At 37.2% G+C, this 101,500-nt stretch overlaps 4 protein-coding genes across 10 annotated transcripts in view; 2 read left to right on the forward strand and 2 right to left on the reverse strand.

Annotated features, from left to right (window-relative positions):
* LOC311080923 (fatty acyl-CoA reductase 1) overlaps window positions 1–27,133 on the reverse strand; it is a 31,802-nt gene extending 4,669 nt beyond the window's left edge. Inside the window, exons 1-9 of the mRNA XM_084111159.1 lie at window positions 27,018–27,133; window positions 16,939–17,164; window positions 6,559–6,734; window positions 5,092–5,271; window positions 3,821–3,998; window positions 3,017–3,061; window positions 2,223–2,341; window positions 1,965–2,032; window positions 433–604 (exon numbers count right to left, since the gene is read on the reverse strand). Coding sequence (XP_083967285.1) covers window positions 433–604; window positions 1,965–2,032; window positions 2,223–2,341; window positions 3,017–3,061; window positions 3,821–3,998; window positions 5,092–5,271; window positions 6,559–6,734; window positions 16,939–17,127 — 1,127 coding nt within the window. The 5' untranslated portion in view covers window positions 17,128–17,164; window positions 27,018–27,133. The remainder of the gene's footprint in view (window positions 1–432; window positions 605–1,964; window positions 2,033–2,222; window positions 2,342–3,016; window positions 3,062–3,820; window positions 3,999–5,091; window positions 5,272–6,558; window positions 6,735–16,938; window positions 17,165–27,017) is intronic.
* A 5,691-nt stretch (window positions 27,134–32,824) lies between these two features.
* Window positions 32,825–48,805, reverse strand: cpsf6 (cleavage and polyadenylation specific factor 6). 6 transcript variants are annotated; one of them, XM_084111161.1, is made up of 11 exons: window positions 48,700–48,805; window positions 47,710–47,919; window positions 46,543–46,646; window positions 45,651–45,796; window positions 44,551–44,721; window positions 42,013–42,502; window positions 41,041–41,145; window positions 40,363–40,478; window positions 39,529–39,682; window positions 38,831–39,029; window positions 32,825–33,226 (listed from the first exon to the last, which is right to left on the reverse strand). In XM_084111161.1, exons 1-10 carry the CDS (start codon window positions 48,757–48,759, stop codon window positions 38,843–38,845), a joined length of 1,743 nt encoding a protein of 580 aa, XP_083967287.1. In that variant the 5' UTR covers window positions 48,760–48,805; the 3' UTR covers window positions 32,825–33,226; window positions 38,831–38,842. The 6 variants fall into 6 exon arrangements, 4 of the variants coding, with proteins under 4 accessions (XP_083967287.1, XP_083967286.1, XP_083967289.1 ...); XM_084111160.1 differs by having other exon boundaries at window positions 38,831–39,032; XR_014605761.1 differs by lacking the exon at window positions 32,825–33,226 and adding an exon at window positions 37,329–38,624 and having other exon boundaries at window positions 38,732–39,032.
* A 625-nt stretch (window positions 48,806–49,430) lies between these two features.
* On the forward strand, window positions 49,431–51,479 carry yeats4 (YEATS domain containing 4). Its single transcript, XM_084112581.1, has 7 exons — window positions 49,431–49,651; window positions 49,748–49,867; window positions 49,970–50,036; window positions 50,143–50,237; window positions 50,747–50,836; window positions 50,914–51,001; window positions 51,138–51,479. Exons 1-7 carry the CDS (start codon window positions 49,601–49,603, stop codon window positions 51,305–51,307), a joined length of 681 nt encoding a protein of 226 aa, XP_083968707.1. The 5' UTR covers window positions 49,431–49,600; the 3' UTR covers window positions 51,308–51,479.
* A 959-nt stretch (window positions 51,480–52,438) lies between these two features.
* On the forward strand, window positions 52,439–71,094 carry frs2a (fibroblast growth factor receptor substrate 2a). Of its 2 annotated transcripts, XM_084110736.1 has the most exons (7): window positions 52,439–52,816; window positions 66,837–66,925; window positions 67,099–67,190; window positions 67,639–67,825; window positions 67,930–68,067; window positions 68,146–68,309; window positions 68,773–71,094. In XM_084110736.1, the coding sequence occupies exons 3-7, from the start codon at window positions 67,125–67,127 to the stop codon at window positions 69,733–69,735; spliced, it is 1,518 nt and encodes a 505-aa protein (XP_083966862.1). In that variant the 5' UTR covers window positions 52,439–52,816; window positions 66,837–66,925; window positions 67,099–67,124; the 3' UTR covers window positions 69,736–71,094. The 2 variants fall into 2 exon arrangements, with proteins under 2 accessions (XP_083966862.1, XP_083966861.1); XM_084110735.1 differs by having other exon boundaries at window positions 52,680–52,816; window positions 67,930–68,309.
* Window positions 71,095–101,500: the final 30,406 nt, after the last annotated feature.

Here is a 101,500-nt window from a genome sequence, read left to right on the forward strand (position 1 = left end):
GTTTGGAATCATTAAGATTTTAAAATAAATAATACTTGTATTCAGCAACAATGTATTGAATTGATCAAAAGTGACAGTAAAGACATTTATAATGTTACAAAAGATTCAAATAAATGCTGTTCTTTTGAACTTTCTATTCAATGAAGAATCCTGAAAAAAAATTGTATCAAGGTTTCCACAAAAATGTGAAGCAATACAACGATCTTCAACATAGATAATAATAAATGTTTTTTGAGCATCAAATCATCATATTAGAATGATTTCTGCAGGATCATGTGACTCTGAAGACTGGAGTAATGATGCTGAAAATTCAGCTTTGATCACAGGAATAAATTACATTTTACAACACATTCACATAGAAAACTCATTTTCTATCACGATACATGCTCTTTGATCAGAACAGAACAGAAATGATTATGTAATCGTCCTCACTGTGGTTTCTGCCCAGACAGTCTGAGGAAGAGGTCATAGATGAGCGCTGGGAACTTGTGACTGACGAGGATCCAGTACTGGTTGATCAGATAGTTGGAGGTGATGTTGGCGTTGGGCCGACGGAAAGCCTGTTCTAGAGGATTCCTTTTGAATGAGGACATCACGTGATGCTCTGCAACACAAATATGTGTTCAGTCATACTTACTGGAGCTTGAGTTATTATGTAATGTCTTAATGGCACTGCAGATATGATATTTTACTGCTGGCAGCGTTCCACACTATGACTAAGCCACTATGACGGAAGCATGAGATTAGTTACAATTAACTGTTTTTTAATCATGATCACGATTTTCTTCTCTAATAATTATGCATAATCACCATGAACGTGCAGGCCTACGGCTGAGAAATGCTAACAGGAAGAGGAAGATCCTCACTGGAATCTGCTTCTGCCTGTTGGCATGGTGACGTTGGCAGCCAGATGTTGCTCATGGTAACCGCACACTCTGCTGTTACCATGGCAATGCCAGACTCCAGCTGCTCTGCCCTCTGGCATCAACATACACCACGCATACAGTGGCTATGATCCGAATTATATACTATGTGCTATCGTTTAAACAAAGTAGTGCATTTGTTAAAATGTTACGTATACAACCTAAACACTGTGAGGAATACTGTTTCCCACAATGCAATGTCCTCAACTTAAACATTCCACTTCCAGTGTGATATAATATAATATTTCTATTCCTTTTAGACATTTTAGTTTAATATAATAATAAAAATACACATAATAATAAACATAATACTAAAATAACACATGCGCTTGTTCTAATTTCTCTTTTTTTTCTATAGCGAATTTATTTCTATAATATAATATAATCATGTAATATAATAATGTATTATTTATTATTTTTATTTACATAATAATAAACATAATAATGTAAAACATGCAGTTTTATTATTTTATTTTATCATTTACATTTTTTCTATAGCTATTTTTTTCTATAATATAACATAATATAATCATATAATGTATTTTTTCTATACATATTTTATTTATATAACAATAAAAAAATAAAAATAATTTTCTATAGCTAATTTATTTCTATAATAAAGTAAAATATAATATATATTTTTTTTCTACAGATGTTTTATTTTTACTTGTATAAAATAATATACACTACCCTTCAGAAGTTTAGGGTCAGTAAGAGATACTTTAAATCAGCAAGGATGCATTCAATTTATCAAAAGTGACAGTGAACACATTTATAATGTTACAATTGACGTGACGAATAAACATGGAACGTTGTCAAATATGATTTTTAAACTCCCCGTTGACTCTTTAGTTGATCATGCTGCAAAAAGTTAAAGACCTTTGTACTCAGAGCTGGATTAGAAATGCAAAATAACTATTCATGCATTTGACTCGACCTCCCATTTGCAATGTAAATGAGCCTGCAGTTATGTAATTAAATTTTTACAGTGTATGTAGATTACAGTATATACAGCGCAGGTTAGGAAAGCATGTAACGCACCGATCTCTCCCCAGTGGAAGGGGTTAATGCCTCCTGTTGTGCAGTTGTACACAAGTGCAGTTTTCGGTCTGAAATGCAAAGATAAAAACAAGGAAATCACAGTGTGCTGCATGTGAACATCATCATATTTTCCCCAATGTAAATATATAAACGCAGAGGGATTATCCAAGCCAATCTTCCACGTCTCTCTCCGTTTAATCACCTGCAGGTCTAACATAAGCAAATGAGAGCGGTTTGGAGAGAAAGCTGCAGGTGTACCTGTGCACCGCGGTGTACCAGCCAGCAGTCAGCGTCAGGTTTATAACCATGTCTACGGGAATCAGATCCGCCACAGCGTCATTACTGGCTCTTATGGTGCGCAGGATGCCCTTCCCAGCCTGCATCCAAACACAGAAAACACACGCTCATTCAATGACACTGGAGCCAGAAGCACCATATGCTTTAGTTTAGATGTGAGGTCCACAGAGGCGTTTAGGAGGCTAATGAAATGCAGACTAATTAAAAAGAAGAGCAGATTGTTTTCATTGCTTAGGTCAATGAGAGATGTGAGGAAGTGAATTGTGCCAAGAGTGTCATGTTTTTGGATGTTAAAGTGAATCTGTTATGCCTTGATTTTGTTTTTGGCCTCTACTAGAATAGATTTACATGCTTGAATGTTAAAAAAACACATATCATTTTTCCCATATTCTCCATTGTTGCAGCTCCTCTCTTCCCAGTCTGTCAGTAACGCTCTGTTTAGTTCCTGTCTCTATGAAGCCCCTCCTTCTGAAAAGCACAATGTGCTCTGATTGGTCGGATGGATCAGTGTGTTGTGATTGGTCGAGCGCTTCGAGTGTGTTTGGGAAATGTCCCGCCCCTTACCATAACCGCCAGTTTCAACACACTACTAACTAACTCAACCAGGCCCCGCCCCTTTATTCTGCGTATGAATTATTTAAATGAGGAATATTGTGACGTGTTCGTTCCTGGAAGAAAACTATGATACAATATGTTTCTGTACTGCTCTGTTCTACTGTAACACATCATGAAGCAGAAAATATGACAATACTTACAGCAATGAAAACACCACTTGGTCCATTAAAATTATCTATCCAACCCTGGAAAAAAAAAACAGAAAGAGGCAATTGTGAGTTTTATTTTTTATATTTTCTCTTATATATTATAATTTGTTATAGTAATTTTTTTGTGTTTTTGTCATTTTAATTTGTTTTTTTATATATAAATACGACTATACAACTATGATTTTGTTTTTAGTTTTTGTTATTTTAGGACTTCAACTTAAATTAAACGGAAAAGAGAAACATTGCTTTGGCAACTAGCTGAAAAAATAAGTTCATTTTTAAAACCTATTATAGGTTATGTTAATATTCCGAATTAGATTTATCTTAATTTTTTGTTTTATATTAATTTTAGTTAGTTTTTAGTAATTTTGTTGTGTTTTTTGTGTTACTTACATTTTTCTTAAGATTTTTCTTTATATTTTCTGTTTTAATTTGAGTAAAATGTTGGTACTTTTGATGTGTTTTTTTTTTTATTAGGTTTTTTAAATATGTCTATATAATTAGATTTTGTTTTTAGTTTTACAATAAACAGAAATAAATTTCTGAAATAAAATAAATATATATAGATTTTTTTTTTTTACTCCAAGTAATTAACTTTTTTATAACCCTGCCTCAAAAGTCTTCATGATATTCTGCTATGTAGAAATGCCTATGTTTTATGCAATCATTACCTACAACCTCTGAGTTACCAGCCCAGATCTTTAACCATTAAGCCACATCGCTCAGAAAAGTCCCAGAGCTCTCAAAGTTGTAAACTATTCCGGTGTAGCGTCTGACAGCAGATCCATCACTCACGGGGAAGGGCTCCTGCCAGCTGGCTCCGACGATGGAGGGTCGTATGATGCCGATGTGGAGTTTGCCGCTCTCCTGCTGGACCACGCTCTCCGCCAGCGCTTTGGTGTAGGTGTACGTGTTGGGTCGGTCACCTATCAGGCGCGGTGTGATGTCACAGATGATATTATCATCCATCCACCTACACACACACACACACACACACGTCAGTTAAGGGCGACAGGCAGATAAATCACTGCTCTGCTTCAGGGTCAGTACAGTGTGTCAGACAAAACATCCGCGCTCAGATGCAATATGGCTTGTCAGAGTCAAATAACGTGGAAAATCAGACATGCAATGACCAGTGGGGTTTCAAACAAGAGTCCGAGGAAAAATTCAGAGGGGAAAAAAAACAAAGACATATAAATTTAGTTTTTTTTATTTCAGCTAGTTGCATAGGACACATTTCAAAATAAGGATTCACAAAAAGGATTAGTTCACCTCAAAATAAAAATTTCCTGATAATTTACTCACCCCAATGCCATCCAAGATGTTCATGTCTTTCTTTCTTCAGTGGAAAATAAATTAAGTATTTTGAGGAAAACTTGTCAGGATTTGTCTCCACACAATGGACTTCAATGGCAACCAGAATGTTGAAGTTCTGCACGATCCCAGCTGAGGAATGGGGTCGCAGACCAGCACAAGACGAACAATTGTGGTTAACAATTAGTATATAAAATGTTATTTTTTTTTTAGAAAATGACAGATCGTTTCACTAGATAAGACCCCATTCCTCAGCTGGGATCGTGCAGAGCCCTTTGAAACTGCATTGATTTGAACTTCAACATTCTGGTTGTCATTGAAGTCCATTGTGTGTAGAAAAATCCTGAAATGTTTTCCTCAAAATACTTAATTTATTTTCCACTGAAGAAAGAAAGACATGGACATCTTGGATGGCATTGCGATGAGTAAATTATCAGGAAATTTTCATTTTGAGGTGAACTAATCCTTTAATTTAGTTTAAATTGATGTACTAAAATAAACTAAAGCTGAAATAGAAATTAATAAAAACTATATAGGCATATTTAAAAAAAAAAGAAAAAAAAAAGCAATGCTACAAAAAAGTACTAAAGTTTTAAATTCTAATAAAAAATACAAAAACTTAATCAAAATATTAAAACCATAAAAGTACCTCAAGGATACTAAAATATCAGTGCAGTAAATATAAATTTGATATTGAATACACTGTGGTTTCAGTAATTCAGTTTTATATGATGATGATGAACTGAACTCACTCCAGAGAGTCGATGAGCTTCTTGGGCTCGACCGGCGGAGGGTAGATGACCTCATCGATGTGTCTGCGGTTGCAGTTGGCGTAGGCCGTGGAGATGTGGATGAAGGCCTGCAGGTTCTGCATCTGCTGAGCCAGAGAGAGGAGCTGCTGTGTGGCGATGACGTTCAGCTGCAAGGCATGCCTGCGGGACACGAGCGTTACAAACTCAGCTCGCGGAACAACAGCTTCTATATGGAACCTGCGTGGGTTCCGTGACGTCAGGCACTTCATATATGGAACCTGCGTGGGTTCCGTGACGTCAGGCACTTCATATATGGAACCTGCGTGGGTTCCGTGACGTCAGGCACTTCATATATGGAACCTTCAAGGGTTCCGTGACGTCAGGCACTTCATATATGGAACCTTTTAGGGGTTCCAATCATGGGATCATTTTATGCATTTAGTTTTAATTCATTTTTAATTACGTTTTATGAATTAAGCAGCACGTAAACAAACTTTATCAGTAGAAATAACCTGTTTTTTGGCCAAAAGGGTTCTTTAAAATTGAGTTCTATAAAGAACCTCACTGAAGCTTTTTTCCAAGAGTGTGACATTTAAGAGCAAAATTGACACAATAATCATTATTGTACAGTCTGTGACAAATTAAATGACAATAAACTCATTTACAAAAAATATGTATATTTACAAAATATTTATAAAAACTACAATAGTATATCAATGATGCTAAAATAACAGAGGGCCTTTATGCTGCTGAAGACTAATTAAAACTACTTCATTCTTAAAACACATTCTGTTACAAATGTTGTTTTTATTTTCCTTAAAATAAAAATGATGCAAAAGGTCCCTGGGAACAGATGTGTGAGTAGAGGAGGATCTGTGGGTTCGACGAAACCTTTCATGCTCTTGAGTCAGCAGTTCACTAATAAATCCCTCGTTCTTCCAGCAGTGTGAACATCTGTTCCTCAGCCGGAGATACACGACTCAGCAGAAGTATGTGCTCTCTCTCTGCATCTTTTTCCTCTGATTCTCTCATTCCTGAACCGTCTTTAACAAGTGTCGCTTTCATGTGCCATCATACACTACCATTCAAAAGTTTGGGGTCAGTAAGATTTATTAATGTTTTTAAAAGAAGTCTCTTATGCTCACTAAGGCTGCATCTATTTGATCAAAAACACAGTTAAAATTATAAAATATTATTAAAAGCTAAAATAACTGTTTTCTATGTGAATACATGTTAAAATGTAATTTATTCCTGCAATCAAAGCTGAATTTTCAGCATCATTACTCCAGAAAACAAATCTTAATGACGCCAAACTTTTGTCTAAGGATTAATATCTATCTATCTATCTAGTTGACGTCCTCATGTAAGCTGATTGTCAATCTCTCTCTGAATGATGACTCCCTTCAGACACACGGTGCAAATATTCTGGAAATGTTGTGGCATGTCTGTAAGGCTCCTGTCACTCACTTCAGTGGTTCATCGAAGCGTATGGTGGCGGCGCAGTGGAAGACGATGTTGATACGTGAAGTGAGTGTCTGTACATCCTCTGGACTGATGGCCAGGCCGGGCTGTGTGAGCTCGCTGCTGATGGGTATGATCTTCTGATGAAACTCAGGATTATCTTCACGCACCCGGTCAAACAGCTGCAAAACCAACACACACTCTCATGTCAATGCTGATACATCATTATATCACCACAAAGCATGACAATAACAAATTGAAATGAAATTATCAATCATTACATTCACTGGAGTACTCATACAATTAAAAACAAAATACTGTATTATTTGAAAACCTAATGAGGGTCAACATTGAGAATAATTTGAATAAATACAAATAAATAAAAAAATTGGGTAAATAAAAATTGTATTCTTTGAAAAATGAGAATCACCATTGAGAATACATAAATACATACTGTATTATTTGAAAACCTAATGAGAATCAACATTTAGAATAAATAGATTAAATAAATAAAATAGGTAAATACTGTATTATCTAAAAACCTAGAGAGAGTCAACATTGAGAATAAGCTGAAAAAAAATAGTGAATGAATGAATAAATGAATGGGTAAATAAATGCTGTATTATTTGAAAACCAAGTGCGAATCACCATTGAGATAACTTGAATAAATAAATAAATACTGTAAATATTTGAAAAGCTAATGAGAATCAACATTGAGAATAAGTGGAATCAATAAAAAAAAATTTAAAAAAAGATATCACAAGACATTCCGATAATGGGAATCTGGGTAGTAAATGGAAACCTTATGATGCACGGTCCTAAAAACAGGCATCGTTTTCTTTACACTTCAATTTCTCTCTTAGTTTCTTTTGATTTTGTGGTAAAATGCGATCTGTACATGTTTTTGAGAGAATTCACCCTTTCAGAAGATATTATGTATTTTGAGTTGCAATGCAAATGACAAATCTCATCATATTACATCACTTTTGCATGCGATTTCAGTCAGCGTATAATCTGATATCAGAAGAGGATTTGCAGAGGCTCTGTGTCCTCTCGGCTCGAGCTGACACACATGTGCTGACTTATGTTACCCACAATTCCAAGCGTCTGGCAGTGGCACATTCCAGACAGCCACAGCCAATCAGAATCCTTTCTCAGTATCCGAGCTGGACCTGCCGTAACCCCACCAGCAGGCACCAGCCGAGGGCCGGACAGATGCTGTGTGATGCCTCTGACAGCTGTTTGTCTCTCACACTCTCTCCAGCACAGCCAGTGTGGCGCTTTTTACATATTTATCCAACAGCAGATTTGCATTTCCTAAAGGAAACAGTGTTTGCACGGCATCAAAATAATAGTTCGAGGTAAGTTTCAGTGTAAATGAAACGGCTATATTGTAATGCGATTAATGATGCCATTTTTGTGATAATTTAAATGTCTTGCATTGCATTTTGATGCATTTCCCTTCTTTTTGTCTTTTGGATAAATAAATCAAAATTAAAAGAAAAAGAAACGGATCAGAGCTACTTTACTGTCGAATCAGCATTTAGTATGCACATAAGCACCAAAAAGAAGATCAACTGTAATTTGAAACACTCTTAAAATAAAGGTTCTTTATTGGCATCAATAGCCACTTTTCCACCGTCAAGTCAAACCGTTCAGTCATCTAAAGCTACATTAATATAATTTTGCGTATATTAAGTATTAACGTCATCATGCCTTTAATGTCCTCTTGAAAAATGTTCATTTGCACTGTTGTCCTGAATGTTTCTTTTTCACTGCATGCACTGTTTATGTTTAAATCAAATGTATGTTAATTAGATTACTTTTATATAGGCCACATTATATTTTTGTAATATATTTAAATATATGTGTATTTTTTAAATATTTTTATAAATTGAAATTTATTTAAATGTATTTAAATTGGTGCTGTCAAATCTAACACACATGGACACACAGATATATATATATATATACACACACACACACACACACTATGTGAACAAAAACTTATGTTAAGTTCTCCACTGACTTTCAAAGCGTTTCTAATGATGCTGATTTTTCGAAGGCACTGTCTGACTCTGAGATGGCGAACGGGAACATGGTATGTGTAACATTAGCAATCCTGACTTAATAGCTCACAATTGCGACTTTATCTTGCAATTCTGACCTAATCACATGCAATTGCGACTTTATATCACATAATTCGCAATTGCGAGCAAAAAAGTCAGAATTGTGAGATAAAAAGTCGCAAATACCTTTTAAATTTTTTATTCAGTGGTGGAAACAAGCTTCCATAGTTTCCTGGTTCAAACAAATATGACTGAATTAAACCAATATTTCCGCTTGCCGTTGTAGCCTATAGCATTTAGTGCAGTTGAGCGAGTGGATCAGGAAATCTAAGCTGGTGTGAGTGAGTGGAGGCTGAGTGGAATGTTATATGCTAATTTGCATATTTGCACATCCGCATATACTAAATGAAATGGGTGTAGAGTTACATTCAAGCTATTTTAAAGAATAAAAAAAACATTTGTCATTTTGATTATCAAAGATGGGAATCTTTGGGGGAATCTTTCCATTCCACAAAAGTTTCTTTATAGTGCAAAAAGGCCCTTTAGGATTTTGGAATGTTCTTCAAAATAAGAAAAAAAAAAAAAAAAATTCACTCTTTTGGAAGTGCATGCAAGTACTAACCATAATATAAAATGACATCATTATAGTAGGATTTTGAATTCTAGATTAGATTTTGAAATTTAGGTCAATGGAGATTTAACACTGTAATGAGCACAGCTGTCCTTTTTACTGTAGTTAACCTAACTGTTAAACACCACATCAAAACCTTCCTGGAGGACGAGAACTAGCAATACACGTCACAATCCAGTTCTTCCTGTCTTTTGCCCAGGAATAGCTGGGAAATTCTCTGGAAGTACATGACGCCTTGTTGTAAAGTCTGCTTGCATGTCAGGACACAGGATGATTTTATTTGCTTTTGCAATGAGTTAGTTTAGTCATGCTGAAGATGTTGTCAAAGGCGTGAGATGTACAAGTTGATTCGTTTCACAAACCCTTTCTTGCACAATTAACAGGAAGTTTCAAGATTTCAGTTAGAACAGTTGCTATAGGATTTTATATATATATATATATATATATATTAAACTATAATGCTTATGGTAAATCTGGGAATATATATATATGACTGTCTTAATGTGATCCACAAAACATAAAGAGAAAGATGAATAAAAAACAATAATAAAAACAAATTATTCAGCATTTAGACAGCGCATAAACTATTTAGATACCATAACTTGACATAACACAATTTTTGCACCATCTCGTCTTTGACATCAAGAGAATTTCCGGTTACACTTTGTTTTAAGCTGTCCGTGTTACAGTGTAATTATCCATTTAAGTACTGAGTAATAATAAACTACATTTACTTATAGGGTTATGAATAGGGGTTTGTTTAGGGTTAATTGCATGTAATTATGCATAATTTATCATTTATAGTTATTACTACAGTAACTACATGTAACGTGTAACAAGGACACTGTAAAATAAAGTGATTTTTCAAATGCAAACAAAATTTTATGATTTTAATATGGAATATCATTATGGTAAAATATCCCACAGCTGCTGAATCCTCACACACTTAAACATGCAAATACTATGGGAATAAAGCCCAATAATATAATCTGAATGCATAAGTGTGGTCAAAACTGCCATTAACTCAGAGAGATCAGACAGCATATGGGCCATGAGTGCAGTCTAGCCAACACACACACACACAGACACAGAGAGAGATTTGGAGATAATTCAGAGGATGCTGGGCAGAAAAGCATTTAGAAGGTCAAGATGAAGGTAAAACTACAGAGGAAAACTCAAGCTCAACTCAAACTTGAGGGAATGCGAGGCACTGCATCACTCAGACACGTGAAAGTGTTTCAAAAATGCACTAAGTGAAGGAAACGGAGCGCAGCCAAACTTCCTGCTGCGGTGTGTGTCGCCGGGCAACATAAACACAACACACCCCGTCTCCGCATGCATGCTGGCATGATGAAGCTCTATATGAGGAGAGATACAGCCATCAGCTAGAGATGCTGTTCTTCAACAAGGACTGATCTTTCTATCAACTGTTTACAATTCTTATGTGCAATACTCGCTCTCTCAGAAGCTTTAACATCCTCGCATATGTTTAAATGCACATATACAGTCATCTAAAGCTACATTAATATAATTTTGCGTATATTAATTATTAACGTCATCATGCCTTTAATGTCCTCTTGAAAAATGTTCATTTGCACTGTTGTCCTGAATGTTTCTTTTTCACTGCATGCACTGTTTGTACATGTACACAGATATATCTACACACACACACACACACACACACACACACACACACACACTATATGTAAACAAAAACTTATGTTGACAGCACTAATTGAAATATACACATATCTGGCCTATATAATCTAATAATCTAATATCTAGTAATCTAATTCAATTCATAATCTAATTAAACATCAAAAGTATATGTATATGTATATATGTTTTATTAGACTACTTTTATATTTAAAATAATATATTTAAATATATACAAATATTGAAAGGAATACACATATCTGGCAAATATAAAAGTAATCTAATCTAACTCTAACTATATGTTTAATTAGATTCAATTTATATAGGAAACATGTATTATATATTGAATGTAAAAATATTTCTATAAACATATTTAATAAATACACATATCTGGCCAAAATAAAAGTAATCTAATTAAACAATGTAATTAAACATCAAAGCATATGTATGTTTTATTAGATTACTTTTATATTTAAAATAATGTATTGAAATATATTTTTAACAAATGTAAAAAAAAAAATCCACATATCTGGCAAATATAAAATATCAATATTTATGCAGACAAAAGCAGAGTTTCTTGTTTTTATAACATTTGGGCTTAATAAATCATTATCTTGAGCCAAATAAGCAAGCTGACATTCAGAACAATCTATATATTTTATTTAGAAGACATACAAATGTCATTTACGTCTTTGAGTTTGTCAAGAGATTTAAAGCACAGTTTTTGAAGAGTGCTACGTACTACGGTAGTGAAGCAGCGAGTTACGTCGTTGAACGGGAAACACACCCCAGACTGTTACTAGAGTCACACTAGGACAAAGTGCATTCAGAAAAATCCTCCAACAGTTCAGACTCATTATTTTAAAACTGGGTTGTAAGAGAAAGGAAGTGGCATGTAGAGAAAGCACAGCGCACGTTCAGCGTATACTGAGGTCAGGGGTTCACCGAGGTCGACCACTGCAAACATTTGCTTTCTCTGTGGTGAAAATAGCAAATAGTGCATTGTGGGATGGTGGTATTCTGTGCCAGTTCACCACCAGGCCCTCTGGCACAAATAATCCAATTGTGTGTAAGTGAGGGAGAGAGAGAGAGAGAGAGAGAGAGAGAGAGAGAAAGAGAGAGAGAGAGAGAGAGAGAGAGAGAGAGAGAGAGAGAGAGAGAGAGAGAGAGAGAGAGAGAAAGAGAGAGAGAGATAATACTCCTTCAGTTGCTTTAGTGTTGTGCCCTTGGGTGAGTGGTAAATGTACACAAATGTCCTGAAACTACACACACAAATGGGTCCATTAATTCTCTCTTTCTTATGTGTTTGAAGAAATATAAAGCAGGATCACATTAGACTAGGAATGAAGCGGCCCAATGACTAAAAGAAGGATGAAAGTTAGTGACCGAATGAGCTGAAAAGAAAGAAAGAAGTGTGTGTGTGAGGAACAGGACAATCTGATGGCAGAAGAGGCTCATGATCCTGTAGAGTTAATGTAAGAGAGCCACTTTATCACAGGTATATCAGTATCACTTCCTGGACGAGACTAATGCATTAATAATTAATTATAAGACTAAAAATGCCGGCAACACACATTAAACTCTCCAAAACATGTTCTACAAACATCAGAGCAATTCAAATGAGAACTAAAGTTACAAGTCATAAAGTGTGTCTTGATTCAGTGTCTCGCCACAGACGTCCACTGTACGTGCACTACTGTAAACACAGTTTTACAAGCTGAGGGACGAGTCAAGATGATTGTCTGTGGTAAATGAACACTACAAGCTACTAATATAGCAGTGTTGTAATACTCGAGTCTGACATATTTTCATGTTTATGTCTTTGTCTTGTCAAGGATGTACTGTATGTAATTATCTGACCTCGACTACAACACTGAAACTACCTTGAAGCGCTATTTTATCATAATATTATCAGATTGTATCATTTTAAAAACCAAAGCTGGAACAAAAACAAAGCAAACTAAGTTAGTGAGACATGGGGCCCTATCTTGCACCCAGCGCAATTGACTTTGTACAGCGACGCATGTATCATTCCTATTTTGCACAGCGGACTTTCCCCTCCACAGACGCACGTCGGTAAATTAGGAAATGAACTTGCGCTCCCTGGGGCGGTTCAGCGAAAAGAGGAGGAGTGTTCCGGCGCAAACGTTCCCTGGTGCTATTTTGCAGGTTTAGAAACCAATTCCGCCACAAACCAGGAAAAACCTAGTCTAAAGTCAGTGGCGCGTTGCACATGTTATTCATATGCTATTTTAAGGGCGCATGCTTGGCCATAATCAATGTAGCGTGTGCACAACGCATATACACTTTGATTCTCTCATCTACACACAGAAGCAGCAGTTCTCATTTTTAGAAAATCATACATTATTACAAGGAAAAATATTAACACACGAGGGAAATCATTGTTGTGTCCATGAAGAATAGGCAAAAAATAGGCATAAATCTATCTCACACATTTACCCAAATTATTATACGCCTGTTTAACCGAAGCTAATTTGGGTGTGTTTCTCCATCCCCATACAATGTCACTTCTCTGTGTTTTACGGCCCTGACGAGAACGTCGGTCTCCTCGGCTGCAAATCCGCCGTTATAATAGCAATCCGCCATGGAACAAGCGCTCCTGCTCTTAAAGGGAATGTGAGATGACGCTCTGATTGGTTTATTTCACGTTACGCCCAAACCACACCTATGAATAATGAAGCTACTTCAGACCAACCCATTTTAGATTTGTGTCAGGCGCAAGAGTCATTTATCCCGCCGGTATAATAGCAACAGCGCCCGAGACCCGCCCACAAAGTTACTTGCGTTTCGCGCTTCATACTTGGTTTCAGATCGTTAAAATAGGGCCCAGCATGTGTTTTACCATAAATTACCATTTTAAAAAAAAACAACATAAAAACCATAAACACTAAATTAAACCAATATAATTAAACATACCTAAACATCCAGTATATAATTTAATCAAAAATGTGCTAAAAAGAAATACACTAATATCTAAGTACCAAAAAGTGCCATTGCAGTAACCATAGCCTTTCAGATATTAAACATGTCTATACTATGTCGTTTTTTTGGACATGTACCCTAGTATTTCTATTGCATTCTTTAAAGTATCTTGTAAATACTATGGTTTATGAAAATGATAATCATTTGGTACCACTATAATCCATCCACCTGTCTGTCTATCTATGTTTTTATTTTTGTCTTTTTTCTCGGAAATGTGTCACTTTGGTTTTCAGCATTGCATGGGTTAATGCAGTTTGTACATTAAAGATGCAAAAGTTCTGATATGATTTATCTTTGTTTAATTTTTTACACCACAAAAATCAGCTGTTTAAACAGGGGTGTGTAAACTTTTTATATCCACTGTGTGTGTGTACACTATACTGGCCAGTGTATCAATTTCATTGTCCAACCCCATATTTATATATATATCTGTTGGTCGGTCAGAATCTGATGACAGGCCGTTTAAGTGACCAAACAATAGACACATTTGTTTGATGAATAGCATCCCACATTAAATATTCTTTACCCCAAACACACAACCAGTCACACAAGCTGCCTGTTTGAGCTTCTGAGCATTCTTTACATGTACGCACACACACGCACACACACACACACACACACACACACACGGTGGGACCTAATGAGGGCTTATATCAGAGGTCACAGAGTTTGCACGGCGCTGACAGAATCTGTCCATCTGACTCATAATGCTAATCTGCGTCTCGTAATATCCGAGCTTCATTCTGGCTCGGGTTCAGATCTCACATCGCTCAGACACAAGTCACAGCAGTCGAGTGTGTGCTGAGATCAAACTACTCAAACGTTCAGCATTCACAACCAAGAAAACATTAAGCCTGTCATGACTATGAGTTTTGTACTGACAATTAATTGTCATACAATTAATTTGAATCTATTTTGTTCATATCGTTTACAGTGTAAGCCTATTTTTTACTCGGAATCGTATATTTATTATGATAATAATGCCTATTTTTAATACTGTGAAAATTAATAATATTTCTATAATTAGTATAATAATATAATATAATATAATATAATATAATATAATATAATATAATATAATATAATATAATATAATATAATATAATAATACCCTTCATTTGAATGGCAAAATGTGATTGAAATTTAAACTGCCCAATTATTGCGGTTATCTAAAAAAATTGCTATTAGATTGAATAAGATACAGATGTTTAATTAGTAATTGTGGCAGGCCTATAAGGGGTTATTATAGTTAATTTAAACTAAAAACATAAAAAAAATATTTTCGTTACTTGAAACAGAATAACCTAACTGAAATACAACAACAACAAAAACTCTGTGATATGCATCTTTGATATTTGGTTGCTAAATTGTTGGTAGGATGTTGCTGAAGGATACTAACTGACCCAAGTTTTAAAAAAAAGTCCATCTCTGCGATAAATAACCCGCAATATATACAGTATCCACATTTTTTTCCCATTACAATATCCCTAATTTTAAGCCTTCCTCTTTGCTGGAATGTTCTGATCATATAAACCATGTGAGCAAACTGCCATACAAAAATAATTGCTCCATTATTCAGGATATGACTCATCACATAAAAGAAAACACTTATTCCACCCTGCATTTCCCAAACTGTCCTGAGCAGCGTATGCAGAGGGACTATAGCGCCACTCCTCAAACACAAACGCCTGAGGCTGGAGATCAGACAAACTCTTGTGGCGAAGCATCACCTCAATGTGGTTTCAGGGCGCAGTGTGTATGGAAATACTGTTTGACTTCTGAACGATGCCATATATGGGTGGCGTTTGTGGTGGGGTTGCCACGGCAACAATCAAAGAGCATTTTACAATGTGGCCCTAGGGAGACTTTTCCTGCCGGTTTTCAGAGTATCAAGTTCAAGGAAAACAATAAAGATAAACCCTGATGAGCGCATACGAGTAAACACAGATGGATTCAGGGGTTTCTCTGGAAAGCTTTGTGCACCTGCACCGGTTCTGCATGGTTTGACGTAACTAACGTTTTAAGGATCAACACGTCCTGCAGACTGAAAGTTAGGACGAGATCAAATTCCATCCGTTTACAAAGGCAGAAATATCCTGTGACAGAAAGATGGTCATGAAAGATACCAGACAATGCACTGCATCGGGCTTTTGTTTGCAAAACCTGAAAAGGGAGTTGAAAATGTTTTAGAAAGGTAGCAAATGTCTTAAAGTGACCTGAACACACAGTTCCCGACGTCTTAAAGTAGGGCTGCATGTTTAAGAGGAATAAAATGATATGATTGTCAGTGAAGCGCGACACGTTTCTTTTACACGCGAGCGGCTCATGATCTGGTGAATTTATTTTCTCAGTTCACAGTAAATGTTGATAGTCCACTCGTCTCGAGTTTGAGTCGTTTATAACATGCATTTGGGAACGAAACATGCGACAACCATATTAACCAACTTGTAATGACAAACGCTCATAAACATGTTGTCAACAAGACAGAAGCTTTAAGGGATCCGTGTGGTTTTCCACCAAAATAAAACTTGATAGATTCATGTTTGAAAATGAAGAAATTAAAATATATAAATATAAGTATATATACATAAAAAATAGCAATATTTCTTACTTTAATATTATTAATTAATAAAAATAATAATAATCATCATAATGAAAACAACAAAACATTATTACGATTATTATTTTATAGTCATATTAATACATAATCACAAAATCTTTAGACAAAATGTGCAGCCCTACAAAGTAGCAAAGCAAAAAAAAAAGTGTTTTTAATTATTTAGTAAAAATAATCATAATGAAACATTATTATTGCAATTATTATTATTACTATTAATAATAATAAAAATGAATATTTTGTCATATTGACATATAATCACAACATTAAAAAAATAATAATAATTGTGCAGCCCTACAAACTAGCAAAGAAAAACAATAAAAATGTACAAATTTGAATACATTATTCCCCTTGTCTTTCCTTATCCTAAAAAGGATGGTGAGTAAATGTCAGACGAGAGATCTCCTCACCTTACTCTTCATCATGTCCTGGACGCGCTCCGACATGGACTGGCCCGCCTTCGGCCTGACGAGGATGTACAGGGCCTTGACCTCGGGGCACGAGCGCAGGAGTTTCTCCACCAGCACCTTTCCCATGAAGCCCGTCGCCCCCGTGATCAGCACGTTCTTCCCCGCGTACCACTCCGAGATCGAGGCCATGATGAGTATGACAGATGAACGCCGGTCCTCCTGGACACTGAGAAACAGACAGAGAATTTATCAGTCAAAACATGTCATGCTCATCAGTAAGAGATACTATTGTTTGACTGAACTTTCTCTCAAAGGACAGTCTCTCAAAATACACTCTACAGCAGTGACACTTAGACATTAATGTGTGCACAAATAAAGTAACTAAGGATTTGTCCCTTTGCTATGCCCCACCCTCCATAGTAACTGTTTGTGGTTGCACAACTGTGGTGTTGCTAATACTAAGCGGTGGCTTTGTGGTTTCTTACTGGCTTTAAGAGTTATTTACCATCCGCTAGGTGACAACTGTGCGTCTGCTCATTCAGTAAAGGAACTGCACACATACACTGAATGTTGATACTTAGTGTTCGGTGTTTGTTTAGCACTTGCGTGAGCAATAGTAACAGTTACGTTTGACTTGGCAAACACACTGATAAACAACGAGTAGGTGTGTGTGTACAAACGTTTGACTGGTGATGTAGATTCATTCAACCTGGAGCTTTTGTGTTCGTACAGAGCTGACATGGTTTAATCAATAACATACACTTATAATATATATTATACATTATATATATATAAATGAGTATGTATGCTAATATACTTACTAGAATATATTTGTATAATATAATAATAAGTACAATTATATAAAATATATTAAATGTATAATTAATATATATTTATTTATTTATTTATTATTTATATAAAATGATATATAAAAAATCTATACATAAAAGGTTATTATATTATATATAAAATTCCTACTAACTAAAATAAAAGTAAAAAAAGTCAGATTTATTTATTTATTTTTTTGCCTTTTTAGCCACATTCATAAAAAAAACTGACAGGAATAAAATGAAACAGTTAATTTGTCAATTTTAAGTAGGCTATATGTTAAACACATTGTAAAAATACAATTTGTTAAATTAAATAAATGTTTTTAAAATCATTTTAGTAATGTATCATCTTTGACAGCCCTAAAAACTAAATATACTGAAATGAAGCTAAAACTTGATTAAAAATTGAAATTAAAAATTGGAATGACAAATAGAAAAAAAAGAAGTAAACATCCATTTAAAATCGGCATCTACTTAATGCAGTCTGTCATCCTTTCTTCCTCCGGTCCCCTCGGCTTTAAGAGAGTGAAGTAAATCAAGTCTTGTGGCAGCGATTTATGACTCATTACATTTTCTGCCAGCTATTACATCATGACACGAGTCCCTGCGCGGCGTCTGTTCAAGTCTACGGTTCACACAGACTCTCATCTGAGCTCTGACCATCACAAACACCCCACCCGCATTCTGGAGGAAGACTGGGAATACGACTGACTGGGATGAGGAAGACCGAACGGCTGCAGGTCAGAGAGGATTAACACTTGAAAACCCTGTAAATGAATCTGACATTGCTCACACACACACACACACACACACACTCAAAGACTGATACTGTATACGACAGCAACAAGCAATCTGTCCTACCAGGGAGCCAATTATCTTATGTTATTTTTGAAGGTCAGTGAATTTAATTGGACAAGCCGCTTCCATAGTGAGAGGTATTTAGTACAGTACATTCAGACACATGTGATGATGGCATGAAAGTGTGTTAACTACTAATAGCTGATCTCAGTACAGTCTCTCACTCCACAGGTGTCAGGCTCAAATCTTCTCAACCGCTGTTACAGACTCATGGGAGATTCACGTTTATTTCCCCTTCACAAAATTCATTTTTCTAGTGTTTTCTTGCATTGCCTTTCCCTCCAGGCTCCAGCTTGCTTTTTGTTTAATTTGTGTTTACTATAGACCGTTCAACTATATACCACAGTTATATAGCGTTCAAAAGTTTAGGGTTGATAAGATGTATAAGTGTTTTTGAAAGAAGTCTCTTATGCTCAGCCAGGCTGCATTTATTTGATTAAAAATACAGTAAAATTGTGAAACATTATTACAATAAAAAAAATATCTGTTTTCTATGTGAATATATTTTAAAATGAAATTTATTCCTTTCTGAAATTTATTGTGATCAAAGCTGAATTTTCAGCATCATTACTCCAGTCTTCAGTGTCACATGATCCTTCAGAAATCATTCTAATAAGCTGATTTGCTACTCAAGAAACATTTATTATTATTATTATGTTAAAAAAAACGGTTGTGCTGCTTCATATTCTTGTAGAAACCATGATACATTGCTATGTTCAGAGTTCAAACAAAAATCAGATTTTTACCCAGATGTGTTTGTGAACGTCTGGACAGCAGAAAAACACATGAAATCGGACACATATGGAGGTGGTTTGAAATGTGACTCTAATCAGATTTTTACAGATGTTTCTCAGTCTGGACGCTCTGGCTGTTAAAAACGTATTTCAAACCGTCTTTTGCATCACTCTTAATGTGACACAACAATAACATCAAAACCAGTGACGGAAATGCCGGAAGTATTCACACGATGTTGAAATGGTGTATATTTCTTTTAGCTTCTTTGGGGTTCCCCATTACACGCGATTGCCCAATTATTGCGGTATTGTAATTGTGTTTAATGATACAATGATGACGTGTGAAATAAAAAATAAAAAATAAAAAAAGCGAGATGTTGCACCTCCATTTTTCCTGCATCCGTCACAAGTTTTGGGTATGGGTTTGCCTATGTCATGGTGTTAATAACTGAATAGATTTAAAATTCACTCAAGCACATTTAACTTCTGTGTTTTAAGTAGAAGTTCACGATGTTTTTATTGAATAACAGCTTCATGGCATTTGATTTTTGGAAGTAGTTGAAGTATATCAGATCCTTCTAAAGCTCTACAGGTATTTACATCAGAGAATGGCTTCCTCAACTGACCTCAAGAGCATGAAGACGCTTTGAACAAGAGCAAACACAACATCCGCTTTCCTGCACGGATGCACACCGGCCTCGGAAACAAGACCAGCACGATGAGCTCTGATGTTTGAGGTTTCAAACCTTTAAATGTTTGATGTTTCGTCTTCAAACCAAACTTGGGTCTTCAGCAAGTTCACATCCCATCTGGCTAGAGCTCTTTCCATAATTTTGTTTAGGCATTATGTCAGTACACTGTAAAAAATAATCCTGTAAAAAACGGTAAACTACTGGCAGCTGTGGTTGCCAGTATCATACCGTAAAAATACGGTGTGTTACTGTTTTTGAAATTAACAGCTAAATACCGTTTTGTTAGCTACAGCTATATGCTGTTAAATTACAGTTTTATACTGTAGCTGACAAAATGGTAACAGTAACACAAAAACAGTAACACACCGTATTTTTACAGTATGATGCTGGCAACCACAGCTGCCAGTAGTTTACCGTTTTTTTTACAGGATTATGTTTTACAGTGAGTAGATGACCTTCTGTGAATGTTCGAACGCATTTACACTACGAAAGCAAATCTGGTCGAATGCGTTTTCGACAACCTCTGGAAGTGGTTAAAAGTGGACAAGCTCAAAACGTTTCAGACCCTGTTTACACCAGTATTTAGCGTTGTTCACTTGTGATCCGATCGACTAAAACGCATCTTAACACCAGGTGTAAACAGGGCCTCTCTGTCTGAGTTTGCCCTGTCTTTGCATAAGTGACTATTTTAGGAGCCTTAAACAAATGTACATTTGGCAGCTTTCAGTATTACCCAGCTGAAAAGAAATGCGTTTCCTAAAACTATTCCTAAAGTGATTTCCTCATGTTTGATTCACACACATTACACAAAATCACACACAACTTGTTTACTGATATAAAGAATATCTCCCTTTGGAGTGACATTTTTCATGCTCAAACAGCAACTGTACACACTAAAGAAAGATGAACATGTCAAAAAGCGTAGTAGGTCCTCTTTAACACACATGCAAACATACGTCAGCAACACCAGTGCGATTTATTATGCACACCTTCAGCAGTGTCAGATACGAGCTATATTCCAGCGGCGATCTGATACAGTCCTGATACAATACACCACAACTAAGTCTTTTTATTTGGGCTTGAATTACGGGAAGTGCCGGCGAGAGCAACTTTATATGGGCGTCTGTTTCTGCATCTCTTCCAAGAATGAAGACACAAACACGAAGCAACCTAACACACAATCACTCTCACCGGCCAAAATAACCTCGTCTGGGGTTATAAAGGACACTGCGTATAAGCATGAACCACAGGAAACAAGCTTCCCAAACAGGAAGAGGATTTCAGATCTGTTGAGATCCGCACGGATTACCGATTACAGTTTAGAGGGCTGTTGCAGGGTCAATGCAGGTTAAACTTTATCATCATCACAGTTGTAGGTTGATAAGAGCTGCACTGTAATGCACTTGCTTGTGGAAGTCTATGGGAAAGATATTTCACTTGTCCAAATGTCACTGATGCTGTACATAGATATTGAGATGTTTTGAAGTCAAACCTTTAGGGAGATTTGTGTGTATGACCCAACATTGATAATAATCATAAATGTCTCTTGAGCAGCAGATCATCATATTAGAATGATTTCTGAAGGATCATGTGACACTGAAGACTGGAGTAATGATGCTGAAAATTCAGTTTTGATCACAGGAATACATTTCAAAGTTCAGAAAGTTCTACGACAAACTAATGCTACTGATAGTAGGCATGTTGACTCGCTGCCATTAGTCACATTACAGCAGTGAGTGTGTGTGTGTGTGTGTGTGTGTTGATTGATTTGCCCTACATCAGTTAAATATCCTCTGGGAGCAGCGAGAGCAGATTGCTAACATCATTAGCTAATGCATGACTCTAACACTCGCTGCTCTGCTGAATGTACATTAAGATATGGCCAATAATGACATCTCATTAGAACAATACACTTTAAAGTCTAGCACAATATATCCACATTTATCAGTGGAGTTTGCGTAGGACGCATGGACATCACATGGAAAGTTTCTGTGGATGTTAAAGGTTCTTCATTGAATCATTAATGCCAATAAAGAACCTTTCATTATTAAAGGGGACCAATTATGTCTCAAAGTCTTGATTTTGTTGTTGGGCTCTACTAGAATACATTATTTTTCCCATATTCTCCATTGTTGCAGCTCCTCTTTTCCCAGTCTGTCAGTAACGCTCTGTTTAGTTCCTGTCTCTATGAAGCCCCTCCTTCTGAAAAGCACAATGTGCTCTGATTGGTTGGCTGGATCAGTGTGTTGTGATTGGTCAAGCGCTTCAATCATGTTTGGGAAATGTCCCGCCCCTTACTATAACCCACAGTTTCAACACACTACTAACTAACTCAACCAGGCCTCGCCACTTTATTCTGCAAATGCCTTGGACAAGTTAGAGAATTAATTAGACAAGGAATATTTTTTGCCAAGATTGTGAAACACTTTTTCGTCACATAAATCTTTTCTTAAAAAGAAACCAACTTCACAACATGCCAAAGTTGCACAACATCCTTCATTCATTCACTCACTGAGCCACTGTATACTAATTCACATCAGAGAATGTCGCAGCTCAAGATGCCTCAAAACATGAAAGTCAAACAATTGAGGAGTTCCAAAGGAAACACCGTCCCCTGAGGCTACAGATGAGTGTTTGGCGTACATTGTGTGCTGATTGCAAAAGCAACGCATGACATACTTTCTATAGCCTGGCCTGTCCTGAGGTTACTGAAGTGAAAGCATTCATGTTCTGTGAGTCAAAATCATTAATTCCTGAAACATTTTAGCATGTCAGACACTAAAGGCGATGTGGGACACAAACAGAAGAGCAGGTATGACTGTTTGAGGTTATGAATTTATTTATGGGTTACATGAAAACATGGGCATTCATCACTTTTATGCAAATAACATATTTTCCTGCAAGAAGCTGAGGTGTATTTGGGAGTCTGGGTGCTCAGAAACACTTGCTTTGCTATGCATTTTCAGCTAAAAAAAAAAGTCATTTATTTTATTTATTCATAAATATGTATTTTATCATGAACATTTCATATTTATTACTCTTATTATTTCTTATCTTAAGCTGTTTGGTTGATGGTTGCTGTTCTTGCATGTACTTGTGTTATTTCATTTTCTCCTTTCTTTTATTTTGATTTCCTTGCATCGTACGATGAATCCACTATCCATTTAATTTTGATTACTATTAATAAGAAAGACAGAATGCATATTATGGTTTTATATATATATATATATATATATATATATATATATACTGTATATATATATATATATATATATATATATATATATATATATATATATACTGTATATATATATCCACACACATACACACATTATTCAGGTGGAGAAATTGAAAAAAAAATGTCATTACAATTAGTTGTGGTGTTACTATTGCTCATAGTTAGTGTTAAACTAAGATTATACAATTAAATATTACAGTTAAACTTACTCATCCAGCATTTTATTAGTTTTGAACTTTAACCGATTTGACTTGTCATTTTAGTATTGTAGATTTAAAAAAGCAGGTGAGAAAATCCCAATAACTTTCACTGAAGAAGAAAACGGAGACATCTAGAAAACCAGAATATCACAGACACTTGAGACAGATCTATCTATCTATTGCCATTTCAGTCATTTCCGACTCTTGGTGATTGCATGGGTGAAACCGGAGCACCCCGAGGAAACCCACACAGAAACAGGGAGAACATGTCCGGGACCTTCTGGCGTGAGGCGACAGCGGGCCGCCCCAAAGAACGACTTTCTATAAATACATCAATAATTCACCTGTTTAATAGGGCAGCAATGGATTGTTGCTAGTCTAGCGGCTCTGTCAGAAGTGGTTCTGGCTAATTAGGCTTGTAGTATAAATAGCAGCTCCAAGTCACATTAATTATAGTCCAGTCCAGAGGGAAATACACAGTTAAAATGACTACAAAATCTATTATGAGTAAAAGGAGAACAAGACTGTGCGATGTAAATATAGAAGCTCTAGGGCTGGATTTACATCCTCGGCTAATAACTGTAGGCCAGGAACAAAATAATAGCATTCAAGTATCATTTCTTTCTTTACTTTATACACTCATAACAATAATGGTTCCTTATCTGAATATATGGTTCCATGAAGAACATCTTTAACATCCACAGAATCTTTACATTCCACAAAAGGTTCTTTATTGTAGAAAAGGGTTCTTTCGATTTTTAGAATGTTCTTCACACAAAGAAAAATAAAATGCTATTTTTGGTTTAACTGTTCACTGAATGGTTCTTTGAGGAACCAAAAATGTTTTTTTCTATGGCATCACTGCAATAAACTATTGGAACCTTATTTTTACGAGTGTATTTCTGTTTACATTTAATTTTTAGTTCAAGTTTTAGTAAAAGTTCGTTTTTTGTCATTTTTATCATTTATAATATATATATATATATATATATATATATGATTTTTATTATTTTATTTCAGTTTTAGTCATTTTAGAGCATCATGATAAACTAAATTAAAATGAAAAATGAAACAAAAAGTTGTCATATATTTTTATATATATATTATACAGTTTATTATAAGGTGTCATTGTTACAGTGTAATTACATATTTAAGTACTGAGTAATATTAAGCAACTATGTACTTCCTGTAGGATTAGGATTTGGTTGAGTGTTAGTTACATGTAATTATGCAGAATTTACTGTTATTTCTATTGTAAGTACATATAACATAATAACAAGGACACTGTAAAATAAAGTGTTACCTAATAACCCTGGTTCAAGTTTAGGTTATAGGCTTTGGTTCTATGTAAATGAATGCTGAATCTGATCCGCTTTGCTCCTGTTATGACTTTCAGCTTATGCATAAGAAGCACCACATCACATAACACCATCTTCACAGTGTCAAGGCGGTTAAAGCTGCGAGAATTATTTATGCTGCGTTTAATTCAGTGTCTGTTTTAAGAGTGAAAACCACAGATTAATATGTGTAACTACTGGTGGTCCGCACTTCTTGGGTTCACCCCCCTCATTCGTTCTCAGTGTGACCCATGAAGGCCTGCTGATCATCAAGTCAGCTCTAATCTCAACATCCTCGCCTCGAGGTCTCAGTGCTGAACACTGCTGATATGCTGTAGGAGTGTGTTCAGGGTAAAGTGAACGGCTGGAGAACACAGATCAAACTAAAGGTCAGAGATACAGTAAGATGACAGATCAGTTGACATTGAGGATTCATCAACAAACGAGAGCCAGGCCTTTCAAATCAGCATGAAAGAGACGTTGCAATCATCTTTTCTTCCCTATTGTGACATATAGCCAAGTGGAAAGGCTTGTGTAACAAGAACAAATGTAGTGCTTGATTTTGTCTATGGGGATTGATTAGATGGTTGTGGTTTGCTATTGGTCAATCTCTAGATGGTTGTGGTTTCCTATTGGTCTATCTCATGTGAGTGACAGGTTGCCCCGCCCTCAGGCAAGTAAACACGAGTTAATGAATTTAGAATATAATGATGTGTACGGATTAATTATTTATAATATATGCTGCAATATTCTATAAAAATATTGGATTTCATTGTGACTTTAAAAACGCCCTCCATACACTTTATCCTGGATCTGTCTCAGTCCTGCATGTTTATCATTGGATACATTTCTGAATGAATGATGTAACTGACACTGATTGTGGACACTATCTACAGATGGCCCTGTCTGTCTGTCTCTTGCAGGATCAGTATCAAGGTCCAGATAAGGGAGCAGACATTTAGCACAGCTCTTTTAGTCAAAGCACAGCGTTACATGTGCCGTGACTGTATGAACTTGCTGGCATGTCTCCCTACACTCTACTGTACTTGAGCTCTCTCTATATATATACACAGGGTTATGTGAGACTGTATGTTGTTTACGGTCTGTTGAATATTGAACAGTTTCTATTTAATGTTGTTACTGTTGCACACAAATGTCCCTTCAGGCATCAGAGTATATTAGATGTAATTTACTGTAACAGTACAATTCTGTTGAAAGGTGAACCTTCAAAAACATGTCCAGATCACATATTCCACCCCATAATAATAAAAATAGGAAATTAAATTTTGCCTAATAAAAAACTATTATTTGGCACTGTAATGATTAATGACTAAGTAGCCTACATTTGAGAATATTTTTACTTTATTTTTTAACACAAAACATAACTTTTCCTTTTGATTTTGGGATGAAATATAATCCGGAAAAGATTCATCCTCAAGTGCAACAATGTAGCAAGGATGATTCGATCGCGCCAAACCTCAACAGTTCAAGAATCATTTGTGCTTCACTGTAACATTTGAACGGAAGCTTTGGCGGCGCGCGCTCACACATTCATCCACCTTTTTTTTCTTTCTTTTTTTTTCTTTCTTTTTTTTTTTTGCTTTACCCGCCACCGCAGCTTATATTTAAACACTGATGTGACAAGAAACCACAGTAAGAAAGAGGACTTTAACCACTTACTATGATTATTATTAGTGACAGCGGTCACGCTGATGACGCGTCCGTTTCAGCATGCGTTCGCCGACAGACCCGCGTCAAACGCCGCTAACGCGCGCATAGGACGCGTTCGGGAATTTAAAATCAGCTAGAACTAAACGCTTTGCTTGTCAAAGTTGTACTTCTTGACAGACCATCTTAAAACGCAGCGGCAAAAGACGCCCGCCTCGGCCGCCTGACGCACCGCAGACGGAACGCATCCTGTACACAAGGTTTGAGAGCTGCTCCGGGTCGATAGACTGCTTAATAGATTTTACACCCTTCACTCTTCAATAATTCAGATCCAAAACAACCTAAATCCGTTATCAAGCCACATGTGAACGCATCCAGACCGTCATGAGCGCATTCTCTTCCTCAAGGATGCGTCAACACACCGCGACGCTTTTTCTCTTATAACGGTAGGCTACATTCGGGATTAAAAAGTCAAGCTACATTTTGATCTCAGACAGTAGAAAGCAGAATATCTTGCCTTACCTTGAACATGAATCACGCCGGGTGAAGATGTTCCTATCCTCACTCTCTCCTTCTCTCAACGCGTGTGCGCGCGCCACAGAACTGCAGTGAACGCGCCTCTGGCGCAGCGCTGGAGGAGACACAAGCGTGTGTGTGTGTGTGAACTGGGTGTGACTCCAAACACACACTTAACACACTTACTAAGCGTAAACTAAAAGTGTCTTGCTTTGCACTCCCTTATTCAGGACTGATTAGGGTTGTTAGGTTTGTTGCTATTTAAACTGATCAGCTTCACAGGATATTGCAGATTCAACCTTCAACAATATAATAAATACAAACGTTATAAAATGCAACTAAACTCTATAAAATATTCTAAAAAGGTGATTCTGTAAAGTTTTTACGTTTAAGTTTGTACATTTAAAAGTTTTTCTGTAAAAGTTTTCCCCCACATGCTTATTACTGTAGCCTTTCTAGGCTTAAAGGACACAAACCTTAAAGTCTTGAAATTGCCCAGGAAAAAATGCAGTATCAAATATACTAGTTGAGTAGCCTACATTTTTCTAGGTGTTGAAGCCACACAAAGCCACTGCTAGAGAAAATGAAACAATGAAAGTGGCTTTCATTACTGAAAGAAAATATATATTGAAGGTTTAAACAGACCTAAAGAATGCTTATAGTGCTTTGATGGATTCTAGGTGAAGACTAAATAATTCATAAGTACTCAAAAGCACACTTGCACTTGCAGTGTTATTATTCCTCGTTTAGGCATAACTCAGCTTGTCCATCAATATTTTGTTCAAATTTTCAAAATTTAAATCTATAAAAAGTCATATGTTTTCGTATCATAAACGTCATTCATAAGATTAGGGTTAGGTGAAACATTCTGCAGTGTTTCACAGCTGAAGCGAAAGAACATTTTTGTTCTTATCTGAAAACGATTTGTTTCCTGCATCTTTTACACTGTTGGTATGATGAACAACATGAGACATTGATTACCGGAAAAAATCTTATGCAAATATATCCTGCATGATCATCATAGTGGAATTCCAGACGGCATGACGAAAAACAAGCTGGATGGGAAACGAGCACATTTATTTTACAGAACCAAAAGTCCTAACGACAATAGAAACACCATGGTACAAAGTCGACTGAATAATTTCTATGCCACAAGGCAATAGAAAAAGACCATTCGGATAATATTCTACACCAGTCCTCTGAATATACTTGCACAATATGCCTCTATTTAATAAGACATTATGTTATCTTAGCAATTACACATGTCATGATCAAGACAGAATCAAGTTTAGAAAAATAAAGATCCTTTATTGCCATTGGTCCACGAAGAAGAATCTTTTTATTGCACAACAGGTTATTTTTTTGTTCTTTGTGAAAGGTTCTATAGATTGTTAAAATGTTCCTCGCCCTCTTTTGTAAGCTTTGTTTTTAAGGGTGTAAGCACCTGTTCACATTTTGATGGGTGTGCAAAAAAAAAGGGGGTTGGGATTCACTTTGAAACAACTTTCACTTAGAAACTGCTTGAATTTTTCTAACATTTGCAAAGAAATGGCAAGTAACACGTTGAATTAAACATAAAAGTTTGAAGTAGAATTTTCTTGTAAAACGAACTCCAAGAATCTTTATTTTATTTACAGCTTCAACTGGCAGTAACAACTGGCCTCATTGATTCTCTTTTCCTATATGCAAATGTTAAGTTAAAACATTATTTTAATGACATTTAGAACATATAAAATTATAAATATTTAATATGCACTGCACTCTTAAGACGTTGAGAGAAACATTCTTAGAATGTCTTTATGATGTTTCTACTTGAACGTTCTCATAACATTGAGAGAAAACGTTCTGAGAACATTTTCAGAACATTCTTATAATGTTATACTTGTAATAGTTGAATGTTAAAATGAACCTTCTTGGGATATTACAAATGGGTGTAAACGTTCAAAGAATGTTAATGCGAGTAAAAATAGGTTATTTAACCTTTTAAATAACGTTCTAATCACGACAAGACATTTTAACGCTTTAGAAACACAAGGTCTTTATATGCTAATCTAATGTCAGACGGTCCGAGAATAAAGTTTGTTCAATGCACAATCAAGGTAATCTCTGTGGTTCAGACTGAGGCGTTCAATTTTGGATCGTCTACAGAAAAACCCAGGAACATGTCTGCACTGATGGCTACTTTATGGAAGCACTCGGGATCACGAGTAGACAAAAAAAAAACAGATTACACAGAATGATATCTGACCTCCAGACAAATTAGCGCAAGCCCAGACACATTCTGTGCAACTGCATTAGCAGTGTCTGGGAATAAAGAGTTTTGTCTTACTATAGTGTTCTGCCTGCACAATTAGCCCACACATAATTATCTTGATGCATTAACCAAAGGCACTTATATCGTCAAAAGTGTGCGACCACAGTGCATTATCTGCAGGAATGGACGCTCAAGCAGTCTGTTCATGAGCATTTACTCGAGGTAGGCTATTATTGCAGAGCAACATTATTTCAGTAACATTCACAGTCCAGTGGCTTTCAGTAGTGTCCAGCCTGAATTAATAACTTTTAATAGTGTAGCAGCGCACAGACTCTCTATAGGCTAATTGTTGTAAAAATGCTGTTTTATTTTGCACCGGCAGTTATAGGGTTAATGCGGTCGGTGAGTTCGCAAAAGGCCGGGTAGAGAAACGAGCGAGCGAGTTCGGCTTGTGTGTTAGTGTTCAGCTGTTCTTGCGTTCCGATTATAAATTCAGAAACGGAGACTCTCTTGTCTGGTCCTTCAAGGGTTAAAATAGTCCCTTGTTAAACGTTACAATAGTATGAATGTTGAAAATAAAAATAAAAAATAAGTTTCGATCATAAATTTACAAGATTTTTTAAAAAAAAAAATCATATTCACCACGGAAAAAAACGGGGCCAAAAATGCATTAAGCCTATACTCACCAAAACTACTGATTATTTATTTATTTATTTTTACACAAAATCCATCCTAATTTCTTTCCTCAAAAATACTTAATTACTTGGTTGTACAGGTTATCTGTGCGTTTCAGTCCCAACAACCTTTTCTATCGCCATCGAGACTAATGCTGAAAGTCGAGTCTGTCCCGTCGTTTTCCTGGCATAAGTTTTAATTCGCTTTAGGGCTGAGAGTGTCTGCTCGACACAAGATGTGGACACAGGGACAGCCACCGCTTTTGACGATGTGTACAGCTGACCCATGCTCTCACACAGATTTTTGGACGAAATCAATGAGATCAGCGGGACTTTTGCCTTCAAAATCAGTCATGGCACACATTACAGCCAGTTAATTCTGTTTTTATTCGGGACAGATCGAGTAGTGTTCCGTGACTCTGCGTTAAGCTGGATGAGGCTGAATAAGGGATTTTTTTCCGGTAGGTTTTATCCTGCTGGGGGTCGAGGAGGGAAAGAAATATTAATTTGTGGGTTGAAAAACTATTAAATCTACAGGAATATATTTTAGTTTTTGCAGTTCGCTACAGATGCGGTGAACCATCCAATCAAAGGACGTGAAAATGCCGACGTTATTGTACGCCTGCTAGATGATGGCCCCGGCGCAGTCTATTCGAAATCTGATTGGCTGATTAAATCGGACTTATTATCTGATTGGTTAAAGCAACAGTTTAATCGCAGGCGCCCATCAAGGAAGATTTCTTTGGCCATGGCAACACATGATGGCTGAAATATGATTGGATAAAAGCTCTAACATAGACATACACTACAGCGCAACCAAGAGAAAAGCTATGGATTTAAGAGAATGGACTGTTGGGAATAATTTAATACTCATTCATAGAAAAAATATATTAAAGTGCAATTCTGATAGTGATTAGGCCAGCAGAGAAGGCCTTGCTGGCACTGACGGCCCACTGATTCACATCCATAATTTGACTAGCAGCTACACCTTCAGCCTAGTTCCCAAATCATTCCACCCATAGTTTTAAAAATTACATAATTAAAACTTGTTTGAACACATCCTATTATTTATATTGTATTGGCTTCAATAAGAAAAAGTACATCTTGTAACAGGCTATAAGAAACTAGTTTGTCTAGTACTTAACCTGACCCATATCCAGGGATCATGTTTAATCCAACATTTAATCAAATAGCCTACTTCAGGACAAGGTGACTTATTTCACCAGGAAACACGTCTTTTGCTGATGAAATCATACCATTGTGTATACCTTAATTAGGGTTTAAATGGCGCCCTCATATGGCCATTTACTTTTAAATATTATAGTCACTTCCTTCAAAGATCTCATTTTTTATTTCAACCGTTTAATTCCCCCAAATATTATCAGATTGACCAGAACCCCCTCTCTCTCAGGACTACAGGAAAAAGCAGGATTTACAGTATTCTAGTAGTCCAATTTAAACTTCGAGGCACATAACCATTAAAAGCATTCAAATTATTCTGCCTCTCCGGGACTTTTTATTCCCAAAGCACTAGAAACAGAAAACGCATACAAGACAAGAAAAAAAGACAAATCTAGTGTGGTAAAAATTTATTGATTGGCAAAAATATTTTGAAATCAGGTAGCCCACATTAAATCACTTATTTAATAATATGTGGACTGAACCACCTCAAATGTCTATGAACAATGAAAATGCATCAGAGAGAAGGCCATCCAACAGAAGGTCCTGAATATAGTTGAGCATAACTGCAATGTAACTAGCAATATTACAACAAAATGTCCATTCAAAGAGCCTCAATGCTTGGGTCAACAAAAACACAGCAGTATCAACTTCAATAAGATATATACAAGGCAAAATTGACTTACCTCTCAGTCCAGATGATTCAGTCCAGGGAACAGGAACCCACAATGTAGTCGTTCATCCACTTCACCACCAGAGTATTCAGTTGCAAAAAACCACTAGAAACTAGCATTGAACGTACTCTAGTTGCATTGGAAAAACCATTAAAAACACAGGCCACAAGGGAGTAATTGTGTTCACATGAATCTTATATTCTGTTGTTCAAAAGATGAAACCTGACCAATGCACACACAGCGGTCAGTGTGACAAACACCCCATAGTCCAAGTGCATCTCTCAAATCTATTTATGCATTCAAAGTTTCAAAATAAAGTACTTGCATATTTACAGTAAGCAGTGATAGTCATTTGACAGACTAGTTGCCGACACTGCTTATTACATCACTGGCAAACATTGCCGTAAGTGAAGTGAGACAATTGATCTAAAAACTAACCTTTTTACAAGGGACAGACAAGTTGAGAAATTAAGATAAATCCATACAACGCATTAGTCAATTTGCATAAATTTCGTTGAAATTTTAAATTAGCAGAATCAACAGTAATAAAGGACAAATTACAATATGGCCTGTATATACACACACATGAACATAAGATATATGCATAAAGAAATGTACACGTGTCAGACACATTACAAATGCTGAGTATTTTTGTATTAATATTTACGACTCAAATGATTTTTGTTCTAAAAATAAATTGACTACAAAAATTAGAGGAGCATTTCACATATTTGAATTGTGTAATTCCAATTACAATCAAGAAAACCACTGAAAAGTTTCATGGAAAGATAAAACCCTACATGAATTGGCAAAAAGTTTGGAATATGAACATGAATGATAAATCTACCCAAAAACTTCACCTTCACCTCTTTAAACACTGAGACCACTGCATGGAAACTCTTGAAATTGGGTAAAACTGGAAAAGGCACAATGGCACAGCATTAATAGAAAGTTTATAGAAAGAAACAATTGGCTAAAATGGAGATTGACCCAAATGGCAAGTATAAACCTAAATTATGAACAAGCAACAACCCAAGTACACACTTTATTACAACACAGATTCTATTTAATAATCAAGGCAAAAGACACTTACAAACATTATATGGACGAGGGGAAAGGGGGGGAGAAACATGAAAAAAAAGTTCCTATAAAAACAAATCTAGCTAACTGACAATTTACAACATTATAGCAGTCGGAAAGTTGTTCTGTGTTTCGAATGAGCAGGCAAATAATTCGTCAAAAGCTGAACTGACTTTAGCACACAGCTACTTCCAAATAAAAGTAAAAAATAAAAGAGCTGTTGGGAATTAAGAGTGAGTGTGTAATATTTGACAGAACTCTCCTCGTGTCCGGAGTCCAGCGCTCTGCGATGCGGGATGCTGTCGGATGAATCCACGTTGCTCCTGACGTCTCTCCTCCTCCTCTTGCGTTCAGCTGAAAGGTGTCAAAACGAAGGTGGCAGTTTGTTTTGGGGCACAGAACCCAGAAACACACACAGATGTTTTTCCCCCTCTACATCTACACACGCTCAGACCGTCCCAGACATACACAGGCATGCAAACATTAAATCAATTTTATAACAGCATCGGCCTAAGGGGCAATTTGTTTCATACTGATTATAGCAATATAGGGTAATACTTAAATGTAATAATTTAGTTTCACATCAGCACAGAATTAGGTACAAAAGTATATTAACTGCAGTCAGGGAGAACAGTGACTACGTTCACATGTGAACACAATGAGATATAGGCAATATCGCGATTCAAATTTAGGCAATTTAAGCTAATAACCGTAGCAAAATGTGGTGGATATTGATTTTAAAATGGCAATAAACATGCATGTAAACACTTTAAATCGCATTATTCCAGTCTGATCAGAGTGTGCATGTGCATGTTTGGGTCCTGAAGAAACTTAAATGTTAATTAAAATTTGGTCGACTATTAGGGGGCATCCCTATAATGCAGTATATACTGATAGTCAAAAACATTGAAATGTTTGCAGGCATTTGAGGCGCATCACCGGGAAAAAATTTAGGCTGATTATCGCGCTGGAAGAGCTTGGCTAGTAACAAGCCTATTGTTATTTGTGCTGTGCACTGGGGTAAGTGAATAATGGCATTAATATGTAAACATCTGGCTGCAATTAAGACGTTACTCTGATTATTGGAAAATATCACATTACTGGTGCACATGTAAATGTAGTCAGTGATAACTGGAAATGCTAAAAACATACAACACTATTTAAGACAAGCCCCTGGAATCAGTGCATCAGTACAGTGTGAAAAGATGACACAAAAGCATAGACATTGGCATGCACAACTATGAAACATGTACTCAACACGACAACTGAGCAAATACTTCACTTTCACTCTGATTACTTGGTCAACTATCATTCTTTCATGAAAATTATAAACCTTATAAACCTCCAGACGCACAATAACTCACATCAAAACTGTAATTCATAAGAGTTGTCAAAATATGTATTAAAGTCACATGAAAATATATGGCTTTTAGTCCCACTGAGACGAATCAATCAAACAACACAAAATCATACAAATCAGCATCTGTATTGTTGACAGCAGATTTTCTAAGTATTTTGTATTTTTAGGGCACATTTTAGCTCCTTTAATGAAGATTAAATGAGATAAGATGAGGATAAAAGGACAATTAAAAATTTGATTATGACTTAAAACAAAAGAACATGCATTCACTTTATTCAGTTGAATTGCATAAACTAGAAGTTAGACGATATGCATTGCATAATTCCTGCATTATGATACTGATTTGACTTTATATTGGTTGATTGGTTTGTCTCACTGGGTATAAAACATGTATGACCTCTTATGGCTTTAAACAAGGTTAACTCATAGTAATTGAATTTTTTTTTTTTTTTTTTTTTGGCTTGTTGCACAAAATCAAGTTCACAAGTAAATTATAATTCTATAAGCAGAAGTGATCCAGGTCATTAGTGCTAATTTTTTACACTTCATATCTATTTCTAATTTAATACTGTCACATCTAAAAATGAGTAAAACAGAACATTCAAATTTAATGTCGCCAAAACAATCCTTCAGTCATGGGTAATGATGACTTGACTCATCTACACATGGTTAACTACTTAAAAGATACTACATTTTATTTTGCCTTTTACTGATTTTTTTTTTTTTTTTTTTTAAACGGTCATTCAATCATTTAAGTTTCTTTAGAGCAGTTAACTAGTCAATTACAAATAAACTAAATTAAATGAGTTCTGCATTTTTGCTACAACAGGAAAAATCGTATTATTTCCCCCATAGAGAACAACTTTTTGTGAAGCACATAATAAAATATACAGTGTCCACTGCACCTCTGAGAATAAGCATCAAATCCACATTTCGATTGTGATTACCCCTCAATTTTATTTTTAAGATGCAATGATCATTTACAGTTTTCTACCATTGAGTTTATGCATAATGTGACCTAGAAGCTAAGTTTCTAGGAATTGATCAAAAAAATAAAATAAAAGGCAAATGAATGACAAGCTTGATTCTAGTGATTCGGTGGACACTGGAGTTACAGTACACAGGGTTGGACAAATAATTCAGAAACGAATTATTCTTTTGAGCATCTGTTAGTCACAAGAGAAATGGACATGAAATAAAACGCACTGAAGATGTGATTTCTTATTAAAACATTAGCCTGTGTCTTACTATAGCCATTTTCATAGGTCTCAGCCCATTTTACTACAGAAATGTCAAAAATATTAATTTTACTTTAGACATTAACACATGAAACCTCTCACACTGAATTAAGGATATCACAGTTTAGTTGGTTTGGAATGACAATTATTAGTACAACCTGTAACTACCACAAAAACATAAGTTTGTCCAATCCTGTGACAGAATCTTATAAAGCACAATACTGAACAGAGGAAAAGGGGATGGGGATTAAACCGTTCAATATGTCAGGACCATTACTTGAGAAAAACCTACACAAACAACCTTGGAAAACAGTCATTTCCGCAGATTAACCCCATACAGATGGACACTACATCCAAATATCCCAATAAACCCAATGTAACAGGGCTGTACGCACGGAGCAAATGCTTTACTCTTTACTCAATCTCACCTGATCTACAATGCTGTCTTTAATGTCGGGCTCAGACTACGCAATATTTTTGTCTGTTATGATAGTCACTGTATCAGATTGTGATCTTAACTCCTAAATTCTTCTGTCGTGGACAAGAAACATGTCAGACTACATGTCTCACAACCAATCATCACTTGCCACCTTTAACAATGTACATGATGTCATTCAGAAGGCGGAACTATCAAATGACTTTCGGAAACAAGAGCGTAAACATTGGGATGTTATCTTAAAGGGATAGTTCACCCAAAAATAAATCTTCTGGCATTTACTCGCCTTGATGTTGTTCCAAACCTGTATGAGTTTCTTTCCTCGGTTGAATACAAAAGATATTTTGAAGAATGTTGGTAATCAGACAGTTGAAGTTAGCCATATACTTTGATGGTAGGGAAAAAAAAAAATACTATGGAAGTCAATGGCTACCATCAACTGTCTGGTTACCAAAATATCATGTCAAAAAAATATCAAAATATATTTTATGTTCAACAGAGAAAAGAAACTCATACAGGTTTGGAACAACAGGAAGGCGAGTAAATTACAATATTTATTTTTGGGCGAACTATCCCTTTAATGCCAATTCCAGCATTAAAGTGCCTCTGCTATGATTCGCTAGGTATCATGATCCGTCCTGGTAGCCATAGTCTTTTGGACACGATGTCGGTTGTCATCTATGATGACACTATACAAGATAAAAAGGTAGTTTTTCACGTCTCGACGGCCATTGGCGTTTACGAACCACCACGGCTCCCTACGCCAAACGGATCGTGCCAAAATCGGGCTGATATTATGTAGTCTGAACCCGGCATAAGAGATGGCATGCATGTATTAAAAGTGCAAGGTAAATTCTGCAGCTAATGGCTTTGGAACCCAATACTCTTTCCCTGATTAGTGTTGCTGCAATTATAGATTGTACATTAAAGTTAACAGTTGATAATACAGAAAAAAAAAAAAAAAGAAAAAAAAAAGAAAAAAAAAGACCACCCGATTAATTGGCAATTTCAGAATTGTTTGGCTAGGAGGCCAGAACAACAATTTGGTTCAAGTTTTTCTTGCCAGAATTACATGAAACAAAATTGACAAAGTAATTGTGCTTAAGTTTATGCATTTACAATGATTGCAATCTATTTGCTAAAAATAAGTTTTAGTTTCATAATTTTGTCTATGGACAGTTATGATAACGTCTATGCATCTAAAATCAAATGTATGTGAGGTCACTCACAATGGATCACACATGATATTATGGTGTCCTGAGCATTTACATACAGTACAAAACGTAGCCTGTAGGAAACAGTCACACAGAGCTATGAAGCAACAGGCCACAAGTGAGACAGTGACAGTAATGTGTCTCAGTCAGAGATTTAACTAAGACCAACAGGGTTTGAACTGAGGACATGCTACATAAATTTAAATACTGACTGTGAAAATATTTATTAAATACTGGTTGCATATTAAATAAAAGCAATCGTAAATCATTACAAACATGAGTATGTTTACCGATTGAACAAAAATAAAAATAAAAAAAACGTTAAAATGTTCACTTTGGAAAAGCTATAGCAGTTCTTCTCCATTCATAAAAGCACTAAGGGAGATATATTAATATGTAAGGCATAACTTTGTATTATCTGCATTCTGACATTGCAGATCTGTAGTTTTATTTTACAGTTAAAACAAATGCTTGAGTGAGTTAAGTGTAAATGGTGAAGAACTGCTACATCTGATTTATCTGAGGTGTAACATTAACAAACATGGAAAATAAATGAATAACGAATTGATGTCAGCTGAGAAAATGTCAAATTCAGATAAATTAACTTTTAAGATGGAAAAACTTTACTACTAAAACCCTGCACATGACTTTAAACCTTGCAGGAATACTAGGACGCACAATGACGTCTGAATACCCTTCACAGTAAAAGACATTTAACTTGCTCTGACAGAAGACATTCAGAATGCTTTTCTGAAATTATACTGTACAGATAAGACTAAATACTTCATTCATAAGGCACAACATGAAAAAATTTGATATGGCCAACACCATGCACAACTCAACCTGACATAAGACTACAAGCAAACGTATTTTTAAATGCCAAAGCAGATCAATTTGACTCCATTCATTTGTTTTTCACAACATTCAGTTCAATGTGGAACTAAACACTAGGAAAACCATTATGTCAATATCAAATCTGCCTACAGGAATGTCAATGCACAACCTGAGAAACATGATTTTGCTCATTCACTGAAATCAGTAAATGTTTCAATGTGAAATACAAACATTCATTTTCTCTCATCCAACTACAACCAAATTTCTCTTCACATTTATGATTACAGGTGGAATTTATATTTCAGAATTGCAACCCTAAAGACATGCAATACATCCTGAATTTTTGTGTCAAACAATTAGTCAATTAGGCAAAGTATGCTTTCTGTTTGACCTTGACAAAATTGGCATAGTCTTTAAACTTGCAGCAAATCTCAAGCTAAAATGGACAGATACTAAAGTGCAATATTTATGAAAGGCATTGTTTTTTTTGTTTTTTTTAAACATTTAAATACACATAAAATCCCTCCAAAGACAAACTGGATTGTGCACAACACAATGGCTTTTTTCTATAACAGTGCCGGACAGTTTATAGTTTCTGGAGCTGATACTGTACAATAAATGGCTTCATGACCGGTACACATATTTAAAGGATCAGAGTACTCAGATCATGCTACATCCATAAAATAAAAGAGAAAAAAAAAATAGATTAGCCGTAGGGAAAATTACAGTACTTTGTCACATTGTAGGATCAAAGGCTCACCTTTTCCGATCACCTACCTGTGATATCCCAGACTCTGCAGGATAAGATGCAAGTACATCTGAATCCTGAAGGAAAAGAGAAAGACAGACAGACAGAGAAACAAACAGGATACACACCTTCCTCTCCAACTAACGGTGGCGATATTCCCTTTCACGTTCTCGGTCTCTCTCGCGGTCACGGTCTCGCTCGCGATGGCGGTCTCTCTCTCGGCTACGCTCCCGGTAATAGTCCTCGTGCCGGTCTCGGCTGCGAGACTTGTGCCGGCGGTTCTTTTCACGAGAGCGACTGTGGTCCCTCTCCCTGGACCTTTCCCGTCTGCTAAAGGGTGAAAAGCATTAAAGAGAATATTTATTAATGTAAATATATAATGTAAATGTAACTTAAATTATTATATAAATTATTTCATGCATGCAAATTTAAAATCCATTCACTAAATTAATGCACTGATGCAAACAATTCATGCACTAATTTAATGCATTGAGGCAAACTGAAAATGCATGAAGTAAATTAATTCAACAGAAAAAAAACAGGGCAAGACTATTTTTCCATCTGGATTTGATAAGATCATGAAAAAGAACATGTTAAGCTCTGATATTATTGGTTGATTTTACTAGGGCTGCGCAACTTTCAAAACTGAACTGAGAATGCCCATTCAATCCTTATTTGGTTCCCATCCCTGATTTTTACCTGCCCTTGGTAAAATCAGCAAAAAGTGGTCTTAAAACACATTTCACTTAAGACGAAAGATCATGCAAAAATTAATCATCCTCCACAACAAAAACAAAAATCCCATGCAGATAGACAAGATATTTACCCCGAACCAGATCCATAGGATTTGGATTCAATTCCATGTAAGCAATCCTGCAGTGAGCTGATGAGAACCTTACAGCGGTCATCAGCGGAAACCTTCGACTGCTTGATTAGAGAGATGGCCGTCACCAGAGTCTCTATCGCACTGCCGTAATCAGCTGCAAAATTATTATATTTAGTTTTTTTTTTAAAGCCATGTCAATGGTGAGAACAAAGTGAATAACTAAAGTCATACAATTAAACAAACATTTAAAGTCCCCCTGTGGTGAAAATCAAGCTGTTGTGATCGTCAACGAGTGGATTTCTGAGCTGAGTGAGTAGAGGCGGGGCTAATTTGCATAATCATAGAACCGCATATATTAAATGAGGCAAGGGTGTAGAGTTATATTCAAACTATTTTAAGGCATGAAGAAATTAAGGATTGTCATTTTGGTGATCAAAGATGAGTTTTAAGGGATAAAATTATTGACTACAGGGGGACTTTAAGATTTAAACTAGACAATTTGAAAATACATTCAGGTGATGCATTAAATACACCAGCCATATTCCTAAATAAAACGTTGAATATTAACATTAAAAACAATGCAGTCCTGTTTGTTTAACAGTTATTGGAATTTGACAAAAAAGGCATGATGACAAGGAAGGTTATTTAACCTTTCAATAAATGATCACGTGTGAATCTTGAAATGACAAGCGGCACCTAGTAAACAACTTGATGTGTGGCTTTGAAATTGCAAAAAAAATAAATAAATTCAAATACTAGGATTTATTTATATAACTTAGCTGCAAAAAAAGACAATTTACCACCATACAAACCAAAACTAAACCACGTTCGCACCTGCGCTCGCATCCGACACAGCCCTTGAGATAGCACTACTGGAGATTGCTCGGTTACGATTCATGATCTCCTCGAACTCTGCTTCGCTCAGAGGAGTGCGAGACGCATCCATGTCCCTACAAGAGAAAAAGCAATTGCATTAAGATACGCAAACTAAAAGCATAAGTCAGAATAAAACAAATGCACCGAGGGCCAAATTCACACAAAGTGCAGCAGTGCTGTTAAGGCTGAATCATATTGCATTGCATCACGTTAAAATTAGCGATGCACCAACAGTTCGGCAACCAAATATATTCAGCTGAAACAGTAAGAAAAAAATATGTTTGGTTTCGGCGGGCCAAAATAATTGATTGAAAATGTTTTGATAGTGTAAGCATCTATTTTGTGCACACAATGTGGATAAACTGTGAGGATGCATTTTACCAAAACCAAAAATTAACAATATTTAAAATGTTGCCGAAGAACTTTTACTAGGACTCATTTATCACCTGAGAACACGAGACCCTGAACAGCATTAAGTTAAAATTACTGTAACTTTATATTTGGATTTCGTTTTCTGTGTTTCGGTGCATCACTAGTTGAAAAATCACTGCAGAAATGCTGCACACTCAACACTCAAGCCTGAAACGAAGGTCCCATTTCGGGATCCTGGTCTCAGCGGACGGTTACATCACTAACCCTTGATCACTTGTATTGTGCAAGTGCTGCCCAGAGTTTTTCACATCAACCAACCCCTCGTTTATCCAGGGCTCAAAGCCACATACTACAGGGGGTCTGAAGTTACTGAAGAAAGGCCAGAGAGGAGATTCAGGGTCAGTTTGAGGCTACACATTTTTTTTTTTTTTTTACCAACATTGCCCAATTCTGGAGTATGTATTAGGTAGTATGCAGTAGGGCTGCACGATTAACTGGAATAAAACCCATTTTGCAATATATCGCTTAGTGCGATTTAACTAAATGCATTGCATTCTTCAGAGTGACAGTGTTTTTACACTAGCAGCTTTGCACGCAATAAATATTTGAATTGTAATTTATACAGTTGTGCATTAAAAAATGTTGGTTACACTATTTTAAGGTGTAATTATATACTTAAGTACTGAGTAATTTTAATTAACATGTACTTACTATAGGCTAGGATTAGGTTGAGGGTTAGTTGCATGTAATTATGCATAATTTACTGTTATTACTATGGTGAGTACATGTAACATGTAAAAAGGACACTGTAAAAAAAAAAAGTGTAACCACATTTTTTTTAATACTTCAATGTTACAATGTAATTATTTTAATAACATTTTAAATTTAATATTTAATAACTAAATACTAAAATAGTCATCATATAGAAGTATTCTTATTATTGTTACAGTTACAATGATAATCTCAAATTTCAGGCCAAAATTGTGCAGCCCTACAAACAAGCACAACAAACCCGCAGCTTAACAAAACAAAACAACAACAACAACAACAAAACTCCCTCATTTTAAATATTGCAAATGTTTTTTATAGATATAGCATTTTTTATATACAGATAAATTATAATTAAATTAAATAGTGCAGCCCTAGTATATAGTCAACAACAAATGAGACAATTCAGTTTCCACCAATAAGACCTGAGATCTCATTACAGTACAGTGAAGGTGAGGCGTTTATTACCTGCCACCCGGGCCGTAGTCTCGGTCATAAGGAGGAGGGCGGCCGTAGGGGTCGCCGGGTGGAGGACCCCTGCCGTCGGACGGTGGCATATTGTTGTTTCCAGGTGGAGGGAAAAAGGCTGGGTTGACGTGAGGAGCTGGTGGTGGACCTCCAGGTGGAGGTCCCTGCATGTGAGGTGGAGGTGCAAGGCCAAGCGGGGGTCCTAAGGGCCCAGGTGGACGGGGTGGGAAGGGTCCGGGAGGGGGTGGACCTTGTTGAGGTGGTGGGGGGCCTGGGGGAGGCCCGTATCCTGGTGGAGGCGGGCCAGGAGGCATCGGACCCATTGGAGGTTGACCAAACTGACCAGGAAAAATGACAGGAGGTGGAGGGCGGTCTCCTCTGTGAGGAGGTCCACCGAGAGGCGGCGGTAGACCTTGTCCTGGTGGAGGGGGGCCTGGGGGTCCCGGAGGCCCAGGTGGGCCAGAGGGAGGACGCGGTGGTCCTTGCATACCTGTAAAAAAGGGAAAATGATCATTAACAACTTGCATTTTGAGGACAGACTGCATAAGGAAAGTGGGGCAGGGATTCTCAAACCGCTTTTTCAGCAAAACCCCTTTGACCTAAAATTCAATTCAATTATACATTTATTTGTATAGCGCTTTTCACAATACACATCATTTCAAAGCAGCTTTACATTGCATGTAAAATTTGAAGAGTCTACATTACAATTTAGAGTGATCTGTTATCAGAGGTAACTGTCTAAAATATATTCTCCCTGAGATTTTAAAGTTAATATTTGTATGATTCAACACCACATTTTCATGTTCACGGTTCTCGGGCATTGGTCTAATGACATGCAGCAAAATTCCTTTATAGTAATTGCTATTTAAATTTTATTTTAAAATTATTAAATTTTTAGCAAGTTCTTTATTTTGATTGTTGGTTATTTTTATGATTGATTGACCTTACGACAGATAAATTACTGACATCCTAAATAGCCAACCAAATCGCTGCACTGAGATGCCATGGTGCTTTCCTGAAATCAGCCAGTAATTGGTGGATCAAATCATTTTTAAATTCCACTTTTCTCCATCAAGTAAAAATACTATGCGAAAAGCGTATGCATTTAGGCAGTTTTCATTAACACTAGATCCAATTTAGGAAATTACTTTGAATTTGAGGAGAACTTGGTTTATTTCCATCTCCATCTACACTTAGGGTGAACATCTGTATACTAAAATCTTCATCCAAGATTTTGAGCATTTGTTGATTTCATCTTGTGTGTGGATTATTTAATTTTTTTTGAAAAACAGAAGCATGCTGAATGGACTCCGGTATGAATCTCCAGTTTCAACAGCTCTGATAAGTAATAAATGAGACGTGCAACCGAAAAGAACTATTTTCAGAAAAGCACATTCTTTACCCCCGATTGCATCTGCAAAGATATCTGTAATAGCCGCTTTCCGACCAAGTAGTTATAGGAACTGTCCACTTCTAAACAGTTCTAAGAACTACTCTCCCCCAAACTCGGTTTTGCTGTTTGCGTTCGCACTGGCCAAGTGGCCATAGGAACTGGTAGGAGGGGTAAGGGAGTGACGCAAGCACGGTGACTTTTATTTTGACGGCGCGACGGACCTTTATTTTGGCGGCGCTGAGAACGCCAGAGCAAACAATGCTTGCATTCTCTGTGTTTATTAGTTAGCAATCTGTCTAACAGTACTGTTTAATATCTTATTAGATAGAACTGTTATAGAAAGTAGACAGTATATGAAAAAAGGTTATTAGCCTATGCCGTGTGGTTGATGTCCAGTGTTGCTAGCTGAGCAGATAAACAATCATGTTTGGCTTGGTCCCCTCAAAGTTACGTTGGATTTTCTCTTCAGCATAAAGGTTTAGAGACCCATCTATCACTGTTTTCCATGTTTTATAGTTAGTTTATGGAGTAAATATATAGGCTATAATCTGTGTGTTTACATTCTATCTCTTTTAAAAATGGCGGGTGCTGGTGTTCCGCGTGCGTTCGGTCAATCAGCGAACACTAACGTCACGGGTAGTTCCTATAGTGCTGGTTTAGACCCTACTCTGAAGTAGGACCCAAATTAGTTCCTACAAATGGAGTTCCTAGAACTAAAATCGTTCCTAGTTCCTGCGGTGCGAACACGCCGACATCCGGGTACTTTAGCCAATAGTTCTAGGAACTGTGAAAAGGTTCCTCCGGTCGGAAAGCGGCTAATGTTTTTGAGGTCGACTGTCCCAACTTCTTTTCTCCTTGTGATTTCACCATTTTCTTGTCTTCTAGGTTACATTTAGAGTTCCAACAAAACCTGATACAAAAGTTTGTCCTTGATTTTGCACAAAAGATAAACTGTATAGTGATACATCAGCGAGCATTGTCATTATGTTTGATAAACATAGAAAGAGTATCCACACTTGAAAAGCAGTGGACATGGTTAAGTAACCGCTGTCATAAGGTCAAGTATTAGCATTTCATTAAACTTACAAACCACTTGCAGTTTTCTCACAAACCTCATTTTAGGACCCTAATTTAGAGATTTGTACCTGGAAAGTGTGGTGGAGGTCCACCAGGTCCAACTGGGCCAGGGAAGCGGTCTCCACCGGGGCCAGGTTGACCCGGGAAGCGCCCTCGACCCCTGCCGAGAGGGAAGCCACTGCGACCTCCTCCTGGAGGCCCAGCCTTGCCCTCTCCAGACATCTGGCCTGACTGTGTGCCTGGGTGGGCAAAAACTGATTTTATTAGAATTGCAACACACACATACACCAGTGATTTGACAAAACCATGTTCAATCAATAGCCGCTTTCCGACCGGAGGAACCTTTTCACAGTTCCTAGAACTATTGGCTAAAGTACCCGGATGTCGGCGTGTTCGCACCGCAGGAACTAGGAATGATTTTAGTTCTAGGAACTCCATTTGGAGGAACTAATTTGGGTCCTACTTCAGAGTAGGGTCTAAACCAGCACTATAGGAACTATCCGTGACGTTAGTGTTCGCTGATTGACCGAACGCACGCGGAACACCAGCACCCGCCATTTTTAAAACGGCTAGAATGTAACACAGATTATAGCCTATATATTTACTCCATAAACTAACTATAAAACATGGAAAACAGTGATAGATGGGTCTCTAAACCTTTATGCTGAAGAGAAAATCCAACGCAACTTTGAGGGGACCAAGTCAAACATGATTATGTTTATCTGCCCAGCTAGCAACACTGGACATCAACCACACGGCATAGGCTAATAACCTTTTTTTCATATACTGTCTACTTTCTATAACAGTTCTATCTAATAACATGTTAAACAGTACTGTTAGACAGATTGCTAACTAATAAACACAGATAAGAGAATGCGAGCATTATTTGCTCTGGCGTTCTCAGCGCCGCCAAAATAAAGGTCCGTCGCGCCGTCAAAATAAAAGTCACCGTGCTTGCGTCACTCCCTTACCCCTCCTACCAGTTCCTATGGCCACTTGGCCAGTGCGAACGCAAACAGCAAAACCGAGTTTGGGGGAGAGTAGTTCTTAGAACTGTTTAGAAGTGGACAGTTCCTAGAACTAAGTTCCTGTAACTACTTGGTCGGAAAGCGGCTAATAAGTTTGAGTAAATGGAAACTGTCGAATCATCTGCGAATTATGGTCTTACTTTTTCGCGACTGCATCTCAAACTGGCTGAGCGACTGTTTGTTGCAAGGAGTGACGATCGGGTTTTGTCCGTGCAGCTCCCGTTTAGACAGCAGATCCATCAGCTTCCTGGACGAGGAATCTGAACCCACGCAGACCAGCGCAAACCTGTTGAGCACAGAGCGGATGAGAAACGGTCGTAAGAAAATAATCTCTTTGCAGGAAATCGATCAAGTCACGGAGCTCCAGATGCCAAAGCTTAGACTATTGATGGAGACGACAAAGCAGAGATGCCAGCAGAACAACTAACGATTACACTCATAACTCATTTTTATACTGTTTTTGACCAGTGACCTCATACACAGCTGTTTGCCTCTTCATCTTCAGACAGTCTGCCCAAAAACATTCAGTTGGGCACTTTCAAGCTCTTTCTAATTAGCTCATCCAGTTATCAAATCCTCTAGCGACTCCCTACTAGTGGCATAGCCTGTTTTGAAACATTTATCACATGCTGAAGGCCAAAGAAAAGATTACTAGGTGCAAGTTCAGCTAAGGTGAGGCCGACAGTGTCACTGTGCATTGTCTCTTTGTTGCCCACATTCTGAAGGTCAAAAGAAGAGCTTACTATCGTCATGCAGCTGCAAGTTCATGGCAAGTTCAGGTTAAGGGAGACGTACAGTGTAAATCACAGAGGCTGTTCATATATTATGCAAATATGTTTGAAATGTCCAAATAAAAATATACAATAAACCCCAAACCATAATGCTTTAAAAAGATAGCGGTCAACCAATTTGGGTTGTTAAAAGTTCGGTGCAGATTATCTAGAAAGCCATGCAGTTGAAAGCCCAAACAGGGCTGATCTCTACATTTACTAACCTAGGCAGTGACGTGCTGACGAAACAGACTTGACTTACCCCTTTGACTGGCCATTTGCTCTATTCTCAAAAAACTTTATCTCCAGCACATCATTGATGCCTATGGAGCGAATCGCATCTGTCAAATCTTCATCAGTGGTCCACTGTAAAGAGGAAAGCACAACGTCACAATCTGAACACTGGAAAATAATACAAACAAACAAACAAATTTTATATTATATATATATATATATATATATATATATATATATATATATATATATATATATAAAAATACACATACGCAGAGTAACGGGCAAAAGTGATGGTATTTGTTAATGACCGTACAAGTTTGATTAAACTTTGTTATTTACTATATATATATATATTTTTTTTTTTTTAAGGGCTATGAAAAGATTAATCACATCCAAATTAAAAGTTTGTGTTTACATAATATATGTGTGTACTGTGTATAATTATTTTGTATATATATATATATATATATAAATACACACACATGTATGTATTTAAGAAATATTTGCGTGTATATACTGTATACATTTATATATAATTTATATTATATATAAATATTTTATATATAAATAATTTTTTCTTAAATATATACATGTAAGTGTGTGGATTTATATATACAAAATTATACACAGTACACACATATGTTATGTAAACACAAACTTCTATTTTGGATGCGATTAATCTTTTCACAGACAGACATTTATATATATATATATATATATATATATATACATATATATAGAGAGAGAGAGAGAGAGAGAGATAGACTGAATATCATGGTTTCAATGTGTTCCAGCTTCCAACTGTTTTTAACATCGATAAGAAAAAATTTCTTGAGCATCAAATCATCATGTTAGAATGATTTCTGAAGGATCATGTGACACTGAAGACTGGAGTAATGATGCTGAAAATTCAGCTTTGATCACCGGAATAAATTTGCTTTTATAAAATATTCAAATAGAAAATATTTCTCTTAACCTGTAAAAAAAATATTCCACAATATTACTGTTTTTAATGTATATTGATCAAATAAATGCAGCTTTGTTGAGCATTAACATACTTTTTAACAGCATATACAAACTTATTTAAAACTTTTGACCAGTAGTCTATATAGATTCTGTGAGCAAAATATTGTGGAGATGCCAATGATCATCATGTCAAGATATTTAGTAAATGAAGAGGTACAAGACGAACCCATGTGAGGTTGCCGATGTACAGAGCGATTCTTTTTCCAGTGTAGGTGTAGACGACGTTAGGGGGAGCTCCTTTGGAGCCCTCATTGCCTCCAGGTGCAGGAAGGTTATCCAGGTAATCTCGGTCCTCAGGTGCGTCCCCGTTGTTGGCAGATGGCGAGATTACATCATCATACAGGTCAATCTGCTCATGGGCAGGATAATCTGATTCCTGTATAAGGAAATGGACAGAAATATGACAGAAACTCAACCATGAGCAAATTCTGACCTACACTGAAAGAAATCAAGCATAATTTACAGTATTATGGGTAATATCAATAAAGAGAATCGAAATTTAAATTAGAGTAACAAAATAATAAAATGTTTAAAATACGGCCCCTTTATGAAAAACGCTAAAGTGCATATAACATTATTTAAAGCACTCAATAAGGGAACCTTAAAAGCAAATACTTGTAAATAAAGTAAATATCGTGATCAATCTGATTCCCTGCTTCCAAATTCAATTTGCATTTTATTAAAATGCCCGGTCCGTGGGAAAATAAAACCTGCAACAACCAACTGAGTTCATTTATGAGTGTTACATACAACGTGCACATGTTTGAGGTAGCATTTATTGATCATAACTACTAATCTGCCCAGTTGACGCGATATTATGCCTCGCGCTAGGCCTGCTGTATTTGCACGAGACCACAAACAATGAACGCACGAGACGCAGAGTTCGTTTCGCGCCACACACACGCGTTCCAAATGCATACTAACATAGAACAGACATTATTTCGGTAAACAACTACAAATAAGATATATAACCATTTTAATCTCTATATTAGCGTATACACAAACGCGGCTCGATAGCTATCGTTACCTGCTAGAGTTAGCAGACGCCCCAGTTCCTCCGAGAGCTGCATGTTACTATGGAGCTCTCTTTAATCTTTATGTGCAACACGTAAGATATATATTATTAAGCTAATCTGCATGTTTAAAGTAAACCAACCTGATTAAATTCCTCTTCTACATCAGCGTAAATATCGATGTGGTCAACACCGTCCGCCATTTTCTGTTTCCCTCCTCCTCCTCGGTCCTCGCGTGAAGAAGAGAGACGCCGTGAAGTCAGAAGCACGCGGAAAAAAGAAGAGCCTGTAGAGCGATACACAATTTCAAAATAAAGTTTGAGTTTTTTTCTCTTAACCCTCACGCTCTTTTGCTGTTGAGATTCACTTTAAATGATCTGTATTTGTGGTTCTTAGTGTATAAAACTGTGTATAAATTTAACAATAGACATTTCAAAATTAACAAATTATATTCCATTCAAATGTTATTAATATGGTCCTCTGCTCTGTCCCATTTGATAGCGATAGCTATTATTGAAACTTTTCATCTAGTTGACTAGATGAAATTATATTAGTTTTTAAAAAAGTAATTCCGACTTTTTATCTCACAATTCAGATTTTAATTTATTTTTTGCAATTGTGCGCTTATATCGCACAATTATTATTTTTCTCAGAATTGTGAGTTTATATCTCGCGATTTGGACTTCATAACTAGTTTACAGTTCTGGAAAAAAAAGTCAGAATTTCGAGATATAAACTCGCAATTCTGATTTATTTTATTTTTTCCTCGCAATCCTGAATTAAAAAGTCAAAATAGTGGGATAAAAAGTCACATGCAAGTCACTAGTAAACGTTTGTTAGGACTCTTAATTTGAAATTTTGTCTAAAAACTTCTGTTCTTGTCGTAGACGCAATCAAAAGAGCGCTACATACACAGTGTCTTTCTTCATTGTAGAGCATTTATATTGTGCTTAATGGCATTTCAATACAGTAATTTAGTTAATTTCATAACTGTACCCATTTCATAGAAGCCAATACGAATAAACACGTTCCTCTCTGTATACTATGTTTAAGAGGATGGCTGAATTTGGTCCAGATTCGGGGGGACGGGTAAAGGTAGGTAACGCTATCATAAGGCTAATGCTGATGCCATTGGTGTTCATTTACAATAACAGGTGATTTATGTATTTACCATAATGACTTTATTCTCAGGGAGTCACTATCGTGAAACCCATCGTGTTTGGAAACGTTGCACGATATTTTGGCAAGAAAAGAGAAGACGATGGTCACACGCATCAGTGGACAGTTTATGTGAAGCCTTACAGAAATGAGGTTGACACTTATATCTTTTTGTAGGCATTTTAAGTGCTGTATATAAATGGTAAACTTCACTAACAAAGTGTTATTTTTCTTTCCCCCTTGATATTCCCCCAGGATATGTCTGCTTATGTAAAAAAAATACAGTTCAAACTGCACGAAAGTTATGGGAATCCTTTAAGAGGTGTGCTATTCAGTTGATCTTACTGTATTATAGAACAATATCAATATCACATTTCATGGCATAATTAACACACATAGCTGATCAAATACTCTTTATTTTATTTCAGTGGTTACGAAGCCTCCGTATGAGATTACAGAGACTGGATGGGGAGAGTTTGAGATCATCATAAAGATCTTCTTCATCGATCCAAATGAGAGACCGGTAAATGGCATTATATGACTTTTTCCCTCTGTGTCTTGAGGATGGGAATAAAATGTAATAAAAAATAAATAAATAAATAAAAAATATATATATATATTAAGCTGTATTTATTTTAATTAACTTTTATTGACTTATTTTAATAAATCAAATCTATATATTTATTTATTTAAATCAAACTATTTACTTTTTAATTCATTAGTTAGTCTTATTTTTATTTACTTATTTAAAAAAATTGGTTACACTTTATTTTAAGGTGTCCTTGTTACAGTGTAATTATACAATTAAGCACCAAGTAATATTAATTAACTACATGTACTTACTATATAATTTAAGTTAAGGGTTAGTTGCATGTAACTATGCATGATTGACTGTATTACTATAGTAACTACAAAACTAAAGTTTTTATTTAAACATTTCTACTGCCCTCCCTGGACCCCCTTCATTACTGTACCTCCGTATTAAATGAATAGAAAAAGCAAAGGTTTGATGTTGTGGTGTTTTTTCTTCAGGTCACCCTGTATCATCTGCTGAAGCTGTTCCAGTCAGACTCCAGCGCCATGCCAAAGAAGACTGTTGTGTCCGAGTTCTACGACGAGATGGTGCGGATTTGATCAGAGCATACAACATGACATTATAGTATTAATACAATCATGAAGCCTAAAACCTGTTTTTGCAGATATTTCAAGACCCAACAGCCATGATGCAGCAACTTCTGAACACCACCAGACAGCTGACGTTAGGTGCTTACAAACACGAGACCGAGTGTGAGTGCTTCACTTACCTTTACCGCTCCTTCTGAACCGCCCTGTGAATGTGCTAAAATAATAAACCCTGAACATACTGTAAATTAGACAGCAGTTCGAATCACGTGAACTAAACATTCAGTGTGCCGTGTTTCAGTTGCAGAGCTGGAAATACGAACACGAGAAAAAGTGGAAGCGGCAAAGAAGAAGACCAGCCTGGAGATCGCAGAGCTGAAGGAGCGACTGAAAGCCTCCAGAGAAAACATCAACTTCCTGAAGGGAGAGATACGCAGACTGGAGGAGGAGGACCAGATGAAAGATCACTGAGGATGTTACGCTCACCAGCCTTCAGCGCTGTGGGATTTGTCATGCTTTTGTGGGACTGATCAATTTCGTTTTCTGGTTCAAAGTTTGACAGTATATTTAGTAGTGAACAACTGTTGTTCAACTTTCTTGTCCAGCTCTTTTTTTATATGAATAAAACTTTGTTTTTTTACGAGTCGGGCTTACCATCCAGTTTTGATTATGATATAACAATACATTGTCAATTATATTTTAATAGTGCTTTTTTTTTAAAATGCACATCGTTTCAAGCAGCTTTACAGAACATCATCACTCAAAGCCCACAATGAACAAGACCACGGTGACTGTGGCAAGAAAAAAAACTCCATGGCTGCGTCTAAAAGCAAATTGTCTGCATCCGAAATTGCATACGTCTCTACTATATAGAAGGTGAAAAAGAGTGTGACAAAAAGTATATCTGAATTCACAGTACTCATAAAAGTGTAGGCAAAAAGTAAAGTACCCGGATGACCTACTACTTCCACAGAGATTATGAAGTGCACATATGATGGACACTTTACTATCCCATGAGTAGGGAATCTATATAGTAGGGAAGTGTGTGTTTTTGGGTGCAGCCCATGAGATGTTTAGAAGAGGAAAAAACTGCTGTTTTAAGGGTTAAAAATGCTTGTGCTTCCACTAGAGGCTGCTAAAGCACGACCATACAGCAATTGCCAACCACTCTTTATAGTATTCTGAGATTGTATTAATGATATTTAAAGGGAAAATATTAAGGACAAGACGTATACTATATTACACATAATATAACAATGATCTTATAATAAAAAGCAAAGATGCATGTTTTTCATGTTTGATGCAGAAACAAATAGACTATTTCAGGCTACCTTTACAAAGTTAAAACTATTTAGTTGGCTTTAATGTTTTGAAATGGTTGTCTAGGAATCCTCTTTCTAGCGCATACGTTTTTTCTGTATTTTCAGAAATGAGTGCCTCACATATACACACACACGACCCGGATGCAGTAGTAATGGGGCAGATCTCTCTCTCTCTCTCTCTCTCTCTCTCTCTCTCTCTCTCTCTCTCTCTCGCTCTCTCTCTCTCTCTCTCTCTCTCTCTCTCTCTCTCTCTCTCTCTCTCTCTCTCTCTCTCTCTCTCTCTCTGGCCTGATGAGAGTGAGAGAGCGGAGCTGCGCGAGCTCACAGTGAGTCTGCGCGAGCGCCTTCACTTTCTGCTGCTGCTCAACGAAAATATCGCATTTATTTACATAGAGTTCACAGTGAAAACGGTTAGACTTCAAAATCAGTATCGGAATAACATTTTCAAGCGTTTTCCTTTTGCTTCCCAGCCGTTTCGGGACTACAGGACATGGTTAGATGGAAAAGTTTCGCTGTTTTTTGGTGTCTGTGAGGGAGTTTGATTCGGGCGATGAGTCCCGTGAAGAGATTTTACACATTTGACTGGAAAACACTCATTTACTACGCTTATCTACACAATTAACCACTTATTAATCTCATCAGTGGAGATATGACTATAGTAAGTACACATTTACGCTGTTTTTTCTTAAATCAAATCTGTTCTGCTGTGATTAGTTGTTAGCTGGCTACGTAATTAGCATAGTAGCTTCACAAACTATTATATAATGTAAACCAGCCAAGACTTTGGGTTTTATGACATATTTTCTCCTGTTGGTTTGTTATTTTGGTGCAAAAAAAGAGTTTAAAACTTGTTTGACCTCTGATGTGATGAAGTATGGCATCGGTGTGTTCAAACATTTTTGATGTGAGAGTGTGTGTGTGCAGTTAAACTGGAGTTTATCAAAACATTCTGATAAAAGCTTACAGTTGTGATGTGCTTGGTTCAAATATACACAATAAACATGAATTCGCTAGTAAAAGTTAAACTGGTGTGTGTATTTATCCTGATAAGTGATGATGAACTAATATTGTGTTTATAGAAAATAAAACACACAAAACAACTCAATTGTAACTTACAAATGCATTTTAAGTGCATTTGATGGTGATTTCATGGCGAATAGTTTCAGGTCTGGTGGTTTGGTTTACCATCATACCCCACTTACGTGGTTGTTTTATTTATAATGAATTATATTAAAGTTACATTCTGTGGGTTTTCAGATTTTTTAATTAACCTAACAGTTATATAAACACATAATTCACTAGTTTGACTTTCAGAGGGTAAATCAAGGGTATGATTATTAATTAATAAACCTGATAATAATCAGTGACACTGCTTTTATTTATATATATATATATATATATATATATATATATATATATATATATATATATAAACTCCCTCCATTCACACTTACTGGTATTTGCATGCTTTATCACATTTTAGCTCAAGCTATGCAACATTTCTGATGTTTTTCTATGTAGTGTAATGTAAACAACGCATTGAAAACTTCTGTATACTGTTACTGTTAGTATACTGTTCACCTTGACCGTATATGCTAAAAGTCATACAGCTTGTATCTTAACTAACATGATGTGATTCATAACGCTCCATCAGCGGCATTGATCCTCAGAGCTCCTCAAGGGTCGTGTGTTTCCAAGAACCTCGCTTGCAGTCTGGCAATGTGTTGTTTCTGGGAAAGCAGCGGTCAGCAGTGATGCAGCAATTATGTCCTTCACTTTTCCTATGTGATGAAATGTTGAACCGATTCAGCAGCAGGACCCTATTGCACCGCAAATCACCCAGGTTGACATGCACATGTCTGGTGGGTTATTTAGAGATGGATTTGGTCCATGCAAATGTAGGAGTAGGTATTGGATTTGCTTCATAGTTAATAACTCCAGATGTTCCCCTCCAAATCGCCGGCCTGGTGATGGCATGAGCCGAATGGAGGACATATTAGTCCCTTTTCTAATGGGTGTGGTGTATTCTAGGTCACCACACCTGGAGTCATGATTGCGCTTAGGTGAAGAACCTTTGGGTGTAACGACCAAAAACATCTCCACCCATAGGATAAAGCTTTGGCAGAAGTCTCTAACGCCGCCTCGTGCTGCTGATAGATATCAAAAAGCAGGACAGTGTAAAGACGTCTCATACACATGCTCCCTCAAATCTGTGTGTGTGCTGATGATGACTGTGTTTCTCCTGTTTGCCCAGTGACTCAGCAGCACTGCCTTTATGGTTTCCCGTTATTGCATTTGACGTTTTCTCTGACGCACTTTTGCGTCATGTACTCTTAGCAGCGAAAGGATGCTTTAAACGCATTAACTTAGTATTGACATTGGGTTAGGTGTCCATTCTCTTCAGCAAGTAGCCTAGTTTTAAAGCACTACACAATAATGTTCACAAATCTCAGTGATATTCAGCATTTAGTGTTGTGGCTCTCTTGGCATGTCTTATCATCTACCAGTCGTTTTCATGCTCGGTTTATGGCAGAAAGATTTTTCTTCTTCTCCAGTAATGAAGAATAAATGTTGATTTTGAGGCTGTGTTGAATTGCAGATAATGGAGCAAAAGTTCTGAAGGCCGTCCAGTTCTTTTCAGTGGCTCAGTGAAATAGCTTTGCTGCTCTTATGAAAACACTTGGAGCAGCTCGGCAGTTTTCTTTCATTCTTCTATCAAAATAACCATGTTAGAAGAATTGAGCTGAATCATCATCACAATCGTTCAATAAGGCAATAGATAACCAGAACTATTCAGTGTTTAGCCTTCAGTTTGATTAAAGCTTTTGCGGAGGTGTAAAGTCCAGGGGTCAGAAAGTAGAAGTCCTGCCATATGTTTATTCCACCCATGAACTCAGCCAGCTGATTTCACTAATTAGTTATATCTCCTCCTGGCTGAAAAACTGCTAATTAGCAAATCCTGGTGATTGGAACGAAATACTGAGGACTTTTACTTTCTGAACCTGGACTTTACATCTCTGAGTTTTTGTTTAGAGGAGCATAAACAGCTGAGCTCCTTTTAAAAGTTTTTACTTGACACTAACAATTTGTTAATGCATTAATGAGGATAACAACATACTAACTTGTCTACAAATGTTTTATCTCAGACAACATTCACAGTCCCTATAAAGGGACTTTATTTCTTCTGTGGAAAACAAAATAATATATATATTTTTTTGTCTGTACAGTGAAAGTCAATGGGGTCCTGTGTTGTTTGGACCCCAACGTTCTTCAGCATTCAATATACCCAACGCTCAGATCAACTTTATGTATAAAGCACTTTATACAAGATTGTTTCAAAGCAGCTTCAGTAATAAACAGGACAATAACAGAATCAATAATGCAAACTTCATCAAATATGAGAAATTCTGCTGTAAAACAGCTCTTAAAAAAAGACAATAGTGTCAACATTCAGCTCTAGTCAGTTCAGTGTTGATTCAGTTCAGTTCAAGAACAGTGTCATGTTGTAAAAATGTGTCAATTGTGAATTATTATTATTTATTTTTTTTTGATTCAGCTATGAAACAGATGTTGAAAACAAGTGTTGTTGACGTTTTCTGCAGAAAAAAAAGTCATACCATTTTGGAGAGTAAATACTTTTTTTTTTCGGAAATCTTCAGTTCATTTCTTCTGTTCAGTCCGTCGAGGTCAGACGACCGCGAGTAAAAACATGAATACACTGACTTGAGAGCTGCTTTATAGTCGAAACTGAAGTTGTAATTTCAATTGAAAGAGACACTGACACTGTAAAGTAGTAAACAATCTATTGTATAAAATGTTTGGCCTATATAAATAAACGTGAAGTGACGTCACCCGTAGGTTTCTGAAGAGCATTTTTGAAGCCTAAAGTGGGCGGAGCCGGCCGTCGCCATCTTGGCCTTGCGTCACTCCCGGATAACAGAAAATAGACAAACAGGCGGGGCGTGAGTGGAGCTGAGGAGCCTGGCTATCTGAAATCACCTAGCTCGACGTGATCGAATTAGCTGATGATGTAAAGCCAATTAAACGTTCCTATTTTTGCCCTTCGAAATATTATAATAGTTAAAAGACATGGCTACAAGTGAGACTGTGTATTACTTCGAGAGTGTTTGTGTATGACAGTGATTTATGTGCATACATGTCCGTCACTCTTTCATGGTCCGTCAGCGCGGCATCGCTCAAGTTCGTAGAGAGCTTATTCAGTCCATTTTAAATTCTGATGTTGGCCGTCTCTCAAATGGGTTATGGTTTAACCGTTAAACCATAGATATATTGCCTTTGAAGTGCAAATAAATGCGCTAGAAAATCCGCGCTCATTCATGTGCATTTATTGCACGGACGGAGAAAGCGCCGACGCCTGCATGATTTCATCTGACGGTAACTTACATAAGCATATTATAATCCATCTGTTCCATGGGAGCAGAACGAACGAGCATTTATTGACGTTTTAAATTTGAAAACCCCAAAAAGCAACGAAATTGTCAGACATCCATTAGTGCCTGTTCACAGAGGAAAACAACTGAAATACAGCGCTGGTTGTTCTCTCGAACGATAACGACGGAATCCAAAGACGTGGGCTTTGTAACGTTACCCAGGCAAGTATTAAATTGTATGAAATAATAATCCCGAAAAAAAGCACAAACACTGCAGAGATGGCAAGTTCAGCAGCTAACATTGCTGAGGTGAAGTGACGGCTAGTAACAGCAGACAAACGGCTAGCACTGACAGCGGCAATCCATCTGTCACTCAAGTGGCTTGGCCACACCCTTAAATTTAAATATTAATCAACTAAACGGACGAGTTATAAAATAATTCACCCCCCTCACACTTGTTATGAAGGGCAAAATTAGCTGTATAGGCCAAATCCACATACAGACACCAGGCTTTAAACACGTTTTTTTCTGCTGTAAAATTTGGCATTTTAACATGGGGGAGATACAGATTTGACTCACTTCTGACAACAGCCTCAAGCGGCCAGTCAACGAATTGCAGTTTAACTCACTTCCGTGTTGGTTTCAAGAGAGAGACGGGGAGGTTGCCGCTTGGAAAAAACGCACCGTTTTGTGTCTGTTCCTTTAAATGCAAATGAGTTGCTGCTCCCGGCACAGGGGGCGGAGCTTCAACATCTTGCACTCACACAGACATGCACTGAAAATGTCAAAAACTTTTAGCCTTTTATGTTCAAATTGGATTCAGACAATGATGGAGAGACTCAAGAAGAAGTGACAACATGTAGAAGCAACAGGACATTTCTGAATGGTTAGTTGATGAATTTATGTAGCTTATGTGTAGTTATCTTCTAGTCATTGATTAGCATATTCTGTCATGATAATCTATAAATCGTGTTCAGGGGCGGGGTTTATGTAAATTCTAGGGTTGGTGATGTCACTAACCCGGGAGGAATGTCGTGTAGTCTCTACCAGCCGTTTGTTGTAGTCCTTAAAAAGCAATTTCTTTAAAAGCAAATATCTCCCTTTGCTTTGAACTTTGAGCATTGTAACTTTGCAGATGTTGTTTATGCTCAAACAGCAACATTACACACTAACTAAAGTTAGAAGAGTGAAATCATAATCAACCACCCCTTTAAGACCTGACTCTTGAAGCTTTACTGTCCTCATGCGGGTCAGCGGACGGCCTCTGTGTCCTCAGTGACTGAACTGACCTGTGCTTGATTTCTGTATTTCAGTATTCAGATGGACTTTCTTTATCTTTCTCTCACTCCCTCCCCCTTCTCTTGTCCTCTCTTGAGAAGGATCATGCAGCGAGGTCGGCCGCTCTCTTTCTGATCTTGCGCCTCCCACACGAGCTTAAGCTTGTTTGCTATGTGAAGAGCTAATAGACACTATTTCATAGTTTCACTGGAGGCTCCTCGTTTTCATCATTTAGCCCTTTATTGGAGACCTGAGTTAGATTAATTTACTCCATTTACAGGATGAATCTCGCAAAAGCTTTCAAGATCATGCCTAGTTAGGCCTGTCACAATTATCAATTAATCGTCTGATCTGATTATCCATTCGGATCGCAATTATTTGTGATAAACGCAGTCATTGTGCAGTTTAAATCTGAATCATGTTTTGCCAGTTACAGTACGTTATTATATTATAAAAAAAATCATTATACAAATATTATGAATTTTCACAGCCTTAAAGTAAATCATATGGGCCTATTTTGATTATAACTTTTGTCATATTATAAACTATTCCAAGTAAAAAAAATAACATAATAAGCTTACACTGTAAGTGATATGAACAATTAATCGCAATTATTTATAACCATGACATGCCCAGGTCATTTTTCAATAATTTTCAAAATTGTATTTTGCATATTTCTTTGCATTGTGACATTCATTTAATTTGAGTATTCTCATATTAATATTAGAAATAATTTGTGAATCGCAGTAAAATAAAATAACCAATTAAATATTGGTCATCACTTTCTTCAATCATGCAGAATTTAAGTTCTAATTTATTATATGAATTTAGGGTGAATTAATAAAGTACTGGCTTTAAAATAGGTTTCTTTTTATGCACAATATTTTTATTAAATTTTTTGGGGGGGTGAATTTTAATACTCGGATATTGCAAGACAAATATATAATTTCTGCCTTGTAGTACATTTTTCTTCCAAACCAGAGTTGGAATGAGTTAAAAAATAATCTCCTATTTTACCTCCCCCGCTCTGACACGGTGTCTCTCGTCCTCTGTGTTTCTGGTGGGAGGTAAAGTAAACTCTGGCGCTCGTTTGAAGTGTGCGAGTCGCTCAGCGTTCACCAGCTGGCCATACTGGGAGCGCTGGGTTACCAGGGTGACATAGCCATACGAGGAAGAACTCACTCACTCTCTCTCTCGTATGCCAGGAGAGCACAGTATCGCTGGAGAGCTCTCTACCTCCCACCCGTCCCACACACTCATTGCAGCTGCTCTTCAACATATGGCTGATCATACTTACAGCAAAACTTTAGCTCTGTAATTAGCCTGTTTAGTGAATACTCATTAAAGCTTGTCAGTTCTGCATCACTGTTCATAATGCAAATAGTCCTCTGGAGGACTGCGACCTCAGGGAACCCAAAAATCAATCATGCTATTGCTTACTAGAGAATTGCGACATCTGTATCACGTTCTCAGGATAGAAATGTCCAGTCTCCTTCTAAATGTTGCAGATCTGATCTTTTTTTTAACTGGAAAGAGTCTTGTTTTTAGTCAGGTTTAGAGTGGGTCAGATTTAGCATTTTCAGTGTTGTTTGGGGTTATATTTTCTTTTTATGTTGCATACATTTGTTGATGCTTTTTTAAGGGATGAAGGCACGTCATCCCGTATGTCAATGATCCGTCTAACTGAATGACTTCTACCAAGTGAGAGACCAAAATAGAGAAGGTTTTGATCAGACACAAACTATTTTTAACATGATTTTTGTTTTTTCTTTAAAAAAAAAAAAAGTATGGATAATCAAGTAAACCTGTTTGCTTCAGTCCAGTAAATGTTCATCTTGAAATAATAATATAAAAGTCAATCTTACGTTTACTTGATAAAAGTCTCTAACTCTATAAAAGATGGATGTTTTTGCAATTACGTTGTTTTACTTGATAAAGTATAAATTATGTTGTATGCAACAGGTTCTGATCATGTTGATCATTTAGAGGCCTTTGAAATTTGCACATCAAATATAATACAGTAGGCTTGTATGGTTAAAGGCTGATATTTATTTTGATATTCTCAACGAACAATTGAATTTTTGCTAAAACCCATGGATTTCCTCCTCTTTTCTAAAAGCCTATCATGAGTCTTTGATCAATGCATCTGATTTATCCTCCTGTTTTTGGATTGAGAGCTAAAGCTCTTTTCTCCCCCGTCAGCATCATCTGATGCCTGTCTGGACGGTTTTGCTGTCAGAGCCATTAAAGTTGTAATAAATCTTTGTCCTAATGAGTGGGTGTGCCCGTGGCGCTTATTCATTGCCAGTTGGAGACGAGCTGTCTGTCATATCAATAGCCCTCCCCTGGGAATAGACGCTTTAAAGCAACCATGCATTTCTGTATCCTATTTTTCCAAACCAGAAAGCCCAAGAAACCCAACGTTAAATGGTGTTTACATTCCAGTGTGAAGGGAAGGAGTGTATCTTTATTTCAGAGTTGGGACTCTGGAGAATGTAGCTTTGTGTAAGGAGTTACTGGAGGGTCGCTGCATCGAGACGCGTTTTTTTTCCCAGGCTTGGAATGCCGTGTTCAAAGGTGTGGGGTTAGTTCATGCTAATCCCCCACTCATGACTTTCCACCATCATTCTCACAGTGCATGTACAGTGCACATCCCTGTACCATGCTAATGCATTCCTGTAGCAACTGTACAGTGTGACGCTAGAAACACTAAGGTTTCACAGGTTCGATTTCCAGGGTATGCATGACCTGATCAAATGTATAGATTGAATGCAATGCAAGTTGCTTTGGATTAAAGCATCTGCCAAATGTAAATGTAATTCAGACCCAGAGCGTTTAAATTAGGCTTGCACAATATGGAGAATATTTTTCTCTCTCGATTTTAAGATGCATTTTTGATTTTTTTTTTAAATCTCCAGATTAGTTGTGGTTGGTTGTAGGGCTGCAGTTAACTAAAACTGCAACCAATAAAAACATTTCTGTTAATTGAAATAAAGCCAAAGTAAAATATAAATATTAGTTGAAAAACTTGCCTTGGCAAAAAAATTAAATGAGTTTAAGTTAAAGCACTAAAATTATTAACTGGAAATAAAACTTAAAGGGTTAGTTCACCCAAAAATGAAAATTCTGTCAGTAATTACTCACCCTCATGTTGTTCCAACCGCGTAAGACCTTCGTTCATCTTCGGAACACAAATTAAGATATTTTTGATGAAATCTGAGAGCTGATCACTTCTCCATAGGCTGCTAGGTGACCGAAACTTGCTGGCCCAGAAAAGTTATTAAAGAGATCGTTAATATAGTCCAAGTGACTACAGTGGCTCAATCTTAAGTATATCAAGCGACGAAAATACTTTTTGTGCGCAAAAACAAACAAAAATAACGACTTTATTCCACTATTCATTTCCTTCTCTCTGGGCCTCGTAGTGTTTTTGCGCAGCGCGTCTGTAACACGTCATCACACATCACACACATGACCAGCGTCGGCCAATAGTGAGCCTACGTGGTGACGTGTAACACAGACGCGCTGCGCAAAAACACTACGTGAACCAACTAGAGGCCCAGATGAATAGTGGAATAAAGTCGTTATTTTTGTTTGTTTTTGCGCACAAAAAGTATTTTCGTCGCTTGATATACTTAAGATTGAGCCACTGTAGTCACTTGGACTATATTAACGATCTCTTTAATAACTTTTCTGGGCTAGCAAGTTTCGGTCACCTAGCAGCCTATGGAGAAGTGATCCAGCTCTCAGATTTCATCAAAAATATCTTAATTTGTGTTCCGAAGATGAACGAAGGTCTTACGCGGTTGGAACAACATGAGGGTGAGTAATTACTGACAGAATTTTCATTTTTGGGTGAACTAACCCTTTAAACTGAAATAAAAATAAAAAATATTGGGGGAAAAAAACGAATAAAATGAGACGCACAACAAAATTACTACAAATTAACATGAAAACTAAAGATATAAGAAAGCTAACTCAAAATATTAATAAAATGATAAACATAAAAAATAAATATTCATGTAATAATTCACTTTAATAATTCAAAAATTTAGTATTTAAGAAAATGATCATTTTATTTTACAGTATTTTACTGTAAAATTTCAATCATCTTTTTATCATTTGCTAATATACTAATACTAATGTCTTAATTTCTTCATATTCAAAATGTTGAACCATTGAGATTTTGTTTTGGAGATGAAACGCCCTTTAATATTTTCTGTTGTTGCAACAGCCGGTTAAAAGTTAGGAAAGTTTGTGTGAAAGCAGCATTTAATGCAAACATTCAGTGCATATTTAATAAAATCGCAGCCTTGGCCATTTACCTTTTCTTTCTTTTTTTCTTGCAGTTTAAATGGTCTCAAAACATGCTAAAAACAACATTTAGCATCTATAGCCTATAGCAACACCCTGGCAACCATTTACTTAGCAAAAGACCTATTTAATAGCAAGTTTTACATGCGGTATAAGCACTTAAAACCGATAGAAAACATCTTTTCTCAGCAGAATAGCTGTTTATAGCCTCAAATGTTTCTTCTGAATGCCCTTTTATTTATTCAGCAGATATAAATAGATGCAGTTACGCTGGAATTTGTGAAGCTGTCTGTGTCATGGCACACAATAATGCTGTATTGTGGTGCTACAGTTCAGTTACCTGTCAGGGTTGTACGTTTCAATTTATGTGATAGACCGCAAGTAACAAGCAAATTGGCAAGATGCTGAACCAAATTGCATGTGATGGCTTCAAATGGCTGTTAATACGAGCTCTAAAGTGCTTGTTAAGAGCGTCTCCTGACTCATTCTTTCCAGCGCGCTGTTTATACTATTAGAATTCTTTACGAATGCAGAATAACACTTCAGTGCTCCAGTGACCCCACACCGTTCCCAGAATGCAAATCCAGTGAGTCACAGATTGGCCGCCGTATGACAAGCCTCTGCAGCACCAGCAGAGGAGGAGTGGGTGAGCCGAAGATGAAGAGAGAGAGATAGAAAGGCATTTTTGTGTATGAAAAAATCTACCTCTGTATCCACACCCTGTGCCCCGTGGAATGCGAACATTGTGCGGGGGAGAGACACAGTGGCTTCAGTCATCGCATGGTTTGTAACACACACACACATACAGCCCACGAGTGTGTGTGTGTGTGTGCGTGTTTGAGGGCGATGAAGTCAGAGGAGTGCAATCTTTACCCGCAGCGGTTCCCCTGTGTTTTCAGTGAAAGTGTTTGACTTGTCGTCCATCTTTCCCTGGAGGTCTCAGTATGTAGTCTGCGTGCCTCATGACCCCTCGCCTCTCACACTAAATGTGTCTGTTTTTCTTGCTCTCTCTTACAAATACTAATAATTAGGCCTGCATTTGGGGGTGGGGGGGGATCTAATTGCGATTTTAAAATGTGATTTAAAAAGAAAAGGAAAAAAAACCCTCCATGTTTGCTGTGTTTTTGTAGAGCTGCACAATTTCACAAAAAGTGTTATAATATATGAATATTACTATAATAATAAATAATAATAATTATTATTATTATTACAAAGTAAAATTATTCATAAAAATACAAAATAATAAATATGAATATCATTTCACTGTAGAAAAAATTAAGAATGTAAATTAAAATTGTAATATGTAATTTAATAAACTGTAAAATTACAATATTAATATATTATTTTTTACTAATACTAATTATTATTATTAAATAAAAAAACATAAAATAAGAAATATTAATATTGTAATATTTGTGAAATGTCAATATGAATATAAAAATAATAAAATATTATAATAATAATATTATAATAATTAGTCAAAGATATTATAAAAAAAATCGTAGTAGTAATAATAATAATAATAATATTTATTATAAAGATTACTAAATAAAATATTAACTGTATTGTAAAATAAAAATGATACAACTGTAAAACTACAACAATAAAAGTTTTGGCTTTCTTAATTTCTTCGTTTTCAAACATGAAATCATTGAGCTTTTGTTTTGTCGGAAAACCACACGGATCCCTTAAAGCTTCTGTCTTGTTGACAACAGCTGGTTTATAAGCGTTTCTCATTACAAGTTGGTTAATATGGTTGTCGCATGTTTCGTTCCCAAATGCATGTAATAAGCGACTCAAACTCAGAACAGATGCAGAGACGAGTGGAGCAACATTTACTGAGAACTGAGAAAATAAAATTCACCAGATCATGAGCCGCTCGCGTGTAAAAGAAACGTGCCGCTCTTCCCTCTGAAACACGCAGTGCATATATTTATTTAATTAAATCACGGCCTTTGTTTTTGGTTTTATTTCAATTACAAATAATTGATTCAGGCTTTTAGCATATCAAAGCATGACTTTATAGCATTCTTACTGAAACCAAATTGTTTATGATTTGAAATTCAATTTAACGGTTCATGAAAATGTGCTTAATATGTTTGACAGAACATCATACTAAGATATTTCTAGCATCACACCATCATGATCAAATCATGCTTTAGTTGAGTTGTGAGCTTAAATTGAATGCAATGGGAGAGAAAATAAATGATCAACTCAACGTTCTCCAGCTTTCTTTTGCATGATCCTCGTTGGTTGCATGAAGCAACAAACAAACATCTACAAGCAACCAATTTGATCAAATACGCACCAGTCTTAGGCTTATGAGATTCGTCCAGGTAGAGCGGCGATAATGACCTCTTCAAGTTGAGATTGGCGCTGTAATATGACTCGGCGTGAGGCTGACTCATGCTCGTGGTTTAGCAGGGTATTGCAGGCTAGTCATGACCTCCCTCATTATGTGGGGTGATAATTGCCCAAACATGCAGTAGGAATGAGTGAATCTCGACGTGCCGCTGCTAATCTGTCTCGTACGGAGAGCCAGAGATGCTGTGCGCTCTGGTGAGTGTGTCATAGGCGTTTGGACTTGAAATTTTCAGTGAAATTTTCAGTGGGTGTCACGATGATCCTTAATGCTCATTCTAACATTGTGCAAGTTGTGCAAACATGCCTTATCACTAAATGTTTCGAGTCTTTTGATTTGAACCCACAAGCGAGTGAGATTTGACACTGTGAGCGTTTGCATTAGTTGTTCTGGTTGATGGATGTTAAACTGATGGAATGCGAGCAGCTGTGGTCACATGACCTCCACATGTACCTGGGCAGGTGGGACACATTCGGGCTGGTGCCAGGTTTTGCCGGTGAACTTCCCTCCACGCTACGCCCTACATACTTCACTCATTAAATATAGAAGAAAAACTGAGCGCTGCAGTGCTGACTGTTAATTTTGCATAAAGGAGGTGTGACGTATAACGAGGTGTGCAGACTCTTATAGCCTGACTTTTGTAGCCTGAGCGAGTCAGAGTGTGTTTTTAGTGTGTGTGTGTGTGTGGTGTACACTAAAACCATTTTAGCATGTATGATGAGTGATAATGTGAGGGAAAGAGCGGTTCGTTTCCTGCAGGAAGATGAACTGTAAACTAGAGCAGAGCTTTACTGGAGCTCATGAATTATTCACGTTTCATCCTCATGAGTGGCGATAATGAACTGAGCTTTAGGTCATGCTGCAAATTCTTATTTAAAATCATCTGTTGCCTTTTTTTTTGTTAAAGGTTGAGCCACGACATTAACTTTGCTATGAATGCTTGTAGTTTTGGGTGCAATTTTTCATCAGCGATCATGTCCGCTTTTTGACGGATTGCTTTTGCTTCTCTTTTGGAAGTTGGATTTAAATAAAGCATCTGCTAAATGTGTAAAGTTGTCAGGTTTTTACACCTGGTGTTAAGAAACGTTTTCGTCAATCCGATCACAAGTGGACGAAACTAAAAACAGGTGTAAACAGGATCTTAAACGTTTTGAGCTTGTCCACTTTCGACCACTCTCAGACGTAAACATATTCGACCGGATTGCTTTCATAGTGTAAAGACGCTCATGTGTTCGAACAGCAGCAAAAGACTGGCGTCTACTCTCCGCCTACTGACCTAATGCCTAAACATTATGGGAAGCGCTGAAGACCCAAGTTTGGTTTGAAGATGAGAAACGTACCAAGCACAAACGTCTCGTTCGTAATTGCGTGAGCTTGTTTCGTCTATTAGATCGAAAGATCCGCCCATAGACCCTCCCCTCGAAGAAATCAGGACAGAAGAGGATGAAAGTGGACTAAAGAAATGGATTAAAACACCAGGTGTAAACGGGACTGTGTCTCCCTCGTCTACTTGTGATCCCATCGACCAAAGCGCGGGCCTTTTTTAAAGATGCCGTTGCATTTAGTCCAGCAGTTTTTAAACGCAAAGACACGTCTCAGTAAAAGCCTCCCAAGAAATGCATCTGATGAACCCCTGAACCTGAAACTAGCCTAATTATACAGTTGAGACAGATGAGTTTCATCATCCATATATCACTCATTATGTAGCTGGAGTGCATGACCTCTTAATGACCCCTGAAACAGACTCAAATGATGTAAGTTGCAATGTTATCGATCACAGAAAGAGAAATCGGGGCCAACAAAAGCAGCAAGATCAAGTGCACAACACAAAAAAAATCCTTTCGTTTAAACCGATGAAAATGGCATTGAAATCAAACAGCTGTTATGATCTGGGAAGTATTTCTCGATGTTCATGTAAAAGAAGTGTGTGCATGAATTATAAATGTGCAGGGCGGCCGGGGGACTCGAGTCAGAATCCGGTCTTTGCTTACGCTTGTTTTAAATCCTTAACACTAGAAAAAAAAAACTGGATTTGCTTTGAAACAGTTGTCACTCAGGAATTGCTAGTTAACTTCACAATCACAAAGAAACGGCAAGCAAAACATTTAATTAAACATAAAATTTTGAAGTAGAAAGACTGAAATGGTATTTTCTTGTAAAATCTAAAAAAATCATCAAAAAAAAATGTTTATCCTGAACTTTATATATACTCATCTCTGACGACTCGGTAAGGCTTGACTATGCCAGAGACTGGAAAGAATGGCAGATTACAGTATTATGCATGATAACAAATTGTGTTCCTAAGTTTGTTTTGTGTGTTTTTGCCTCCACAGGAAGCTGATCTCTGTCCCTCACACACGCGTACACATGCTGGAAGTGCGATGTTGAGCTGTGAAGCAGAACTGTTGAAGGCTGGATGTAGGTGAGCACTGGAGCGCTCTCTGCTGGACGAGCACAGTTAACACACATCTACTGAAATGGGACAGATGGATGTTTTGGCTTTTCCATCCTCTACTAATAAACAACAGCATAGCAAACACATCATGTGTGATGTTTCTCAAATGTTTCTCTCCGCACATCTTTTCTTTTGCGCAGGGGGCCAATGGTGTGTTAAAGGCGCCATGGGGAGCTGTTGTAGCTGTCCCGATAAAGAGATCATCCCTGATAACCATCACAACAAATTCAAAGTGAGCAACGAAACGGTCTGAAGGTGTCTGTCCGTCTGTCACACATGTACCGCGGTGAACTGATTCCATGCGTTACAGAGAGTAAAGTTCACATTTTTGTTAATATACCAAATCATTCAATGCTCTAATAAGAAAATAAATCAGCTCTTGTGTTCTCAGAGGATCAGACACTGTTCTTACTTTACCCAAGATGCCTCTGTGTGTGTCTATGGTGTTCAGATTCTTACTATGCCATATACATTTACTACCAGGCAGAAGTTCGGACGCAGTTTAGAGTAAAATATGAAGTAGGAAAATTAAAAATAATCCCAAAACTGTAAATAACAGTGTAATATGGGAATCATGTTGTGACCCAAAAAAAACTAAAGTTGCATTTTTATTTTAGTTATTTTAACACATGATTTAGAGTTTAGAAGTGTGCAGATGCTGAACGTGTGTGTGTGTGTAGGTGATAAACGTGGATGATGATGGTAATGAGCTGGGCTCGGGCGTGATGGAGTTAACGGAGGAAGAGCTCATTCTGCACACGCGCAAACGAGACGCCGTCAAGTGGCCCTACCTCTGCCTGCGTCGATATGGCTACGACTCCAACCTCTTCTCCTTCGAGAGTGGCCGGCGCTGCCAAACTGGTCAAGGTGAGACTCACGAGCTAACTTAGTCTCTCCATCAGATCTGCTTTTACTGTATGACTGATATTTGTTGCTTGCGTCATTCACATTCATTCTTCACTCCTCTTCAGGGATATTCGCGTTCAAGTGTGCACGGGCCGAGGAGATCTTTAACATGCTGCAGGACATCATGCACAACAACAGCATCAGTGTTGTGGAGGAACCAGTGCTGGAGCCTGAGCTTCCAGTGACGCCACACACCCCCACCAGTAAGAACAGACACACTTCCAGCCCTCACACTCCCATACTGGACTTTCTTACTAACTCTTCAATCGCTCTCTCTACAGCTCCAGGTTACTCTGTCCCAACAGTAGCCAATGGAATCGGCCGTTACCCGTCATTTGGCGACGCGTCCTCGCGCCCTTCGAGTCGCCATCCTTCAGTGGGCAGCACTAGGTTACCATCAGTAGGGGAGGAATCAACACACCCACTGCTGCTCAATGATGAAACGGTACGCAGACGCACTTCACTTAAAAACACAGGCTAACACTTTACATTAAGGTGGTTCAAATCAGTATATTAGAATGATTTCTGAAGAATCATGTGACACTGAAGACTGGAGTAATGGCTGATGAAAATTCAGCTTTGCATCACAGAAATAAATTATGTTTTAAAGTATATTAAAATAGAAAACCATTATTTTGAATTGTAATAATATTTCACAATATTACAGTTTTTTTCAGATTTTTTTATCAAATAAATGCAGCCTTGATGAGCATAAGAGACTTCTTTAAAAAACATTAAAAATAGTAATGTTTCCAAACTTTTGACCGCTACTGAATGTTTTGAATGAAAAATGTAATGACATGTTATTAAAGCAGGTTTTGTGCGTATAAGCACTCCTCGCATTTTTACAAGAAAATGTAAAACTCTTAATTCATATTTTTCTTCTGATGAATGTACTGTCTGTGCAGGTGCACACTTACGTCAACACGACGGGTCTACAAGAGGAACGGCGCTGTCGTAGCAGTGGCCACGCCCCTCTGGAGCTCCGGACGTCCAATCCCGAGAGCGCACTCCCAACGCCGGCCAATGAGACTGAGCCGCACGTGGTTTTGGACTCAGAGGGTGTAAAGTTTGTTTTAGGCCCTACGCCTGTCCAGAGACAGATGCTGCTCAAGGAGAGCCCGCAAGATCTCAGCGAGCAGGACGCGGGAGTGGCCGGCTCTAGTACAGATAACGCCACTTCTCCTGCAAAGACAGTGAATGGCTGCACAGGCCTTGCGACAGACTGTGACACCGGTTACGATAGCGATGAGCGCAAAGAGACGCCCCACGAGCAGCAGAACGGCGTGGTCGCACCCGTCGGGTCCGGAGCGAGACGAAACAGACCTCCTGTGCCGCTTCCCGACGCCCACAACGCCAACAACTCAGCCCAACGGCGGACCGCGCTGCTCAACTACGAGAACCTGCCGGCGCTGCCGCCCGTGTGGGAGACGCGCAAACCCAACAGCGAGGCGGAGGACGAGGACGATCTTAAGTCGCCCTCTCTGAACGGCTTCCATTCCCTCGATCCCCAGCACAACTACGTCAACACGGAGAACGTCACGGTGCCGCTCAGCGCGCACAAACTCCACTGCTCCAGCACTCAGCCCACCGTATTCAGCTTTGACCTCCGAAGGCTCGGGGTGGGCGACCCGCTCCGGCAGCTCAACTACATTGAGGTGGAAATGGACAAAGTGTCGGACTCCAGTGGACCTCACACCCCCAAAACACCCACCACACCCTTACCACCCACCCCCACGCGCCGGACTGAGCTGTACGCCGTCATCGACATCGAGCGCACGGCTGCCATGTCCAGCCTGCAGAAAGCACAGCCACGGGATGACGGCACATCCAGGAAGACTCGACACAACAGCACCGACCTGCCCATGTGACCCGACCAGCACTGATCCAGCAAACCAGTCGGTTTACTCGTCCCAGAATGCAGGAGTTTATCTCACGAAAACCTGTCAGGTCACATTTCACTGTGATATCTAAAGAAAGAAATAGTTATATTCCACATTCACCCTATTTTCATACCAGCAAACCCGTCGGTTCAGGTCGTATTTTTATACAGCATATACATTTTAACTGGTGTATGGCAATAAAAAAAAGAAGCTAATGTGGATCCTAAAAATCAAAATCATCACATTTAATCACATATACACTAATGTTCTTCTCATGCTCACCCAGGCTGCATTTAATTTGATCAAAGATACAGAAAAAATTGTGAAATATTTTTACAATTTAAAATAACTTTTCTATGTGAATATATTTTAAATTGTAATGTATTCCTATGATCTAAGCTGAATTTTTTTTAGCATCATTACTCCAGTCTTCAGTGTCACATGATCCTTCAGAAATCATTCTAATATGATGATTTGCTGCTCAAGAAACATTTCACAAAAATATTAAGCAGCAAAAACTGTTGATGAAAAACTGAAGGATCATGTGACACTGAAGACTGGAGTAATGATGCTGAAAATTCAGGTTTGCATCACAGAAATAAATTACATTTTAAAATGTATTCAAATAAAAGCTGTAATAACAGTTCAGAATATTATTACCCTTTTCTTAAAAAATGCTTTAAAGGTTTATCATTTTATAAAACTTTTTGTTTTTGCCAAAACCTGCATTAATTGAACTCTAAAGTTGTTTAAATACTCATTTTTTCAGTCATTTTAGGATTTAGGAGTGTTATCATAGACATTTAAGTTGTTTAAAAATTAAACTGCTGATCCCAATTATTATGATTTTTTAGAAGAATTTAAAGAGTATTAATAAGTATCATTAGAGTTGATTTCCCCCTCCTCCTCCTCACAAACCCAGGTATGAATTTCTGGATGATAATGTGCTTGAAAATGCAGATTATCTTCTTAAATGGTTAAAAAAACAAACAAAAAAAAAACATTAATTTTCGTTATGCAAACATAAGCTTGTATTTCTTTAGATTCAGGATGAAATATGATCTGTGTGTGACAGGTTTTGTGAGATTCACTCAGTTTAAGTATATGTACTATATAGTTTTGTACTTTCCAAGCGTACTGACCTGCCTTCATACGCTCAGGTCTGACACAGGTACAGATGAGGAAACACTAAACGCTTTACCAGACCTCATTCATCAATGCTGTGATGTTTTTCTCTCCTTTTCAAAAAATATCCAAGTGTTCGAGATACGTCTTTTATGTGGTTACTTCATTGATGTAAGTCACTCATTTTGCACTTGAGAGCAATAAAAGATGCTCGCTACGGTATTCTAGAATCACATGGTTCACTGCAGTCACTTTAAACACTCGCTCTCACTCCACAGCCCTTCTGCTAGCGTGATCCCAAATGAGAGCCCGCCGCGTGTGTGTGTGTGTGTGTGTGCGTGTGTGTTTTCAGCTGTACGCTCACGTCTGTCGACCAAAGACACGCTTCACTGCCCGCCGGATACACTCCAGTGTGTGTGAGCGCCTCTTTTCTTTCTCCTGGCTCTCAGTTGCTAAGAAACCCTGATATTTGAAGTGTTTAGTGCTACAGGTGTTTAAAAGGGTTTTCAGGTGTAGAATCTGTACATTTAACAATATTAGTGATTATTTATCAGTGATTATGTCGGTAAATGGACAATTTTACCGTATTTTAATTATTGGACGATATTGGAAGCCGATCAAATCTTGGCTTATTTTTCCCTCAACTTAAAACATGTTTCTTAAAATCAAATATTGGTATATAAAATATTAAATCAGGCCATATTTTGGGCCAAACTTAAAAAAAAATGTTTCTTAAAATAATAATACCCATGAATTTTTTTTATTCTTTCAATTATTGGCCGTTATTAGAATCCGATAAAATCAGGGCTTATTTTTACCACAACTTAAACATACTTCTTAAAATAATAATAATAATAATTTAAATATTTTCCTGACAGGTTACAAATATTTATATTTTTTCCAATAATTGGCCAATATTAGAAGCACATAAAATCAGGGCTTATTTTTACCTCAAAATTAAACACACTTCTTAAAATAATAATAATAATTTAAATATTTTCCTGACAGGTTACAAATATTTATATTTTTTCCAATAATTGGCCAATATTAGAAGCACATAAAATCAGGGCTTATTTTTACCTCAAAATTAAACAGATTTCTTTAAAAAAAAAATAATAATAATAATAATACCAAAACTGGAAACCGATAAAATCAGGGCTTATTTTCCCTTGAACTTAAACAGGTTTCTTAAATAAGTAAATAAATAATTTAAATATTTTCCTATGACAGGTTCCACTTTTTTTTTTTTTTTGGTCAATATTGGAAGTACATATACAGCCTATGGCATTACACACATTAAAATATCAAATTTTACACAAAAGAGCAAAATGTTAAGATTAGAGGTTCATTGTAATTTTTTACTAGATTCATAATATAAAAACAGCAATCATAGAAATTGAATCAGTGCATCCCTATCAAACACTTGACTGTATTGATGACTATAGGCCTGATTTCTTCAAGTGTTTGCTAAACACACTTTAGCTGGTCTCGTGCATCACGCTGTTTCAGAAGGACCTGGAGGATTGTGCGGTGCTGCACATGTGATTGTATCGCTCGTCTGAATGCACTCCAATGTCCGTAAGCGTCTCCAGACAAAAGACAAATCTGTTTACGGCGAGTGGAGGACTGTTCTAGACATCCAGCTTATGTAAAGCTTCTATTGTAAAGTTTATTGCATTATTATCATGTTATTTTCTACCTTTTTGAGAGTGTGTGCAAATATAGGAACGTTCACATGTAAAAAAAAATGACATCCAGTAGTTTTAGCAACACATGAGTGCTAATGAAATAACTGTATAAATCAAGATCATTTGCCAAATCTGAAGAACTGAATGATTGTCGGGATCTTTCAGGAATGATGCATTGTGTGTGTGTGTGTGCGTGTGTGTGTGTTAGAGAGAGAGAGGGAGGTTACATTCCTATGCGAGTATTTCACAATTACGAACGTTGTACTGAAACTAGTTTTGATATTTGCATTTGATATATTGGGTATTGATATCAGTTTAGTAAAATGTTTTTTTTTTTTTTATTACTTAACTTAGTTACTTAAAAATGACAACTATTACTTTGCCATCAGTGCCAACTCTATTTTTGTAGCATGGCAAAAAAATCATTAAAAAAACAAAATGAAACTCTTGAGTGTCTCAATCAGTTTAATCTGAAAAACTAAAGAAATCAAGATGATGTGCATTGATTGGAACAACTTCCATTTAATGCTTTTTGGCAACAGAATTGTCTGATTTATGAAAACATCAATATGAAGACGCCTTCTCTTTTTTTTCTGGGATGGAGTTTATATTTGCACACTTTGTTACAGATGCATTGGATTTCCAAGCTAATGTAATGCCATGCTTTTTTTGTTCTTGCAGTGTGACAAGCATATTTCAAAAGAACCAATTCTCGATGTCAACAGAAACCCAATTACACACAGCCCGTGAAACAAGTTTGATAATCAGAGATCTGTACTGTAGTCTAATAAATTAGGTATTGGGGCACAATCTTGTGTAGACTGAGCCATAATTACAGAAACAGCCAGCAAAAGCCAATAAGCTCGTGATTAAGAGTTCAGTGAACATGGGCAGGAGCTGTGGATAGTTTCAGCACTGACCGCCAGAGGGCGCTGTGACACAACTGCCTTTATAACACAGCTCAAGTTTATCCTTGTGTCTGTTTTACAATAATGTATCATTTATGATTATATATTTAATATATATATATATGATTATTAATATTAATAATAAATAAAAGTAAGATTATAAGTGTTATAAAGCACTGGAGATTTTGGTTTATTTAGATTCTCTTTAAAGAAAACATCCCAAATACACATTTAAGTGTTTTACACATTTAACTTGATCTATTTGCATCTGTAGGTTGTAGTTAAAAATATATATCTTTAAAGCGGTAAGTTTGAGTCAGAAATCTTTACATACACTAAACTTTTTTACAAAGGCTTTAAATGTATAAAAATCTCTATATATAGATTTTCAGGCAAATTTTATATATATATATATATATATATATATATATATATATATATATATATATATATATATAAAATTTGACTGATTTAGCATTTTATTCCAAACATTGTGATTTTTTCAGTATTTTCTGATTAATGGCGTAATAAAAAGAGATATCCAAAAAAGCCAACAAAATTAAACAAAATTTTTAAACCTGGTAAAACATGTTCAGTTTTCTGTTCTGGAAATTATATGCAAATTATTGCATGTTTAATTAAATGCCTTATTTACAAATTTAAACATAACATTTCAGAAAACTTGTAATACAAAACAATTGTCTTGATGTGATTAAACAACCGGGTAGGTATGGTGATGTATATTAAACATATTTTTCACATGTGAAGCCTTAATTATTGAAATTATCGGTAACACTTTGCAATAAGGTCTCATTTGTTAATGCATTAACTAACAAACTAACCAATAAAAAAATATATTCTTAGTTACAGCACTTACAGCATTAACATTTATATTTGATAATGTTGGTTAATAAAAAATGTTCATGTTTGTTCAAAGTGCATTAATTTATGTTAACAAACTACTTTTGATCTTAATATGTAGTAAATATTTAAATGAACATGAATTAAGATTAATAAATGCTGTAGAATTATTGGTCATTGTTAGTTCTATTAACTAATGTTAAGAAATGAAACTTTATTGTAAAGTGTTACCAAATACACATTACCGTTACTATAAAAGTGCCTCTATTATGCTATTTTGCTTTGGAGTCTCTAACAACAGGTTTACAAGCGTCCAAGGTCAAAACCACTTTCATTTTCTCATAATTGCAGCATCAGCTCTTTTCTCAGTGTCTGAAACGGTTCAATAAAGGATTCAGTCTCTAAACCCCGCCTTTCCAAGAGCTTCCTCTGTTCTGATTGGTCAAATATCCCAGTCTTTTGTGATTGGTCTACTCTGCTCTGATTGGTCAGATGTCCCAGTCTGTTGTGATTGGTCTACTCTGCTCTGATTGGTCAAATATCCCAGTCTTTTGTGATTGGTCTACTCTGCTCTGATTGGTCAGATGTCCCAGTCTGTTGTGATTGGTCTACTCTGCTCTGATTGGTCAAATATCCCAGTCTTTTGTGATTGGTCTACTCTACTCTGATTGATCAGATGTCCCAGTCTGTTGTGATTGGTCTACTCTGCTCTGATTGGTCAGATGACCCAGTCTGTTGTGATTGGACTACTCTGCTCTGATTGGTCAGATGTCCCAGTCTGTTGTGATTGGTCTACTCTGCTCTGATTGGTCAGATGACCCAGTTTGTTGTGATTGGACTACTCTGCTCTGATTGGTCAAATATCCCAGTCTTTTGTGATTGGTCTACTCTGCTCTGATTGGTCAGATGGCCCAGTTTGTTGTGATTGGACTACTCTGCTCTGATTGGTCAGATGACCCAGTCTGTTGTGATTGGACTACTCTGCTCTGATTGGTCAGATGTCCCAGTCTGTTGTGATTGGTCTACTCTGCTCTGATTGGTCAGATGACCCAGTTTGTTGTGATTGGACTACTCTGCTCTGATTGGTCAGATGGCCCAGTTTGTTGTGATTGGTCTACTCTGCTCTGATTGGTCAGATGACCCAGTCTGTTGTGATTGGACTACTCTGCTCTGATTGGTCAGATGTCCCAGTCTGTTGTGATTGGTCTACTCTGCTCTGATTGGTCAGATGTCCCAGTCTGTTGTGATTGGTCTACTCTGCTCTGATTGGTCAAATATCCCAGTCTGTTGTGATTGGTCTACTCTGCTCTGATTGGTCAGATGACCCAGTCTGTTGTGATTGGACTACTCTGCTCTGATTGGTCAGATGTCCCAGTCTGTTGTGATTGGTCTACTCTGCTTTGAATGGTCAGATGGCCCAGTCAGTTGTGATTGGACTACTCTGCTCTGATTGGTCAGATGGCCCAGTCAGTTGTGATTGGACTACTCTGCTCTGATTGGTCAGATGGCCCAGTCTGTTGTGATTGGACTACTCTGCTCTGATTGGTCAGATGGCCCAGTCAGTTGTGATTGGACTACCACTTACAGCGTGTGCCGGAAACCAATTGCACATTACTGAATCTGAATAACCTCCTGATCTTCCTCTGCACTTCATACACAGTGATACAAACAGTAATAATGGCATCGGTTTTGAGTCTTTGAGTCACACTGCATGAAAAATAATACAGTAATATTCGCAAAAAGCACTTTAAATGCAACATAGTCCAAGCCTTTAATTCAAAATCTGCTGGCAACAGAAACTTTTTCAGCAAATACCAACAGTAATGATGTCAGATTCAATTGCACATGTGATATAGTGTGTGTGTCAGGTCAGATCAGAGCAGAGCATCATGGGAGGCTGTAAGCAGAGCTCATTATCTGTTTCTCACGCTGGGCAATCAATGCCTGGCTCTGATGAGGCTTGCTGCATCTTCTTTGATTCTGTCAGAACCATCTTGAGAAGATGATCCCAACCCGTTTGCCATTAACATTCTGCATCTGATCTCAGAGGTGAGTTCAGAGTCACATCGCTCACAAACGAATCTCTGTCAGCGGTTTGACTGGCAGTTCGATTTGTCTCTCGCCTCCTAAGAAGCACCAAACACACCCTTTCTGCTCTCAGGACCTCGTATCTGTCACCTGGCAACCATCCTGTTGCTTAGATACAAAACACACCTCTCCTTACGCCCTCCGGATCAAACGGCTCTGAGTCGAGAGAACTGATGCGCAAGAGTGACGCCGACCGCGCACGTCAAGCAACACGCCAGAAAACACACGCAAAGCTCCGTCCGTGACGACAGACTCAATGTTCTGGCAAAAATATGATTATTACTTGTGATTGTTTCATTGCTCATGTTTGGAGTTTGACCCGAAGCATCAAACTTTGACCTGTAACTTGTTTCTAGCATCATGGCGGATACCTTTGCATGAGAACGCATTACTCACATGTGCTTCAGAACAACACAAATATTTACGAACACACCAGAAGTGAATACGATCATTTAGACTTGTGTGACATCATATCTTTTAAAAGCATTTCAAGTTAATTCTATATTAAAGGGAAAGTTCACCCAAATTATGTCCAGTCTGTCCAAAAATGTCCCAGTCTATAGTGATTGGTCAACTCTGCTCTGATTGGTCAGATGACCCAGTCTGTTGTGATTGGTCTACTCTTCTCTGATTGGTCAGATGGCCCAGTCTGTTGTGATTGGTCTACTCTGCTCTGATTGGTCAGATGACCCAGTCTGTTGTGATTGGTCTACTCTTCTCTGATTGGTCAGATGACCCAGCCTGTTGTGATTGGTCTACTCTGCTCTGATTGGTCAGATGACCCAGTCTGTTGTGATTGGTCTACTCTGCTCTGATTGGTCAGATGTCCCAGTCTGTTGTGATTGGTCTACTCTGCTCTGATTGGTCAGATGTCCCAGTCTGTTGTGATTGGTCTACTCTACTCTGATTGGTCAGATGTCCCAGTCTGTTGTGATTGGTCTACTCTGCTCTGATTGGTCAGATGCCCCAGTCTGTTGTGATTGGTCTACTCTTCTCTGATTGGTCAGATGGCCCAGTCTGTTGTGATTGGTCTACTCTGCTCTGATTGGTCAGATGACCCAGTCTGTTGTGATTGGTCTACTCTTCTCTGATTGGTCAGATGGCCCAGTCTGTTGTGATTGGTCTACTCTGCTCTGATTGGTCAGATGACCCAGTCTGTTGTGATTGGTCTACTCTTCTCTGATTGGTCAGATGACCCAGCCTGTTGTGATTGGTCTACTCTTCTCTTATTGGTCAGATGCCCCAGTCTGTTGTGATTGGTCTACTCTGCTCTGATTGGTCAGATGACCCAGTCTGTTGTGATTGGTCTACTCTGCTCTGATTGGTCAGATGGCCCAGTCTGTTGTGATTGGTCTACTCTACTCTGATTGGTCAGATGTCCCAGTCTGTTGTGATTGGTCTACTCTGCTCTGATTGGTCAGATGGCCCAGTCTGTTGTGATTGGTCTACTCTGCTCTGATTGGTCAGATATCCCAGTCTGTTGTGATTGGTCTACTCTGCTCTGATTGGTCAGATGGCCCAGTCTGTTGTGATTGGTCTACTCTGCTCTGATTGGTCAGATATCCCAGTCTGTTGTGATTGGTCTACTCTGCTCTGATTGGTCAGATGGCCCAGTCTGTTGTGATTGGTCTACTCTGCTCTGATTGGTCAGATATCCCAGTCTGTTGTGATTGGTCTACTCTGCTCTGATTGGTCAGATGTCCCAGTCTGTTGTGATTGGTCTACTCTGCTCTGATTGGTCAGATGCCCCAGTCTGTTGTGATTGGTCTACTCTGCTCTGATTGGTCAGATGTCCCAGTCTGTTGTGATTGCTTTCTAAGTCAAACTTCACAGTTAATCTTGCTCATAATGTTAGTGATTTAAACACATATAATCATAAAAAGCAGCAAGCAACTTATTCAAAGCAATCAATTAGATTTTTCTCAGGTGGATACAATGAGCAAAAGCAATTCAGTAAATTCACACACTTCAGCAACTACAAAGCAATGTTTTGGCTATCAAAACATCTTTTAATTTGTACCAGCAACTTCTGTTTTGTTTTGTACCTAAAAACACTTCTTAAACCTAGTAAAATCACTGCAACACACACACACTCGCGGTCTGCTGAGATTCATGATGCTCACAGTGTTGTTTTAATGAAGCTTTACGTGAGCCGAATGACCGATAATCTTTGTGTTTCTCACACAGAAGTGTGTTATCAGCCGCCCAGCAGCCCAAGGACATTTGCTTTGATAAAACGCTCTTTCTCTCCTCACAATGTCAGCCGGTAACAGGAGGCACGTTTGATAGACTGATCATACACTCGCGCTGTAAAGTTTGCTCCAGTGATGATCGATGGAAGCCCATTATAAGCCCGATTCAGCCTGCGAGCCCAGACCATTTGCATACAAATAGTGTTCCTCAACAGAGACGAATGAGACCCGCATCCAGACGCCCAGCCAACCCGGAGAGAACAGACCTTCATGAAGGTTAAACTCGCTCAATCAGGGTGTGTGTAAATCCACATCCAACACATTTCAGCTTCATCGCCTGTTTTTGGTGTGTAAACAGTGCCAGAATGATATTGTTCAACTTTATTTGCGAGCTGAATACATTCATAGCATTTTAAGGCCATTTTAAGGTGCACAATCGACACGAAGACTAAGGTAGACAGGAACATATGCTGTCTTTTCAGATACGTTATTTTGGCCAAATTCTAATGCTTCACAATCCCAGAATGCACTGCACAATAATTGAAAAAGTTGAAGAAAGGATAGTTCACCCAAAAATGAAAATTCTGTCATTATTTACTCACCCTCATGTCGTTCCAAACCCGTAAAACTTTCATTCATCTTCAAAACACAAATGAAGATCTTTTTTATGAAATCTGAGAGCTTTCTGTCCCTCCATTGACTGCTACGCAACTACCATTTTTAAGCCTCGAAAAACTAGTAAAGACATCATTAAAGTAATCCATGACTCCAGTGGTTTAACCTCAATTTTATGAAGTGACGGGAGTGCTTTGTTTGTGCAAAAAACATTATTTACCGCTTTATTTACAGTGGTAGACAGTAACAAATTATTTTTTACTTCAGTTTGCAAATAGCACTGAATGATTCATTTGCGAATTGGACCGTTCGAGGGTCAACAACTCACAAGTCTCCGATTAACTGAACAAGTCTGACTCCAAATGAGCCGAGAACCGGGAGATCCTCGGAGTTCAAGTGTGTGAACATCCGAGGGTGCGAAAGGTACCAAATGACGAATTAAAACCATATTTAGGTAGGATGACCAGATTTCACATGGTGAAATACGGCCATAACCGACTATATTTACGTGAGATACTCCACATGATGGCCGTTTTGACAACTGTGTCTGTATTTGACCATTTAGGGGCAAAGAGAAGTGAATTCGGGATCGGGCACTGTCTGAGAGAGCGCTTCACTTATTATGTACCCTTCCATAATAATTTGATAAACTCTTTTTGAGATTTCATACACTAGAGTTGTGTGGGATGGGGGTAAATTAGGCGTGATCTGCTGTGACGTCACAATCATGTTGCATTGTGGTCTATGGATCTTCCTGAAGTGTACATGTTCAGTAGACTCACTCCCTCAGTCAAAATCAAGGGGTCGAGGGTCTGTCCAAATAAACGTCCCTCGTCCACGTGACGAAGTTGAGCGCACTTCAAAATGGCCAGGAGGAAAAGTGCTTTGGGAAGTTTGCAAGTGTATGAGTTAAATGCAGTGGCAACAATGTCAAAATATGTGAAAAAATGATGTTTTTTGAACATTCAAGCATGAAAACCTATTTTAGTAGAGCTCAAAATCAAGGCATAGGTCATCTTTAATCGCGCTAGCCGCCAGACAACTTGATTTGGTGCTTTAATGGCTGTAAACGCTTGACCGATGGGTGGAAGCCCGACTCGCTTTCTCTCTTTCCGCCCCGTTCTTTTAATAGCCTGCTATTTTTATCCCTGCCAGGGGAGCGAGGGGGTTTTCCTCCGTCGCTTATCAAACGCGAGCAGACGCGTGATGGATTTCCGCCAGAGAGAATACTCATTTCTGACATCACGCATCCAGCTTCGGCTCTGGTGTCTGTGCGATGAGGTTTTATCCCAAATTAAAATCTTTGAAGTGGCTTTGTTCTTGTGAGCTGGCTGAGGGCGCTTTAAGTCTTCGGGCGGCTTTGCATACTCCAAACTCCACCAGAGAAAAGATGCATAATTAAAAGGGAAAAGAAATTATAAATATGTTTCTGTAAAGCATGTTTGGGGGATTTAGCACATGTGTGTTTAAACGCCCAATGTATAAGAGAAGAGATGATCTGCGGATGGCATCATTGAGGGAGATGTATGGTTGCTATGGCAACAGATGGAGGCCTGTGTGATGCGATACCTTGAAAACGTTTAAAAGCACTTCTGGAGGAAGCGGAACCCTAAAGCAGCTTGTTGGATTTCACAGTCCATCAAAACATGCATTTCATCATGCAATCAGGTCTCTTTGCTGTTTCTACATGATTGCGTTTACACCTGGATTAGCATCCGTTTAAGCTGATTTGGGTGGAAACTGTAAATGTAGACCAAAACTGAGATTTGATCGCTAAGACCACATTCGACGTGTCTCTCAAATATCATCTCACGAAAGATCTATTGTTCTCAACGCTGATGCTCGCAACACCAAAGTCACGGGTTTGATTCCCGGGGAATGCATGAGCTGAGAAAACACACAACATGAATGCAAATGCAAGTCGCTTTTGATAAAAGCATCTGCTAAAATTTAGAAATAAATGTGCAATGTAAAACAAAACAAAAATCGGTGAAATTTATAACAAAAAAACGGCAGCTGTGGTTGCATGAAAAATACAGTAGCACCATGTTAAGTTTTGCAGTTTGATTAAATTTACTGTAAAAAAGTTTTTTTCACTGTAAATAGTAAACTATAAAAATTTATAAGATGCCTTTTTCTTTTTCTCTTCCAAAAACTGTACAATAAAATATTAAATGAAATAAAATAACTTTTTGGCAAAAAACTTGCCAAGACGACATTTAATTTAGTTTAACTTGATGTACTAAAACTGAAATCAAAATTAATACAATTTACTAAGACTACTACGAAATAAGTTTAATAATAACTACTAAAAATGACAAAACACAACAAAATTACTAAAAATGTAACTAAAATTAAAGTGAAAACAGAAATTATATAAAAAAAATTAAAAAAATAAACAAAAATATTAATAAAAACGATCTCAATCATACCAGAATAACATTAAAATTATATGAAATGTCTCAGTAGGACTTTTCAAGTAGCCAATGGGAGCATACTGTTAACCAATTAAATAGCAATTTTACAGTTTTACCATACTTTTTCCTTTTTTTTGTAACAGTGTCTGAACACAGTGAGTGAGTGTATAAAATCAGACACTGTTCACTTGGAAATCTCACTGGAAACACATTTGAGACGGACCAACACCGTTGGGTTTGTTCGGGCTCTCAGCGACTGAACTTTTGACTCAAACACTCCTTTAATACCTTCATCATGCTGGAGAGTTTAAAGCTGTGGCAGAAAAGAGGATGAGGAGCGACACGAGAGACAACGCGATTATCTTGGGTTTACCGAGCACAATCCAGGCTCAAAACAATGACTGTCTGAGAATTAGATCCTTCTTTTTATTTTCCCCTCTTTCTTGCCATCCTTCGTGTGTGTGTGTGTGTGTGTGTGTGTGTGTGTGTGTGTGTGTGTGTGTGTGTCTGGAATTGTGCTTTCATTTTTCAAATAAATTGCCCATAATCTGCACGGCTCGTGTGTTAAACATTAATTGGTTCATTAGTGAAACGTTTGTGAGCTGAAATGACAGATTCATTCTCTCTAATCTAGTCGAGCGAAACATACGCTGCGCTTCACTGACAGACAAAGCCATCTGGAACAAAATAATAGTATATAGCCTATATACTGCATATGTGATGGATCTTGTCACTTTTGTAACAGGATCTGGTCTCTCTTCTGTATTCTGTGTTGTGATTTGACCAGTTCGTTGACACGTCCTTCACGCTCTCTGATGAACAGGAGTCAGAGGGCCCAATTACCCAATAAATGCACGTCATTTCTGTTGATCTGTGTTTACTGAAAAGTGAAATAAAACATCCTCTCAGTGGTGTTTCACTGCAGACATTAGACATCAACCCATAGCAACTGCTGTTTTACACAACAACAGTATATAACCAATAGTAGAACCGCAACACAACCACATTTCCTATGAAACATGATTTAATAATAAAATCAAAATCAATAACACAAAAATATATATAAAAACATACCTGAAAAGTGAAATAAAACATTCTCTCAGTGGTGTTTCGCTGCAGACATTAGACATCTAAATATAATATAAGATAAAATTAACAACCTCGTGGCCTTAAGGAGAGCACTATCAGACGCAAGTTCACAAAAGGACATAACTAATAAAATATACGTTACTACTCGGATTTAAATGGTTAAAACATTGGCTAAACCAAATCATAAACACAAAATACTCGAAATCGCTAGTCATTTTGCGTTATAATCTCAAAAATATTACCAAAATGAGACGGAGCATGCCATGAATATACGTACCAAAAGCGTGCATTACCCGTACTTTTGTCTGCAGCTCCCAAACAAACCACATGAGGGCACTATTTCAATATGAAATTAATAAATGCTGCTGAATTCACGAGGATTCACAATAAAACTAAATACAATTCTAACTGTTGCACATACACTACCGGTCAAAAGTTTAGAATAATTCAGATTTGTGATGTTTTGGAGAGAAATCTCTTCTGCTTACCAAAGCTGCATTTATTTGAGATTTAACTTCATTGAGTTGCATGCTTGTTTGCTAAGGCTTTCATTGTGTATTTACTGTAAACATCGTGTATTTTGTTTGTGGTAAATCAAAAGCACGGCACCGGTAGACAAACTCGTGATTATCTAATCATCGTCAGCGTGTCGTGCAGAGACTACAGTCTCACAGAGAGATTTCATTAGCAAATATTTGAAGAAAAGCCACCCTGTAGATTCCTCCAGCGCTTGTGTACATATACTCAGAAGGAACAGTCTCGAGTCGACAGCATTAGTATGCGAGCGCACTTCCCATATCAGCAGCTGGAGTAACATATCCCTCCTGCCACTGAGGTATTCAACATTAAAAAAAGTCTTAAAAAGTCTTCAATAATGCAGAGCACTCGGTCTCAGAGCGAGAAGTGGAAAATCCGAAGTGACAAATTATGTAAAGTAACACACATGGAGCTTTTTTTAGCTTTGACTGACTGTCACTATGGCAACCGACCGCCATAATCGGCCTTGACTTAGGCCTATAGCAGCGGGAAACTGCATTCATTGAGTTTTTAATGTGGCATGGGACATATGTATGCATTTTCACACATACATCTGAGTAACCTAATATAGTTCAGTTTAAACTTCACTTTGCAACAGTGGCGGAGCCAGAGGGGGGTCCGGGGTGGCACTGGACACCCCTGACATGCGATTGGCCACCCCGGGTGCCACCCCAAAATTTGATTTGCTACTGGCAGTTGCTGATGCTGATTTAAAAAAAAAAATTACGTTCGCCGGCAGCGCGGCGCGCGCGCAGTTTTCAAACGGACGAGCAGAGGACGAGAGATAGTTGCAAGATACCGAACTTCACCGAATAAGAAAACATCATATTTGAAGTAAGTTTTTAAGGTTTAGCATCAAGGGGGTTTGCTCCGAATACATTCGGCCTAATACACGCATACAGTAGGCTACCTTGCCGTGTGTACGTTACAGTATACAAATGTTCTAGCTAATGTGAGGATATGAGATCAAAACGGAGGCAAAGAAGAGCAGAAACAAGCGATATCATAATGCGATCACTAAGACTGTAAAGCTTTATGGGTGTAGGGTGTTGATGGACTCGATCTACTGTGTTTTGATAATCATTAAATCTGATCTAGATGTAGTCTTTGATAAAAACGCGATTTTCTCAGCTTTTTGCTCATGTTGCTTTTTATGAAACTTGCCAACATTTAAGTGTTGATAAAAAAGACGCACGAAGCTAGAATAAAACAGATTTTTTTTTGTTTAAAAGCACAGGGTCTGTTCTTTATTTTGGTATGTTCAGATATTCATACAACAAAATATTCTGGGGTGCCATGAAAATTACCAAAAAACACAATTTTTTTTATACTGGAAAGAGTTAAGATAAAAATGTTGGTAAGTGGATGATGATTAGAATATGAATATGATTGGAATCATATTTTAAATTTGGCATATTTTTGAACAGGGTCAATTAAAAAGAAAGGGAGAGATAGGCTATAAGAGTTCTTTTTAATAAGCACAAACATAGTCCAGTCATTTTATGAAAAAAGGTTTAACAAATTGCAACAGAAGCAAACTCAAATAATTTTGTATCCTCAATATGTCCTGAGTAAGGAAAAAAAGTCCAGAAGAATCCCATTAGAGGAAAGTTTTGAAAACTGTTTCTGGGGATTCACTTTTTATTTTGCCTACCTTTTGTCTTCTGCATTCTCCTTACCATTGTCTCCTGTTCTTCCCTCAGACTCGTCCCCCAGAAACAGTCCCACAGACCCAGCCCCAAACCCCATCTCTGCAATAATAATTAATAAAGGCTGGTTTCTAAAGTACTTCCTGTCTATGTATTAATGCTCATGGCTAAATGGGTTCCATTCAGACATTAACATTAAGTATTTTACAGTTATATGTCAACAAGATTCAACAAGACATTTTCACCTGGCTATACCCAATGTTTAAATCTGTTGTGGTATTTATGCAAATTAGCACATACATAATTAGATTATGCACCATTTGTCCATGTTAACAAACAATTTAAAAAACTTGTAATACATTTTTTGTTTGTCTTGATGTAAGTAATCAACTCAGTAATTTTCATGGTGATATCTAAAGGTTACAATTTTTACCCTATTCATGTGAGAGAAAGAATGAATACGCATATGAATAGGCTATATTTGGGTCTTTTTCGAAACTTTCCCCTAATGGGATTCTTCGGGACTTGTTTTTCCTTACTCAGGACATATTGAGGATACAAAATCAGTTGAGTTTGCTTCTGTTGCAATTTGTTCAAGGTTTACCCCCATTTTGGCTTAAAATGACTGGACTAACAGGCAGATCATCAGATGCAAACATACCCCAGCCCTTGCATCACCACTGGCTAGTCAGAGTCAGTGTGGTCAGACTTCAGGACCAGCAACAAGTCAGAGCATCTACCAGACACAGGCAGTCAATCACATACCCAATTCAGGAATTTAAGTTGAGATGATTTTGCCAGATTAAAAGGATATTTCACCCAAAAATGAACACAAAAAAATTATTATAAATTAAATAATTATAATTAGAAAGAATAATTATAAATTATTATAATGAAATAATTATGTTGTATTAAATCTTCCTAGGATAAGATTTTATATTGATGGGCAATAAAATTGTTTAAATTTTTCAAGTACATGTCTGCTTGATGCCTGCTATATCTAATTAAAAAAAAAAAATTGTAAATAAATGCAGCAGTTCATAACAGACACATGCTATGGTATCTTATCTCCTTGGTGCTTCAGCTTTGTTTTCTGCAAATATTTTGGATGTTCAACACTTATAGACACAAACAGAGTGACCAAATTCCTTCCATAAGCTTTTCTACTGTGTGTGTGTGTGTGTGTGTGTGTGTGTGTGTGTGTGTGTGTGTGTGTGTACTGTGTACCCCCACAAGTAGCAGTGCCCCCCCCCGGCCACCCCATGTATAAAACTCTAGTTCCGCCACTGCTTTGCAACCAACATGCTTTATAATGATGTCTGGATGTATAGATTGTACTTTGGATTTCCATATATTTACAAAGTACAATCTATACATCCAGACATTATAACTTCTATACATTATAAAGCATGTTTTATGGTTGCAAAGTAAGTTTAAACTGAACTATATTAGGTGACTTATATAGTTCTTATATTGGTGACTTATATACTTATATACTATATATATATATGTTCTGGAATCTGATTGGCTGAGAGCCTTCTCCATATTCAGCAAATATCATGGAAACCGTTTCACTCCACTTGTTTCTGCCGGATCTATACTGGCAGTATTTTTCATAGCAAGTGTTGGTGGAGGAGCAAACCCACTACAACTTTACTGTATTGTGTCACAGAATGTAGTTTTAAGCATTTTTTAGACAAGAATGTAGTTGTTTAGACCTCAAATATGTAATTTATATACATCGCGCTTATTTGAACATTTGTTTAGACGTTTTTGGAGACGTGAGCTCCAGGCTATCAGTGCTCATGTACCGCCGAGAACAGCTTCATCTCACCCATGTCTTTAGTGGTTAAATATGAGATATAATTTGTTTTGGATGCATTAAACTGGCAATATTTGGTCTTAGTCATCTATTACTTTACAGAGCAAATGGATTTGGCTAAGGGCTAAGTTAAGTTTCATAACTTTATATTTTGATTTAACTTAAATCCTGTATTAACTAGAGTGCTGCTTTTGTACGTTTGACTGAATTGTTTGCTTGTGTTTATTTCTTAAACTTATGCTTTTATTGTTCATTTAAATATTATTGTTCTATTGACATTCATGCATCAATCCTTAAAAAAAGCCTTCTGAACATATAGCATGAATAAAACATGTTTTTTGACATGGTACTTTAAAGTTAATGAAAATACCATTATATATAAATGTGTCCATCACCACCAAAGTAAAAGAATAAACTCATATTATCTTTTGTGCATCATGCATAGTGTCCTGTTCAAGGGCAAGTCGTTATTGTGGCTGCAAACTCTATTATTAATTCAAAACACATTTGTTTACCAATCACCAAACTCTCAGATGGCACTGTACTGAACTCATCTAAAGTCAGTAACTCTGAGTGAATATGAATATATATCTGCGGACATGTTCTCCCTCAGCATTGACTCATATACAACTCATTTTGTCCATATTTCCAGAGGTTCTGGACGGCAGCGAATAACTAAACTACCAAAAAATTCCCATCAGTCAAAGGAAATTTCCCAGCCAGCTTTGATATCCTGCCATTCCTTATATTTAAGCCTATCACTCATGATTAAGCCATAAGGCATAAACACATACACCATAATATAATTTTTCAGGTGGAGGTCGACAAACTCTGCATAATAATGAGGATTTGTGAGAACATGTTTCTGGAGTGATTCAGTTGGTCTTGTTTCCAGCTCGGAGAGGCTTTATTCAGCTGTAGCACACTGACCTTTAGCCTCTGGAATAAATATTTACAATCACCTCGCAGAGAGACTGCTTTTATCAAAACACCACTCATTTCCCATTCCAGACACACACTGGATACAGAACAACAGAAATATACAACAACTAACCGCAGGGTTAATGCAGTGCTCACAATGAACACTAGCAGATGGAGGAAGAAGTAGGGCTGGACTATGACAAATATTTGTATCAGTATTCAATATATTTTGCCTTTTGACAATATTTTATATATATATATATATATATATATATATATATATATATATATATATATATATATATATATATATATATATATGTTGATATTTATGTATTTGCTCTATGGTTTAAATAAAAATAGTTCCCAAAAATAGTTTCCAATCACATGCAAATAAATGAAAACAAGATACACTATTTAGTCATATTCATTGATATGCAATAATATAACATACATAGTGATTTTATAGACAGGATAGTGGTGAGATCAGATCATACCGGCTGTTGTCAGACTCCTGGTGCATACAGAAATCTCACTGGATTATTACAATTAATGGCAAAATGAATGTTTGGAAATGTAAACTGATATTTCTTACTGACAGAAAATACTGACGTGCCTAAAACTTTTGCACAGTGAATATATATATATATATATATATATATATATATATATATATATATATATATGTATATATATATGATTCACAGATGTAGTAGAATTGAACTTCCCCAAATTATGCTTTTAAAGTTAAATTAGAAATGCTACAAAAATATCTTTATGCAAGTCACGAGACAAGGAAGACTTTAATCTTATAAAAAGCACTTTTTGCTCTTAAAATAAAATATTGCTTAGTTAAAAAAAAAAAAAAAAAAAAAAAAAATTGCTTACAAAAATTCATAAAGCATCCAGCCCTTTCAGGGAGATCGAGATGAAAACAAGAGGTCTGTGTTCAATAATCATTGTGCCAGAATAATAATGCTGATGAGCTGGAACGGTTCAGCCTCATAAACTCGTCCCAGCATTCAAATCTCTCCGTATGACCTTCTATCTCAGTGATGTGATCCTTTAATAGCTGATCTAGGATCAGTTTGACCGTAAAAGCCACGACTGCATAAGTGATTTTGTCATCGCTACAGTATGGAGAGCCGTAAGACTGCTGGGTCTGGAGATGATGACAGTATACGCAATGAGTCGGATCGCTGTCGGACAAACAATTAAAAAACAATTATCATTGATATCACTTAGCCAGCGGCAGACATATATGAGGATACGCAACGAGAACTGTCTCCAGTTTAGTCCTAGAGATCTGTAAAATATAAGAATTCTCTAAATTTAAACATCTGTTGTGGAGAACCTCTATTTGGGGTTGACAAGGTTTTATTTCAGCAGTTCTCCATATTGAGGTGATAGATGGAAACAGCTTCACTGGCAGGTGTTCCAGCCCTTTTTATCTTTGTATCTCCATAGTAACCAGGCTACTTGCTTTACTAAGTACAATACTGAAGCCTTGAGAAGCTGCTAGTTCAGTTTTTATTCCATTGGCTGCTTTGAAAAGACTGTAACCCCATAACTAAACTGAACCCATGAAGGTCAACACATACGCACACACTCTCAGGCATTCCCTGGTTGCCATAGCACTATGTGTGTGTGTGTGTGTGTGTGTGTGTGTGTGTGTGTGTGTGTGTAGGACGTGGCTAAATCTGATGGCGACTCGTGCGTTGGAGGTCTCGTTCTCTTGGCCATTATAGTCAAGTGCAATTTAAACCAGCGTCAGTCTCCAGAATGTGTTTTACGCATCTGAATGACCTTCAAATGATTCACTTAATGGGGATTTGGGGATTTTGGTGCCTATTGTTTTGACATTGAAAACATAATCAATATGAATGTCCTTTTACAGACACTGATAATGAATATAAAGCACCAGGACATGGACTAAAGTTATCTTTCTTGGCATTATGTTGCTATGCGGTTGCTAGGGTGTCGCTATGCAGTTGTTAGGGGCTTTTGTGAACTGTTTGGTATGCTGCCATTCCCCTGCTAATTGCTTGCTATGCATTTGCCATGCAGTTGTTAAGGGTTCTGAGAACTTTTTGGCATGCTGTTTTTATCCTACTATAGGGTGTGTTTATGTGGTTACTAGGGTGTTGCTATGCAATTGTTTAGGGTTCTGAGAGCTTTTTGGTATGCTGCCATTCTCCTCTAGGGTGTATTTATGTGGTTGCTAAGGTATTGCTGTGCAGTTGTTAGGGATTCTGAACAGCTTTTGGCATGCTGCCATACTCCTCTAGGGCATTGATATGAGGTTGCTAGGGTGTTGCTGTGAAGTTGTTGGGGGTTCTGAGAACATTTTGGCATGCTGTTATTCTCCTGCTAGTGCGTTGCCAGGGTGTTGCTATGCAGTTGACATGCAGTTGTTAGGGGTTCGAAGAACTTTTTGTCATGCTGCCATTCTCCTGCTAGTGCGTTTCCAGGTGATTTCTCAGTTATTGTGTCTCAGTGCTCAAATCAAACTGTGCTCAGATTTACCAAGATAACTTTGTAACCAAAACTCTAATATCTTAATATGAACTTAAACATTTCTTATCAAATGATCTGATCTGCTATCTACATTCATTCCATAGCTCTGTACCCTTACTGGATGACAATTATTGACTCATTTGGGTCTATTTTACGAGATGAAGGTGAAACTGAGCTGAAACTGATACATACATAAAACATAATTGAGAATAAGTCGGAGTAACAAATCCTCCTCTGGGGGGGTTGTAAATATTTGCTGTGTGATTTTTAGACACCAATTATCGCAGCCCCTGAGACCCTCAAAGCAGGATTTTACAGGCCACCACCAAAATGAACAAATGCAAATAAAGGCAGAAAATGCCTCAGACACGCAGTCAGACTGAAAGTCACCCCGTGTGCCTGAATGCTGGAACTGGGATCTGTGAGGACAGAAATAGTCTTGCAGGCTGTCAGCAAGACTGATGATTTGGACCTGACGGACATACCCGGAAAACAGCCCAGAGGAAAACAGGTCATCCAGAGACCAAATACACACACACACACACACTGTGTGCACTCGAAATACCACACTCATCTTATCCCTCATTTATGGCTTTTTAGATAGAAATCAGTAGAAATGGCGTTCCAGGAGTATACCACGATTTCGACAGAAGGGCACTTTCACTTTCATGATTAAAGATTCAACGCTGGATTTGCACAAAAGTTGATTCTGAAAGATGAATCAATAACAACATCCTATACAGTTCCCACATGACGGATGATGATCATGACGGAACATGCTAATTGATAAGTTGAATAAAGTTAACTCCACAACAACTACATGAATTCATCAGCTAACCATTCAGAAACGTCCAGTTACATCTAAAAGTTGTAACTTCTTAAAAGTGTGAGATTCTCCAGTTTTGTTGTTGCCGGAGAATCCGAAGCATGAGCTGTAAAAATGTAATGTATTATTTAACACAAATCCTGATCTTGGCCATTGACTTCATTTTCATTTTAGGGTGAACTATCCCTTTAGAGGATAAATGCAATCCTAAATGCAAAAACTTTTTCCTAATCGATTTCGCAAAACATTCCCATCTTCCCAATGTTTGGGCAAACAAAAGAAAATAAAGTGCACCTGAGTCGTGTTGTGGTCACAATGCAAATTATGATCTGGCCAATAATTAATCATTAAAACAGGCCTGTTGACACTATAACTCAAATACCCCCAAAAGCAAATCAATATCAAATCCTGAGCTTGTGAATCAGAACTGAAATGGGAATCAGTGCTGCTACCCGTGTAGAAGAAGAAGTTTTATTTATATAGAGCCTTTCCATAGCTCAAGGTCGCTTTACATTGTACATTACAATACATTTAAACACCCACACATACATTACAGTCACATAGGATACATATAGTCACATTATCCAAAATGCATGTTATATAGATATGTTTTTAACTGGGTCTTGAAAGTAGCCAAAGATGAGGTATTACGTAGTGTAAGAGGTAGCGAATTCCATAATTGAGGAGCATTAACACTAAATGACCTTCCACCTACAGTAGACAAACGGAAACGAGGGATGGACAATAAGCCAAGTTCCAAGCCAAGTGTAGGATGTAGGTCTACATTAAAATAAAATAAAACAGCCGAAATTCTGAACACCAGCATAAACCATCTGCTGTTTTCCGATTGTGTGTGTGTGTGTGTGTGTGTGTGTATATATCGCTGCATAAAGAGTGTGTTTGTTTATCACTGATTCTGCCATCTGCCATCCTCAAGCAGTGTAATCTCTCCCTTCAGCCTCTGACATTCATATATGTTACTATTTATCATATATATTCCTTTCTGCGATTCATTAAATTAGATTCATTAAAATCAATTGCTGGGAGCAAACTAAGTTCACTGTGCGATGAAAAACAGCCTCCACAGAGCAAAAAGAACATTCATTGAGACTAAACTACAAAAATAACTCAGAAAATGCTAATAAAAGCATTATTTCACATGTGAAGAGGCGTTTACACAGAAGTCTGAAAGGTACACAAGCAGAAAAGAGATCTAACTTTGGTGCAAAACTTTACTAAGATGCTAAAAATGTATGATATAACCTTGTGCCGTATGTAAACTCATAGAGAGCGTTGAGATAACAGCGCTGGGCTCATGGAGTGATCAGATGTGTGGGTTGATTGTGTGTGTATGTGTGTGTTTAGAGAGTGTTGTGGTAACTGTCTTATCTCACATGCATTAATAGGGTTTGTCACGGCTCTACGTGTTCAGAAAGCAAACAAACGCTTGGCTCGTACACACACCGACCTTCTTCATCGTATCTGATACTGAGAGGTGTGTTCTCTGGGAACTGCACTTGTTGAAGTTGTGGCAGTGTTGTGGTGTATCCCGGTCAACTTAATAAAGCCTGACACACACACACACCCAGCCCTGTCCTGACGTACCTGTGTTCAGAAATGACGTGTGGCTGGGGTGACACTAATCATGTCTTAACATGACCTTTTTGAAAACCGAATCTAATCACTTAGATCAGATGATTTTTGGGGGTTTGATCACATCAGTAACACTAACCAGCAATAACGATGGCTGATTCTTCACAGAACACAAAATGAAGGAAACAGTCACAGCAAAAGGAGATACACACACAGACTGAATCTGGAAATGGCATTGAGGAACAAATAAAAGCTGCAAGCGTGTGTTTGCACAGAGAAACGTCGTGCAACAGCGGTTTCAGAGCATTAAACTGGTCCGCCCCCGATTCTCTCCACTATAAAAAGAAGGTGTTAATGACAGCGAGAGGCAGATGGTGTCCTCCTCAGGCACGGCTCCTCCGTATGGCAGAGCTCAAAATGATGCCCGTTAGGGTGGCATCAGTGGAGGAGACCATCGCAGTAATGAAACACAGACACACACTGACCTTAAACCATTAGTGACCACAGGAAGATGAGAGACTAGCATTCTATCAATGACACAGAAGTGCTGTCGTCTCATGTGTTGCTCAACTAATATGGACTTTGCCAATGATGATGTGTCAGTGATTACAATCGATAATAGAGTGCAGGTATATAAATATAAATATATATAAATATATTGTCCGGCCTATAGGAAAATTGACATCTTGACCCTTTATTCAAATATTATTAAAAAATGTGTTTAAGATTTAAAGATTAAGATTAAGATGTAGTTGTTCTTGGAGTTGTCTATCTATCTAACTAATATATATATATATATATATATATATATATATATATATATATATATATATATATATATATATATATATATATACATACACATATACACACACACACATACAAATAAAATAAAATAAAATAAAATAAAATAAAAATAAAACCTTCCAGAATTTGATAAAAAATAAAATAAAATAAAATAACAAAATAGACAGAAAAAAATTGTATGAGCAAAATTTTTTTTTTAAAAGCAAATTTGTGGACAGTTCATATTGAATCCATAAATAATAATTTAATAATAGACAGAGGCTGATGTGTTGCCAAATGACCGTATGTTCTTGACCTGATGATCCATGATCTGACGCACCATCACTGGACTGGTGCCATTTTCTCTTAAGGCTCCTCTTCAAAAACCGTTCAGACCCGACAAATGTGTGTACGTTAAAGACAGACGCGCAATTCTTCAAACTGCCTTTACAAATGGCATGTCAATGAGTGACGCACCTCTGTGTCTGACCTCAATGAGTGTGTGACCCGTCCTGATCAATCATCTGACAGAGACATCACTCGATTCGTCATCTCACACATTTCCTTTTCTAGACACAGTGGCATCATGTGTTAAATGCACATGTACGTATTAGTTACGGGTCAAGCCTAAATACCTGCATGTCGGACCTTAATTAAAAAAACAATGCAAATACTGCTCATGAATATGCAAATCGTTTGGGAAGGGAAAGCCAGAGAAATAAAGGAAGTCCTTGTATGGACTCAGACCAAACACATTAGGAGTCATTAACAGTGTTCTTACGTTGAATCCGTACGGATCTATCCGGCATCGCCATCTGTGATGACAGTCAGAACACAAACACGCAGACGCGCCAGCAGCCTGTAGATCTGAGCGACAGAACCGAGAAATCTCTTACCGCTCCACGCACAACGCTTTTGCAAGAAATTAAATCTAAATGCAGAGCATTGTGCTGCATACTGAATAAAACTGTATATTTTATATTTTACTGGGTGAATCTCACAAAAACATGTCTGGGCCATATTTCAAAATTACCTGAAATTATATTTGTTAAAAAAAATGCCTATTTTTGTCAAAATTCAAAAAATCTCAATGCAAAATGCATTTATATATATAAAATACTGGCAGAAAAACTGCATTTGCAATGCATGAAATCTAAATGTAAATACTGAAAAATAAACTTTTTTTACAATCACAATCATATTTCAATCATACAAATGATTGAAATTCTACAAAAAAAGCCTATTTTTGTCCAAATGCATCTGGCCTGATCATTTATATTCATACATTTTAATTTGATATTTTCTGTTTTCATTTAAATTGAATTAATTTTAATTATTTTATATATATATAATGCCCATTTTTGTCAAATTTCTAAAAATCCTAATACCACTAAAATAGGCTTTATATTATCCATTAGGATAGGATAGGATTGGAATAGGATTATCCATTGATAAAGCTATTGGTAGACTTTGGATCTGACACAAGAAATTCTTTGTTAATCGGTGAAGCGGGCTTTTCCAATGCTGATAATCTCAAAATGGCCAATAAATCAGTCCGTGCCACTGATAAAAGGATCATTTTAAATGCGCTCTGCTCTCGAGTGTTTCTCTCTAAAGCCACTTTACTCCTAGTTTCTGCAGAAGCAGGTCAGTGAACTGCACACTGTCGTTCTCCTCCATTTCTTTTAGTTTTCACACGTTTCAGAAAGCAGGCGGCGGTGGCCTGGGTGAGACTCGCTGGGTGTTCAGATGTAAAGATCTCGCAGACGTCTGCTCGAGAATTCTGCCAGAAAGGACGAACACACATTTGCTGCGTGTCGCTCTCTTTGAGTCTCTCGTCTCTCACACCCACACAGAGGAAGGTAAAGTATTTAAGAAGCTTCATGAAAGTTTCAGTCTAAGTCTGCTATAGCGAGCGCGCTCTTATAAAACATTTTGACAGAGAGCAGAACTGAGTTGTTCTTCTTTCTTCAGCAGCCATTAGGAGATGATGACGTCAGGCCTGTTGCAAGAGCTGACTTCATAGACAACACTTGAAGATGACACTGGTGCACTACAGGCCCAAAAGAACTAAGAATCGCATGAAAAATGTATAGTCAACAGTCAGTAAGTGAGTCAGATGTTCATTCACTAACATCTCTGAAAGTTTCATTAGACTAATTCAAAACAATAACTTGTGTGTATTTTGGATTGATTCCTTAAAAGAACCGCTCGTAAGAATCATTTGTTTATGAATCAGTCTACACAGGTTGAGCTGTTATATGCTTATTTTCTTTGGCATTTTGTAGCCTAATTTTGGCTTCTCTCTTTACACTCAATTCACACTTACAATTCTAAAATATAAATATGAAACATTTCCGTTTTACTGTATTTTTCACCAAATCAGCATATTAAAATGATTTCTGAAGGATCATGTGATACTGAAAACTGGAGTAATGATGCTGAAAATTTTGCTTTGATCACAGGAATAAATTACATTTGAAAATATATTCAAATAGAAAACTGTATTTTTGATCAAATAAATGCAGCCTTGGTGAGCATTAGAGACTTCTGTCAAAAGCATTAAAAAAGCTTATTCCAAACTGTTTTTAGAGTTGTGAGTTTACAGTCTGAATTGAACAAAATAACAAATAATACAAAATAAAACAAATTAAGAGCTCAACTTGTATAGACTGATTCAAATAGACTCATGAGTTATTGTTTTGAATCACTCTAATGAATTACTAACTGAATCTTTCAGAGCTGCTAGTGAATGAACAACAGTGTGAATGTTCAAAATAAAAACTGTAAGAAACCCTGACCTATGTAAAAGTATGTTTACAGTGTCAGCATCATATTTAAATATGCATGAATAAGTGAGTATGTTTAATTGTATTCTCATGCATATGCATGAACTGCCTCACATCAGGGAATATTCAGCAGCATCTCGTCCGTTCTTTAAGAAACAGCGAGGCCGAGTCATTTCCTCAGCCAGCGGGACAGATCGTGCGCTTACCGACCCGGGACGTCACACACTTTTAGCTCAGGACCGCGCGTCCGGCTCAGACGCTCGCAAAAGACTCCAAATATATGGTCTTGTCTGAGATAAGATCCTGTCAGAGAAGACATCACACATCTGACTGCCTGGATTTAGTAAAAGGTCATTCACAATACCTAAATTCACCCTGACCTTTCCAAATAAGAGGCTAGAACAAGCATCAAGTCTCATGATGGGAACACAAACATGACTTTTATTCTGTCGTCTTTCTATTTTAATATAAATCATTATTTCCTTGCATCAGATTATAGAATTAAAGGCATCACTTTAGATTCCCTTAGTACTAACAATTGAATCTAACCTTAGTTTGTGTTAATTTCAGCATTTAATATTACTAAATTTAAAAGATCACACTTTATTTTAGGGTCCAATTCCCACTAACTAATTATTAACTACGACTTTTGCCTCAATAAATGCTTATTAATAGTTAGTAAGGTAGTTAAGTTAAGGTATTGGGTGGATTAAGGGATGTAGAATATGGTCATGCAAAATAAGGCATTAATATGTGCTTTATAAGTACTAATAAACAGTACGTTAATAGGTAATAAGCAAGTGGTTAATAGTGAGAATTATAGTTTTGGTCCCTAAACTAAAGAGTTACCACTTAAAATTGTAAAATGTTAACTAATGGGACATTTTTATTAACTAGATGTGCAAACCATGCAACAGTAGACATTTGGCTTGGGTATTGATATGGATTTTATGATTTGATTTTTTGTGCAAGTCAATATTGATTTGTTTAGAAATTTTTCAGGTACTTTCCAAAAAAAAAAAAAAAAAAACCTTTCTAAACTAATGCTGTAAAATATGCAGGTAACCTTCTCACATGACCAATAATATAATACTAAAAGTTAAAACCCAAACGAACCCAAGCTATGTATTTCCAGATATAATATTTAACACTCTGAGTGTATATGCACATACAAATGGTGTAAATTGCACAGACTGTGGCTGGTATTCAGCATTCATCTCTCCGTCTTTCACCGTTCTGGGGGATTGTATCCAGATAGGATCTAAAATGGCACTTAGATTTCCCGTGACTGTGAAAAAAGAAAACGCTTGCAGAAACTCTCGAGCTACGATTAGACACACTTCCATTGGCTAGCCAAAGATTTGGCTGCTTTCACCAGCACTATAATAATGCAATATCTTTCTTCTAGTCTAGACCACTCAACAAATACATTGAGCAGTTTAAATTGGACTTTAGTAGACAGGACACACTGCAGTAAGAGTTGAAGAAGGTAGATGCAACGTATACAGTGTTTTGGGAACTATTTATCAGAACTTTCGATATATATATATATATATCGAATATATATTTCAATATATGAACTACAGGAAGGCTATATTAAAAAACAAAAATGTGAAATATTTGTCAATGTCAGTTTCATAAATTAAAAGTTTTAAAAATTAAAGAATGATTTAAACAACATTGCAATAGCAAGAGAGCAGTTATTTGTTTTTAAACGAATCTTTGCATAAATGATTCAATGATTCACCAATAGCGACAATAGCTTTGTTCCTGAACGAATCAGCATTTTTGAACAAATCGTTTGTGAATGATTCAAAATTCCCTCAAAAAGAGAGCCGCTTATACATGCCTGAATGAATCAGTGTGTTTGAACAAAATGATTGAATAAATGATTCAATGACTCATTCATAAAGACATTGGATGCGTCCGAAATCGTATACTCTCTTGAGTAGGTACTTATTTTTAATAAGATATTACTTAATGGTAGGGGCGGAGCCTGACGATGTAAACATTCGGGGCTTAGCCCAAACCTAGGGGGGTCCAGGGGCATACTCCCCGGGGAGATTTTTTTCCCCATTTACATCAGCTAAATGCACTATTTTTTAGGCTGTTTGAGATAATAGAATGCCTAAAAATCTATACACTATGTGGGAAAATGATGATAGTTACTCAGTAAAAAAAAAAAAACAGCCAGTAGAGCCTACAACCTATTTTGTATTTAATTGTTCTCCAGCTGTAGTGAATCCAAAACACCAAAAATGTTAAGGATGACTAATTTTCACCCCTGGCAACTAAAAAGAGGCAACCATTATCTGACTATAAGCTCGCTACGACGCCGGTGAAACATACAACTGCCCGCCAGCCCCTGATGACAACGACGAAGAAGAAGATTTATATTCTTCTTCGTTAGTTTTTATTGGCAGTTGGCAAACAAGCTGAGTGATGCGCGATGCATTACCGTCCGCCACCACGCACGGTAATAGAGCTTTTGTTTCATTTTTTGCCGCTCCAGTCAGAAAGACTGAGAGGAAATGAAACAAAGTTGAAGTTATTTTAAAAAACCTAAAAGATTTGGGGCTTTTGACAAAGCATTCGGGGCTTAAGCCCAATTAGCCATCCCCCCGCTCCGCCCCTGCTTAATGGCCACTAAAAAGTACATTCTATATAGTATGAGTGTGTGTAGTATGAATGTAATCCGCACGTACTACATTCACCATGTTATCAATATCATGTGACATATGGCGCCAGTTGCGTCGCTTTACTGACATTAAGTATATCCTCTCCCATGGGCTCATGGGATATGTATGCATCCATCATATGCGCACTTGAATCTCGCCGGAAGTATAGGTCATCCGAGTACTCTTTGCCTTTTATGAGTTATGTGCATTCGGACATACTTTTTTTGTCACATACTGCTGTTCTCCTAGTATATAGTAGGCAGGGGCGGATTAAGGTGGTCAGGGGCCCCTAGGCTGCTCTTTGTGTGAGGCCCCCCCTAAAAATGTATTTAGTAGTGCCATGCATGGTCCACACGCAACTACGGTGAACTGGCATACACACATTGGCCCTCATTTATCATTCTTGCGTAGAAACGGGCTTATATGTTGGCGTAAGAGAGAGCCAACACTACAATAGCCGCGTTTCCACTGTCGGGCCAGGGCTTTAAACGGGCCGTGCCGGGCTAATAGCCTCGGGCCTGCGTTTCCACTGTCGGGCCAGAAGCTCCACAGAGCTTCACTAAAACACGCCCGTAACACGTCACACTAACCCATCATTTCACCAAAAAATGGAAGTTTTATCAGAAAACTAATCAGAAATCACTGGAAACAGCGTTGAAAACAAACACGATAAAAGCGGCCGTTTGCTAGCATTTTTTTTGTTTGTTTAACGTTACTTGAATATTTAAAACCCAAGCATCGATGTTTTACCACAGATGTACAATAAAAAGTGATACATTGATCATAATGAATTAATTTATGTCAAAATTGCACATTAGTCACTCAGAAATAAATTACCGTTAGGTCTATTTCACAAAAGAAAGAGGACACACTTTTTCAGTCGCGTCTGTTTCTTTATCATATTTACATCACATTTAGAAAAAAAATTATAATTTCTACAAATATATGCCACGACCTGAGGAGCTTTAGCACTCTCTCGACTCCCATACAGATATTTTCAGTCAGAGAAACAGAGGAAGCTCCTGAAAAAAAAGTTACTTTATTTTATGATAGTCTGGTATAAAGAGACGAGACGTAGGCTACTGACAGATAAAATAAAAACATGACTGTCATAGCCTTTAACCCTTTCATGCATGAATTATGATAACCTCAGTCAGGATTTTTTTCCTATGTGTTTTTATTGCTCTTAGGGCATGAAAAACAAGAATTGATTTTTATTTAATTTTTTTTACAAATTTTTCAAAGAGATCTTCAGATGTCCACTTGAGTGGACAGCATGCGGTTATGGTTTAAACTTAAGATATACTGTATTAAATATAAGACAATAATCAAACAGATAAAGTATGTGAATTTAACAAACTAATCAATACAATTATATCAAATCATGTGAAAACTGTAAAATATATACAAAAAATATAAATGCAAAATATTGCAAAGGCTTTATACAACTTCATACAAGTTGCACTTTGCGTATCTTTGATATCAGAACATGAGGACGTGATTCCATCAGAATTTTCTACAGTCTGTCGAGGTACAACTGTGGAAACCACTCAGATGCTCCCTCCAGTGCACCAGAGTATGGAGATTTACCCTTATTAGCTGATAATTCTGATTATGTTCAAGATGGACATGCACATTTCTATCATAGCCCTCCTCTAAGAAAACCTAGCGATACGTTTTTTTCAATCTCATCTGAAATGATCAGTGTTGGGAGTAACGCACTACAAGTAACATGCATAACACATTAAGATTACTTTTTTGATGTTACAAGTAAAGTAATGTGTTACAAGTAACATGCATTACCTAATCAGATTACTTTTTGATCTAACAAGTAATTAACTACAAGTAATGTGCATTACCTAATCAGATTACTTTTTGATGTAACGAGTAAAGAAACGCATTACAAGTAACATGCATTACGTAATCAGATTACTTTTTGATCTAACAAGTAAAGTAATGCATTACAAGTGTCATACATTATGTAATCACATGACTTTTTTCGATGTCAATGAAAATTACATTCTAATGATACAAGTACATTTATTTACAGTAAAAAAAGTCACTGCAGATTAAGTTTTTAAGTTTTAAATTTCAAAAACAATATTCACATTATAATTATGAATTGTAGCTGAAATATAGCAATTGATGCATGACGTCCACTACAGTGGACATGTAATTAATCAGAGTTTTCTCTCAATCTAAAATCAAAACTTGGAAAATTTTACTGTGATATGACTCATTAGATATTGCTTGATGCTGCAATATTTTTTTTACCTACAAGAGTCTCCTAGGATAGAAGGAATGGGTGGATATTCCGGAGCAACTTGGCATGTCTGTCTGGCCATCTTGGTTTGGAGGGGGAAAAAATCGAAACACAAAGGCTTGCCACTTGGTTGCAATTTATAGGATGATGCACCAGGGTCCAATGAAGAGGCTGATGTGCAACTTTGCCATAAAAACCCATGCAAATTCAAGAAAATGCTTTTTTAATAGCTGTCCACTGTAGTGACCACTATGCGTGAAAGGGTTAAGATTGGTCTGATTTCTTCAAGCGTTCGCTATGTTTTTTTTTTTACTATGCGTATCTTCAAGCGTTTACTATGGTAACGGCTAGCGCGCACAGTCTTTTGCATCACAAACAGAAGGCATTCA

The sequence above is a fragment of the Abramis brama genome, assembly GCF_963993115.1.
Source record: "Abramis brama genome assembly, chromosome: 4".
Taxonomy (NCBI): Eukaryota; Metazoa; Chordata; class Actinopteri; order Cypriniformes; family Leuciscidae; genus Abramis; species Abramis brama.

What these genes read in the sequence shown, in the direction of transcription:
- cpsf6 (XM_084111160.1), bottom strand. Translation starts at nt 48,759, where the DNA reads ATGGCGGACGGTGTTGACCACATCGATATTTACGCTGATGTAGAAGAG. An exon ending in ACATCGGCAACCTCACATGG is followed by an intron (nt 46,647 to 47,709) that starts GTTCGTCTTGTA and finishes TCCTCTTTACAG; the next exon opens with TGGACCACTGATGAAGATTT. An exon ending in TCCTATGGATCTGGTTCGGG is followed by an intron (nt 39,033 to 39,528) that starts GTAAATATCTTG and finishes TTCACCCTTTAG; the next exon opens with CAGACGGGAAAGGTCCAGGG.
- yeats4 (XM_084112581.1), top strand. Translation starts at nt 49,601, where the DNA reads ATGTTTAAGAGGATGGCTGAATTTGGTCCAGATTCGGGGGGACGGGTA. An exon ending in TGAAGCCTTACAGAAATGAG is followed by an intron (nt 49,868 to 49,969) that starts GTTGACACTTAT and finishes ATATTCCCCCAG; the next exon opens with GATATGTCTGCTTATGTAAA. An exon ending in CCGAGTTCTACGACGAGATG is followed by an intron (nt 50,837 to 50,913) that starts GTGCGGATTTGA and finishes CTGTTTTTGCAG; the next exon opens with ATATTTCAAGACCCAACAGC.
- frs2a (XM_084110735.1), top strand. Translation starts at nt 67,125, where the DNA reads ATGGGGAGCTGTTGTAGCTGTCCCGATAAAGAGATCATCCCTGATAAC. An exon ending in ACCATCACAACAAATTCAAA is followed by an intron (nt 67,191 to 67,638) that starts GTGAGCAACGAA and finishes GTGTGTGTGTAG; the next exon opens with GTGATAAACGTGGATGATGA. An exon ending in GCGCTGCCAAACTGGTCAAG is followed by an intron (nt 67,826 to 67,929) that starts GTGAGACTCACG and finishes ACTCCTCTTCAG; the next exon opens with GGATATTCGCGTTCAAGTGT.